At 39.4% G+C, this 109,350-nt stretch overlaps 2 protein-coding genes across 20 annotated transcripts; both read left to right on the forward strand.

The window, feature by feature from the left end:
• Window positions 1-41,581: 41,581 nt before the first annotated feature.
• LOC127145936 (uncharacterized) lies at window positions 41,582-96,520 on the forward strand. Of its 11 annotated transcripts, none has more exons than XR_007817625.1 (7): window positions 41,582-42,090; window positions 42,856-43,000; window positions 44,448-44,568; window positions 45,064-45,154; window positions 45,583-45,775; window positions 46,581-47,540; window positions 47,985-49,694. XR_007817625.1 is itself a non-coding variant. In XM_051080722.1 (6 exons), the coding sequence occupies exons 1-5, from the start codon at window positions 42,037-42,039 to the stop codon at window positions 49,823-49,825; spliced, it is 474 nt and encodes a 157-aa protein (XP_050936679.1). In that variant the 5' UTR covers window positions 41,587-42,036; the 3' UTR covers window positions 49,826-49,859; window positions 50,140-51,031. The 11 variants fall into 11 exon arrangements, 7 of the variants coding, with proteins under 7 accessions (XP_050936679.1, XP_050936677.1, XP_050936678.1 ...); XR_007817624.1 differs by lacking the exon at window positions 42,856-43,000 and adding an exon at window positions 42,211-42,297 and having other exon boundaries at window positions 41,583-42,090; window positions 47,985-49,692; XR_007817623.1 differs by adding an exon at window positions 42,211-42,297 and having other exon boundaries at window positions 41,583-42,090; window positions 45,064-45,775; window positions 47,985-49,686.
• On the forward strand, window positions 88,769-96,380 carry LOC127145937 (uncharacterized). Of its 9 annotated transcripts, XR_007817627.1 has the most exons (7): window positions 88,769-89,277; window positions 89,398-89,484; window positions 90,043-90,187; window positions 91,635-91,755; window positions 92,251-92,962; window positions 93,768-94,949; window positions 95,172-96,206. XR_007817627.1 is itself a non-coding variant. In XM_051080727.1 (6 exons), the coding sequence occupies exons 1-5, from the start codon at window positions 89,224-89,226 to the stop codon at window positions 92,322-92,324; spliced, it is 435 nt and encodes a 144-aa protein (XP_050936684.1). In that variant the 5' UTR covers window positions 88,775-89,223; the 3' UTR covers window positions 92,325-92,341; window positions 92,770-92,937. The 9 variants fall into 9 exon arrangements, 5 of the variants coding, with proteins under 5 accessions (XP_050936684.1, XP_050936686.1, XP_050936685.1 ...); XR_007817626.1 differs by lacking the exons at window positions 93,768-94,949; window positions 95,172-96,206 and having other exon boundaries at window positions 88,775-89,277; window positions 90,081-90,187; window positions 92,251-92,341; window positions 92,770-92,937; XM_051080727.1 differs by lacking the exons at window positions 93,768-94,949; window positions 95,172-96,206 and having other exon boundaries at window positions 88,775-89,277; window positions 90,081-90,187; window positions 92,259-92,341; window positions 92,770-92,937.
• Window positions 96,521-109,350: the final 12,830 nt, after the last annotated feature.

Genomic DNA, 109,350 nt, shown 5'->3' on the forward strand with positions numbered 1-109,350 from the left:
TTACACTTAAGCTTTGTTAGATCGTTTCTAAAATTCAAGTGATAATTAGACTCGTTTTGAACACTTTTAAGGTTGGTTTGAGGGTAAGTTTGTTGTACCTACACATTTGGTTGCCATTTCTTTTGTGGTCTTTGAAGTGCTTTTTTCACAGTTCTTGACTTTTTGGTACGTTGGGAGTTGTAAACTTACACTTAAACTTTGTGAGGTTGCTTTTAAAGGTCAAGTGATACGTAGGCTCGGTTGGAACACTTTTTAAGTTTGTTTGAGACTAAGTCTGTTGCACTTACATGCTTGGTCGGGTTGTGCCATTTTAGGTCCTCGGTGCTTTTTTCACTCTTTTTTGAACTTTTTAGTCGGTTATGAGTTACGAATTTACACTCAAGCAATGTTCAGAGGTTTTAAACTCTTTTTTATTTTGGTTTGGAACTAAGTTTGTTGAACTTGCACGCTTGGCTGACATGTTGGGTGTTAGAGTGCTTTTATCGCACTTTTTGGAATTTTGGTCGGTTGTGATTTGCGAACTTATACTTAAGCATTGTTCGATCGTTTTGAAAGCTTACACACGTTTTGAACTCTTTTTAGGTTGGTCTGAAACAAAGTTTGTGGCACTAACACACTTGGTTGCCATTTTCGGTCTTGAAGTGCTTTTTTCACACTTTTTGAATTTTTTGGTAGGTTATGGTTTACGAAATTACACTTAAGTTTTGTTGGGTCATTTTGATAGTTCAAGTGATACTTAGACACGATTTGAACACCTTTTAGGTTTGTTTGAGACTCAGTTTGTTGCATCCACACACTTAATTGCCATTTTGGGTCTTGAAGTGCTTTCTTTACGATGTTTGAATTTTTTTGGTAGGTTATGAGTTACGAAATTATACTTGAGCATTGTTAGGCCATTCTTTAAGTTCGAATGGTACTTAGACATGTTTTGAACAGGTGTTAGGTTGTTTCGAACTAAGTTTGTTGCACATACAGACATGATTGCCATCGAAGGGCTTTTTCCACACTTTTTTGAACTTTTTGGCAAGTTATGAGTTACAAGCTTTTACACTTAAGCGTCATTGGGTCGTTTGAAAGCTAAGACGTGTTTCGAATGCCTTTTTGGTTGGTTTGAATCTAAGTTTGTTGCACTTACACACTTGGCATTCTAGGTCTTGAAGTGCTCTTTTTCAATCTTTTTTGAACTTTTTGGTACGTTGTGAGTTAGGAACTTACAGTTAAGATTTGTTAGATCGTTTTGAAAGTTCAAGTGATACTTGGACATGTTTTGAATGCGTTTTAGGTTGGTTTGACACTAAGTTTGTTGCACTCACACACACGGTTGCCACTTTGGGTCTTAAAGTGCTTTTTTCACACTTTTTGAACTTTCCGCTAGGTTGTGAGCTATGAACTTACACTTAAGATGTCTTAGGTCGTTTTTTAAGGTCCAAGTGATACGTAGACATGTTTTCAACACCTTTTAGGTTTGTTTTAAACCTAGTTTGTTGAACTTACGCACTTTGTTGCCATTTTGGGTCTTGAAAGGCTCTTTTCTCACTTTTTTTAACTTTTTGCTAGGTTATGAGCAACCAACTTACACTTAAGCTTTGTTAGATCGTTTCTAAAATTCAAGTGATAATTAGACTCGTTTTGAACACTTTTAAGGTTGGTTTGAGGGTAAGTTTGTTGTACTTACACATTTGGTTGCCATTTCTTTTGTGGTCTTTGAAGTGCTTTTTTCACAGTTCTTGACTTTTTGGTACGTTGGGAGTTGTAAACTTACACTTAAACTTTGTGAGGTTGCTTTTAAAGGTCAAGTGATACGTAGGCTCGGTTGGAACACTTTTTAAGTTTGTTTGAGACTAAGTCTGTTGCACTTACATGCTTGGTCGGGTTGTGCCATTTTAGGTCCTCGGTGCTTTTTTCACTCTTTTTTGAACTTTTTAGTCGGTTATGAGTTACGAATTTACACTCAAGCAATGTTCAGAGGTTTTAAACTCTTTTTTATTTTGGTTTGGAACTAAGTTTGTTGAACTTGCACGCTTGGCTGACATGTTGGGTGTTAGAGTGCTTTTATCGCACTTTTTGGAATTTTGGTCGGTTGTGATTTGCGAACTTATACTTAAGCATTGTTCGATCGTTTTGAAAGCTTACACACGTTTTGAACTCTTTTTAGGTTGGTCTGAAACAAAGTTTGTGGCACTAACACACTTGGTTGCCATTTTCGGTCTTGAAGTGCTTTTTTCACACTTTTTGAATTTTTTGGTAGGTTATGGTTTACGAAATTACACTTAAGTTTTGTTGGGTCATTTTGATAGTTCAAGTGATACTTAGACACGATTTGAACACCTTTTAGGTTTGTTTGAGACTCAGTTTGTTGCATCCACACACTTAATTGCCATTTTGGGTCTTGAAGTGCTTTCTTTACGATGTTTGAATTTTTTTGGTAGGTTATGAGTTACGAAATTATACTTGAGCATTGTTAGGCCATTCTTTAAGTTCGAATGGTACTTAGACATGTTTTGAACAGGTGTTAGGTTGTTTCGAACTAAGTTTGTTGCACATACAGACATGATTGCCATCGAAGGGCTTTTTCCACACTTTTTTGAACTTTTTGGCAAGTTATGAGTTACAAGCTTTTACACTTAAGCGTCATTGGGTCGTTTGAAAGCTAAGACGTGTTTCGAATGCCTTTTTGGTTGGTTTGAATCTAAGTTTGTTGCACTTACACACTTGGCATTCTAGGTCTTGAAGTGCTCTTTTTCAATCTTTTTTGAACTTTTTGGTACGTTGTGAGTTAGGAACTTACAGTTAAGATTTGTTAGATCGTTTTGAAAGTTCAAGTGATACTTGGACATGTTTTGAATGCGTTTTAGGTTGGTTTGACACTAAGTTTGTTGCACTCACACACACGGTTGCCACTTTGGGTCTTAAAGTGCTTTTTTCACACTTTTTGAACTTTCCGCTAGGTTGTGAGCTATGAACTTACACTTAAGATGTCTTAGGTCGTTTTTTAAGGTCCAAGTGATACGTAGACATGTTTTCAACACCTTTTAGGTTTGTTTTAAACCTAGTTTGTTGAACTTACGCACTTTGTTGCCATTTTGGGTCTTGAAAGGCTCTTTTCTCACTTTTTTAACTTCTTGCTAGGTTATGAGCAACCAACTTACACTTAAGCTTTGTTAGATCGTTTCTAAAATTCAAGTGATAATTAGACTCGTTTTGAACACTTTTAAGGTTGGTTTGAGGGTAAGTTTGTTGTACCTACACATTTGGTTGCCATTTCTTTTGTGGTCTTTGAAGTGCTTTTTTCACAGTTCTTGACTTTTTGGTACGTTGGGAGTTGTAAACTTACACTTAAACTTTGTGAGGTTGCTTTTAAAGGTCAAGTGATACGTAGGCTCGGTTGGAACACTTTTTAAGTTTGTTTGAGACTAAGTCTGTTGCACTTACATGCTTGGTCGGGTTGTGCCATTTTAGGTCCTCGGTGCTTTTTTCACTCTTTTTTGAACTTTTTAGTCGGTTATGAGTTACGAATTTACACTCAAGCAATGTTCAGAGGTTTTAAACTCTTTTTTATTTTGGTTTGGAACTAAGTTTGTTGAACTTGCACGCTTGGCTGACATGTTGGGTGTTAGAGTGCTTTTATCGCACTTTTTGGAATTTTGGTCGGTTGTGATTTGCGAACTTATACTTAAGCATTGTTCGATCGTTTTGAAAGCTTACACACGTTTTGAACTCTTTTTAGGTTGGTCTGAAACAAAGTTTGTGGCACTAACACACTTGGTTGCCATTTTCGGTCTTGAAGTGCTTTTTTCACACTTTTTGAATTTTTTGGTAGGTTATGGTTTACGAAATTACACTTAAGTTTTGTTGGGTCATTTTGATAGTTCAAGTGATACTTAGACACGATTTGAACACCTTTTAGGTTTGTTTGAGACTCAGTTTGTTGCATCCACACACTTAATTGCCATTTTGGGTCTTGAAGTGCTTTCTTTACGATGTTTGAATTTTTTTGGTAGGTTATGAGTTACGAAATTATACTTGAGCATTGTTAGGCCATTCTTTAAGTTCGAATGGTACTTAGACATGTTTTGAACAGGTGTTAGGTTGTTTCGAACTAAGTTTGTTGCACATACAGACATGATTGCCATCGAAGGGCTTTTTCCACACTTTTTTGAACTTTTTGGCAAGTTATGAGTTACAAGCTTTTACACTTAAGCGTCATTGGGTCGTTTGAAAGCTAAGACGTGTTTCGAATGCCTTTTTGGTTGGTTTGAATCTAAGTTTGTTGCACTTACACACTTGGCATTCTAGGTCTTGAAGTGCTCTTTTTCAATCTTTTTTGAACTTTTTGGTACGTTGTGAGTTAGGAACTTACAGTTAAGATTTGTTAGATCGTTTTGAAAGTTCAAGTGATACTTGGACATGTTTTGAATGCGTTTTAGGTTGGTTTGACACTAAGTTTGTTGCACTCACACACACGGTTGCCACTTTGGGTCTTAAAGTGCTTTTTTCACACTTTTTGAACTTTCCGCTAGGTTGTGAGCTATGAACTTACACTTAAGATGTCTTAGGTCGTTTTTTAAGGTCCAAGTGATACGTAGACATGTTTTCAACACCTTTTAGGTTTGTTTTAAACCTAGTTTGTTGAACTTACGCACTTTGTTGCCATTTTGGGTCTTGAAAGGCTCTTTTCTCACTTTTTTAACTTCTTGCTAGGTTATGAGCAACCAACTTACACTTAAGCTTTGTTAGATCGTTTCTAAAATTCAAGTGATAATTAGACTCGTTTTGAACACTTTTAAGGTTGGTTTGAGGGTAAGTTTGTTGTACCTACACATTTGGTTGCCATTTCTTTTGTGGTCTTTGAAGTGCTTTTTTCACAGTTCTTGACTTTTTGGTACGTTGGGAGTTGTAAACTTACACTTAAACTTTGTGAGGTTGCTTTTAAAGGTCAAGTGATACGTAGGCTCGGTTGGAACACTTTTTAAGTTTGTTTGAGACTAAGTCTGTTGCACTTACATGCTTGGTCGGGTTGTGCCATTTTAGGTCCTCGGTGCTTTTTTCACTCTTTTTTGAACTTTTTAGTCGGTTATGAGTTACGAATTTACACTCAAGCAATGTTCAGAGGTTTTAAACTCTTTTTTATTTTGGTTTGGAACTAAGTTTGTTGAACTTGCACGCTTGGCTGACATGTTGGGTGTTAGAGTGCTTTTATCGCACTTTTTGGAATTTTGGTCGGTTGTGATTTGCGAACTTATACTTAAGCATTGTTCGATCGTTTTGAAAGCTTACACACGTTTTGAACTCTTTTTAGGTTGGTCTGAAACAAAGTTTGTGGCACTAACACACTTGGTTGCCATTTTCGGTCTTGAAGTGCTTTTTTCACACTTTTTGAATTTTTTGGTAGGTTATGGTTTACGAAATTACACTTAAGTTTTGTTGGGTCATTTTGATAGTTCAAGTGATACTTAGACACGATTTGAACACCTTTTAGGTTTGTTTGAGACTCAGTTTGTTGCATCCACACACTTAATTGCCATTTTGGGTCTTGAAGTGCTTTCTTTACGATGTTTGAATTTTTTTGGTAGGTTATGAGTTACGAAATTATACTTGAGCATTGTTAGGCCATTCTTTAAGTTCGAATGGTACTTAGACATGTTTTGAACAGGTGTTAGGTTGTTTCGAACTAAGTTTGTTGCACATACAGACATGATTGCCATCGAAGGGCTTTTTCCACACTTTTTTGAACTTTTTGGCAAGTTATGAGTTACAAGCTTTTACACTTAAGCGTCATTGGGTCGTTTGAAAGCTAAGACGTGTTTCGAATGCCTTTTTGGTTGGTTTGAATCTAAGTTTGTTGCACTTACACACTTGGCATTCTAGGTCTTGAAGTGCTCTTTTTCAATCTTTTTTGAACTTTTTGGTACGTTGTGAGTTAGGAACTTACAGTTAAGATTTGTTAGATCGTTTTGAAAGTTCAAGTGATACTTGGACATGTTTTGAATGCGTTTTAGGTTGGTTTGACACTAAGTTTGTTGCACTCACACACACGGTTGCCACTTTGGGTCTTAAAGTGCTTTTTTCACACTTTTTGAACTTTCCGCTAGGTTGTGAGCTATGAACTTACACTTAAGATGTCTTAGGTCGTTTTTTAAGGTCCAAGTGATACGTAGACATGTTTTCAACACCTTTTAGGTTTGTTTTAAACCTAGTTTGTTGAACTTACGCACTTTGTTGCCATTTTGGGTCTTGAAAGGCTCTTTTCTCACTTTTTTAACTTTTTGCTAGGTTATGAGCAACCAACTTACACTTAAGCTTTGTTAGATCGTTTCTAAAATTCAAGTGATAATTAGACTCGTTTTGAACACTTTTAAGGTTGGTTTGAGGGTAAGTTTGTTGTACCTACACATTTGGTTGCCATTTCTTTTGTGGTCTTTGAAGTGCTTTTTTCACAGTTCTTGACTTTTTGGTACGTTGGGAGTTGTAAACTTACACTTAAACTTTGTGAGGTTGCTTTTAAAGGTCAAGTGATACGTAGGCTCGGTTGGAACACTTTTTAAGTTTGTTTGAGACTAAGTCTGTTGCACTTACATGCTTGGTCGGGTTGTGCCATTTTAGGTCCTCGGTGCTTTTTTCACTCTTTTTTGAACTTTTTAGTCGGTTATGAGTTACGAATTTACACTCAAGCAATGTTCAGAGGTTTTAAACTCTTTTTTATTTTGGTTTGGAACTAAGTTTGTTGAACTTGCACGCTTGGCTGACATGTTGGGTGTTAGAGTGCTTTTATCGCACTTTTTGGAATTTTGGTCGGTTGTGATTTGCGAACTTATACTTAAGCATTGTTCGATCGTTTTGAAAGCTTACACACGTTTTGAACTCTTTTTAGGTTGGTCTGAAACAAAGTTTGTGGCACTAACACACTTGGTTGCCATTTTCGGTCTTGAAGTGCTTTTTTCACACTTTTTGAATTTTTTGGTAGGTTATGGTTTACGAAATTACACTTAAGTTTTGTTGGGTCATTTTGATAGTTCAAGTGATACTTAGACACGATTTGAACACCTTTTAGGTTTGTTTGAGACTCAGTTTGTTGCATCCACACACTTAATTGCCATTTTGGGTCTTGAAGTGCTTTCTTTACGATGTTTGAATTTTTTTGGTAGGTTATGAGTTACGAAATTATACTTGAGCATTGTTAGGCCATTCTTTAAGTTCGAATGGTACTTAGACATGTTTTGAACAGGTGTTAGGTTGTTTCGAACTAAGTTTGTTGCACATACAGACATGATTGCCATCGAAGGGCTTTTTCCACACTTTTTTGAACTTTTTGGCAAGTTATGAGTTACAAGCTTTTACACTTAAGCGTCATTGGGTCGTTTGAAAGCTAAGACGTGTTTCGAATGCCTTTTTGGTTGGTTTGAATCTAAGTTTGTTGCACTTACACACTTGGCATTCTAGGTCTTGAAGTGCTCTTTTTCAATCTTTTTTGAACTTTTTGGTACGTTGTGAGTTAGGAACTTACAGTTAAGATTTGTTAGATCGTTTTGAAAGTTCAAGTGATACTTGGACATGTTTTGAATGCGTTTTAGGTTGGTTTGACACTAAGTTTGTTGCACTCACACACACGGTTGCCACTTTGGGTCTTAAAGTGCTTTTTTCACACTTTTTGAACTTTCCGCTAGGTTGTGAGCTATGAACTTACACTTAAGATGTCTTAGGTCGTTTTTTAAGGTCCAAGTGATACGTAGACATGTTTTCAACACCTTTTAGGTTTGTTTTAAACCTAGTTTGTTGAACTTACGCACTTTGTTGCCATTTTGGGTCTTGAAAGGCTCTTTTCTCACTTTTTTAACTTCTTGCTAGGTTATGAGCAACCAACTTACACTTAAGCTTTGTTAGATCGTTTCTAAAATTCAAGTGATAATTAGACTCGTTTTGAACACTTTTAAGGTTGGTTTGAGGGTAAGTTTGTTGTACCTACACATTTGGTTGCCATTTCTTTTGTGGTCTTTGAAGTGCTTTTTTCACAGTTCTTGACTTTTTGGTACGTTGGGAGTTGTAAACTTACACTTAAACTTTGTGAGGTTGCTTTTAAAGGTCAAGTGATACGTAGGCTCGGTTGGAACACTTTTTAAGTTTGTTTGAGACTAAGTCTGTTGCACTTACATGCTTGGTCGGGTTGTGCCATTTTAGGTCCTCGGTGCTTTTTTCACTCTTTTTTGAACTTTTTAGTCGGTTATGAGTTACGAATTTACACTCAAGCAATGTTCAGAGGTTTTAAACTCTTTTTTATTTTGGTTTGGAACTAAGTTTGTTGAACTTGCACGCTTGGCTGACATGTTGGGTGTTAGAGTGCTTTTATCGCACTTTTTGGAATTTTGGTCGGTTGTGATTTGCGAACTTATACTTAAGCATTGTTCGATCGTTTTGAAAGCTTACACACGTTTTGAACTCTTTTTAGGTTGGTCTGAAACAAAGTTTGTGGCACTAACACACTTGGTTGCCATTTTCGGTCTTGAAGTGCTTTTTTCACACTTTTTGAATTTTTTGGTAGGTTATGGTTTACGAAATTACACTTAAGTTTTGTTGGGTCATTTTGATAGTTCAAGTGATACTTAGACACGATTTGAACACCTTTTAGGTTTGTTTGAGACTCAGTTTGTTGCATCCACACACTTAATTGCCATTTTGGGTCTTGAAGTGCTTTCTTTACGATGTTTGAATTTTTTTGGTAGGTTATGAGTTACGAAATTATACTTGAGCATTGTTAGGCCATTCTTTAAGTTCGAATGGTACTTAGACATGTTTTGAACAGGTGTTAGGTTGTTTCGAACTAAGTTTGTTGCACATACAGACATGATTGCCATCGAAGGGCTTTTTCCACACTTTTTTGAACTTTTTGGCAAGTTATGAGTTACAAGCTTTTACACTTAAGCGTCATTGGGTCGTTTGAAAGCTAAGACGTGTTTCGAATGCCTTTTTGGTTGGTTTGAATCTAAGTTTGTTGCACTTACACACTTGGCATTCTAGGTCTTGAAGTGCTCTTTTTCAATCTTTTTTGAACTTTTTGGTACGTTGTGAGTTAGGAACTTACAGTTAAGATTTGTTAGATCGTTTTGAAAGTTCAAGTGATACTTGGACATGTTTTGAATGCGTTTTAGGTTGGTTTGACACTAAGTTTGTTGCACTCACACACACGGTTGCCACTTTGGGTCTTAAAGTGCTTTTTTCACACTTTTTGAACTTTCCGCTAGGTTGTGAGCTATGAACTTACACTTAAGATGTCTTAGGTCGTTTTTTAAGGTCCAAGTGATACGTAGACATGTTTTCAACACCTTTTAGGTTTGTTTTAAACCTAGTTTGTTGAACTTACGCACTTTGTTGCCATTTTGGGTCTTGAAAGGCTCTTTTCTCACTTTTTTAACTTCTTGCTAGGTTATGAGCAACCAACTTACACTTAAGCTTTGTTAGATCGTTTCTAAAATTCAAGTGATAATTAGACTCGTTTTGAACACTTTTAAGGTTGGTTTGAGGGTAAGTTTGTTGTACCTACACATTTGGTTGCCATTTCTTTTGTGGTCTTTGAAGTGCTTTTTTCACAGTTCTTGACTTTTTGGTACGTTGGGAGTTGTAAACTTACACTTAAACTTTGTGAGGTTGCTTTTAAAGGTCAAGTGATACGTAGGCTCGGTTGGAACACTTTTTAAGTTTGTTTGAGACTAAGTCTGTTGCACTTACATGCTTGGTCGGGTTGTGCCATTTTAGGTCCTCGGTGCTTTTTTCACTCTTTTTTGAACTTTTTAGTCGGTTATGAGTTACGAATTTACACTCAAGCAATGTTCAGAGGTTTTAAACTCTTTTTTATTTTGGTTTGGAACTAAGTTTGTTGAACTTGCACGCTTGGCTGACATGTTGGGTGTTAGAGTGCTTTTATCGCACTTTTTGGAATTTTGGTCGGTTGTGATTTGCGAACTTATACTTAAGCATTGTTCGATCGTTTTGAAAGCTTACACACGTTTTGAACTCTTTTTAGGTTGGTCTGAAACAAAGTTTGTGGCACTAACACACTTGGTTGCCATTTTCGGTCTTGAAGTGCTTTTTTCACACTTTTTGAATTTTTTGGTAGGTTATGGTTTACGAAATTACACTTAAGTTTTGTTGGGTCATTTTGATAGTTCAAGTGATACTTAGACACGATTTGAACACCTTTTAGGTTTGTTTGAGACTCAGTTTGTTGCATCCACACACTTAATTGCCATTTTGGGTCTTGAAGTGCTTTCTTTACGATGTTTGAATTTTTTTGGTAGGTTATGAGTTACGAAATTATACTTGAGCATTGTTAGGCCATTCTTTAAGTTCGAATGGTACTTAGACATGTTTTGAACAGGTGTTAGGTTGTTTCGAACTAAGTTTGTTGCACATACAGACATGATTGCCATCGAAGGGCTTTTTCCACACTTTTTTGAACTTTTTGGCAAGTTATGAGTTACAAGCTTTTACACTTAAGCGTCATTGGGTCGTTTGAAAGCTAAGACGTGTTTCGAATGCCTTTTTGGTTGGTTTGAATCTAAGTTTGTTGCACTTACACACTTGGCATTCTAGGTCTTGAAGTGCTCTTTTTCAATCTTTTTTGAACTTTTTGGTACGTTGTGAGTTAGGAACTTACAGTTAAGATTTGTTAGATCGTTTTGAAAGTTCAAGTGATACTTGGACATGTTTTGAATGCGTTTTAGGTTGGTTTGACACTAAGTTTGTTGCACTCACACACACGGTTGCCACTTTGGGTCTTAAAGTGCTTTTTTCACACTTTTTGAACTTTCCGCTAGGTTGTGAGCTATGAACTTACACTTAAGATGTCTTAGGTCGTTTTTTAAGGTCCAAGTGATACGTAGACATGTTTTCAACACCTTTTAGGTTTGTTTTAAACCTAGTTTGTTGAACTTACGCACTTTGTTGCCATTTTGGGTCTTGAAAGGCTCTTTTCTCACTTTTTTAACTTTTTGCTAGGTTATGAGCAACCAACTTACACTTAAGCTTTGTTAGATCGTTTCTAAAATTCAAGTGATAATTAGACTCGTTTTGAACACTTTTAAGGTTGGTTTGAGGGTAAGTTTGTTGTACTTACACATTTGGTTGCCATTTCTTTTGTGGTCTTTGAAGTGCTTTTTTCACAGTTCTTGACTTTTTGGTACGTTGGGAGTTGTAAACTTACACTTAAACTTTGTGAGGTTGCTTTTAAAGGTCAAGTGATACGTAGGCTCGGTTGGAACACTTTTTAAGTTTGTTTGAGACTAAGTCTGTTGCACTTACATGCTTGGTCGGGTTGTGCCATTTTAGGTCCTCGGTGCTTTTTTCACTCTTTTTTGAACTTTTTAGTCGGTTATGAGTTACGAATTTACACTCAAGCAATGTTCAGAGGTTTTAAACTCTTTTTTATTTTGGTTTGGAACTAAGTTTGTTGAACTTGCACGCTTGGCTGACATGTTGGGTGTTAGAGTGCTTTTATCGCACTTTTTGGAATTTTGGTCGGTTGTGATTTGCGAACTTATACTTAAGCATTGTTCGATCGTTTTGAAAGCTTACACACGTTTTGAACTCTTTTTAGGTTGGTCTGAAACAAAGTTTGTGGCACTAACACACTTGGTTGCCATTTTCGGTCTTGAAGTGCTTTTTTCACACTTTTTGAATTTTTTGGTAGGTTATGGTTTACGAAATTACACTTAAGTTTTGTTGGGTCATTTTGATAGTTCAAGTGATACTTAGACACGATTTGAACACCTTTTAGGTTTGTTTGAGACTCAGTTTGTTGCATCCACACACTTAATTGCCATTTTGGGTCTTGAAGTGCTTTCTTTACGATGTTTGAATTTTTTTGGTAGGTTATGAGTTACGAAATTATACTTGAGCATTGTTAGGCCATTCTTTAAGTTCGAATGGTACTTAGACATGTTTTGAACAGGTGTTAGGTTGTTTCGAACTAAGTTTGTTGCACATACAGACATGATTGCCATCGAAGGGCTTTTTCCACACTTTTTTGAACTTTTTGGCAAGTTATGAGTTACAAGCTTTTACACTTAAGCGTCATTGGGTCGTTTGAAAGCTAAGACGTGTTTCGAATGCCTTTTTGGTTGGTTTGAATCTAAGTTTGTTGCACTTACACACTTGGCATTCTAGGTCTTGAAGTGCTCTTTTTCAATCTTTTTTGAACTTTTTGGTACGTTGTGAGTTAGGAACTTACAGTTAAGATTTGTTAGATCGTTTTGAAAGTTCAAGTGATACTTGGACATGTTTTGAATGCGTTTTAGGTTGGTTTGACACTAAGTTTGTTGCACTCACACACACGGTTGCCACTTTGGGTCTTAAAGTGCTTTTTTCACACTTTTTGAACTTTCCGCTAGGTTGTGAGCTATGAACTTACACTTAAGATGTCTTAGGTCGTTTTTTAAGGTCCAAGTGATACGTAGACATGTTTTCAACACCTTTTAGGTTTGTTTTAAACCTAGTTTGTTGAACTTACGCACTTTGTTGCCATTTTGGGTCTTGAAAGGCTCTTTTCTCACTTTTTTAACTTTTTGCTAGGTTATGAGCAACCAACTTACACTTAAGCTTTGTTAGATCGTTTCTAAAATTCAAGTGATAATTAGACTCGTTTTGAACACTTTTAAGGTTGGTTTGAGGGTAAGTTTGTTGTACTTACACATTTGGTTGCCATTTCTTTTGTGGTCTTTGAAGTGCTTTTTTCACAGTTCTTGACTTTTTGGTACGTTGGGAGTTGTAAACTTACACTTAAACTTTGTGAGGTTGCTTTTAAAGGTCAAGTGATACGTAGGCTCGGTTGGAACACTTTTTAAGTTTGTTTGAGACTAAGTCTGTTGCACTTACATGCTTGGTCGGGTTGTGCCATTTTAGGTCCTCGGTGCTTTTTTTCACTCTTTTTTGAACTTTTTAGTCGGTTATGAGTTACGAATTTACACTCAAGCAATGTTCAGAGGTTTTAAACTCTTTTTTATTTTGGTTTGTGTTATTTTCTAGAGTAAAAATAAATATTGCAATGGAAAATTGAAGACAAATTCATTTCAATTACATTCAAAGAAAAATACAGTATTTAAAGTCTTAAAAATAACTACCCACTAACATCATGACCCTAAACTTTCTCCACTAACATCATGACCCTAAACTTTCTCCACTAATCAACATGACCCTAGACTTTCTCCATGATTACAAATCATGAATGACTAATTCCTAAGAAATAGGAACAAACTTGGACTAAATTAACTTAACAAAGATAAACACACATGAGCATGTTTCAATCATAAAGCACTTTCTTAACACTCCTCCTTGCTTTAGGAGTTGCAAACACCAAGTTTTGACCTTAGAAACTCGAACTTGCAAGTAGGCAACGGTTTAGTTAATATGTCTGCAACTTGATCTTCTGTTTTGCAGTAGACAAGAATCACCTCTCCACTTTTCTGCACTTCCCTTAAAAAAAATAACTTGATGTTAAAATGTTTAGTCTTCTTATAAAACACAGGATTATGAGAAATAGCAATAGCCGCTTTGTTATCAACAAGAATCTCCGTGCTTTTCTTCTGCTCCAGATCAAGGTCAAGTAAAATTTTCCTCAGCCATAAAGCTTGATTGGCAGTAGCTGTTGCAGCAATAAATTCTGCTTCAGCAGTGGATTGGGCTACAATCTCTTGCTTTTTCGAGCTCCAAGAGAAAACACCAGAGCTAAGAGTAAAACAGTAACCTAAAGTGCTTCTCATATCATCAATGGAACCTCCCCAATCACTATCAGAAAAACCAATCAGTTTGAACTCCTTGCCCCTAGTGAACTTAACACCAAAATCACTTGTGCCTTTGACATATCGTATCACTCTTTTTGCTGCCTTAAGATGTAATTCACTTGCACAATGCATGAAACGAGACAAAATACTCACAGCATTCAAAATATCAGGTCTTGTTGCTGTGAGATACATCAAGCAACCAATTAAACTCCTAAAATATCCTTCATCAACTTTGTCAGCACCATCTTCTTTGCACAACTTCTCTTTTTGATTCATTGGAGTGCTTACAGCCTTACACTCATCCATCTTAAACTTCTTTAGTATTTCCTTTGCATATTTTTTCTGGCAAATGAAAACTTCACCTTGCCCTTGCTTGATCTCTATGCCAAGGAAGTAGGACATGAGCCCGAGATCTGTCATTTCAAACATCTTCATCATCTCCCATTTGAAATTTTGAATATGATCTGCATTGTTTCCTTGCTTCTCACATCCTTCGGGCTGCTCAACATAAATTTCTTCTTGTAAGACACCATTCAAAAAAGCTGATTTGACATCCAACTGATACAATTTCCACCCCTTTTGTGCAGCTATTGCAAATAGTAACCTGATTGTGTCCATTCTAGCAACAGGAGCAAAAGTATCAGAGTAATCAACACCAAAGATTTGAGCATACCCTTTAACCACAAGCCTGGCTTTGTGCTTGTTAATCGAGCCATCAGCATTAAGCTTGGTTCTAAACACCCATTTAACTCCAATTACCTTCCTATCTTGAGGTCTGTCAACAAGGATCCAAGTTTTGTTCTTCTCTATCATTGACAACTCCTCCTCCATTGCAGCTATCCACCTTTGATCTTTCTTTGCTTCTGCATAGTTTGCAGGTTCACACACAGCAACATTGCACCTTTCATAAATATCAGAAAGCAACCTTGTTCCTCTCACGGAAGCATCATCTACTATTTCATTCTGCCTGTCATCTTCCTCTTCAATGCTTGAATCAAAAAACTTGAATTTCATCTTTTCCAAGGTCTGACCTTTCTTCTCTGCATCATCAAAGTTCCACTCTTCATCTTCCTCGAAGTGAACATCCCTGCTCACGACAATCTTTCCAGTTTGTGGTTGGAAAATTTTATAGGCTTTGCTGATAGAACTATAGCCTATAAAGACACCCGGTGAAGCTCTCCTATCAAGTTTGTCACGCTTGCTCTGTGGAACATGAGTGAAACACAAACAACCAAATACTTTGAGAAATTTCAATGATGGTTTGTACCCATACCATGCCTCAAATGGTGTCTTTTCCTTCAATGCTTTTGTGGGAAGCCTATTTTGAAGAAATACAGCTGTATTTGCTGCCTCTGCCCAAAACTTCTTTGGCAAACTCTTTTCATGCAGCATGCATCTTGTCATCTCCATGATGTATCTATTTCTCCTCTCACTAACTCCATTTTGTTGAGGAGTGTAAGGAGCTGTAAGTTGATGTTTTATGCCTGAATCTTCACAAAACTTGTCAAATTCTGCCGAAACATACTCCTTCCCATTGTCAGACCTTACCATTTGAATTTTGCAACCACTTTCATTTTCAACTCTTGCCTTGAACTTCCAAAAGACATGAGCAACCTCTGATTTAAACTTCAAGAAAAAAATCCAGCACATTCTGGTGAAGTCATCAATAAAAGCAATATAATAGAGACTACCTTTTAAAGAAGGTGTTCTCTGAGGACCTGCAACATCTGTGTGAATGAGCTGCAATTTTTGAGTGGCTCTCCAAGATGACTTGGGAAATGACTTCCTATTTTGCTTTCCAAAATGACACGCTTTGCAGCTTGAGATTTCTTCACTAAGCTTGGGAAAATCAAGTGCCAACTCCGTTAGTTGTAGCAGCCCTTGATGATGATAGTGACCGACTCTTTTGTGCCAAAGCTGTGTTTCATCTTCTTTGAGAGCAAAAACAGATTGCTTCTCCTCTAAAGGATTAAGTGAAAAACTTTTTCCTTTCATTTTTACTTTGAAAATATCTTGATTTGCTGCATCCTTAATCAAGCAATATTCATTTTCAAAAGTAACTTTAAAACCTTTTTCAATAAGTTGACCCACACTCAACAAATTTTGGTTAATGTCAGGTACAAAAAGAACATCTTGTATATGCTTTGTACCTTTACAACTGGCAATCGCAATAGTCCCCTTTCCTTTGACTGAGATGTAGTCTCCATTGCCAATTCTGACTTTGGTGATATTTGTTGGCTTCAGATCTTTAAACAACTCCTTGTCATGAGTCATATGGTTGGTACATCCACTGTCAATCAGCCAGCTTTCATTTGACTCACCACCCACGAAGCATGTTGCCACAAACAATTGATCCTCCTCCTCCTCCTCCTGATAAGCAATTTTGGCCTCTACACCTTGTTGTTGATTATTGTTCCTGCAAATTACAGCTTCATGCCCCATTTGGTTACATTTGGTGCACTTGGCGTTTGGTCTCCTCCAGCATTTAAAAGGAGGATGACCCTGTTTATTGCAATGTGAACAGGGAGGATAGGATCCCTTCTTGACTCCTGCTTTGTTGTAAGTTGAAGATTCTCTAGTAGAAATTTGATTCTTCTTGAAAAACTTCTTCTTCTTATTGTTCCTAACGTTCTCATGATGCTTCGCTGGCAAGGCTCCTTCAACAGCACCTTCTTGCCTCATGGCTCTTCTTTGTTCCTGCGCTTGCAAAGCATTGAGTATCTCTGCAAGAGTGATTTGAGTCAAATCTTTGGTATTTTCTAAGGCAGAAATAGATGCCTCAAATTTTTCAGGCACTGATACAAGAATTTTTTCTACAATTCTTGAGTCCTTGAACACAGAACCAAGTAATCTGATTTGGTTTGCAATGTCCAATAACCTAACAGAATACTCTTTAATTGATTCTGTTTCCTTCATCTTCTGCAACTCGAATTCTCGAATCAAGTTTAGCACACGCATTCCTTTGATTCTTTCATCTCCCTCATATTCTGACTTGAGATAATTCCATATCTCATATGCTGATCTCAGAGTCATAATTCTAGTGAAGATAGTAGATGAGACTGCAGCAAACAGACATGCCTTTGCCTTGGATTTCTTTGTCTTCTTCTCCTTTTGCGCTTTGATTTGTGCCATGGTAGGATTGTCTGGAAGAGCAGGAATTTCATAATCCTCTTCCACTGCTTCCCAAATATCCAAAGCTTCCATATAAGCTTCCATACGAACTGCCCAAACTTGGTAGTTGTCTCCATCAAATATCAATGGAGAAATTGAAGTGAAACTAGAACTTGTTATGGCGTCCATGACACAACAACTCACACTCACAGATCCCTTAAGAAGAGAGCTCTGATACCAATTGTTATTTTCTAGAGTAAAAATAAATATTGCAATGGAAAATTGAAGACAAATTCATTTCAATTACATTCAAAGAAAAATACAGTATTTAAAGTCTTAAAAATAACTACCCACTAACATCATGACCCTAAACTTTCTCCACTAACATCATGACCCTAAACTTTCTCCACTAATCAACATGACCCTAGACTTTCTCCATGATTACAAATCATGAATGACTAATTCCTAAGAAATAGGAACAAACTTGGACTAAATTAACTTAACAAAGATAAACACACATGAGCATGTTTCAATCATAAAGCACTTTCTTAACAGTTTGGAACTAAGTTTGTTGAACTTGCACGCTTGGCTGACATGTTGGGTGTTAGAGTGCTTTTATCGCACTTTTTGGAATTTTGGTCGGTTGTGATTTGCGAACTTATACTTAAGCATTGTTCGATCGTTTTGAAAGCTTACACACGTTTTGAACTCTTTTTAGGTTGGTCTGAAACAAAGTTTGTGGCACTAACACACTTGGTTGCCATTTTCGGTCTTGAAGTGCTTTTTTCACACTTTTTGAATTTTTTGGTAGGTTATGGTTTACGAAATTACACTTAAGTTTTGTTGGGTCATTTTGATAGTTCAAGTGATACTTAGACACGATTTGAACACCTTTTAGGTTTGTTTGAGACTCAGTTTGTTGCATCCACACACTTAATTGCCATTTTGGGTCTTGAAGTGCTTTCTTTACGATGTTTGAATTTTTTTGGTAGGTTATGAGTTACGAAATTATACTTGAGCATTGTTAGGCCATTCTTTAAGTTCGAATGGTACTTAGACATGTTTTGAACAGGTGTTAGGTTGTTTCGAACTAAGTTTGTTGCACATACAGACATGATTGCCATCGAAGGGCTTTTTCCACACTTTTTTGAACTTTTTGGCAAGTTATGAGTTACAAGCTTTTACACTTAAGCGTCATTGGGTCGTTTGAAAGCTAAGACGTGTTTCGAATGCCTTTTTGGTTGGTTTGAATCTAAGTTTGTTGCACTTACACACTTGGCATTCTAGGTCTTGAAGTGCTTTTTTTCAATCTTTTTTGAACTTTTTGGTACGTTGTGAGTTAGGAACTTACAGTTAAGATTTGTTAGATCGTTTTGAAAGTTCAAGTGATACTTGGACATGTTTTGAATGCGTTTTAGGTTGGTTTGACACTAAGTTTGTTGCACTCACACACACGGTTGCCACTTTGGGTCTTAAAGTGCTTTTTTCACACTTTTTGAACTTTCCGCTAGGTTGTGAGCTATGAACTTACACTTAAGATGTCTTAGGTCGTTTTTTAAGGTCCAAGTGATACGTAGACATGTTTTCAACACCTTTTAGGTTTGTTTTAAACTTAGTTTGTTGAACTTACGCACTTTGTTGCCATTTTGGGTCTTGAAAGGCTCTTTTCTCACTTTTTTAACTTTTTGCTAGGTTATGAGTAACCAACTTACACTTAAGCTTTGTTAGATCGTTTCTAAAATTCAAGTGATAATTAGACTCGTTTTGAACACTTTTAAGGTTGGTTTGAGGGTAAGTTTGTTGTACTTACACATTTGGTTGCCATTTCTTTTGTGGTCTTTGAAGTGCTTTTTTCACAGTTCTTGACTTTTTGGTACGTTGGGAGTTGTAAACTTACACTTAAACTTTGTGAGGTTGCTTTTAAAGTTCAAGTGATACGTAGACTCGGTTGGAACACTTTTTAAGTTTGTTTGGTTGGTTTGAATCTAAGTTTGTTGCACTTACACACTTGGCATTCTAGGTCTTGAAGTGCTTTTTTAGGGAAATATTTCTGATTTCCCAAATCCTTGATTTCAAATTCATCACCCATTCTCAGTTTTAATTGATTGATTTCTGTTTGATCTTCTCCGGTCAAAACAATGTCATCTACATAAACTATTAGAATAGCAACCTTTCCTGTCTTGGAAACCTTTGTAAATAGAGTATGATTAGAGTGCCCTTGACTATACCCTTGGGACTTGACAAAGATAGTGAATCTGTCAAACCATGCTCTCGGAGACTTTTTCAGACCATATAGGGATTTTTGGAGTTTACACACCTACTGACCAAATTGGGCTTCAAATCTTGGCGGGGGGCTCATGTAGACTTCCTCCACAAGGTCTCGATTCAAAGAAGCATTCTTAACATCTAGCTGGTATAGAGGCCAATCTTTGTTCACAACAACAAATAGCAAGACTGTAACAGTATTCAACTTAGCAACTGGAGAAAAGGTTTCTGAATAGTCAATATCATAGGTCTGAGTAAATCTTCTTGCAAATAACCTTGCCTTGTGTCTATCAAGTGTACCATCTGCTTTGTATTTGAGAGAAAACACCCATTTGCATCCTACAGTTTTATGTCCTTGGGTAGAGCACAGATCTCCCAAGTTCTATTCTTTTCAAGAACCTTCATCTCTTCCATAACAAAATTTTTCCATTCAGGACACTCTAAAGCAGTGTAGATATTTTTCGGTATTATGGTAGAGTCAAGGCTTGCTGTAAACGCTCTAAACTATGAAGAGAGATTATCATAGAAAACATAGTTGCAAATAGGATGTTTAGTGCAGGATCTGGTACCTTTTCTCAAAGCAATGGGAATGTCAAGAGAGGGATCATACTCATCAAGTTTCCTTGTATGACCCTGTTCTGCTTCATCATTACTGATTTCAAGAACAGCAACATCAGACTTGTCATTCTCACTCATCGTATTATTAGTACAAGGTTCTGTAGGGTTTTCCATACCTTGGTCTCGAGGAGGTTCGAAGTCTTGGACTGGAGCCGGCTGTTGACTAGTAGGGGACCCAACTTCCTTTATGAGATTCCTCCTGTAATATGTTTTCCAAGGAACTTGGTTTGCAGGTAAGATTATGGGATGAGGATCAACGTCAGATACAGTACTAGGAGTAGGTTCAGTAAATTCGAAAGTGTTGTTAGACTTTTCACTCACACTCTCCCCCTGAAGATGGCTAACGGGAAAGTAGGGTCGGTTCTCACAGAAAGTAACATCCATAGTGACAAAGTATTTTCTGAACGGCGGGTGAAAACATTTATACCCGCTTTGGTGAATGGGATATCCAACAAACACACAGGCCTGAGCCCGAGGGGTAAATTTAGTCTGATTAGGGCCAAAATTATGGACATAAGTGGTACACCCAATGTAACGGCCCAACTCCTTATACTGAGTCGAAGTCATTACTAAATATAGGACAAGTGGTTTAGGACAAAATTTAGTAAAAACGTATAAGGTTTTAGAAATTTATTTATGAAAATCCAACAAGGTAACATGCACAAAAAAAATGATGTTTCGTTCTAAAGTCCTACTCGGGCCCTATCTAAAACGAAATGGTAAATAGTGAAGAATACTCAAACTCAGGTACTAAAGTCAAAAACAAGAATAGGCAGAAGCAGAAATCCCTATGGCTTGCCACGGTCACTTCTGGTCGCTCGCCAGCTTGCCTTTGCCTTACCTCGTCCTCTACCTGAAAAACATGACATGAAAAGAGTGAGTACAAAATACTCAGTAAGGGACCCACTACTAGTCCCACTAGGTGCCTGTTAGCTTCCTGTCAGAGTCCTGTAACTGGTACCCAATCGCTGGCACGTTCCCGAACACGTGCAACATGCGCTCCCGTAGGAACGTAACTCTGGTCTTCGGTTCCCCGGGGGACACCTAGGACAATCGGGATGCGAGGACCCCGTCGAGTCACTCGAGTCATATCTATATCCATGCTAGACTGGTGTCCCGTCGGACCGCACAGTCCTAAATAGGTGGTGATCCCGAAGGACACCCATGCAGGTACGACTCTAACAGGTTAAACTAACAGGTACCCTAATCGCAGTATACATACACATGGCGTCATCATATAACATAACAGATAAATCATCATTACACTCTCCATCTCGACACCCGTCGTACAGCCATAACAGTTCTCGTCATCACAACATTATGCTATAATATAACCATATCATCAATCGCATCATACTATCATTAATTTCATGCATCGTACAGTCTAGTCATCGACATGCACAATTGAAGGTATACGTGACCTCATAATTCTAAACATGGAGCTAGTAGTAGAAATCTCTTACCTGGAGATTTACTTGGCGAGTTTTAACCGCGAGGCAAGTGTGCTTTCCAAGCAACGAGGTCCTAACTGTTTAATACGCCAAAATTCGTAATTAAGTCACCAACGACTAACGGTTCAAAATTCAGTTGAAATGACTTACCCTAGAAAGAGGTTGCAATGCTGAGCCCCTACTGAAGAAATCCCACGCTGCAGCAGTTACTTGGTCCAAGACGTCCCTTAAGGAAAATAATTTAATTTAATTCCAAATTAAATTATTTAGTGTCCAAAGTCATTGAGTCTTACTGGGTAATGCCAAAATAATTAGTTTAATTACCGAAAATTGGATGGCAGGAGCCAAATTAGGCTTGGCGGCTCGGCTGGAAAGAGAACAGGGACCGGCTCGGCTCGCAGCGCAGACTGGCGCGACTCGGCTTGGTACAGCGTCTACGCACGTGCGGCTCGCACGCGGGCGCTGCTCGGCTCGCGGGTTCACGCGGCTCGGGTTCCGGGTTAGAGGCACGCGGCACAGGCCGGGCTTCGGGTCACGGAGCGGGGCTTCGGCCGGGTCGGGTCCTCACGCGACGAGGCGCTGGCTTCCGGATCCGGGTGGCGCGACGGCTACGGGTGGTCCGGCTACACCACGGCTTCGCTCGGCGACGGCTGCAGACGGACGTTTCGGCTGCGCTACGTTGGATCGAAGCGGCGCGACGCGGCTGGCTGACGGATCGGCTGCAGATCGCGAAGGGTGACGCGGGCTCGGCTTCGGGCGACGGCTGCGAGAGACGGCTGCTCCGGCGGACGCTCGGCGTGCGCGGATCGGCTTGGACGATTCTTCCGACGCGGCTGGAAGCTCGGCGACGGCTTGGGTGGACTGCAGACTCGGCTGCGCTGCTGAACAGAGAGGGGAAGGCTTGACGGCTTGGGTTCGCGGCGGCGGCGGCGGCGGCTAGGGTTTTATTAATAAATCTTTTTTTTTCCTCCCTTTTTCTCTTTTCTTTTCCCCCTTTCTTTCTTTGATTTTTCTCTTCTTCTTTACGCACGAGACCCAAGGCTTTTTATAAGACAATATCTCTTTTCTTTTCCTTTAAATAACCCAAACCAACCATCTCCTCTCTCTCTCCAAATCTCACCAAACTCAACCAACCCTCCTTTCAATTAGCAATAATTCACTAAATAATTTCTAAATACTAAAATAGGTAACATAATAGAAAAATACTTAATAATAAAAAAAGTGGAAAACCCAACTTTAATAAACCGGAAAATTCAAAATGATAAGGTTCTCCCAATAAATTTGTCTTTTCCAAGACCATACATAAATATTAATAGTAAGATGAACAAAAACAAGTTTGTTGGGGCGTTACATACTCCACTCCTTAGAAAACTTTCGTCCTCGAAAGTTCTAATCCTCGAACAGCTCGGGGTACTGAGCTCTCATCTCCTCTTCTTTCTCCCACGTGGCCTCTTCCACTCCATGGTTCTGCCAAAGGACTTTGACCAGTGGAATTTCTCGACTACGAAGCTTCTTGACCTCCCTTGCCAAGACCTCGACAGGCTGCTCCTCGTAGCTCAAGTTCTCGCTGATCGGTAGTGGCTCGAAGTCCACCACATGTGTTGGGTCTGCGACATATTTCCTCAGCATGGAGATATGGAATACGTCATGCACTGCAGCAAAAGATGGGGGTAGCGCCAAACGATAAGCCACGGGGCCAATCCGCTCCAGTATCTCAAACGGCCCTACGAAGCGTGGACTCAGCTTCCCCTTCTTCACGAACCTCAGAACACCCTTCATAGGTGCTACCTTCAGAAAGACCATGTCTCCCACTTCAAACTCGAGATCCTTACGTCGTACATCAGCATAACTCTTCTGTCTGCTCTGTGCTGTCAGCATACGAGCTCGGATCTTCTGTATGGCTGCATTGGTAGTCTGCACTAACTCGGGGCCTAGCATCCTCTGCTCTCCAACCTCGCCCCAGCAGACAGGAGATCTACAGCACTTGCCATACAGAGCCTCGAACAGTGCCATACCGATAGTAGCCTGGTAGCTGTTATTATAGGCAAACTCCATCAGATGCAGATGAGAGTCCCAACTTCCTGAAAACTCTAGCACGCAGGCCCGTAGCATGTCTTCCAAAATCTGGTTCAATCTCTCTGTCTGACCATCAGTCTGAGGGTGGAATGTCGTGCTGAAGTCTAACCTCGTACCTAAAGCAAGTTGAAGTCCTTTCTAGAACTTCGATGTGAAACGAGCGTCTTTGTCTGAAATGATGGATACGGGTACTCCATGTAGTCTCACAATCTCTGTCATATATAACTGCCCCCACTTACTGGCAGTGTAAGTGGATTTCCCTGGCACGAAATGGGCCGACTTCGTGAGTCTGTCGACCACAACCCAGATCACTGTATAGCCCTTTAGGGTCTTGGGCAGTCCCGTAATAAAATCCATCGACACACTCTCCCACTTTCACCCTGGCACACTCAAGGGTTGTAACAACCCGGCTGGACGTTGTCTAGGTGCCTTCACCTGCTGGCACACCAAGCACCTACTAACAAAGTCTGCCACTTCCCTCTTCATTTTCCTCCACCAGTAGACACTCCTCAAGTCCTGGTACATCTTCGTACTTCCAGGGTGCATGGTAAATGGAGAACTGTGAGCCTCAGTCAAAAGTTCTGTCTTGACTGCGCTGTCTTCCGGCACACACAAGCGTCCCTCAAACATAAGGCCATCGTCAGAGGATATGAAGAAGTCCTCACCTTGCCCTGTCTCTACCATACGACGCTTCTCGACCAAGTAAGGATCATTCAGCTGAGCAGCGATGATCTTTTGCCTCAAGGTTGGCTGAACTGACAACTGAGCCAACTGTGAGGTGACCTCACCTACTGAGACTGCAATCTCAGCTCTCTCAAAATCTCTAAGTAAGGGGGTCTGCTTGGTGATTAGCGCTGCTGAATGTGCAACCTTCCTACTCAGCGCATCAGCCACTATATTTGCTTTACCTGGGTGGTACAGGATCTCGCAGTCATAGTCTTTCACCAACTCGAGCCACCTCCTCTGCCTCACGTTCAACTCCTTCTGAGTGAAGAAGTACTTCAGGCTCTTATGGTCGGTGTAAATCTGTATCTTCTCACCGTACGGGTAGTGCCTCCATATCTTCAGTGCAAAGACTACAGCTACCAACTCCAAGTTGTGGGTAGGGTAGTTCTGCTCATGAATCTTCAACTGGCGGGAGGCATAAGCAACTACCTTACCTTGCTGCATCAGGACACAGCCCAGTCCCTTCTTGGAGGCATCACTATAGATCACAAAGTTTCCCGACCCATCGGGCACTGTCAGGACTGGTACAGTCACCAGCTTCTGCTTGAGCTCCTGAAAGCTACTCTCGCATGCTGGGCTCCAAACAAAAGGGGTTCCCTTCCTGGTCAACTGGGTCAACGGGCTGGCTATACATGAGAAGTCTTCCACGAATCTCCTGTAGTAACCTGCCAAGCCCAGAAAACTTCGAATTTCACTAACTGTGGACGGTCGAGGCCAGTTGGTCACCGCTTCAATCTTTGTTGGATCCACTGAAACTCCCTCATTGGAAACCACGTGGCCAAGGAACGTCACCTTCCTTAACCAGAATTCACACTTGGAGAACTTGGCATACAACTTGTTGGCTCGAAGAGTCTCCAAAACCTGGTGCAAGTGCTCCTCGTGCTCAGCCTCAGTTTTAGAGTAAATCAAGATGTCATCAATGAAGACTATGACGAACGAGTCTAGAAAATCCTTAAACACCCTGTTCATCAAATCCATGAACACTGCAGGAGCATTAGTCAAGCCGAAAGACATCACAACGAACTCGTAATGTCCGTACCTCGAACGAAAGGTTGTGTTGGGAATGTCACCGTCCCTAATCCTCAACTGGTGATAGCCTGACCGCAGGTCGATCTTGGAAAAGACAGTGGCTCCCTGCAACTAATCGAACAAGTCATCAATCCTGGGCAAGGGGTAGCGGTTTTTAACTGTCACCTTGTTCAGCTCTCGGTAGTCAATACAAAGGCGCATCGACCCATCATTCTTCTTCACGAACAACACTGGGGCTCCCCAAGGCGACACACTGGGCCGGATGAAACCTTTGTCCAGCAACTCCTGTAACTGGACCTTCAACTCTTTTAGCTCGGCTGGAGCCATTCTGTAAGGGGCCCTCGAGATAGGTGCAGTGCCCGGCTCTAACTCGATGGCGAAGTCTACCTCCCTGGGAGGTGGAAGTCCTGGGAGTTCGTCGGGGAAAACGTCAGGGTACTCCCTTACCACTGGTTCGGAAGATAGGGAAACTTCTGGCTCTCTAATATCCACTACGCTTGCCACGATGCCCCAAGTACCCTGGCTAAGTAGTTTACTAGCCTTCATGGCTGAGATGACCTTGGGTATACATACCATGCCTGCCCCCCTAAATTTGAAACTAGCCCCGGAGGGAGGGTTAAAGACAACTTCCTTGCCAAAACAGTCTATATTTGCATGGTTAGCTGACAGCCAATCCATGCCTAGAATCACGTCGAAATCCTGCATGTCTAACACTAGTAAGGTCACGTCTAACATATGATTCGCTATCTCTACCCGACATGCCTTTATTTGTTCTTTGGACAACAGGACCTCCCCAGATGGAGTAGAAAAAGACAAAACACTACCCTACTCGGGCCCTATCTAAAACGAAATGGTGAATAGTGAAGAATACTCAAACTCAGGTACTAAAGTCAAAAACAAGAATAGGCAGAAGCAGAAATCCCTATGGCTTGCCACGGTCACTTCTGGTCGCTCGCCAGCTTGCCTTTGCCCTTATCTCGTCCTCTACCTGAAAACATGACATGAAAAGAGTGAGTACAAAATACTCAGTAAGGGACCCACTACTAGTCCCACTAGGTGCCTGTTAGCTTCCTGTCAGAGTCCTGTAACTGGTACCCAATCGCTGGCACGTTCCGAACACGTGCAACATGCGCTCCCGTAGGAACGTAACTCTGGTCTTCGGTTCCCCGGGAGACACCTAGGACAATCGGGATGCGAGGACCCCGTCGAGTCATATCTATATCCATGCTAGACTGGTGTCCCGTCGGACCGCACAGTCCTAAATATGTGGTGATCCCCAAGGACACCCATGCAGGTACGACTCTAACAGGTTAAGCTAACAGGTACCCTAATCGCAGTATACATACACATGGCGTCATCATATAACATAACAGATAAATCATCATTACACTCTCCATCTCGACACCCGTCGTACAGCCATAACAGTTCTCGTCATCACAACATCATGTTATAATATAACCATATCATCAATCGCATCATACTATCATTAATTTCATGCATCGTACAGTCTAGTCCTCGACATGCACAATTGAAGGTATACGTGACCTCATAATTCTAAACATGGAGCTAGTAGTAGAAATCTCTTACCTGGAGATTTACTTGGCGAGTTTTAACCGCGAGGCAAGTGTGCTTTCCAAGCAACGAGGTCCTAACTGTTTAATACGCCAAAATTCGTAATTAAGTCACCAACGACTAACGGTTCAAAATTCAGTTGAAATGACTTACCCTAGAAAGAGGTTGCAATGCTGAGCCCCTACTGAAGAAATCCCACGCTGCAGCAGTTACTTGGTCCAAGACGTCCCTTAAGGAAAATAATTTAATTTAATTCCAAATTAAATTATTTAGTGTCCAAAGTCATTGAGTCTTACTGGGTAATGCCAAAATAATTAGTTTAATTACCGAAAATTGGATGGCAGGAGCCAAATTAGGCTTGGCGGCTCGACTGGAAAGAGAACAGGGACCGGCTCGGCTTGGAGGTTGAAGATCGGCTCGGCTCGCGGCGTAGACTGGCGCGGCTCGTGGTGCAGAGAGGCGTCGGCTTGGTACAGCGGCTACGCACGTGCGGCTCGCACGCGGGCGCTGCTCGGCTCGCGGGTGCACGCGGCTCGGGTTCCGGGTCGGAGGCACGCGGCGCGGGTCGGGCTTCGGGTCACGGAGCGGGGCTTCGGCCGGGTTGGGTCCTCACGCGACGAGGCGCTGGCTTCCGGATCCGGGTGGTCCGGCTACACCACGGCTTCGCTCGGCAACGGCTGCAGACGGACGTTTCGGCTGCGCTGCGTCGGATCGAAGCGGCGCGACGTGTCACAATCGTAACTTCGCGACACGATTGTGCGGCACTTGCTTAGCTCAATCAGCAAGTCAGCCGTTCGAAAATCGGAATCCGCAGTCAAACTCGCGGTATGACGTAGCCTCCCTTCCCGTTCTTGGAAAAATGTTTTTATAAAACGGGAGAGAGAAAGTAAATAGTTGAAAACGTCATAAAGAAAGCATTGAAGACTGTCAATTGCAAGGAAAATAACTCAACATGCAAAGAGTGCGACAAGGCTTGGGCGGGGGTCGGACTTAGTCATGTACCCCCTATAGTACATATTGAGAATTTTGGCCTTGGCAGGCTTGCATATGAAAAAGCCGAAATGTCACAATATGACTCGGCGACACCTAAACGAAAGAATTAACCTAAACTACTTTCAAGACATAAAGATAAAGTGATTTGGGGGTATTCGGGCATACGACCATCGGTAAATAATACCATGGACAATTATGCCCTTGACATTCTCCCCCACCTAAATGATTGACGTCCCCGTCAACTGGCGAAGCTTGAAATCTTCTATCTTCTGCTTCCACGCTTCAAGATCTTCGACACGTTCCCAGCTGGTCTCCTCCACAGGAAGGTTCTTCCACTTTACCAGATACTCGTGGATCCTTCGTGCGGGTCTTCTGCCCCTCCTTACTCGCTCGGCCAGAATTTCTTCAACATCTTTGTCTTCCTTCTGACTAAGGTCGATAATTGGGCGAGTTACGATATTCCGCTGCAGGTCTTCTGTGTCTTGGTGGTACGACTTCAGGTTGCTAACATGAATTACTGGGTAGATTTTCATCCATGTGGGCAACGCTACTCTGTAAGAAGTATTCCCTACCTTTTTCAGCACTTCAACTGGTCCTTCGTACTTCCTGACGAGACGTTGGTCTTTGCGTCCTCGAAACCTGACTTGCTCTGGTCGTAGTTTGATGAGTACCTGGTCTCCCGCTCAAAACTCAAGGGGCCGTCGCTTCTTATCTGCCCACTTCTTCATCCGTCTCGATGCTTTTTCTAAGTACGCTCGGGCGATGTCGTTTGTCTGTCTCCACTCCTTCGTGAAATTGAGGGCTTGAGGGTTCTTCCCTGCAAAAGGATGATCAACAAGGTGTGGCAGTACTGGTTGCCTCCCAGAAACAATCTCAAATGGGCTTCTCCCTGTAGATGAACTTGTCTGAGCGTTGAAACAGAATTGGGCTACGTCCAACAGCTGGACCCAATTCTTTTGCCTTGCGTTTACAAAATGGCGCAAGTATTCCTCGAGCATGCTGTTGAATCGCTCAGTCTGGCCGTCAGTTTGGGGATGGTAGCTTGATGATATGTTCAGACTCGTCCCCAAGAAGGAAAATAACTCTGTCCAGAAGGAGCCAATGAATCTACCATCTCTGTCGCTCACTATACTTGTCGGGACTCCCCACAATTTAACAACATGCTTAAAGAACAATTGAGCTGTTGTTTCTGCTGAACACTGCTTGGTGGCGGGGATGAAGGTGGCGTACTTTGAAAAACGATCAATGGTGACTAAAATGGCTTCAAAGTCGCCTACCTTAGAAAGATGGGTGATGAAGTCCATAGAGACACTCTCCCAAGGTCTTGTTGGAACCGGTAGAGGGTCAAGAAGTCCAGCAACCTTCACTTTCTCTACCTTATCTTGTTGGCAGATGAGACACGTCTTAGTGTACTGCATGACATCATCTCTCATATTCGGCCAAAAGTAACCCTTCTTCAACAGGGCGTACGTCCGCTGCCATCCGGGATGGCCAGCCCATAGAGTGTCGTGACATTCGTACAACAATTTCTTCCTTAAGTCCCCTGCTCTTAGAACATATAGTCGATTGCCCTTTGTGACTAACAAGTCTTCCTCGACCCAAAACTGTCGTGTTTTGCCCGCCTTCGCTAAATTCATGACATTCTGAGCGGCATGATCTTTCTGTAGGAACTCTCTCAAGGTGTCTCTGATCGACCCACCAATCTCGCTCCCCTGAAGGTGAGCTAACAGGCATATGGCTGCATGTTCTTGTTTTCGACTTAGGGCATCCGCAGCCTGGTTGCTCGACCCCTTCTTGTGCTCAAATTCGAAGTCGAACTCGGCCAAAAATTCCTGTCATCTTGCTTGTTTCAAAGTCAACTTTGGCTGGGTAAAGAAGTGGCAAGTTGCACTGTTGTCCGTCTTCACTACAAACGACGACCCTAGTAGGTATTGTCTCCAGGCCCTCAAACAATGTACTACTGCGAGCATTTCTTTTTCGGACACAGTATACCTCCTTTCCGCTGCATTCAATTTTCGACTTTCGTATGCGATCGGGTGCCCATTCTGTAGGAGCACACCCCCAACGCATAATCAGACGCATCTATCTCGACTTCGAAAGGTTTGGTCACATCCGCAATCCCTAGAAGTGGCCCCTCCATCAAGGCTTGCTTTAGGCCGTCGAAGGCGGCTTGGCACTCGGGGTCCCAATTCCAGTGAACGTCTTTTTTCAGTAGCTCAGTCAGCGGGCTTGCTCGTTTCGAGAATCCCTCGACAAATCGACGATAGTAATTTGCCAAACCGAGGAAGGAGCGTAACTCTGAGACTGATTTCGGCATTGCCCAGTCGCGTATCGCAGCAATCTTCCCTTCTTCCATTCCAATTCGGCCACACTCTATCACATGGCCCAAGAAGTTTATCCGCTCTTGTGCAAAAGAGCATTTTTCTCTTTTGACGTACAGTTGATTCTCCTTCAATTTCTGAAAAACCTTTTGTAGGTGGTCCCTATGTTCCTCCATGGTCGTACTATAGACCACTATATCATCCAGGTAGACTACTACGAATTTATCGAGATATTCGTGGAAGACCTGGTTCATCAACGTGCAGAAGGTGGCATGGGCATTGGTGAGACCAAATGGCATTACGAGGAATTCGAACGCACCATATCGGGTGACACAGGTTGTCTTCGGTTCATCTCCCTCTGCAATTCTCACTTGGTAGTATCCCGACCGCAAGTCTAACTTTGAAAAATACTTTGCCCCATGTAAGCGGTCGAACAAGTCAGTAATTATGGGAAGTGGATACTTGTTACGGACTGTGAGCTTATTTAGGGCGCGATAATCAATGCACAGTCGTAAACTCCCATCTTTCTTCCTTTGGAAAAGAACTGGGGCCCCATACGGAGCTTTTGCAGGCCTGATAAACCCTGCATTCAGTAGTTCATCTAACTGTTTCCGAAGTTCAGCTAACTCTGGAGGCGCCATACGATAAGCATTCTTCGCAGGCGGTTTTGCCCCTGGCACTAACTCGATCTCATGATCAATCATTCTCCGAGGTGGCAAAGACTTGGGCAAACTATCGGGCATCACATCACGGTATTTCTCTAGCACGCGCATGATCTCCTTAGGGACTGTCTCCCCTGAGTTCTCTGACGATTTGAGTGGGATGACCATAAATGTTGGTTCGTCTCGAGAGAGACCCTTCTTTAATTGCATGGCCGAGATCATTTTCAATCCATCTGGTTGACGTAGGTCAGTCTGTACAACCGAGGGTGTAGGTCCAGTGATCACCAAGCATTTGGCCAAAGGCATTGGGATTACCTGATGTTCAAGTAGGAACTCCATTCCCAGTACCACATCAAAGTTGTCCATTTTTACTACTACAAAGTCTACGAGGCTACTCCATCCTCCCAATCTTATCATCGTTCGTTTCACTAGTCCGATGATAGGTAGGGCAGTAGAATTCACGGCTTTCATTCTTCCAGCATCCTTCTCCCAGCGGAGATTCAAACGTTTAGCTTCTACTTCTGTTATGAAATTGTGGGTGGCACCGGAGTCAACTATAGTGCTTTTGGTTGGCTTTTGGTTGATCCAGGTGTCAACGTACATTAAGCCCCTTTCCACTGACGTGTTCGTCTCCCCCACCTTTTTCTGGAGAGATGACAGAAATTTCAAGGCCCCCATTCGAGAGTTATCAACTTCTTCTGTCTGATCTACTTCTCTCTCGGTCTGACTTTGTTGATTGTCTGAATCTGAGGTTAAAGATGCCTGGAATGCATTGAAAGCAGTTTTGTTCGGACATTCCCTGGCCATGTGTGGTCCCTTACATATGAAGCAACTAAGAGGACGATTGGACAGATTCTGGTTACTTGATCCTCGCCAGGAGTTTCCAGTATTCGATTGATGGGATCTACGATCTCCATTAAAGCGTCTGTCCCCTCCTATAGTTTTAGGAGAACTTGGGCGGTTGTTCCTACTTCCTCCAGATGAGGAACTTGGATGACGTCTCGTATCTTGAGAGTCGTTAGACAGGTCAAACAGCCGTTCGGCTGCAGCGTACGCGGACGTGAGGTCTTGAACTCTTTGTTCATATAGCTTCGTCTTCGCCCACGGCTTCAATCCTTCGACAAAACAGAAAACTTTGTCTTTCTCGGACATATCGCGTATATCCAACATCAGTCCTGCGAACTGCTTCACATACTCCCGAATACTACCGGTGTGTTTCAGCTCGCGTAACTTCCGTCGAGCCAAGATCTCGACATTTTCAGGGAAAAATTGTGAGCGAAGCTCTCTCTTCAAAGCGTCCCAAGTATCTATTGTGCAACGTCCCTCCTGGATGTCAACAAATCGGGACCTCCACCATAACTTGGCATCCTCAGACAGATGCATCGTCGCCAACGTGACTTTGGCTTCCTCTGTAATCGTGTTTGTGGCCCTGAAGTACTGCTCCAGGTCAAAGATATAGTTTTCTAGGGCCTTCGCGTCTCTTGCCCCACAGAAGGGCTTTGGTTCCGGTATCTTCACTCTACTAACCGGAATGGCTCCCCCAGCGGGAGCTTGATTTGCCATTGCTCGCATTGTGAGGCTCAGTCTCGCATTCACATCTGCGATTTCATTTCTGACGACATCGAGGGTAGCTCGGAAGTCCTCTGACATGCCGTTTATCATCTCTAACAGCGTCTTTTGAGAGCTATCCAGCTCTTGAACACGCTCCTCAATATGGGCAACAGAGCCCGTCGAACTATCTCCACGCTCGTAGTTGACAGTTCTTCCGATGTTTATAGTTGTTTCCAGGGCGTCGACCCTTGTCATCAACTCTTGTATAGGAAACCCTTCGACACGGCCAGCTACCGCATCGATCGTATTAGTTTTCTCGGAAATTTCTTCGAGACGAGACTCCAAGTAGCGGATGGAGTCGGGAACTTCGACTAGGTAGAGCATCTGTTCTTCTAGCTCTACTAGTCGGTCTTTCTGGGCCTTGCCCGATGGATTCGACGACGACATGTTTCGGTCTTATCGTCAATTAGCCAATTTGGCTCTGATACCACTTGTCACAATCGTAACTTCTCGACACGATTGTGCGGCACTTGCTTAGCTCAATCAGCAAGTCAGCCGTTCGAAAATCGGAATCCGCGGTCAAACTCGCGGTATGACGTAGCCTCCCTTCCCGTTCTTGGAAAAATGTTTTTATAAAACGGGAGAGAGAAAGTAAATAGTTGAAAACGTCATAAAGAAAGCATTGAAGACTGTCAATTACAAGGAAAATAACTCAACATGCAAAGAGTGTGACAAGGTTTGGGCGGGGGTCGGACTTAGTCATGTACCCTCTATAGTACATATTGAGAATTTTGGCCTTGGCAGGCTTGCATATGAAAAAGCCGAAATGTCACACTATGACTCGGCGACACCTAAACGAAAGAATTAACCTAAACTACTTTCAAGACATAAAGATAAAGTGATTTGGGGGTATTCGGGCATACGACCATCGGTAAATAATACCATGGAAAATTATGCCCTTGACACGACGCGGCTGGCTGACGGATCGGCTGCGGATCGTGAAGGGTGACGCGGGCTTGGCTTCGGGCGACGGCTGCGAGAGACGGCTGCTCCGGCAGACGCTCGGCGTGCGCGGATCGGCTTGGACGATTCTTCCGACGCGGCTGGAAGCTCGGCGACGGCTCGGGTGGACTGCAGACTCGGCTGCGCTGCTGAACAGAGAGGGGAAGGCTTGGCGGCTCGGGTTCGCGGCGGCGTGTGGCGGCGTGCGGCGGCTAGGGTTTTATTAATAAATCTTTTTTTTCTCCCTTTTTCTCTTTTCTTTTCCCCCCTTTCTTTCTTTGATTTTTCTCTTCTTATTTACGCACGAGACCCAAGGCTTTTTATAAGACAATATCTCTTTTCTTTTCCTTCAAATAACCCAAACCAACCATCTCCTCTCTCTCTCCAAATCTCACCAAACTCAACCAACCCTCCTTTCAATTAGCAATAACTCACTAAATAATTTCTAAATACTAAAATAGGTAACATAATAGAAAAATACTTAATAATAAAAAAAGTGGAAAACCCAACTTTAATAAACCGGAAAATTCAAAATGATAAGGTTCTCCCAATAAATTTGTCTTTTCCAAGACCATACATAAATATTAATAGTAAGATGAACAAAAACGAGTTTGTTGGGGCGTTACACCCAAACACACGAAGAGGAACCTCAGACACAAGGCGAGTAGAGGGGTAAGACTCCTTAAGACAATCTAAGGGAGTCTGAAGGTGGAGGATACGAGAAGGCATTCTATTGATTAAGTGAGTGGCTGTAAGAATAACATCTCCCCACAGGTATGATGGAAGGGAAGTGGAAAGCATAAGGGAGCGAGCTACTTCCACAAGGTGACGGTTTTTTTGTTCGACCACTCCATTTTGTTGAGGAGTGTAGGCACATGAGGTTTGGTGAGCAATCCCTTTGGAGGTTAGAAATTCACTAAGGTTATGGTTTTGGAATTCCCGACCATTATCACTTCGAAGAATTGCAATTTTTTATGAAATTATGTTTCAATAGTATGATAGAAGTTTTGGAAAATGGATGAAACCTCGGATTTATCTGTTATAAGGTAGACCCAGGTAAGACGGGTATGGTCATCGATGAAAGTTACAAACCACCGCTTTCCCGATGAGGTGGTGACCTTGGAAGGACCCCAAACGTCACTATGGATGAGGGTAGACGGTTGTGTAGGTTTATATGATTGTGAGGGAAAAGAGACCCGATATTGTTTAGCCCGGATACACATATCGCAAGATAGAGAAGATACATCAAGTTTAGAAAAAAGGTGGGGAAATAAATATTGCATATATGTAAAGTTTGGGTGGCCCAGTCGAAAATGCCACAACATACAGTCTTTGTTCAAAAGTGCTAAAGTAAGATGACAGTAAACTAACCCTAGACAAACTACTATAGGAGGTATCATCATCAAGGATGTAAAGTCCCCTTCTATGTCAAGCAGTGCCAATCGTCCTCCTCGAGCTCATGTCCTGAAAATAGACCGATACAGATAAGAAGATAGCTTTACAATGCAATTCACGAGTGATCTTGCTTATAGATAACAAATTGTAAGACAGTTTAGGGACATGCAAAACACTCTGGAGAGTAAAACCGTTAGAGGGAACTATTTGTCCTTTGCCAGCGATTAGAGCTAGAGAGCCATCAGCTATTCGAATTTTTCATTACCGGCACACGGGGCATAAGAGATAAAGTGTTTCGAAGAACCTTTCAAGTGATCTATAGCCCTTGAGTCTAAGATCCAGGGATTCTTCCCATCAACGCTAATAAGCCCAAGGGACTGAGGCATACCTGACTGAGCAATGGCACCCAGAGTCGGAGTCTTGGTCTGGCTCGCAGTAGGATCAGTTGATTGAGAGGTGCTGGCAGGGGTAGTCTCACTAATGTATGCACGTCCTGAGTTCTGTTTCTCGTTGGAGGACCGTTTGTTACCTCTTGGGGGACGACTGTGGAGTTTCCAACACTGATCCTTGGTGTGCCATTGTTTCTTGCAGTGCTTACACACAGGAATTGACTTCCCATTATTCTTGTCACTGTCATGATTTGAGGACCGAGCGCTAAAGGCAGCGGAGTCAATGGTAGGGGTAGTAGTACACCCATGGCATTAGTGCGATCCTCTTCCAGGCGGACTTCAAAACAAACTTCCATTAGGGAGGGAAGAGGTCTTTGTCCGAGTATACGACCACAAACAGTATCAAATTTGGGATTAAGTCTTGCAAGGAAGTCATAAACACGATCAACCTCTTCAAGTTTAGCATATTGAGTATCGTCATTTGGTGTGTCCCAAACTGTCTCTCTGCACAAATCCATCTCTTTCCAGAGGAGAGAGAGCTTGTTAAAATAGGTAGTCACGTTCAGAGTCCCTTGTTTGCAATTATGGACCTGTTTTCGCAGTGTATACAACCGAGAGGCATTCTGTCGTTTCGAGTAAAGGATTTGAGTTGTATCCCACAAATCTTTTGCTGTGGCAGCAGATAGTAGAGGCTTGTCGATCTGTGGTTCTATACTATTAATCAACATGGACCGAATAAGTGAGTCCTCCCCTTTCCAAAGTTGTTCCAAGGCGTCTCCTGGTAGAGGACGTACAGTCCCTCCAGTTAAGAAGTCGAACTGGTGGCGACCTTCGAGGAACATCTTTATTGATTGGGACCAAGAAAAATAATTTTGCCCATTTAATTTTTCACCTGAAAAATTCTCTGTAGACGAACCCAAAGAGCCAGTTATATAATTTGACAGTAAATTAGGGAACGAAGTTATCGGGTTCTTGGAATACATCGGTAACTCGGTTGGTTTGAAATGCATCAAAGACTCACCCGCTTCAATGTTCGATCTGTTTTGAGGTTGATTAATTCCGTTACCAGAAAACAACGGTTGCTGTAAAGAGTCAACGTACAGCGGATGCTTACTGTACAGATTTGAAAGATTTACGGTTGAGGGTTGCTGTCCGGAGCTCATAGGCGGCGCGTGAGGATGCGAATGGCCGGAAGGGCTTGACGGTTGGACATCCGACGGTGCGTAAAAGGGAATGGGCTGGGCGGTGAGATGAAACGGCCCATGCGCTGGAGAGAAGCGGCGCGTGAAGCATCTTCTGGTCAGACGGTGGCTCGTACGACTGCGAAACCACTCCCGTTGGGTAGATCGACGGTTTCTGTAGGTTCTGAAGCAGTTTCTCCATGGCGGCAGCGACGACAGTGACGGGTTCAATTTCGATCTGGGTTTCTCCTAGGGTTTTGTTATTGCTTTGCTCTGATACCATATTGAAAGCAATTAACAACAACCCGAGACTTACGTGGAAACCAGAGAACCGGGAGAAAAACCACGATACTTTAGTTTTTATTATTTTTCTTATGAATACAATTGGTACAAATAGAGAAAATAAATATAGTACAATAGGAGTAAGAAAGGAAAAGATCTAGGAAATATTTAGGAAATAAAATCTTATATATTATTCTTTCCAAAAATACTCTAAGGACAAAGCCCTACTAATTCTAACAGTAGGCTTTAAGGTTTTATTTGTGAAGATTATGATTTCATATTTAAGTTAATGAAAGTGTTTTACATTCCTACATCATGAAGTTGCATCCTTTATCTTTTTAAACATGTGTAGCCATATACTGCTTTTACTTTAAGTTTAAACTGTAACAATCTATTCTTTCAGTGCATATCATACTTACGGTTGCTGAACATCATAGTGCCATTGTTCCTTGGCAACTTATAGCTGAAAGGACCGGTGTTGTTCTGAAGTTTGTAAGTTTAGGTGAACATAATGTCCCAAACTTACTAGAGTTAAAGGAAATGTTTTCAACAAAAACAAAGCTTGTGGTTACCTATCATGTCTCAAAATGTACTGGGTACACCATTCTATTTGATATTTAGCATTTTTTTAAATCTATTTCCTTTTTACACCATTCAATTTATAAACATTACTCAAATAAAACAAGTAGTAGGTGAATATTTCAAACTGAAGTGTTATCATATTACTTCAGTTATCACACTTCTAGTGGAAAGGTTTGCAGCTGAATAAAAATAATAAAGTCAAATGAATGAAGAATGAAAAGAACTGTCAGACATTTTTCCTTCTCTTGATCTGTGTCTAGTTACTCTTGATATCTTTCTAATAATAACTCTATGCAAATAGTGGAATTCAGTATGATTTGATTTTTTTCTCTGCAACTTATGTTCTTCCAATTGAAGAAATAGTTGGCTTAGCACATCATTTTGGGGAAAAAGTGCTTGTAGATGCGTGCTAGAGTGTTCTACATATAGTTGTCGACATCTAGGCACTTGATGCTGACTTTCTTGTTGCTTCTTCTCACAAGGTTAGGTTGTTTTCTTATTAATTAAATGGCAAGCCTTACATTTGGGCATATGAAGATAAGGAATAAACGTGCTTAAGATGTGTGGGCCTACAGGCATTGGATTCTTGTAGATTGATCTATTGTTTGCAATGCCTCCATTCTTAGGTATGTCCTTTGAGAAGATAAGTTATGAAATTAAAATTGCATCAGTTCGTTTTTAGGAAGTCAGTATCTAATTTTCATATTTGGTCCTACATGGCTCTAGATGGTGGAGATTTCTTGACCATTCCACATTTGCACAACCTCGTTCCAGGTTAGTGGACTCCATGGTTGCAATTTTGTCCTTTTCTTTTTACTTTAAAATGAAATTTTTCTCAATGTATTTATTTTATATGATGTGGAAAAATTAAAACGTTCAATATATAGGGCTCAAGAATTGCAAGAGACCTAAATAACTGTCGTTTAGCATTATTTGTTTGCTCATTTGTTCTCATAATAATTGACACTTGATAAATAATCTTTTTGAAGTCATTATGAGATTTAAATAGATGACTTCTTGAATGGTGCTAACATTTTGTGATGTCTATTTTATTCGAACTATTCATTAATTGATGCCTTTTTACATATCCTTTCATCTCTTCTATGTATTCTCTTCCTACCCAAATGCCTTCTGATATTTGCATTAAGAAGTCTTTTTGGTGGACAATATTGTCCTTAATTCTACTAATTACTCATATCCCCCTTCGTTAGATTTGAAGCTGGGACGCCTACAATTGGAGAAGCAATTGGTTTGGGGAGCTGCTATTGATTATTTATCTAGGATCGAAATGCAAAAAATTCATAGTTACGAAGTGAGTTGATTGAAATTTGGTATATACCCTTTGTTTGAGAATTTTTGGGCGGTGAAAAATGCGTGAAGCAACTAAATCAGGGTATCAACTAAATAAATACCTTCATAGTAAGTTAGTAATAGAATTTTTTTTCTTTAATCAAGGAATTTATGTATTATTTTTCTATCAACTAGGTTACCTGGAACACTGAAAATTCAGAATGATATGATAAATATGTTTACTAGTTTTAAGACTTTAGTCTAACGACGAGGAGGTGTTGTATGCTAACAGGAAGAATTGGCGAATTATCTATATGAAAACCTTCGTGCATTCCCTAACATTCGAATATATGGCCCAGCTCAATTTAGACTTTAGTGTATTTATAAATTATTTAATTAAGCAACGGTTTCATGGACTACATTTTTTCTACATAATTATCGATGTATACATTGTTGACACTTACCTGCCTTTGTTTTTTTTCAATACAAAGTCTCAAATTCCCTGGGATCAAAATTATAGTGACTCGTTGAACTAGTATATGAGATTTTAATTATTGCTTAATTAACCATGTTATTTGGCAATTGCTAAGAGACATCCATAAACATAAGCAATATTTGATGGTTGAACAAATAGGTTAGATAGATGAAGTATTGATACATAAAATCATGTAGCTATAAATTTTATTGTTATTATTATTGGTTGGCCTAATAGTGTTAACATTAATGTGTTATTAAATATTTTGAAAAAAAAGTGAAAAAAAGAGACTAAACTAATAATCTACCCTATTATATATGGGTGTGTTCATAGTTTGTTGGAGCTTGTGTTTTCTAGAATAGAATCGGACCAAAATCGAAAATCAAATTACATTATGTGGTTTGGTTTGACTTCACAGTTTGCCTTTTATCAACATATGTTTTTTTTTATATATATTTTTTAAATTCCTGAAAGTGATCGTGGCTATGAGAGAGTGAGAGTGGCATGGCATGGCGGTAGCGGTAAGAGTGAGAGATGTTGGAGTGGAGACAACCAGATTTAAGAGACTGAAAGTGGTGTGACCGTCGGAGGTGAGGTGAGGTATGAGGGAGGGAGGTGATCATCGAAAAAGTTAGATGGAGAGAAAAAGAAAACATAAAGTTAAGTTGAATAAAATTGAATAGATAAAGGTAACAATATAGATTTATATTTTGTCATACCTAATAAAATCTTTAAAAATTGGTTGGTAATAAAAAAGGTTTGTCTTTGATTATTTGTGAAATTACCCTTCCCCTTCCACGAAAACTCTCTCCATCTCTCTAATTTGCTACCCACTCCTCCGATTTGCCATTTGAGTTCGTCGAGTTCCTCTTCTTCATGTGAATTCGTAGCTATGGATGCTCTTCTTCCTTCTTTTCTTTTTTCGAACATCACCTTCTTCCATCATATATCCCAACCTTGGTTATGTTCGTTGGAAAATATTTATTTGACGAAACTAGCTGGTCATACATAGCTTGAAGAACAAAGAAAGGAAGTTGGTTCTGAAGCATTATTATTATTATTATGCATGTCCCTAATTATTTCTCGTTCTATAGATTCATAATAGCAAGAATAGACATTCTTTTGAATTATTGGAAAATGATATGGGGAATTAAATAGTCATATACATAATCTGATATTGTAAAATCAATAAAACATCAGTTTGAGTACAAGAATCCTAGAATTTCTACCGAATGCTAAAGATATATCCATAGCCCCAGCAAGCATGATAAGAAATCAAAAGCTTGATCATACATTGAAGTTCTTAACAACTCTTAGTTAATGAAATATATACATCTAACAATCTGTCATTTTGATGCTCACTTTCTGACAACTATACCATGTTAAACTTTGGACCATTTGATTAGTTAATAGATAACATTATTTTTTTTTTAACAAAAATCATTAATCTTTACAATACAGCTTAAGAACTTTCTTGAAAAAGTTAGAGAAGAGGTTATATAAAAGAGAGTTACAGCTTTTATTTTTGGGTAAAAAGAGTAGGCAGGAGGTTGAAAAATGAGAAATGGGTAAAGAAGAGTTTATTGTGTTCTGTCAAAATTTGTTGGTCCAGAGGGTGGGGGTTAATTTGTTTCTTGGTTAAAGGAGATTACCAAATATTGAAAAGGAAAAACAAATAAATAAAATTTTGAAAATTTTATACATTAGATAATTAAGTGTGATTGAGAATCTACGTCAGCAAGCAGCCGCTATGGGTGGACCTTCTTTGTATTCCAACTTCGAGCCATTTCCACAATGCCTTGAACGCTCACATTTTTGCGACATAGATAGCTATTTAAAAAAGGGAGCTTAAGCGCTCTTTTACAATTTTTAAGCAATGCTTAGATATATCCAATAAAGGTACTATAAATAATTTATGAATCTCTTGCTATCCTAGTATTAGAAATTTCTTCACGATTCTATTGAATCTAATTTTAATTTTGCAACTATTTCCAAAGTAAACAATAATAACAATATTGTAACGTTTCAAAAGAATTTAGGTTTCTTTATTTATTTTTTTTTTTTATAGAAATGACTATGTACTTTTTTATATTTTCCCCATAAATATTAAACTAAAGTCATGAAATATGATAAGACTCAATTGTGATCAAATTATATGGTGGAAACTTATAACTAATTACGGAATACTTAAATAGGGAGAATTAAGAAATAAGAATGAGTTGTGATTTATTGTAATTTGTAGTTAAATAGATAAATGGTTGAATTTCGGGCACTAAAACGAAACATCGAATCGGCGCTCGATAGGACACATTTCCACACCTTTTGTTTTTTTCTCCACGTGGCTATAAAAATACAAAATAAATCATTTATGGAAAAAACATAGTTTGATGAAAAGTTCTGAAGAAATTATTTTAAATAACAGAATTTATTTTTTAAAATATTTATAAATAAAATATTTTAATGACATATAGTTATTTATGTTTAATAAGAAACCTCTCCGAGATAAATTTTTTTATACTTGATAGAAAAATATTTTATCTGTTTTATTATTTTTATTAATATAAAAATAGAGTTGTTTTAAAAATTAGAGTCGTTTTTAAATATATTAAATTTTTAGATTCTATTAAATAATGTCTATTAGTAAAATAGTATCACTATTTATAATAGTTTGTCTAAAAACTATTTATAATAGTTTGTCTAAAAACTATTTAAAAAAACAAGTGCATTAAGTATTCTTTTGCAAAAAATGTGTATGCACGTATACATTCTTTTAACTTTAATTATATATTATTTTTTTAATTCAAAATCTCCAATAACTTAGTTAAAAATTAAAAGGTTTCATTTCATTTCATTTCAAATTTCAAAAAACAACTTCCCTTCGCAGCTTCTCTCTCATTTCTAAATTTCTTCATCTTTCTTCTCAACGGCAACTATCTCCCTCCTCTTCCCCCCCTCTCCGCCTCCCCTTCTCTCTCGATCTCTTGTCTCCTTCGTCTTCCTCAGAATCTTCACTCTTCCTTTCTCTCAATTTCTATTCTCTAAAATGAAGCATCCACCCAAGAAACCCTATCTTGCTAAATACCCATCTCGCCGATCCACTGCCATTTTCTATTCCATGCGCTAACGGCGCCGGAATCAAGGGCGGAAGACCCCTCGGAAGCCTATGTCGTCTTCCAAAGAAAATGCTTCACCGTCAGATCCCAAATTCCCAACTCCATGGTTCCCGATTCCAAACCCTCGCCGACTAAGTTGAAGAGCCTGCTCCATCTTCTAACCCACTTAAGCGGAAGCTCAGTATGGAGACCGTTCCTGAGAATTCCATCCCTGGGTTGTCTGATTCTGTTGTTAAGGTAGTTTACGTGGTGTGATTATGGATGTTTTGGTATATTTTTTTCTTAATTTGTGTGGTGAAATGATATTTTCCTGTAATATGAAAAATTAATTTGGTCTTATGTTGAATCATCTCACAGATTAGAGAAGATGTAAAATCTGGTGTAGAAAATTTAACAGAGGAGTGTGTATCCACAATGGCAGCCGTTACTCGGCTTCTAATGAAGGTTTTTATCTTCCTCGTGCTAATATGCGCACCTGAGTGCACCCCTATCCCTGCAACCGTGTACTAAAAAAAAGTTGCAGTTGTCCAAAATGTCTATATATAATTTGTATGCCATCCTTTATATTTTTAATTTTGTAATTTCGTAGATTGGTTGAACTGACTTCAGTATGCGGTTGAAATCATAAACTCAAGATTAATCATCAAGTTTTGGACCTTGTTAAGTGAAATTAGTTCTATTACTAAAGCATGAAAAAAGATAAACTTTAATAAAGATTAGAAAATGTTCGACACTTTATAGTCTTGATTTGTGTCAAAGACTACTTAAAGCATGAAGTCTCTCATCATGATATTGTGAAAAATTGCATGCCTTTAGTAGTTCATGGTCTCCACTGTTCTTCCTTTTCATGGTTAACCTTTTAAAATGAATTGAATACAATTTTAAACACCATCTTTATAATCTCAGAATAATTATGCAGGGTTTATCAGAATAATATGTTTGTTTCTTCAGATATACTTAATATTTCATTGATTGCTCATTCATTTTGGTTTCCATTTTTAGTCGATTATGGTGGCTCACTTTGGAAACTTGTTACATAGCTACTGCCAAAAGCTTTAAATTGCCTTCCGGATGCACCTCAAAATCAGCTTCATTCTTTGTGTTTTCTAATTTCTAGCTCACTCAATTCAGCCATGGAAGTACGGAGGTAAGTAAAGTTCCCTTTTGGAATTCAAGTTCTTCTGTACTTCTTGTTGGAGTTTGAGAGGCATTTTTGTTGTTGTTCTTCTTCTTGCATAACTGTGGTTGTGGAATTTGGGTTTTAGGTAGTGAAAGAACTTGTATTATAGTTTTCTGTGGTAAAAGGAATTGGACCCACTTGCCATATGTTCACTCAATTTGATTTTTTACTGTAAGTTGAGTCAGTTGTGGTCATTTTGAAGGGGTTCAACTGCATCTGGGAAGTTGGGAAGGAGTCAAAAGGGATTTTTTAAGCCAAAACTGACTTCTCTCACTTTGCCAGAATTGACTTCTCTCACTTTCTTTCTCTGCACTTCTAACTTCCAAAGTTTTTGTGATTGTTAGTAGTTTCATCAAGTATTTGTGTTTGCTACTTGGTTATGCTTCATAATTGCTTTAGATTCACAAAAATACTATAACCTGTAGCCCTGTAATTCTATCCATTTCAGGAGTTTGTGATCTTTTTGTGTGTAGGAACTAACACAAATTGAATATTTAAAAAGTGAAAAGAAGTTGGGTTTGTAGAAAATAAGTGCCATTTGGTTGAGAAGACTACTTTGGAAGATGGTTTTATTTTAACTATGACTGCATTTGCTAGTTTGTTTTTTGGTACTTCATTCACCATCCATTTTCTCTCCATGGTTGAGTTTCTCCCCTCATTTATTTTTTATAACATTCATTAGATCACTCTTTAAATCATTCAATTACAAAGGAAAGGCTACTTCAATTCATCATCAGTAAACTATTTTTTTCCTTTAGTAACAATCACTCACATCATTGTCATTTCTCTATGTATTGTCTATAGACCAGGGCGATTTCTAGTTCTCTTCTAAGATTAAATAATTACCAGCTAATCATTTAGGAAGTATTGCAGTTAAATGGTTGTTGGGTTGTCAACTATACTATTTTTTATCTGTTTTCTGTGTGCGGTTGAAATTCTTCTGATGTCCCCCATCTCCTGTGATTCTTTTCTTCAAAATCAAATAGTAGAAGTATCTGTTGGTTCATTTGTTCCACTTGCTTTGTCCCCTGTCCAGGAGTAAACCTTCGTATATTGGAGAAACATGCTCACTGAGAACATTGAGATCAATTTCAACAAGCTTTACTACTAGTTTTGATAGGCTTACGAGTTTTGGAAACATAAGATTTGATTGAGAAGTTAGGAGTAAAGGTTTGGGATATCTTAAATGTTTGGGTGATAGAAACCCGGTATTTCTTCATTTGTGGAATGAAATACTTGTCATGTTGTGTGTGATTGCTACCTTGTTGGATCCTTTGTTCTGTTACACCTTGTTGGTTGATTAAGGCAAAAGATGTGTTGGATTTGACAACAAGATGAGAATAGTAGTTGTAATTGTTAGCTCAATCATAGACTTCCTCTACATAATTCTTATAGTCTGTCATTTTCATTTTAGATATTCCAAATTTTATAATGCAAAACCTGATGAAGCCGATGATGGTGTTTGCACAAGAGCTTGGAGATTCTTTTTATCTTACTTCACAATTGACGTTCTTTCAGTTCTTCCACTCCCCCAGGTATGAAACTTCAGCCTTTTGCTCGCTTAGATTCTATCAATCTTATTGTCAAATTTGTCCATTCCATTTGTAACCAAGGATTCATTTGTAGGACAAGAAAGATAATCATCATTTAGAATATATATGTGAGAGTGCACACACAAAAACAACTAATTATTCAAGCAGAAACATAAAAGCATAATTTACGGAGCATACTGTCCTAAGTTAAGTTTGTGCTATAACAAGATATCCACTCTTGATGTTAAAACACAAAGTCGTATTGTCTAATCCCTTTAGTAATCTACAAGAACTCCAAAGAAATAAGCTCTGGGTCATTATCAATTTTGTTTTCCATCCTAAAATATTCAATTATTCTCCTCTTTGGGAAATTATTGGAGGATGACCATGATTGAGATCTCAAATCTTTACACCAACAGCTGTTTGAATGTCTTTTCTATCTTTTCTTTCTTCTTACCTGGGAGGGGTTAAAAATTTTCATTTCTTGTGCATTATTAGCCATGCAGGGTTTACAGAAAGATTTGAACTTTTCATTTGTGGTCGTGAGCTGGCCAATGCATTTTTCGAATTGATCGATCGTATTTATCAGGTAAGAGGTGATTATATCAATCATTAATGTTAGAAGGGTGCACAGATGATGAAACTTTTTAGCCAATTTCATGGCATTTGAAAGAGAGAAAGTACATTAGTATTGAACTCAAGTTAAACTGGATAGTCTATCACCTTTTGGAAGATAACTTTCCTGTACTTTGTTCCATCTTGTATAGACCCTTTCAGTCGAAAGGTTACCAAAGGAATCGTTTTTGTTATGTGTTATGTGCTTAACTCCATAACAATGTGCGTCCAAGCTCTACATGAGCATTCTATTTTTCTTGCTTGGTATACTTGTGCATTATTGGTTTATGTGCCATGTCAAGAAATAATAGTTTCTATTGGAACGTTTTAGTGTTTCGGTTCCATGATAATTGGAATGGTTGTAATGATCTTTTTCTTTTAAAACAAACAAAATTGGCACAGAGGATGATTAGAAGACCAGATCAGGCAACACAATGAGAAGCATGGCTCAGCTGTTTCTTATGTATCTCGTTTCTTATGTAATGACTCTTTGGACTTCAATTGCCAAAAAGATGAGGATGATTCTTATGAAGTGACACTTGATGATGATTTTCTTACTGCTTTGGAATATGGAATGCCACCAGCTTCTGGACTGGTATGCTTGTCTTTTCTGTCTGTCCACTTTTATGCATCTCGTTTCGGATGGGATCCTTAATGCACCGCTAGTGAAACTCTAGATCATTCCATTCTTTTGACATAATAAAATCACAGAAAAAGTAGATTAGAGAGTGGCCAATGAAAGTATCTTGAATAGATATTTCATAGCTGCTATGAAGTTTTTCCACATGCAAACATTTAAAAACCAGCTGCTGAAGTCTCCCATGTGAAAGCAACTAAACAAGTAGTCTAAAATTTTGAAGTGCATACAAATTAACGAATCTGGGATGATATTTGATCTATAATTAAATTGTGGAACGTATGATGGATGTTTCGTTGTACTTGGATGTTTAGTATCCCTTTTCCTCGCTGTAATAGATGGAAGAATTTAACTTTCAAGGAATTGGAATTGATAGATTATATGTAGACCCCAAGATCGTAGCCTTTTTATTTATTTAGGGTGATGGTATTATTCTGATGCATGTGAAAAATACTCGTGTGTAGGCGGTGGTTTTAGTTCTCATTCCAAGCTTAAGAGGATATGGATTTAGATACCCATCAATTGATGATTTGTGGGGTATGTGGGAAAAGAACTAGGGGTTAAATAATTTGCAAAAGACCAATGTAAGCATCCAATTAGTGGATAGGTCCTATATGTTAGCCCCTTAGGCATAGTTGAGGATGTTCTTATTAAGGCAGGAGAACTTATTTTTCTCGCTGATTTTAACATCCTAGATATCCATAAATTTTTAGTTTAACCTCTTTAATAAAATTTGATAGAAAATCTTGTTTTCTTTTTGTAGGAATAAAGGAAAAAATGGAGTATAATCGAATTTGGAACCTTTGCAAGCAAGGGGAAGTTTTCTGTTCCCTATCTCTTTTTTCGATCCTTACAATCTTGCTTAAAATGCTTTGAAGACAAATTAAAGTTTTAAGTGGGGGGTAGGGTTGTAGCTTTGCATGTTCTATGTCCTTTGGGAAATTTTCATTTTGCCAAAAATGTTCAAATTTTAAACTTTTTCAATGTCTTTATTCTTAAAATAAATACTATGTCTAATTTGCTTTCTAGTTTAGACAAGCATGTCTGCCTAACCCTTGAGCATGGAGCTCGGGTTTGTGATTGTGTTTGTCATTTGAATATCTTAAATATGTTGAAAATGCATTCTTTGATAGCTTAGAAATGCGTAGAAGACATGCTATTCATTTTCTAAATATTGTAAATACTGTACATACTTAATAATGTGTTGAAAACATGTGCTGTTGAAAACATGGCCTAACCAAAACCAGATCTGCCTAGCCCTTAGAGTCCAGCCGGTTAGGTCAAGTAGAATGCGTTGAGCTCCCTCAGTATCAGAGCTTGTGTGGGGAACTCTTCACTTTTGGCCTAACCAAAACCAGACCTTCCTAGCCTTTAAAACCCAACCGGTTAGGTGAAGTAGAATGCGTTGAGCTCCCTCAGTATCAGAGCTTGTGTGGGGAACTCTTCACTTTTCGCCTAACCAAAACCAGACCTGCCTAGCCCTTAGAGTCCAGCCAGTTAGGTCAAGTAGAATGCGTTGAGCTCCCTCAGTATCAGAGCTTGTGTGGGGAACTCTTCACTTTTGGCCTAACCAAAACCAGACCTGCCTAGCCCTTAGAGTCCAGCCGGTTAGGTCAAGTAGAATGCGTTGAGCTCCCTCAGTATCAGAGCTTGTGTGGGGAACTCTTCACTTTTGGCCTAACCAAAACCAGACCTTCCTAGCCTTTAAAACCCAACCAGTTAGGTGAAGTAGAATGCGTTGAGCTCCCTCAGTATCAGAGCTTGTGTGGGGAACTCTTCACTTTTCACCTAACCAAAACCAGACCTGCCTAGCCCTTAGAATCCAGCCGGTTAGGTCAAGTAGAATGCGTTGAGCTCCCTCAGTATCAGAGCTTGTGTGGGGAACTCTTCACTTTTGGCCTAACCAAAACCAGACCTTCCTAGCCTTTAAAACCCAACCGGTTAGGTGAAGTAGAATGCGTTGAGCTCCCTCAGTATCAGAGCTTGTGTGGGGAACTCTTCACTTTTCGCCTAACCAAAACCAGACCTACCTAGCCCTTAAAGTCCAGCCGGTTAGGTCAAGTAGAATGCGTTGAGCTCCCTCAGTATCAGAGCTTGTGTGGGGAACTCTTCACTTTTGGCCTAACCAAAACCAGACCTTCATAGCCTTTAAAACCCAACCGGTTAGGTGAAGTAGAATGCGTTGAGCTCCCTCAGTATCAGAGCTTGTGTGGGGAACTCTTCACTTTTCGCCTAACCAAAACCAGACCTACCTAGCCCTTAAAGTCCAGCCGGTTAGGTCAAGTAGAATGCGTTGAGCTCCCTCAGTATCAGAGCTTGTGTGGGGAACTCTTCACTTTTGGCCTAACCAAAACCAGACCTGCCTAGCCCTTAGAGTCCAGCCGGTTAGGTCAAGTAGAATGCGTTGAGCTCCCTCAGTATCAGAGCTTGTGTGGGGAACTCTTCACTTTTGGCCTAACCAAAACCAGACCTTCCTAGCCTTTAAAACCCAACCGGTTAGGTGAAGTAGAATGCGTTGAGCTCCCTCAGTATCAGAGCTTGTGTGGGGAACTCTTCACTTTTCGCCTAACCAAAACCAGACCTGCCTAGCCCTTAGAGTCCAGCCAGTTAGGTCAAGTAGAATGCGTTGAGCTCCCTCAGTATCAGAGCTTGTGTGGGGAACTCTTCACTTTTGGCCTAACCAAAACCAGACCTGCCTAGCCCTTAGAGTCCAGCCGGTTAGGTCAAGTAGAATGCGTTGAGCTCCCTCAGTATCAGAGCTTGTGTGGGGAACTCTTCACTTTTGGCCTAACCAAAACCAGACCTTCCTAGCCTTTAAAACCCAACCAGTTAGGTGAAGTAGAATGCGTTGAGCTCCCTCAGTATCAGAGCTTGTGTGGGGAACTCTTCACTTTTCGCCTAACCAAAACCAGACCTACCTAGCCCTTAAAGTCCAGCCGGTTAGGTCAAGTAGAATGCGTTGAGCTCCCTCAGTATCAGAGCTTGTGTGGGGAACTCTTCACTTTTGGCCTAACCAAAACCAAACCTACCTAGCACATAAAGTCCAGCCGGTTAGGTCAAGTAGAATGTGTTGAGCTCCCTCAGTATCAGAGCTTGTGTGGGGAACTCTTCACTTTTGGCCTAACCAAAACCAGACCTTCCTAGCCTTTAAAACCCAACCAGTTAGGTGAAGTAGAATGCGTTGAGCTCCCTCAGTATCAGAGCTTGTGTGGGGAACTCTTCACTTTTCGCCTAACCAAAACCAGACCTACCTAGCCCTTAGAGTCCAGCCGGTTAGGTCAAGTAGAATGCGTTGAGCTCCCTCAGTATCAGAGCTTGTGTGGGGAACTCTTCACTTTTGGCCTAACCAAAACCAGACCTTCCTAGCCTTTAAAACCCAACCAGTTAGGTGAAGTAGAATGCGTTGAGCTCCCTCAGTATCAGAGCTTGTGTGGGGAACTCTTCACTTTTCGCCTAACCAAAACCAGACTTGCCTAGCCCTTAGAGTCCAGCCGGTTAGGTCAAGTAGAATGCGTTGAGCTCCCTCAGTATCAGAGCTTGTGTGGGGAACTCTTCACTTTTGGCCTAACCAAAACCAGACCTGCCTAGCCCTTAGATTCCGGCCTGTTAGGTCAAGTAGAATGCGTTGAGCTCCCTCAGTATCAGAGCTTGTGTGGGGAACTCTTCACTCTTGGCCTAACCAAAACCAGACCTACCCATCCCTTAGAGTCCAACCGGTTAGGTCAAGTAGACACATACATATATGAGTCTAAATTCATACATATATCAAGTAAACTCAATGTGAATATGTGATTCTAAATTCATTTAATTTCGCTTTCAAATTTTTAAGAATGAAGTGACTTAATTGAATTCAATTTTGGTCGTTCCAATCGCATGATTAAGTTTGATTTCTAAAAGATGTAGGCTGGAAAAGGAGGTGAGCTAACATTGAATAGAAGAACCATAACAAGAGGGGCACTGGATTCATTGAGAAATGGGCGAGAGATTCCATGGCTCCCATTTCTTTAACTTTTGCAATCGATAGTAATGTCGATCTTGACAGGTAATGTTAATCTGTTTAAGTTGAGAGGTTTGGAATGCTTCATGAAAATTAAGGTTGATATAGTCTTTAATTTAATGTTGGTTTTGTAAAAAAAATTAAAGTCTGCTGAATTTGAGATTGGATATTGAAACAACTATCTTTTTTACTTGAAAATCTGAATGAAATTGCATTTCTCTTTTGTTTGAGTCAGATTCTTCTTTTGAATCTTGGAAACTTTTTTATTCATGTTTCTGTAATGTTGAATGGGTATGAAACAAAGTTAGGGGTTGAAATCTTGCAGGAATGTTGGAATGAAGATTTAGGAATTAATTCCTCTTTCTTAGAAGAATCTAAATCTATACAAAGGTCTTCTTTTTTGTTTCCAATCATCTGAGGTAATCTTGTAGGTTCTTTAATTCTTGGTGGAAATTCTAGACTACCTAAGGTAATTTTTGCTTTCTTAATAGTTTTTGTTGCATGTTTTCATGCCATTCTTGAAAATCTTGAGGTTGTTCTTGATTGTTCCCATGTTTGGTTTAGGTTTGTTTTGAACACCTTTTAGGTTTGTTTGAGACTCGGTTTGTTGCATCTACACACTTAATTGCTATTTTAGGACTTGAAGTGCTTTTTTTACAATGTTTGAATTTTTTTGGTAAGTTATGACTTACGAAATTATACTTGAGCATTGTTAGGCTATTTTTTAAGTTCGAATGGTACTTAGACATGTTGGTAGGTTATGAGTTATGAGTTACGAAATTATACTTGCACACTTGGTTGACATGTTGGGTGTTAGAGTGCTTTTATCGCACTTTTTGGAATTTTGGTCGGTTGTGATTTGCGAACTTATACTTAAGCATTGTTCGATCGTTTTGAAAGCTTACACACGTTTTGAACTCTTTTTAGGTTGGTCTGAAACAAAGTTTGTGGCACTAACACACTTGGTTGCCATTTTCGGTCTTGAAGTGCTTTTTTCACACTTTTTGAATTTTTTGGTAGGTTATGGTTTACGAAATTACACTTAAGTTTTGTTGGGTCATTTTGATAGTTCAAGTGATACTTAGACACGATTTGAACACCTTTTAGGTTTGTTTGAGACTCAGTTTGTTGCATCCACACACTTAATTGCCATTTTGGGTCTTGAAGTGCTTTCTTTACGATGTTTGAATTTTTTTGGTAGGTTATGAGTTACGAAATTATACTTGAGCATTGTTAGGCCATTCTTTAAGTTCGAATGGTACTTAGACATGTTTTGAACAGGTGTTAGGTTGTTTCGAACTAAGTTTGTTGCACATACAGACATGATTGCCATCGAAGGGCTTTTTCCACACTTTTTTGAACTTTTTGGCAAGTTATGAGTTACAAGCTTTTACACTTAAGCGTCATTGGGTCGTTTGAAAGCTAAGACGTGTTTCGAATGCCTTTTTGGTTGGTTTGAATCTAAGTTTGTTGCACTTACACACTTGGCATTCTAGGTCTTGAAGTGCTCTTTTTCAATCTTTTTTGAACTTTTTGGTACGTTGTGAGTTAGGAACTTACAGTTAAGATTTGTTAGATCGTTTTGAAAGTTCAAGTGATACTTGGACATGTTTTGAATGCGTTTTAGGTTGGTTTGACACTAAGTTTGTTGCACTCACACACACGGTTGCCACTTTGGGTCTTAAAGTGCTTTTTTCACACTTTTTGAACTTTCCGCTAGGTTGTGAGCTATGAACTTACACTTAAGATGTCTTAGGTCGTTTTTTAAGGTCCAAGTGATACGTAGACATGTTTTCAACACCTTTTAGGTTTGTTTTAAACCTAGTTTGTTGAACTTACGCACTTTGTTGCCATTTTGGGTCTTGAAAGGCTCTTTTCTCACTTTTTTAACTTCTTGCTAGGTTATGAGCAACCAACTTACACTTAAGCTTTGTTAGATCGTTTCTAAAATTCAAGTGATAATTAGACTCGTTTTGAACACTTTTAAGGTTGGTTTGAGGGTAAGTTTGTTGTACCTACACATTTGGTTGCCATTTCTTTTGTGGTCTTTGAAGTGCTTTTTTCACAGTTCTTGACTTTTTGGTACGTTGGGAGTTGTAAACTTACACTTAAACTTTGTGAGGTTGCTTTTAAAGGTCAAGTGATACGTAGGCTCGGTTGGAACACTTTTTAAGTTTGTTTGAGACTAAGTCTGTTGCACTTACATGCTTGGTCGGGTTGTGCCATTTTAGGTCCTCGGTGCTTTTTTCACTCTTTTTTGAACTTTTTAGTCGGTTATGAGTTACGAATTTACACTCAAGCAATGTTCAGAGGTTTTAAACTCTTTTTTATTTTGGTTTGGAACTAAGTTTGTTGAACTTGCACGCTTGGCTGACATGTTGGGTGTTAGAGTGCTTTTATCGCACTTTTTGGAATTTTGGTCGGTTGTGATTTGCGAACTTATACTTAAGCATTGTTCGATCGTTTTGAAAGCTTACACACGTTTTGAACTCTTTTTAGGTTGGTCTGAAACAAAGTTTGTGGCACTAACACACTTGGTTGCCATTTTCGGTCTTGAAGTGCTTTTTTCACACTTTTTGAATTTTTTGGTAGGTTATGGTTTACGAAATTACACTTAAGTTTTGTTGGGTCATTTTGATAGTTCAAGTGATACTTAGACACGATTTGAACACCTTTTAGGTTTGTTTGAGACTCAGTTTGTTGCATCCACACACTTAATTGCCATTTTGGGTCTTGAAGTGCTTTCTTTACGATGTTTGAATTTTTTTGGTAGGTTATGAGTTACGAAATTATACTTGAGCATTGTTAGGCCATTCTTTAAGTTCGAATGGTACTTAGACATGTTTTGAACAGGTGTTAGGTTGTTTCGAACTAAGTTTGTTGCACATACAGACATGATTGCCATCGAAGGGCTTTTTCCACACTTTTTTGAACTTTTTGGCAAGTTATGAGTTACAAGCTTTTACACTTAAGCGTCATTGGGTCGTTTGAAAGCTAAGACGTGTTTCGAATGCCTTTTTGGTTGGTTTGAATCTAAGTTTGTTGCACTTACACACTTGGCATTCTAGGTCTTGAAGTGCTCTTTTTCAATCTTTTTTGAACTTTTTGGTACGTTGTGAGTTAGGAACTTACAGTTAAGATTTGTTAGATCGTTTTGAAAGTTCAAGTGATACTTGGACATGTTTTGAATGCGTTTTAGGTTGGTTTGACACTAAGTTTGTTGCACTCACACACACGGTTGCCACTTTGGGTCTTAAAGTGCTTTTTTCACACTTTTTGAACTTTCCGCTAGGTTGTGAGCTATGAACTTACACTTAAGATGTCTTAGGTCGTTTTTTAAGGTCCAAGTGATACGTAGACATGTTTTCAACACCTTTTAGGTTTGTTTTAAACCTAGTTTGTTGAACTTACGCACTTTGTTGCCATTTTGGGTCTTGAAAGGCTCTTTTCTCACTTTTTTAACTTCTTGCTAGGTTATGAGCAACCAACTTACACTTAAGCTTTGTTAGATCGTTTCTAAAATTCAAGTGATAATTAGACTCGTTTTGAACACTTTTAAGGTTGGTTTGAGGGTAAGTTTGTTGTACCTACACATTTGGTTGCCATTTCTTTTGTGGTCTTTGAAGTGCTTTTTTCACAGTTCTTGACTTTTTGGTACGTTGGGAGTTGTAAACTTACACTTAAACTTTGTGAGGTTGCTTTTAAAGGTCAAGTGATACGTAGGCTCGGTTGGAACACTTTTTAAGTTTGTTTGAGACTAAGTCTGTTGCACTTACATGCTTGGTCGGGTTGTGCCATTTTAGGTCCTCGGTGCTTTTTTCACTCTTTTTTGAACTTTTTAGTCGGTTATGAGTTACGAATTTACACTCAAGCAATGTTCAGAGGTTTTAAACTCTTTTTTATTTTGGTTTGGAACTAAGTTTGTTGAACTTGCACGCTTGGCTGACATGTTGGGTGTTAGAGTGCTTTTATCGCACTTTTTGGAATTTTGGTCGGTTGTGATTTGCGAACTTATACTTAAGCATTGTTCGATCGTTTTGAAAGCTTACACACGTTTTGAACTCTTTTTAGGTTGGTCTGAAACAAAGTTTGTGGCACTAACACACTTGGTTGCCATTTTCGGTCTTGAAGTGCTTTTTTCACACTTTTTGAATTTTTTGGTAGGTTATGGTTTACGAAATTACACTTAAGTTTTGTTGGGTCATTTTGATAGTTCAAGTGATACTTAGACACGATTTGAACACCTTTTAGGTTTGTTTGAGACTCAGTTTGTTGCATCCACACACTTAATTGCCATTTTGGGTCTTGAAGTGCTTTCTTTACGATGTTTGAATTTTTTTGGTAGGTTATGAGTTACGAAATTATACTTGAGCATTGTTAGGCCATTCTTTAAGTTCGAATGGTACTTAGACATGTTTTGAACAGGTGTTAGGTTGTTTCGAACTAAGTTTGTTGCACATACAGACATGATTGCCATCGAAGGGCTTTTTCCACACTTTTTTGAACTTTTTGGCAAGTTATGAGTTACAAGCTTTTACACTTAAGCGTCATTGGGTCGTTTGAAAGCTAAGACGTGTTTCGAATGCCTTTTTGGTTGGTTTGAATCTAAGTTTGTTGCACTTACACACTTGGCATTCTAGGTCTTGAAGTGCTCTTTTTCAATCTTTTTTGAACTTTTTGGTACGTTGTGAGTTAGGAACTTACAGTTAAGATTTGTTAGATCGTTTTGAAAGTTCAAGTGATACTTGGACATGTTTTGAATGCGTTTTAGGTTGGTTTGACACTAAGTTTGTTGCACTCACACACACGGTTGCCACTTTGGGTCTTAAAGTGCTTTTTTCACACTTTTTGAACTTTCCGCTAGGTTGTGAGCTATGAACTTACACTTAAGATGTCTTAGGTCGTTTTTTAAGGTCCAAGTGATACGTAGACATGTTTTCAACACCTTTTAGGTTTGTTTTAAACCTAGTTTGTTGAACTTACGCACTTTGTTGCCATTTTGGGTCTTGAAAGGCTCTTTTCTCACTTTTTTAACTTCTTGCTAGGTTATGAGCAACCAACTTACACTTAAGCTTTGTTAGATCGTTTCTAAAATTCAAGTGATAATTAGACTCGTTTTGAACACTTTTAAGGTTGGTTTGAGGGTAAGTTTGTTGTACCTACACATTTGGTTGCCATTTCTTTTGTGGTCTTTGAAGTGCTTTTTTCACAGTTCTTGACTTTTTGGTACGTTGGGAGTTGTAAACTTACACTTAAACTTTGTGAGGTTGCTTTTAAAGGTCAAGTGATACGTAGGCTCGGTTGGAACACTTTTTAAGTTTGTTTGAGACTAAGTCTGTTGCACTTACATGCTTGGTCGGGTTGTGCCATTTTAGGTCCTCGGTGCTTTTTTCACTCTTTTTTGAACTTTTTAGTCGGTTATGAGTTACGAATTTACACTCAAGCAATGTTCAGAGGTTTTAAACTCTTTTTTATTTTGGTTTGGAACTAAGTTTGTTGAACTTGCACGCTTGGCTGACATGTTGGGTGTTAGAGTGCTTTTATCGCACTTTTTGGAATTTTGGTCGGTTGTGATTTGCGAACTTATACTTAAGCATTGTTCGATCGTTTTGAAAGCTTACACACGTTTTGAACTCTTTTTAGGTTGGTCTGAAACAAAGTTTGTGGCACTAACACACTTGGTTGCCATTTTCGGTCTTGAAGTGCTTTTTTCACACTTTTTGAATTTTTTGGTAGGTTATGGTTTACGAAATTACACTTAAGTTTTGTTGGGTCATTTTGATAGTTCAAGTGATACTTAGACACGATTTGAACACCTTTTAGGTTTGTTTGAGACTCAGTTTGTTGCATCCACACACTTAATTGCCATTTTGGGTCTTGAAGTGCTTTCTTTACGATGTTTGAATTTTTTTGGTAGGTTATGAGTTACGAAATTATACTTGAGCATTGTTAGGCCATTCTTTAAGTTCGAATGGTACTTAGACATGTTTTGAACAGGTGTTAGGTTGTTTCGAACTAAGTTTGTTGCACATACAGACATGATTGCCATCGAAGGGCTTTTTCCACACTTTTTTGAACTTTTTGGCAAGTTATGAGTTACAAGCTTTTACACTTAAGCGTCATTGGGTCGTTTGAAAGCTAAGACGTGTTTCGAATGCCTTTTTGGTTGGTTTGAATCTAAGTTTGTTGCACTTACACACTTGGCATTCTAGGTCTTGAAGTGCTCTTTTTCAATCTTTTTTGAACTTTTTGGTACGTTGTGAGTTAGGAACTTACAGTTAAGATTTGTTAGATCGTTTTGAAAGTTCAAGTGATACTTGGACATGTTTTGAATGCGTTTTAGGTTGGTTTGACACTAAGTTTGTTGCACTCACACACACGGTTGCCACTTTGGGTCTTAAAGTGCTTTTTTCACACTTTTTGAACTTTCCGCTAGGTTGTGAGCTATGAACTTACACTTAAGATGTCTTAGGTCGTTTTTTAAGGTCCAAGTGATACGTAGACATGTTTTCAACACCTTTTAGGTTTGTTTTAAACCTAGTTTGTTGAACTTACGCACTTTGTTGCCATTTTGGGTCTTGAAAGGCTCTTTTCTCACTTTTTTAACTTCTTGCTAGGTTATGAGCAACCAACTTACACTTAAGCTTTGTTAGATCGTTTCTAAAATTCAAGTGATAATTAGACTCGTTTTGAACACTTTTAAGGTTGGTTTGAGGGTAAGTTTGTTGTACCTACACATTTGGTTGCCATTTCTTTTGTGGTCTTTGAAGTGCTTTTTTCACAGTTCTTGACTTTTTGGTACGTTGGGAGTTGTAAACTTACACTTAAACTTTGTGAGGTTGCTTTTAAAGGTCAAGTGATACGTAGGCTCGGTTGGAACACTTTTTAAGTTTGTTTGAGACTAAGTCTGTTGCACTTACATGCTTGGTCGGGTTGTGCCATTTTAGGTCCTCGGTGCTTTTTTCACTCTTTTTTGAACTTTTTAGTCGGTTATGAGTTACGAATTTACACTCAAGCAATGTTCAGAGGTTTTAAACTCTTTTTTATTTTGGTTTGGAACTAAGTTTGTTGAACTTGCACGCTTGGCTGACATGTTGGGTGTTAGAGTGCTTTTATCGCACTTTTTGGAATTTTGGTCGGTTGTGATTTGCGAACTTATACTTAAGCATTGTTCGATCGTTTTGAAAGCTTACACACGTTTTGAACTCTTTTTAGGTTGGTCTGAAACAAAGTTTGTGGCACTAACACACTTGGTTGCCATTTTCGGTCTTGAAGTGCTTTTTTCACACTTTTTGAATTTTTTGGTAGGTTATGGTTTACGAAATTACACTTAAGTTTTGTTGGGTCATTTTGATAGTTCAAGTGATACTTAGACACGATTTGAACACCTTTTAGGTTTGTTTGAGACTCAGTTTGTTGCATCCACACACTTAATTGCCATTTTGGGTCTTGAAGTGCTTTCTTTACGATGTTTGAATTTTTTTGGTAGGTTATGAGTTACGAAATTATACTTGAGCATTGTTAGGCCATTCTTTAAGTTCGAATGGTACTTAGACATGTTTTGAACAGGTGTTAGGTTGTTTCGAACTAAGTTTGTTGCACATACAGACATGATTGCCATCGAAGGGCTTTTTCCACACTTTTTTGAACTTTTTGGCAAGTTATGAGTTACAAGCTTTTACACTTAAGCGTCATTGGGTCGTTTGAAAGCTAAGACGTGTTTCGAATGCCTTTTTGGTTGGTTTGAATCTAAGTTTGTTGCACTTACACACTTGGCATTCTAGGTCTTGAAGTGCTCTTTTTCAATCTTTTTTGAACTTTTTGGTACGTTGTGAGTTAGGAACTTACAGTTAAGATTTGTTAGATCGTTTTGAAAGTTCAAGTGATACTTGGACATGTTTTGAATGCGTTTTAGGTTGGTTTGACACTAAGTTTGTTGCACTCACACACACGGTTGCCACTTTGGGTCTTAAAGTGCTTTTTTCACACTTTTTGAACTTTCCGCTAGGTTGTGAGCTATGAACTTACACTTAAGATGTCTTAGGTCGTTTTTTAAGGTCCAAGTGATACGTAGACATGTTTTCAACACCTTTTAGGTTTGTTTTAAACCTAGTTTGTTGAACTTACGCACTTTGTTGCCATTTTGGGTCTTGAAAGGCTCTTTTCTCACTTTTTTAACTTCTTGCTAGGTTATGAGCAACCAACTTACACTTAAGCTTTGTTAGATCGTTTCTAAAATTCAAGTGATAATTAGACTCGTTTTGAACACTTTTAAGGTTGGTTTGAGGGTAAGTTTGTTGTACCTACACATTTGGTTGCCATTTCTTTTGTGGTCTTTGAAGTGCTTTTTTCACAGTTCTTGACTTTTTGGTACGTTGGGAGTTGTAAACTTACACTTAAACTTTGTGAGGTTGCTTTTAAAGGTCAAGTGATACGTAGGCTCGGTTGGAACACTTTTTAAGTTTGTTTGAGACTAAGTCTGTTGCACTTACATGCTTGGTCGGGTTGTGCCATTTTAGGTCCTCGGTGCTTTTTTCACTCTTTTTTGAACTTTTTAGTCGGTTATGAGTTACGAATTTACACTCAAGCAATGTTCAGAGGTTTTAAACTCTTTTTTATTTTGGTTTGGAACTAAGTTTGTTGAACTTGCACGCTTGGCTGACATGTTGGGTGTTAGAGTGCTTTTATCGCACTTTTTGGAATTTTGGTCGGTTGTGATTTGCGAACTTATACTTAAGCATTGTTCGATCGTTTTGAAAGCTTACACACGTTTTGAACTCTTTTTAGGTTGGTCTGAAACAAAGTTTGTGGCACTAACACACTTGGTTGCCATTTTCGGTCTTGAAGTGCTTTTTTCACACTTTTTGAATTTTTTGGTAGGTTATGGTTTACGAAATTACACTTAAGTTTTGTTGGGTCATTTTGATAGTTCAAGTGATACTTAGACACGATTTGAACACCTTTTAGGTTTGTTTGAGACTCAGTTTGTTGCATCCACACACTTAATTGCCATTTTGGGTCTTGAAGTGCTTTCTTTACGATGTTTGAATTTTTTTGGTAGGTTATGAGTTACGAAATTATACTTGAGCATTGTTAGGCCATTCTTTAAGTTCGAATGGTACTTAGACATGTTTTGAACAGGTGTTAGGTTGTTTCGAACTAAGTTTGTTGCACATACAGACATGATTGCCATCGAAGGGCTTTTTCCACACTTTTTTGAACTTTTTGGCAAGTTATGAGTTACAAGCTTTTACACTTAAGCGTCATTGGGTCGTTTGAAAGCTAAGACGTGTTTCGAATGCCTTTTTGGTTGGTTTGAATCTAAGTTTGTTGCACTTACACACTTGGCATTCTAGGTCTTGAAGTGCTCTTTTTCAATCTTTTTTGAACTTTTTGGTACGTTGTGAGTTAGGAACTTACAGTTAAGATTTGTTAGATCGTTTTGAAAGTTCAAGTGATACTTGGACATGTTTTGAATGCGTTTTAGGTTGGTTTGACACTAAGTTTGTTGCACTCACACACACGGTTGCCACTTTGGGTCTTAAAGTGCTTTTTTCACACTTTTTGAACTTTCCGCTAGGTTGTGAGCTATGAACTTACACTTAAGATGTCTTAGGTCGTTTTTTAAGGTCCAAGTGATACGTAGACATGTTTTCAACACCTTTTAGGTTTGTTTTAAACCTAGTTTGTTGAACTTACGCACTTTGTTGCCATTTTGGGTCTTCAAAGGCTCTTTTCTCACTTTTTTAACTTTTTGCTAGGTTATGAGCAACCAACTTACACTTAAGCTTTGTTAGATCGTTTCTAAAATTCAAGTGATAATTAGACTCGTTTTGAACACTTTTAAGGTTGGTTTGAGGGTAAGTTTGTTGTACTTACACATTTGGTTGCCATTTCTTTTGTGGTCTTTGAAGTGCTTTTTTCACAGTTCTTGACTTTTTGGTACGTTGGGAGTTGTAAACTTACACTTAAACTTTGTGAGGTTGCTTTTAAAGGTCAAGTGATACGTAGGCTCGGTTGGAACACTTTTTAAGTTTGTTTGAGACTAAGTCTGTTGCACTTACATGCTTGGTCGGGTTGTGCCATTTTAGGTCCTCGGTGCTTTTTTCACTCTTTTTTGAACTTTTTAGTCGGTTATGAGTTACGAATTTACACTCAAGCAATGTTCAGAGGTTTTAAACTCTTTTTTATTTTGGTTTGGAACTAAGTTTGTTGAACTTGCACGCTTGGCTGACATGTTGGGTGTTAGAGTGCTTTTATCGCACTTTTTGGAATTTTGGTCGGTTGTGATTTGCGAACTTATACTTAAGCATTGTTCGATCGTTTTGAAAGCTTACACACGTTTTGAACTCTTTTTAGGTTGGTCTGAAACAAAGTTTGTGGCACTAACACACTTGGTTGCCATTTTCGGTCTTGAAGTGCTTTTTTCACACTTTTTGAATTTTTTGGTAGGTTATGGTTTACGAAATTACACTTAAGTTTTGTTGGGTCATTTTGATAGTTCAAGTGATACTTAGACACGATTTGAACACCTTTTAGGTTTGTTTGAGACTCAGTTTGTTGCATCCACACACTTAATTGCCATTTTGGGTCTTGAAGTGCTTTCTTTACGATGTTTGAATTTTTTTGGTAGGTTATGAGTTACGAAATTATACTTGAGCATTGTTAGGCCATTCTTTAAGTTCGAATGGTACTTAGACATGTTTTGAACAGGTGTTAGGTTGTTTCGAACTAAGTTTGTTGCACATACAGACATGATTGCCATCGAAGGGCTTTTTCCACACTTTTTTGAACTTTTTGGCAAGTTATGAGTTACAAGCTTTTACACTTAAGCGTCATTGGGTCGTTTGAAAGCTAAGACGTGTTTCGAATGCCTTTTTGGTTGGTTTGAATCTAAGTTTGTTGCACTTACACACTTGGCATTCTAGGTCTTGAAGTGCTCTTTTTCAATCTTTTTTGAACTTTTTGGTACGTTGTGAGTTAGGAACTTACAGTTAAGATTTGTTAGATCGTTTTGAAAGTTCAAGTGATACTTGGACATGTTTTGAATGCGTTTTAGGTTGGTTTGACACTAAGTTTGTTGCACTCACCCACACGGTTGCCACTTTGGGTCTTAAAGTGCTTTTTTCACACTTTTTGAACTTTCCGCTAGGTTGTGAGCTATGAACTTACACTTAAGATGTCTTAGGTCGTTTTTTAAGGTCCAAGTGATACGTAGACATGTTTTCAACACCTTTTAGGTTTGTTTTAAACCTAGTTTGTTGAACTTACGCACTTTGTTGCCATTTTGGGTCTTGAAAGGCTCTTTTCTCACTTTTTTTAACTTTTTGCTAGGTTATGAGCAACCAACTTACACTTAAGCTTTGTTAGATCGTTTCTAAAATTCAAGTGATAATTAGACTCGTTTTGAACACTTTTAAGGTTGGTTTGAGGGTAAGTTTGTTGTACTTACACATTTGGTTGCCATTTCTTTTGTGGTCTTTGAAGTGCTTTTTTCACAGTTCTTGACTTTTTGGTACGTTGGGAGTTGTAAACTTACACTTAAACTTTGTGAGGTTGCTTTTAAAGGTCAAGTGATACGTAGGCTCGGTTGGAACACTTTTTAAGTTTGTTTGAGACTAAGTCTGTTGCACTTACATGCTTGGTCGGGTTGTGCCATTTTAGGTCCTCGGTGCTTTTTTCACTCTTTTTTGAACTTTTTAGTCGGTTATGAGTTACGAATTTACACTCAAGCAATGTTCAGAGGTTTTAAACTCTTTTTTATTTTGGTTTGGAACTAAGTTTGTTGAACTTGCACGCTTGGCTGACATGTTGGGTGTTAGAGTGCTTTTATCGCACTTTTTGGAATTTTGGTCGGTTGTGATTTGCGAACTTATACTTAAGCATTGTTCGATCGTTTTGAAAGCTTACACACGTTTTGAACTCTTTTTAGGTTGGTCTGAAACAAAGTTTGTGGCACTAACACACTTGGTTGCCATTTTCGGTCTTGAAGTGCTTTTTTCACACTTTTTGAATTTTTTGGTAGGTTATGGTTTACGAAATTACACTTAAGTTTTGTTGGGTCATTTTGATAGTTCAAGTGATACTTAGACACGATTTGAACACCTTTTAGGTTTGTTTGAGACTCAGTTTGTTGCATCCACACACTTAATTGCCATTTTGGGTCTTGAAGTGCTTTCTTTACGATGTTTGAATTTTTTTGGTAGGTTATGAGTTACGAAATTATACTTGAGCATTGTTAGGCCATTCTTTAAGTTCGAATGGTACTTAGACATGTTTTGAACAGGTGTTAGGTTGTTTCGAACTAAGTTTGTTGCACATACAGACATGATTGCCATCGAAGGGCTTTTTCCACACTTTTTTGAACTTTTTGGCAAGTTATGAGTTACAAGCTTTTACACTTAAGCGTCATTGGGTCGTTTGAAAGCTAAGACGTGTTTCGAATGCCTTTTTGGTTGGTTTGAATCTAAGTTTGTTGCACTTACACACTTGGCATTCTAGGTCTTGAAGTGCTCTTTTTCAATCTTTTTTGAACTTTTTGGTACGTTGTGAGTTAGGAACTTACAGTTAAGATTTGTTAGATCGTTTTGAAAGTTCAAGTGATACTTGGACATGTTTTGAATGCGTTTTAGGTTGGTTTGACACTAAGTTTGTTGCACTCACACACACGGTTGCCACTTTGGGTCTTAAAGTGCTTTTTTCACACTTTTTGAACTTTCCGCTAGGTTGTGAGCTATGAACTTACACTTAAGATGTCTTAGGTCGTTTTTTAAGGTCCAAGTGATACGTAGACATGTTTTCAACACCTTTTAGGTTTGTTTTAAACCTAGTTTGTTGAACTTACGCACTTTGTTGCCATTTTGGGTCTTCAAAGGCTCTTTTCTCACTTTTTTGAACTTTTTGCTAGGTTATGAGCAACCAACTTACACTTAAGCTTTGTTAGATCGTTTCTAAAATTCAAGTGATAATTAGACTCGTTTTGAACACTTTTAAGGTTGGTTTGAGGGTAAGTTTGTTGTACTTACACATTTGGTTGCCATTTCTTTTGTGGTCTTTGAAGTGCTTTTTTCACAGTTCTTGACTTTTTGGTACGTTGGGAGTTGTAAACTTACACTTAAACTTTGTGAGGTTGCTTTTAAAGGTCAAGTGATACGTAGGCTCGGTTGGAACACTTTTTAAGTTTGTTTGAGACTAAGTCTGTTGCACTTACATGCTTGGTCGGGTTGTGCCATTTTAGGTCCTCGGTGCTTTTTTCACTCTTTTTTGAACTTTTTAGTCGGTTATGAGTTACGAATTTACACTCAAGCAATGTTCAGAGGTTTTAAACTCTTTTTTATTTTGGTTTGGAACTAAGTTTGTTGAACTTGCACGCTTGGCTGACATGTTGGGTGTTAGAGTGCTTTTATCGCACTTTTTGGAATTTTGGTCGGTTGTGATTTGCGAACTTATACTTAAGCATTGTTCGATCGTTTTGAAAGCTTACACACGTTTTGAACTCTTTTTAGGTTGGTCTGAAACAAAGTTTGTGGCACTAACACACTTGGTTGCCATTTTCGGTCTTGAAGTGCTTTTTTCACACTTTTTGAATTTTTTGGTAGGTTATGGTTTACGAAATTACACTTAAGTTTTGTTGGGTCATTTTGATAGTTCAAGTGATACTTAGACACGATTTGAACACCTTTTAGGTTTGTTTGAGACTCAGTTTGTTGCATCCACACACTTAATTGCCATTTTGGGTCTTGAAGTGCTTTCTTTACGATGTTTGAATTTTTTTGGTAGGTTATGAGTTACGAAATTATACTTGAGCATTGTTAGGCCATTCTTTAAGTTCGAATGGTACTTAGACATGTTTTGAACAGGTGTTAGGTTGTTTCGAACTAAGTTTGTTGCACATACAGACATGATTGCCATCGAAGGGCTTTTTCCACACTTTTTTGAACTTTTTGGCAAGTTATGAGTTACAAGCTTTTACACTTAAGCGTCATTGGGTCGTTTGAAAGCTAAGACGTGTTTCGAATGCCTTTTTGGTTGGTTTGAATCTAAGTTTGTTGCACTTACACACTTGGCATTCTAGGTCTTGAAGTGCTCTTTTTCAATCTTTTTTGAACTTTTTGGTACGTTGTGAGTTAGGAACTTACAGTTAAGATTTGTTAGATCGTTTTGAAAGTTCAAGTGATACTTGGACATGTTTTGAATGCGTTTTAGGTTGGTTTGACACTAAGTTTGTTGCACTCACACACACGGTTGCCACTTTGGGTCTTAAAGTGCTTTTTTCACACTTTTTGAACTTTCCGCTAGGTTGTGAGCTATGAACTTACACTTAAGATGTCTTAGGTCGTTTTTTAAGGTCCAAGTGATACGTAGACATGTTTTCAACACCTTTTAGGTTTGTTTTAAACCTAGTTTGTTGAACTTACGCACTTTGTTGCCATTTTGGGTCTTGAAAGGCTCTTTTCTCACTTTTTTAACTTTTTGCTAGGTTATGAGCAACCAACTTACACTTAAGCTTTGTTAGATCGTTTCTAAAATTCAAGTGATAATTAGACTCGTTTTGAACACTTTTAAGGTTGGTTTGAGGGTAAGTTTGTTGTACTTACACATTTGGTTGCCATTTCTTTTGTGGTCTTTGAAGTGCTTTTTTCACAGTTCTTGACTTTTTGGTACGTTGGGAGTTGTAAACTTACACTTAAACTTTGTGAGGTTGCTTTTAAAGGTCAAGTGATACGTAGGCTCGGTTGGAACACTTTTTAAGTTTGTTTGAGACTAAGTCTGTTGCACTTACATGCTTGGTCGGGTTGTGCCATTTTAGGTCCTCGGTGCTTTTTTCACTCTTTTTTGAACTTTTTAGTCGGTTATGAGTTACGAATTTACACTCAAGCAATGTTCAGAGGTTTTAAACTCTTTTTTATTTTGGTTTGGAACTAAGTTTGTTGAACTTGCACGCTTGGCTGACATGTTGGGTGTTAGAGTGCTTTTATCGCACTTTTTGGAATTTTGGTCGGTTGTGATTTGCGAACTTATACTTAAGCATTGTTCGATCGTTTTGAAAGCTTACACACGTTTTGAACTCTTTTTAGGTTGGTCTGAAACAAAGTTTGTGGCACTAACACACTTGGTTGCCATTTTCGGTCTTGAAGTGCTTTTTTCACACTTTTTGAATTTTTTGGTAGGTTATGGTTTACGAAATTACACTTAAGTTTTGTTGGGTCATTTTGATAGTTCAAGTGATACTTAGACACGATTTGAACACCTTTTAGGTTTGTTTGAGACTCAGTTTGTTGCATCCACACACTTAATTGCCATTTTGGGTCTTGAAGTGCTTTCTTTACGATGTTTGAATTTTTTTGGTAGGTTATGAGTTACGAAATTATACTTGAGCATTGTTAGGCCATTCTTTAAGTTCGAATGGTACTTAGACATGTTTTGAACAGGTGTTAGGTTGTTTCGAACTAAGTTTGTTGCACATACAGACATGATTGCCATCGAAGGGCTTTTTCCACACTTTTTTGAACTTTTTGGCAAGTTATGAGTTACAAGCTTTTACACTTAAGCGTCATTGGGTCGTTTGAAAGCTAAGACGTGTTTCGAATGCCTTTTTGGTTGGTTTGAATCTAAGTTTGTTGCACTTACACACTTGGCATTCTAGGTCTTGAAGTGCTCTTTTTCAATCTTTTTTGAACTTTTTGGTACGTTGTGAGTTAGGAACTTACAGTTAAGATTTGTTAGATCGTTTTGAAAGTTCAAGTGATACTTGGACATGTTTTGAATGCGTTTTAGGTTGGTTTGACACTAAGTTTGTTGCACTCACACACACGGTTGCCACTTTGGGTCTTAAAGTGCTTTTTTCACACTTTTTGAACTTTCCGCTAGGTTGTGAGCTATGAACTTACACTTAAGATGTCTTAGGTCGTTTTTTAAGGTCCAAGTGATACGTAGACATGTTTTCAACACCTTTTAGGTTTGTTTTAAACCTAGTTTGTTGAACTTACGCACTTTGTTGCCATTTTGGGTCTTGAAAGGCTCTTTTCTCACTTTTTTAACTTTTTGCTAGGTTATGAGCAACCAACTTACACTTAAGCTTTGTTAGATCGTTTCTAAAATTCAAGTGATAATTAGACTCGTTTTGAACACTTTTAAGGTTGGTTTGAGGGTAAGTTTGTTGTACTTACACATTTGGTTGCCATTTCTTTTGTGGTCTTTGAAGTGCTTTTTTCACAGTTCTTGACTTTTTGGTACGTTGGGAGTTGTAAACTTACACTTAAACTTTGTGAGGTTGCTTTTAAAGTTCAAGTGATACGTAGACTCGGTTGGAACACTTTTTAAGTTTGTTTGGTTGGTTTGAATCTAAGTTTGTTGCACTTACACACTTGGCATTCTAGGTCTTGAAGTGCTTTTTTAGGGAAATATTTCTGATTTCCCAAATCCTTGATTTCAAATTCATCACCCATTCTCAGTTTTAATTGATTGATTTCTGTTTGATCTTCTCCGGTCAAAACAATGTCATCTACATAAACTATTAGAATAGCAATCTTTCCTGTCTTGGAAACCTTTGTAAATAGAGTATGATTAGAGTGCCCTTGACTATACCCTTGGGACTTGACAAAGATAGTGAATCTGTCAAACCATGCTCTCGGAGACTTTTTCAGACCATATAGGGATTTTTGGAGTTTACACACCTACTGACCAAATTGGGCTTCAAATCTTGGCGGGGGGCTCATGTAGACTTCCTCCACAAGGTCTCGATTCAAAGAAGCATTCTTAACATCTAGCTGGTATAGAGGCCAATCTTTGTTCACAACAACAAATAGCAAGACTGTAACAGTATTCAACTTAGCAACTGGAGAAAAGGTTTCTGAATAGTCAATATCATAGGTCTGAGTAAATCTTTTTGCAAATAACCTTGCCTTGTGTCTATCAAGTGTACCATCTGCTTTGTATTTGAGAGAAAACACCCATTTGCATCCTACAGTTTTATGTCCTTGGGTAGAGCACAGATCTCCCAAGTTCTATTCTTTTCAAGAACCTTCATCTCTTCCATAACAAAATTTTTCCATTCAGGACACTCTAGAGCAGTGTAGATATTTTTCGGTATTATGGTAGAGTCAAGGCTTGCTGTAAACGCTCTAAACTATGAAGAGAGATTATCATAGAAAACATAGTTGCAAATAGGATGTTTAGTGCAGGATCTGGTACCTTTTCTCAAAGCAATGGGAATGTCAAGAGAGGGATCATACTCATCAAGTTTCCTTGTATGACCCTGTTCTGCTTCATCATTACTGATTTCAAGAACAGCAACATCAGACTTGTCATTCTCACTCATCGTATTATTAGTACAAGGTTCTGTAGGGTTTTCCATACCTTGGTCTCGAGGAGGTTCGAAGTCTTGGACTGGAGCCGGCGGTTGACTAGTAGGGGACCCAACTTCCTTTATGAGATTCCTCCTGTAATATGTTTTCCAAGGAACTTGGTTTGCAGGTAAGGTTATGGGATGAGGATCAACGTCAGATACAGTACTAGGAGTAGGTTCAGTAAATTCGAAAGTGTTGTTAGACTTTTCACTCACACTCTCCCCCTGAAGATGGCTAACGGGAAAGTAGGGTCGGTTCTCACAGAAAGTAACATCCATAGTGACAAAGTATTTTCTGAACGGCGGGTGAAAACATTTATACCCGCTTTGGTGAATGGGATATCCAACAAACACACAGGCCTGAGCCCGAGGGGTAAATTTAGTCTGATTAGGGCCAAAATTATGGACATAAGTGGTACACCCAATGTAACGGCCCAACTCCTTATACTGAGTCGAAGTCATTACTAAATATAGGACAAGTGGTTTAGGACAAAATTTAGTAAAAACGTATAAGGTTTTAGAAATTTATTTATGAAAATCCAACAAGGTAACATGCACAAAAAAAATGATGTTTCGTTCTAAAGTCCTACTCGGGCCCTATCTAAAACGAAATGGTAAATAGTGAAGAATACTCAAACTCAGGTACTAAAGTCAAAAACAAGAATAGGCGGAAGCAGAAATCCCTATGGCTTGCCACGGTCACTTCTGGTCGCTCGCCAGCTTGCCTTTGCCTTACCTCGTTCTCTACCTGAAAAACATGACATGAAAAGAGTGAGTACAAAATACTCAGTAAGGGACCCACTACTAGTCCCACTAGGTGCCTGTTAGCTTCCTGTCAGAGTCCTGTAACTGGTACCCAATCGCTGGCACGTTCCCGAACACGTGCAACATGCGCTCCCGTAGGAACGTAACTCTGGTCTTCGGTTCCCCGGGGGACACCTAGGACAATCGGGATGCGAGGACCCCGTCGAGTCACTCGAGTCATATCTATATCCATGCTAGACTGGTGTCCCGTCGGACCGCACAGTCCTAAATAGGTGGTGATCCCGAAGGACACCCATGCAGGTACGACTCTAACAGGTTAAACTAACAGGTACCCTAATCGCAGTATACATACACATGGCGTCATCATATAACATAACAGATAAATCATCATTACACTCTCCATCTCGACACCCGTCGTACAGCCATAACAGTTCTCGTCATCACAACATCATGCTATAATATAACCATATCATCAATCGCATCATACTATCATTAATTTCATGCATCGTACAGTCTAGTCCTCGACATGCACAATTGAAGGTATACGTGACCTCATAATTCTAAACATGGAGCTAGTAGTAGAAATCTCTTACCTGGAGATTTACTTGGCGAGTTTTAACCGCGAGGCAAGTGTGCTTTCCAAGCAACGAGGTCCTAACTGTTTAATACGCCAAAATTCGTAATTAAGTCACCAACGACTAACGGTTCAAAATTCAGTTGAAATGACTTACCCTAGAAAGAGGTTGCAATGCTGAGCCCCTACTGAAGAAATCCCACGCTGCAGCAGTTACTTGGTCCAAGACGTCCCTTAAGGAAAATAATTTAATTTAATTCCAAATTAAATTATTTAGTGTCCAAAGTCATTGAGTCTTACTGGGTAATGCCAAAATAATTAGTTTAATTACCGAAAATTGGATGGCAGGAGCCAAATTAGGCTTGGCGGCTCGGCTGGAAAGAGAACAGGGACCGGCTCGGCTCGCGGCGCAGACTGGCGCGACTCGGCTTGGTACAGCGTCTACGCACGTGCAGCTCGCACGCGGGCGCTGCTCGGCTCGCGGGTTCACGCGGCTCGGGTTCCGGGTTAGAGGCACGCGGCACGGGCCGGGCTTCGGGTCACGGAGCGGGGCTTCGGCCGGGTCGGGTCCTCACGCGACGAGGCGCTGGCTTTCGGATCCGAGTGGCGCGACGGCTACGGGTGGTCCGACTACACCACGGCTTCGCTCGGCGACGGCTGCAGACGGACGTTTCGGCTGCGCTGCGTTGGATCGAAGCGGCGCGACGCGGCTGGCTGACGGATCGGCTGCGGATCGCGAAGGGTGACGCGGGCTCGGCTTCGGGCGACGGCTGCGAGAGACGGCTGCTCCGGCGGACGCTCGGCGTGCGCGGATCGGCTTGGACGATTCTTCCGACGCGGCTGGAAGCTCGGCGACGGCTTGGGTGGACTGCAGACTCGGCTGCGCTGCTGAACAGAGAGGGGAAGGCTTGACGGCTCGGGTTCGCGGCGGCGGCGGCGGCTAGGGTTTTATTAATAAATCTTTTTTTTTTCTCCCTTTTTCTCTTTTCTTTTCCCCCTTTCTTTCTTTGATTTTTCTCTTCTTCTTTACGCACGAGACCCAAGGCTTTTTATAAGACAATATCTCTTTTCTTTTCCTTTAAATAACCCAAACCAACCATCTCCTCTCTCTCTCCAAATCTCACCAAACTCAACCAACCCTCCTTTCAATTAGCAATAACTCACTAAATAATTTCTAAATACTAAAATAGGTAACATAATAGAAAAATACTTAATAATAAAAAAAGTGGAAAACCCAACTTTAATAAACCGGAAAATTCAAAATGATAAGGTTCTCCCAATAAATTTGTCTTTTCCAAGACCATACATAAATATTAATAGTAAGATGAACAAAAACAAGTTTGTTGGGGCGTTACATACTCCACTCCTTAGAAAACTTTCGTCCTCGAAAGTTCTAATCCTCGAACAGCTCGGGGTACTGAGCTCTCATCTCCTCTTCTTTCTCCCACGTGGCCTCTTCCACTCCATGGTTCTGCCAAAGGACTTTGACCAGTGGAATTTCTCGACTACGAAGCTTCTTGACCTCCCTTGCCAAGACCTCGACAGGCTGCTCCTCGTAGCTCAAGTTCTCGCTGATCGGTAGTGGCTCGAAGTCCACCACATGTGTTGGGTCTGCGACATATTTCCTCAGCATGGAGATATGGAATACGTCATGCACTGCAGCAAAAGATGGGGGTAGCGCCAAACGATAAGCCACGGGGCCAATCCGCTCCAGTATCTCAAACGGCCCTACGAAGCGTGGACTCAGCTTCCCCTTCTTCACGAACCTCAGAACACCCTTCATAGGTGCTACCTTCAGAAAGACCATGTCTCCCACTTCAAACTCGAGATCCTTACGTCGTACATCAGCATAACTCTTCTGTCTGCTCTGTGCTGTCAGCATACGAGCTCGGATCTTCTGTATGGCTGCATTGGTAGTCTGCACTAACTCGGGGCCTAGCATCCTCTGCTCTCCAACCTCGCCCCAGCAGACAGGAGATCTACAGCACTTGCCATACAGAGCCTCGAACAGTGCCATACCGATAGTAGCCTGGTAGCTGTTATTATAGGCAAACTCCATCAGATGCAGATGAGAGTCCCAACTTCCTGAAAACTCTAGCACGCAGGCCCGTAGCATGTCTTCCAAAATCTGGTTCAATCTCTCTGTCTGACCATCAGTCTGAGGGTGGAATGTCGTGCTGAAGTCTAACCTCGTACCTAAAGCAAGTTGAAGTCCTTTCTAGAACTTCGATGTGAAACGAGCGTCTTTGTCTGAAATGATGGATACGGATACTCCATGTAGTCTCACAATCTCTGTCATATATAACTGCCCCCACTTACTGGCAGTGTAAGTGGATTTCCCTGGCACGAAATGGGCCGACTTCGTGAGTCTGTCGACCACAACCCAGATCACTGTATAGCCCTTTAGGGTCTTGGGCAGTCCCGTAATAAAATCCATCGACACACTCTCCCACTTTCACCCTGGCACACTCAAGGGTTGTAACAACCCGGCTGGACGTTGTCTAGGTGCCTTCACCTGCTGGCACACCAAGCACCTACTAACAAAGTCTGCCACTTCCCTCTTCATTTTCCTCCACCAGTAGACACTCCTCAAGTCCTGGTACATCTTCGTACTTCCAGGGTGCATGGTAAATGGAGAACTGTGAGCCTCAGTCAAAAGTTCTGTCTTGACTGCGCTGTCTTCCGGCACACACAAGCGTCCCTCAAACATAAGGCCATCGTCAGAGGATATGAAGAAGTCCTCACCTTGCCCTGTCTCTACCATACGACGCTTCTCGACCAAGTAAGGATCATTCAGCTGAGCAGCGATGATCTTTTGCCTCAAGGTTGGCTGAACTGACAACTGAGCCAACTGTGAGGTGACCTCACCTACTGAGACTGCAATCTCGGCTCTCTCAAAATCTCTAAGTAAGGGGGTCTACTTGGTGATTAGCGCTGCTGAATGTGCAACCTTCCTACTCAGCGCATCAGCCACTATATTTGCTTTACCTGGGTGGTACAGGATCTCGCAGTCATAGTCTTTCACCAACTCGAGCCACCTCCTCTGCCTCACGTTCAACTCCTTCTGAGTGAAGAAGTACTTCAGGCTCTTATGGTCGGTGTAAATCTGTATCTTCTCACCGTACGGGTAGTGCCTCCATATCTTCAGTGCAAAGACTACAGCTACCAACTCCAAGTTGTGGGTAGGGTAGTTCTGCTCATGAATCTTCAACTGGCGGGAGGCATAAGCAACTACCTTACCTTGCTGCATCAGGACACAGCCCAGTCCCTTCTTGGAGGCATCACTATAGATCACAAAGTTTCCCGACCCATCGGGCACTGTCAGGACTGGTGCAGTCACCAGCTTCTGCTTGAGCTCCTGAAAGCTACTCTCGCATGCTGGGCTCCAAACAAAAGGGGTTCCCTTCCTGGTCAACTGGGTCAACGGGCTGGCTATACATGAGAAGTCTTCCACGAATCTCCTGTAGTAACCTGCCAAGCCCAGAAAACTTCGAATTTCACTAACTGTGGACGGTCGAGGCCAGTTGGTCACCGCTTCAATCTTTGTTGGATCCACTGAAACTCCCTCATTGGAAACCACGTGGCCAAGGAACGTCACCTTCCTTAACCAGAATTCACACTTGGAGAACTTGGCATACAACTTGTTGGCTCGAAGAGTCTCCAAAACCTGGTGCAAGTGCTCCTCGTGCTCAGCCTCAGTTTTAGAGTAAATCAAGATGTCATCAATGAAGACTATGACGAACGAGTCTAGAAAATCCTTAAACACCCTGTTCATCAAATCCATGAACACTGCAGGAGCATTAGTCAAGCCGAAAGACATCACAACGAACTCGTAATGTCCGTACCTCGAACGAAAGGTTGTCTTGGGAATGTCACCGTCCCTAATCCTCAACTGGTGATAGCCTGACCGCAGGTCGATCTTGGAAAAGACAGTGGCTCCCTGCAACTAATCGAACAAGTCATCAATCCTGGGCAAGGGGTAGCGGTTTTTAACTGTCACCTTGTTCAGCTCTCGGTAGTCAATACAAAGGCGCATCGACCCATCATTCTTCTTCACGAACAACACTGGGGCTCCCCAAGGCGACACACTGGGCCGGATGAAACCTTTGTCCAGCAACTCCTGTAACTGGACCTTCAACTCTTTTAGCTCGGCTGGAGCCATTCTGTAAGGGGCCCTCGAGATAGGTGCAGTGCCCGGCTCTAACTCGATGGCGAAGTCTACCTCCCTGGGAGGCGGAAGTCCTGGGAGTTCATCGGGGAAAACGTCAGGGTACTCCCTTACCACTGGTTCGGAAGATAGGGAAACTTCTGGCTCTCTAATATCCACTACGCTTGCCAAGATGCCCCAAGTACCCTGGCTGAGTAGTTTACTAGCCTTCATGGCTGAGATGACCTTGGGTATACATACCATGCCTGCCCCCCTAAATTTGAAACTAGCCCCGGAGGGAGGGTTAAAGACAACTTCCTTGCCAAAACAGTCTATATTTGCATGGTTAGCTGACAGCCAATCCATGCCTAGAATCACGTCGAAATCCTGCATGTCTAACACTAGTAAGGTCACGTCTAACATATGATTCGCTATCTCTACCCGACATGCCTTTATTTGTTCTTTGGACAACAGGACCTCCCCAGATGGAGTAGAAAAAGACAAAACACTACCCTACTCGGGCCCTATCTAAAACGAAATGGTGAATAGTGAAGAATACTCAAACTCAGGTACTAAAGTCAAAAACAAGAATAGGCAGAAGCAGAAATCCCTATGGCTTGCCACGGTCACTTCTGGTCGCTCGCCAGCTTGCCTTTGCCCTTATCTCGTCCTCTACCTGAAAACATGACATGAAAAGAGTGAGTACAAAATACTCAGTAAGGGACCCACTACTAGTCCCACTAGGTGCCTGTTAGCTTCCTGTCAGAGTCCTGTAACTGGTACCCAATCGCTGGCACGTTCCGAACACGTGCAACATGCGCTCCCGTAGGAACGTAACTCTGGTCTTCGGTTCCCCGGGAGACACCTAGGACAATCGGGATGCGAGGACCCCGTCGAGTCATATCTATATCCATGCTAGACTGGTGTCCCGTCGGACCGCACAGTCCTAAATATGTGGTGATCCCCAAGGACACCCATGCAGGTACGACTCTAACAGGTTAAGCTAACAGGTACCCTAATCGCAGTATACATACACATGGCGTCATCATATAACATAACAGATAAATCATCATTACACTCTCCATCTCGACACCCGTCGTACAGCCATAACAGTTCTCGTCATCACAACATCATGTTATAATATAACCATATCATCAATCGCATCATACTATCATTAATTTCATGCATCGTACAGTCTAGTCCTCGACATGCACAATTGAAGGTATACGTGACCTCATAATTCTAAACATGGAGCTAGTAGTAGAAATCTCTTACCTGGAGATTTACTTGGCGAGTTTTAACCGCGAGGCAAGTGTGCTTTCCAAGCAACGAGGTCCTAACTGTTTAATACGCCAAAATTCGTAATTAAGTCACCAACGACTAACGGTTCAAAATTCAGTTGAAATGACTTACCCTAGAAAGAGGTTGCAATGCTGAGCCCCTACTGAAGAAATCCCACGCTGCAGCAGTTACTTGGTCCAAGACGTCCCTTAAGGAAAATAATTTAATTTAATTCCAAATTAAATTATTTAGTGTCCAAAGTCATTGAGTCTTACTGGGTAATGCCAAAATAATTAGTTTAATTACCGAAAATTGGATGGCAGGAGCCAAATTAGGCTTGGCGGCTCGGCTGGAAAGAGAACAGGGACCGGCTCGGCTCGCGGCGCAGACTGGCGCGACTCGGCTTGGTACAGCGTCTACGCACGTGCAGCTCGCACGCGGTGCAGACTGGGTCGGGCTTCGGGTCACGGAGCGGGGCTTCGGCCGGGTTGGGTCCTCACGCGACGAGGCGCTGGCTTCCGGATCCGGGTGGTCCGGCTACACCACGGCTTCGCTCGGCAACGGCTGCAGACGGACGTTTCGGCTGCGCTGCGTCGGATCGAAGCGGCGCGACGTGTCACAATCGTAACTTCGCGACACGATTGTGCGGCACTTGCTTAGCTCAATCAGCAAGTCAGCCGTTCGAAAATCGGAATCCGCAGTCAAACTCGCGGTATGACGTAGCCTCCCTTCCCGTTCTTGGAAAAATGTTTTTATAAAACGGGAGAGAGAAAGTAAATAGTTGAAAACGTCATAAAGAAAGCATTGAAGACTGTCAATTGCAAGGAAAATAACTCAACATGCAAAGAGTGCGACAAGGCTTGGGCGGGGGTCGGACTTAGTCATGTACCCCCTATAGTACATATTGAGAATTTTGGCCTTGGCAGGCTTGCATATGAAAAAGCCGAAATGTCACAATATGACTCGGCGACACCTAAACGAAAGAATTAACCTAAACTACTTTCAAGACATAAAGATAAAGTGATTTGGGGGTATTCGGGCATACGACCATCGGTAAATAATACCATGGACAATTATGCCCTTGACATTCTCCCCCACCTAAATGATTGACGTCCCCGTCAACTGGCGAAGCTTGAAATCTTCTATCTTCTGCTTCCACGCTTCAAGATCTTCGACACGTTCCCAGCTGGTCTCCTCCACAGGAAGGTTCTTCCACTTTACCAGATACTCGTGGATCCTTCGTGCGGGTCTTCTGCCCCTCCTTACTCGCTCGGCCAGAATTTCTTCAACATCTTTGTCTTCCTTCTGACTAAGGTCGATAATTGGGCGAGTTACGATATTCCGCTGCAGGTCTTCTGTGTCTTGGTGGTACGACTTCAGGTTGCTAACATGAATTACTGGGTAGATTTTCATCCATGTGGGCAACGCTACTCTGTAAGAAGTATTCCCTACCTTTTTCAGCACTTCAACTGGTCCTTCGTACTTCCTGACGAGACGTTGGTCTTTGCGTCCTCGAAACCTGACTTGCTCTGGTCGTAGTTTGATGAGTACCTGGTCTCCCGCTCAAAACTCAAGGGGCCGTCGCTTCTTATCTGCCCACTTCTTCATCCGTCTCGATGCTTTTTCTAAGTACGCTCGGGCGATGTCGTTTGTCTGTCTCCACTCCTTCGTGAAATTGAGGGCTTGAGGGTTCTTCCCTGCAAAAGGATGATCAACAAGGTGTGGCAGTACTGGTTGCCTCCCAGAAACAATCTCAAATGGGCTTCTCCCTGTAGATGAACTTGTCTGAGCGTTGAAACAGAATTGGGCTACGTCCAACAGCTGGACCCAATTCTTTTGCCTTGCGTTTACAAAATGGCGCAAGTATTCCTCGAGCATGCTGTTGAATCGCTCAGTCTGGCCGTCAGTTTGGGGATGGTAGCTTGATGATATGTTCAGACTCGTCCCCAAGAAGGAAAATAACTCTGTCCAGAAGGAGCCAATGAATCTACCATCTCTGTCGCTCACTATACTTGTCGGGACTCCCCACAATTTAACAACATGCTTAAAGAACAATTGAGCTGTTGTTTCTGCTGAACACTGCTTGGTGGCGGGGATGAAGGTGGCGTACTTTGAAAAACGATCAATGGTGACTAAAATGGCTTCAAAGTCGCCTACCTTAGAAAGATGGGTGATGAAGTCCATAGAGACACTCTCCCAAGGTCTTGTTGGAACCGGTAGAGGGTCAAGAAGTCCAGCAACCTTCACTTTCTCTACCTTATCTTGTTGGCAGATGAGACACGTCTTAGTGTACTGCATGACATCATCTCTCATATTCGGCCAAAAGTAACCCTTCTTCAACAGGGCGTACGTCCGCTGCCATCCGGGATGGCCAGCCCATAGAGTGTCGTGACATTCGTACAACAATTTCTTCCTTAAGTCCCCTGCTCTTAGAACATATAGTCGATTGCCCTTTGTGACTAACAAGTCTTCCTCGACCCAAAACTGTCGTGTTTTGCCCGCCTTCGCTAAATTCATGACATTCTGAGCGGCATGATCTTTCTGTAGGAACTCTCTCAAGGTGTCTCTGATCGACCCACCAATCTCGCTCCCCTGAAGGTGAGCTAACAGGCATATGGCTGCATGTTCTTGTTTTCGACTTAGGGCATCCGCAGCCTGGTTGCTCGACCCCTTCTTGTGCTCAAATTCGAAGTCGAACTCGGCCAAAAATTCCTGTCATCTTGCTTGTTTCAAAGTCAACTTTGGCTGGGTAAAGAAGTGGCAAGTTGCACTGTTGTCCGTCTTCACTACAAACGACGACCCTAGTAGGTATTGTCTCCAGGCCCTCAAACAATGTACTACTGCGAGCATTTCTTTTTCGGACACAGTATACCTCCTTTCCGCTGCATTCAATTTTCGACTTTCGTATGCGATCGGGTGCCCATTCTGTAGGAGCACACCCCCAACGCATAATCAGACGCATCTATCTCGACTTCGAAAGGTTTGGTCACATCCGCAATCCCTAGAAGTGGCCCCTCCATCAAGGCTTGCTTTAGGCCGTCGAAGGCGGCTTGGCACTCGGGGTCCCAATTCCAGTGAACGTCTTTTTTCAGTAGCTCAGTCAGCGGGCTTGCTCGTTTCGAGAATCCCTCGACAAATCGACGATAGTAATTTGCCAAACCGAGGAAGGAGCGTAACTCTGAGACTGATTTCGGCATTGCCCAGTCGCGTATCGCAGCAATCTTCCCTTCTTCCATTCCAATTCGGCCACACTCTATCACATGGCCCAAGAAGTTTATCCGCTCTTGTGCAAAAGAGCATTTTTCTCTTTTGACGTACAGTTGATTCTCCTTCAATTTCTGAAAAACCTTTTGTAGGTGGTCCCTATGTTCCTCCATGGTCGTACTATAGACCACTATATCATCCAGGTAGACTACTACGAATTTATCGAGATATTCGTGGAAGACCTGGTTCATCAACGTGCAGAAGGTGGCATGGGCATTGGTGAGACCAAATGGCATTACGAGGAATTCGAACGCACCATATCGGGTGACACAGGTTGTCTTCGGTTCATCTCCCTCTGCAATTCTCACTTGGTAGTATCCCGACCGCAAGTCTAACTTTGAAAAATACTTTGCCCCATGTAAGCGGTCGAACAAGTCAGTAATTATGGGAAGTGGATACTTGTTACGGACTGTGAGCTTATTTAGGGCGCGATAATCAATGCACAGTCGTAAACTCCCATCTTTCTTCCTTTGGAAAAGAACTGGGGCCCCATACGGAGCTTTTGCAGGCCTGATAAACCCTGCATTCAGTAGTTCATCTAACTGTTTCCGAAGTTCAGCTAACTCTGGAGGCGCCATACGATAAGCATTCTTCGCAGGCGGTTTTGCCCCTGGCACTAACTCGATCTCATGATCAATCATTCTCCGAGGTGGCAAAGACTTGGGCAAACTATCGGGCATCACATCACGGTATTTCTCTAGCACGCGCATGATCTCCTTAGGGACTGTCTCCCCTGAGTTCTCTGACGATTTGAGTGGGATGGCCATAAATGTTGGTTCGTCTCGAGAGAGACCCTTCTTTAATTGCATGGCCGAGATCATTTTCAATCCATCTGGTTGACGTAGGTCAGTCTGTACAACCGAGGGTGTAGGTCCAGTGATCACCAAGCATTTGGCCAAAGGCATTGGGATTACCTGATGTTCAAGTAGGAACTCCATTCCCAGTACCACATCAAAGTTGTCCATTTTTACTACTACAAAGTCTACGAGGCTACTCCATCCTCCCAATCTTATCATCGTTCGTTTCACTAGTCCGATGATAGGTAGGGCAGTAGAATTCACGGCTTTCATTCTTCCAGCATCCTTCTCCCAGCGGAGATTCAAACGTTTAGCTTCTACTTCTGTTATGAAATTGTGGGTGGCACCGGAGTCAACTATAGTGCTTTTGGTTGGCTTTTGGTTGATCCAGGTGTCAACGTACATTAAGCCCCTTTCCACTGACGTGTTCGTCTCCCCCACCTTTTTCTGGAGAGATGACAGAAATTTCAAGGCCCCCATTCGAGAGTTATCAACTTCTTCTGTCTGATCTACTTCTCTCTCGGTCTGACTTTGTTGATTGTCTGAATCTGAGGTTAAAGATGCCTGGAATGCATTGAAAGCAGTTTTGTTCGGACATTCCCTGGCCATGTGTGGTCCCTTACATATGAAGCAACTAAGAGGACGATTGGACAGATTCTGGTTACTTGATCCTCGCCAGGAGTTTCCAGTATTCGATTGATGGGATCTACGATCTCCATTAAAGCGTCTGTCCCCTCCTATAGTTTTAGGAGAACTTGGGCGGTTGTTCCTACTTCCTCCAGATGAGGAACTTGGATGACGTCTCGTATCTTGAGAGTCGTTAGACAGGTCAAACAGCCGTTCGGCTGCAGCGTACGCGGACGTGAGGTCTTGAACTCTTTGTTCATATAGCTTCGTCTTCGCCCACGGCTTCAATCCTTCGACAAAACAGAAAACTTTGTCTTTCTCGGACATATCGCGTATATCCAACATCAGTCCTGCGAACTGCTTCACATACTCCCGAATACTACCGGTGTGTTTCAGCTCGCGTAACTTCCGTCGAGCCAAGATCTCGACATTTTCAGGGAAAAATTGTGAGCGAAGCTCTCTCTTCAAAGCGTCCCAAGTATCTATTGTGCAACGTCCCTCCTGGATGTCAACAAATCGGGACCTCCACCATAACTTGGCATCCTCAGACAGATGCATCGTCGCCAACGTGACTTTGGCTTCCTCTGTAATCGTGTTTGTGGCCCTGAAGTACTGCTCCAGGTCAAAGATATAGTTTTCTAGGGCCTTCGCGTCTCTTGCCCCACAGAAGGGCTTTGGTTCCGGTATCTTCACTCTACTAACCGGAATGGCTCCCCCAGCGGGAGCTTGATTTGCCATTGCTCGCATTGTGAGGCTCAGTCTCGCATTCACATCTGCGATTTCATTTCTGACGACATCGAGGGTAGCTCGGAAGTCCTCTGACATGCCGTTTATCATCTTTAACAGCGTCTTTTGAGAGCTATCCATCTCTTGAACACGCTCCTCAATATGGGCAACAGAGCCCGTCGAACTATCTCCACGCTCGTAGTTGACAGTTCTTCCGATGTTTATAGTTGTTTCCAGGGCGTCGACCCTTGTCATCAACTCTTGTATAGGAAACCCTTCGACACGGCCAGCTACCGCATCGATCGTATTAGTTTTCTCGGAAATTTCTTCGAGACGAGACTCCAAGTAGCGGATGGAGTCGGGAACTTCGACTAGGTAGAGCATCTGTTCTTCTAGCTCTACTAGTCGGTCTTTCTGGGCCTTGCCCGATGGATTCGACGACGACATGTTTCGGTCTTATCGTCAATTAGCCAATTTGGCTCTGATACCACTTGTCACAATCGTAACTTCTCGACACGATTGTGCGGCACTTGCTTAGCTCAATCAGCAAGTCAGCCGTTCGAAAATCGGAATCCGCGGTCAAACTCGCGGTATGACGTAGCCTCCCTTCCCGTTCTTGGAAAAATGTTTTTATAAAACGGGAGAGAGAAAGTAAATAGTTGAAAACGTCATAAAGAAAGCATTGAAGACTGTCAATTACAAGGAAAATAACTCAACATGCAAAGAGTGTGACAAGGTTTGGGCGGGGGTCGGACTTAGTCATGTACCCCCTATAGTACATATTGAGAATTTTGGCCTTGGCAGGCTTGCATATGAAAAAGCCGAAATGTCACACTATGACTCGGCGACACCTAAACGAAAGAATTAACCTAAACTACTTTCAAGACATAAAGATAAAGTGATTTGGGGGTATTCGGGCATACGACCATCGGTAAATAATACCATGGAAAATTATGCCCTTGACACGACGCGGCTGGCTGACGGATCGGCTGCGGATCACGAAGGGTGACGCGGGCTTGGCTTCGGGCGACGGCTGCGAGAGACGACTGCTCCGGCAGACGCTCGGCGTGCGCGGATCGGCTTGGACGATTCTTCCGACGCGGCTGGAAGCTCGGCGACGGCTCGGGTGGACTGCAGACTCGGCTGCGCTGCTGAACAGAGAGGGGAAGGCTTGGCGGCTCGGGTTCGCGGCGGCGTGCGGCGGCTAGGGTTTTATTAATAAATCTTTTTTTTCTCCCTTTTTCTCTTTTCTTTTCCCCCCTTTCTTTCTTTGATTTTTCTCTTCTTATTTACGCACGAGACCCAAGGCTTTTTATAAGACAATATCTCTTTTCTTTTCCTTCAAATAACCCAAACCAACCATCTCCTCTCTCTCTCCAAATCTCACCAAACTCAACCAACCCTCCTTTCAATTAGCAATAACTCACTAAATAATTTCTAAATACTAAAATAGGTAACATAATAGAAAAATACTTAATAATAAAAAAAGTGGAAAACCCAACTTTAATAAACCGGAAAATTCAAAATGATAAGGTTCTCCCAATAAATTTGTCTTTTCCAAGACCATACATAAATATTAATAGTAAGATGAACAAAAACGAGTTTGTTGGGGCGTTACACCCAAACACACGAAGAGGAACCTCAGACACAAGGCGAGTAGAGGGGTAAGACTCCTTAAGACAATCTAAGGGAGTCTGAAGGTGGAGGATACGAGAAGGCATTCTATTGATTAAGTGAGTGGCTGTAAGAATAACATCTCCCCACAGGTATGATGGAAGGGAAGTGGAAAGCATAAGGGAGCGAGCTACTTCCACAAGGTGACGGTTTTTTTGTTCGACCACTCCATTTTGTTGAGGAGTGTAGGCACATGAGGTTTGGTGAGCAATCCCTTTGGAGGTTAGAAATTCACTAAGGTTATGGTTTTGGAATTCCCGACCATTATCACTTCGAAGAATTGCAATTTTTTGTGAAATTATGTTTCAATAGTATGATAGAAGTTTTGGAAAATGGATGAAACCTCGGATTTATCTGTTATAAGGTAGACCCAGGTAAGACGGGTATGGTCATCGATAAAAGTTACAAACCACCGCTTTCCCGATGAGGTGGTGACCTTGGAAGGACCCCAAACGTCACTATGGATGAGGGTAGACGGTTGTGTAGGTTTATATGATTGTGAGGGAAAAGAGACCCGATATTGTTTAGCCCGGATACACATATCGCAAGATAGAGAAGATACATCAAGTTTAGAAAAAAGGTGGGGAAATAAATATTGCATATATGTAAAGTTTGGGTGGCCCAGTCGAAAATGCCACAACATACAGTCTTTGTTCAAAAGTGCTAAAGTAAGATGACAGTAAACTAACCCTAGACAAACTACTATAGGAGGTATCATCATCAAGGATGTAAAGTCCCCTTCTATGTCAAGCAGTGCCAATCGTCCTCCTCGAGCTCATGTCCTGAAAATAGACCGATACAGATAAGAAGATAGCTTTACAATGCAATTCACGAGTGATCTTGCTTATAGATAACAAATTGTAAGACAGTTTAGGGACATGCAAAACACTCTGGAGAGTAAAACCGTTAGAGGGAACTATTTGTCCTTTGCCAGCGATTAGAGCTAGAGAGCCATCAGCTATTCGAATTTTTCATTACCGGCACACGGGGCATAAGAGATAAAGTGTTTCGAAGAACCTTTCAAGTGATCTATAGCCCTTGAGTCTAAGATCCAGGGATTCTTCCCATCAACGCTAATAAGCCCAAGGGACTGAGGCATACCTGACTGAGCAATGGCACCCAGAGTCGGAGTCTTGGTCTGGCTCGCAGTAGGATCAGTTGATTGAGAGGTGCTGGCAGGGGTAGTCTCACTAATGTATGCACGTCCTGAGTTCTGTTTCTCGTTGGAGGACCGTTTGTTACCTCTTGGGGGACGACTGTGGAGTTTCCAACACTGATCCTTGGTGTGCCATTGTTTCTTGCAGTGCTTACACACAGGAATTGACTTCCCATTATTCTTGTCACTGTCATGATTTGAGGACCGAGCGCTAAAGGCAGCGGAGTCAATGGTAGGGGTAGTAGTACACCCATGGCATTAGTGCGATCCTCTTCCAGGCGGACTTCAAAACAAACTTCCATTAGGGAGGGAAGAGGTCTTTGTCCGAGTATACGACCACAAACAGTATCAAATTTGGGATTAAGTCTTGCAAGGAAGTCATAAACACGATCAACCTCTTCAAGTTTAGCATATTGAGTATCGTCATTTGGTGTGTCCCAAACTGTCTCTCTGCACAAATCCATCTCTTTCCAGAGGAGAGAGAGCTTGTTAAAATAGGTAGTCACGTTCAGAGTCCCTTGTTTGCAATTATGGACCTGTTTTCGCAGTGTATACAACCGAGAGGCATTCTGTCGTTTCGAGTAAAGGATTTGAGTTGTATCCCACAAATCTTTTGCTGTGGCAGCAGATAGTAGAGGCTTGTCGATCTGTGGTTCTATACTATTAATCAACATGGACCGAATAAGTGAGTCCTCCCCTTTCCAAAGTTGTTCCAAGGCGTCTCCTGGTAGAGGACGTACAGTCCCTCCAGTTAAGAAGTCGAACTGGTGGCGACCTTCGAGGAACATCTTTATTGATTGGGACCAAGAAAAATAATTTTTCCCATTTAATTTTTCACCTGAAAAATTCTCTGTAGACGAACCCAAAGAGCCAGTTATATAATTTGACAGTAAATTAGGGAACGAAGTTATCGGGTTCTTGGAATACATCGGTAACTCGGTTGGTTTGAAATGCATCAAAGACTCACCCGCTTCAATGTTCGATCTGTTTTGAGGTTGATTAATTCCGTTACCAGAAAACAACGGTTGCTGTAAAGAGTCAACGTACAGCGGATGCTTACTGTACAGATTTGAAAGATTTACGGTTGAGGGTTGCTGTCCGGAGCTCATAGGCGGCGCGTGAGGATGCGAATGGCCGGAAGGGCTTGACGGTTGGACATCCGACGGTGCGTAAAAGGGAATGGGCTGGGCGGTGAGATGAAACGGCCCATGCGCTGGAGAGAAGCGGCGCGTGAAGCATCTTCTGGTCAGACGGTGGCTCGTACGACTGCGAAACCACTCCCGTTGGGTAGATCGACGGTTTCTGTAGGTTCTGAAGCAGTTTCTCCATGGCGGCAGCGACGACAGTGACGGGTTCAATTTCGATCTGGGTTTCTCCTAGGGTTTTGTTATTGCTTTGCTCTGATACCATATTGAAAGCAATTAACAACAACCCGAGACTTACGTGGAAACCAGAGAACCGGGAGAAAAACCACGATACTTTAGTTTTTATTATTTTTCTTATGAATACAATTGGTACAAATAGAGAAAATAAATATAGTACAATAGGAGTAAGAAAGGAAAAGATCTAGGAAATATTTAGGAAATAAAATCTTATATATTATTCTTTCCAAAAATACTCTAAGGACAAAGCCCTACTAATTCTAACAGTAGGCTTTAAGGTTTTATTTGTGAAGATTATGATTTCATATTTAAGTTAATGAAAGTGTTTTACATTCCTACATCATGAAGTTGCATCCTTTATCTTTTTAAACATGTGTAGCCATATACTGCTTTTACTTTAAGTTTAAACTGTAACAATCTATTCTTTCAGTGCATATCATACTTACGGTTGCTGAACATCATAGTGCCATTGTTCCTTGGCAACTTATAGCTGAAAGGACCGGTGTTGTTCTGAAGTTTGTAAGTTTAGGTGAACATAATGTCCCAAACTTACTAGAGTTAAAGGAAATGTTTTCAACAAAAACAAAGCTTGTGGTTACCTATCATGTCTCAAAATGTACTGGGTACACCATTCTATTTGATATTTAGCATTTTTTTAAATCTATTTCCTTTTTACACCATTCAATTTATAAACATTACTCAAATAAAACAAGTAGTAGGTGAATATTTCAAACTGAAGTGTTATCATATTACTTCAGTTATCACACTTCTAGTGGAAAGGTTTGCAGCTGAATAAAAATAATAAAGTCAAATGAATGAAGAATGAAAAGAACTGTCAGACATTTTTCCTTCTCTTGATCTGTGTCTAGTTACTCTTGATATCTTTCTAATAATAACTCTATGCAAATAGTGGAATTCAGTATGATTTGATTTTTTTCTCTGCAACTTATGTTCTTCCAATTGAAGAAATAGTTGGCTTAGCACATCATTTTGGGGAAAAAGTGCTTGTAGATGCGTGCTAGAGTGTTCTACATATAGTTGTCGACATCTAGGCACTTGATGCTGACTTTCTTGTTGCTTCTTCTCACAAGGTTAGGTTGTTTTCTTATTAATTAAATGGCAAGCCTTACATTTGGGCATATGAAGATAAGGAATAAACGTGCTTAAGATGTGTGGGCCTACAGGCATTGGATTCTTGTAGATTGATCTATTGTTTGCAATGCCTCCATTCTTAGGTATGTCCTTTGAGAAGATAAGTTATGAAATTAAAATTGCATCAGTTCGTTTTTAGGAAGTCAGTATCTAATTTTCATATTTGGTCCTACATGGCTCTAGATGGTGGAGATTTCTTGACCATTCCACATTTGCACAACCTCGTTCCAGGTTAGTGGACTCCATGGTTGCAATTTTGTCCTTTTCTTTTTACTTTAAAATGAAATTTTTCTCAATGTATTTATTTTATATGATGTGGAAAAATTAAAACGTTCAATATATAGGGCTCAAGAATTGCAAGAGACCTAAATAACTGTCGTTTAGCATTATTTGTTTGCTCATTTGTTCTCATAATAATTGACACTTGATAAATAATCTTTTTGAAGTCATTATGAGATTTAAATAGATGACTTCTTGAATGGTGCTAACATTTTGTGATGTCTATTTTATTCGAACTATTCATTAATTGATGCCTTTTTACATATCCTTTCATCTCTTCTATGTATTCTCTTCCTACCCAAATGCCTTCTGATATTTGCATTAAGAAGTCTTTTTGGTGGACAATATTGTCCTTAATTCTACTAATTACTCATATCCCCCTTCGTTAGATTTGAAGCTGGGACGCCTACAATTGGAGAAGCAATTGGTTTGGGGAGCTGCTATTGATTATTTATCTAGGATCGAAATGCAAAAAATTCATAGTTACGAAGTGAGTTGATTGAAATTTGGTATATACCCTTTGTTTGAGAATTTTTGGGCGGTGAAAAATGCGTGAAGCAACTAAATCAGGGTATCAACTAAATAAATACCTTCATAGTAAGTTAGTAATAGAATTTTTTTTCTTTAATCAAGGAATTTATGTATTATTTTTCTATCAACTAGGTTACCTGGAACACTGAAAATTCAGAATGATATGATAAATATGTTTACTAGTTTTAAGACTTTAGTCTAACGACGAGGAGGTGTTGTATGCTAACAGGAAGAATTGGCGAATTATCTATATGAAAACCTTCGTGCATTCCCTAACATTCGAATATATGGCCCAGCTCAATTTAGACTTTAGTGTATTTATAAATTATTTAATTAAGCAACGGTTTCATGGACTACATTTTTTCTACATAATTATCGATGTATACATTGTTGACACTTACCTGCCTTTGTTTTTTTTCAATACAAAGTCTCAAATTCCCTGGGATCAAAATTATAGTGACTCGTTGAACTAGTATATGAGATTTTAATTATTGCTTAATTAGCCATGTTATTTGGCAATTGCTAAGAGACATCCATAAACATAAGCAATATTTGATGGTTGAACAAATAGGTTAGATAGATGAAGTATTGATACATAAAATCATGTAGCTATAAATTTTATTGTTATTATTATTGGTTGGCCTAATAGTGTTAACATTAATGTGTTATTAAATATTTTGAAAAAAAAGTGAAAAAAAGAGACTAAACTAATAATCTACCCTATTATATATGGGTGTGTTCATAGTTTGTTGGAGCTTGTGTTTTCTAGAATAGAATCAGACCAAAATCGAAAATCAAATTACATTATGTGGTTTGGTTTGACTTCACAGTTTGCCTTTTATCAACATATGTTTTTTTTTATATATATTTTTTAAATTCCTGAAAGTGATCGTGGCTATGAGAGAGTGAGAGTGGCATGGCATGGCGGTAGCGGTAAGAGTGAGAGATGTTGGAGTGGAGACAACCAGATTTAAGAGACTGAAAGTGGTGTGACCGTCGGAGGTGAGGTGAGGTATGAGGGAGGGAGGTGATCATCGAAAAAGTTAGATGGAGAGAAAAAGAAAACATAAAGTTAAGTTGAATAAAATTGAATAGATAAAGGTAACAATATAGATTTATATTTTGTCATACCTAATAAAATCTTTAAAAATTGGTTGGTAATAAAAAAGGTTTGTCTTTGATTATTTGTGAAATTACCCTTCCCCTTCCACGAAAACTCTCTCCATCTCTCTAATTTGCTACCCACTCCTCCGATTTGCCATTTGAGTTCGTCGAGTTCCTCTTCTTCATGTGAATTCGTAGCTATGGATGCTCTTCTTCCTTCTTTTCTTTTTTCGAACATCACCTTCTTCCATCATATATCCCAACCTTGGTTATGTTCGTTGGAAAATATTTATTTGACGAAACTAGCTGGTCATACATAGCTTGAAGAACAAAGAAAGGAAGTTGGTTCTGAAGCATTATTATTATTATTATGCATGTCCCTAATTATTTCTCGTTCTATAGATTCATAATAGCAAGAATAGACATTCTTTTGAATTATTGGAAAATGATATGGGGAATTAAATAGTCATATACATAATCTGATATTGTAAAATCAATAAAACATCAGTTTGAGTACAAGAATCCTAGAATTTCTACCGAATGCTAAAGATATATCCATAGCCCCAGCAAGCATGATAAGAAATCAAAAGCTTGATCATACATTGAAGTTCTTAACAACTCTTAGTTAATGAAATATATACATCTAACAATCTGTCATTTTGATGCTCACTTTCTGACAACTATACCATGTTAAACTTTGGACCATTTGATTAGTTAATAGATAACATTATTTTTTTTTTAACAAAAATCATTAATCTTTACAATACAGCTTAAGAACTTTCTTGAAAAAGTTAGAGAAGAGGTTATATAAAAGAGAGTTACAGCTTTTATTTTTGGGTAAAAAGAGTAGGCAGGAGGTTGAAAAATGAGAAATGGGTAAAGAAGAGTTTATTGTGTTCTGTCAAAATTTGTTGGTCCAGAGGGTGGGGGTTAATTTGTTTCTTGGTTAAAGGAGATTACCAAATATTGAAAAGGAAAAACAAATAAATAAAATTTTGAAAATTTTATACATTAGATAATTAAGTGTGATTGAGAATCTACGTCAGCAAGCAGCCGCTATGGGTGGACCTTCTTTGTATTCCAACTTCGAGCCATTTCCACAATGCCTTGAACGCTCACATTTTTGCGACATAGATAGCTATTTAAAAAAGGGAGCTTAAGCGCTCTTTTACAATTTTTAAGCAATGCTTAGATATATCCAATAAAGGTACTATAAATAATTTATGAATCTCTTGCTATCCTAGTATTAGAAATTTCTTCACGATTCTATTGAATCTAATTTTAATTTTGCAACTATTTCCAAAGTAAACAATAATAACAATATTGTAACGTTTCAAAAGAATTTAGGTTTCTTTATTTATTTTTTTTTTTATAGAAATGACTATGTACTTTTTTATATTTTCCCCATAAATATTAAACTAAAGTCATGAAATATGATAAGACTCAATTGTGATCAAATTATATGGTGGAAACTTATAACTAATTACGGAATACTTAAATAGGGAGAATTAAGAAATAAGAATGAGTTGTGATTTATTGTAATTTGTAGTTAAATAGATAAATGGTTGAATTTCGGGCACTAAAACGAAACATCGAATCGGCGCTCGATAGGACACATTTCCACACCTTTTGTTTTTTTCTCCACGTGGCTATAAAAATACAAAATAAATCATTTATGGAAAAAACATAGTTTGATGAAAAGTTCTGAAGAAATTATTTTAAATAACAGAATTTATTTTTTAAAATATTTATAAATAAAATATTTTAATGACATATAGTTATTTATGTTTAATAAGAAACCTCTCCGAGATAAATTTTTTTATACTTGATAGAAAAATATTTTATCTGTTTTATTATTTTTATTAATATAAAAATAGAGTTGTTTTAAAAATTAGAGTCGTTTTTAAATATATTAAATTTTTAGATTCTATTAAATAATGTCTATTAGTAAAATAGTATCACTATTTATAATAGTTTGTCTAAAAACTATTTATAATAGTTTGTCTAAAAACTATTTAAAAAAACAAGTGCATTAAGTATTCTTTTGCAAAAAATGTGTATGCACGTATACATTCTTTTAACTTTAATTATATATTATTTTTTTAATTCAAAATCTCCAATAACTTAGTTAAAAATTAAAAGGTTTCATTTCATTTCATTTCAAATTTCAAAAAACAACTTCCCTTCGCAGCTTCTCTCTCATTTCTAAATTTCTTCATCTTTCTTCTCAACGGCAACTATCTCCCTCCTCTTCCCCCCCTCTCCGCCTCCCCTTCTCTCTCGATCTCTTGTCTCCTTCGTCTTCCTCAGAATCTTCACTCTTCCTTTCTCTCAATTTCTATTCTCTAAAATGAAGCATCCACCCAAGAAACCCTATCTTGCTAAATACCCATCTCGCCGATCCACTGCCATTTTCTATTCCATGCGCTAACGGCGCCGGAATCAAGGGCGGAAGACCCCTCGGAAGCCTATGTCGTCTTCCAAAGAAAATGCTTCACCGTCAGATCCCAAATTCCCAACTCCATGGTTCCCGATTCCAAACCCTCGCCGACTAAGTTGAAGAGCCTGCTCCATCTTCTAACCCACTTAAGCGGAAGCTCAGTATGGAGACCGTTCCTGAGAATTCCATCCCTGGGTTGTCTGATTCTGTTGTTAAGGTAGTTTACGTGGTGTGATTATGGATGTTTTGGTATATTTTTTTCTTAATTTGTGTGGTGAAATGATATTTTCCTGTAATATGAAAAATTAATTTGGTCTTATGTTGAATCATCTCACAGATTAGAGAAGATGTAAAATCTGGTGTAGAAAATTTAACAGAGGAGTGTGTATCCACAATGGCAGCCGTTACTCGGCTTCTAATGAAGGTTTTTATCTTCCTCGTGCTAATATGCGCACCTGAGTGCACCCCTATCCCTGCAACCGTGTACTAAAAAAAAGTTGCAGTTGTCCAAAATGTCTATATATAATTTGTATGCCATCCTTTATATTTTTAATTTTGTAATTTCGTAGATTGGTTGAACTGACTTCAGTATGCGGTTGAAATCATAAACTCAAGATTAATCATCAAGTTTTGGACCTTGTTAAGTGAAATTAGTTCTATTACTAAAGCATGAAAAAAGATAAACTTTAATAAAGATTAGAAAATGTTCGACACTTTATAGTCTTGATTTGTGTCAAAGACTACTTAAAGCATGAAGTCTCTCATCATGATATTGTGAAAAATTGCATGCCTTTAGTAGTTCATGGTCTCCACTGTTCTTCCTTTTCATGGTTAACCTTTTAAAATGAATTGAATACAATTTTAAACACCATCTTTATAATCTCAGAATAATTATGCAGGGTTTATCAGAATAATATGTTTGTTTCTTCAGATATACTTAATATTTCATTGATTGCTCATTCATTTTGGTTTCCATTTTTAGTCGATTATGGTGGCTCACTTTGGAAACTTGTTACATAGCTACTGCCAAAAGCTTTAAATTGCCTTCCGGATGCACCTCAAAATCAGCTTCATTCTTTGTGTTTTCTAATTTCTAGCTCACTCAATTCAGCCATGGAAGTACGGAGGTAAGTAAAGTTCCCTTTTGGAATTCAAGTTCTTCTGTACTTCTTGTTGGAGTTTGAGAGGCATTTTTGTTGTTGTTCTTCTTCTTGCATAACTGTGGTTGTGGAATTTGGGTTTTAGGTAGTGAAAGAACTTGTATTATAGTTTTCTGTGGTAAAAGGAATTGGACCCACTTGCCATATGTTCACTCAATTTGATTTTTTACTGTAAGTTGAGTCAGTTGTGGTCATTTTGAAGGGGTTCAACTGCATCTGGGAAGTTGGGAAGGAGTCAAAAGGGATTTTTTAAGCCAAAACTGACTTCTCTCACTTTGCCAGAATTGACTTCTCTCACTTTCTTTCTCTGCACTTCTAACTTCCAAAGTTTTTGTGATTGTTAGTAGTTTCATCAAGTATTTGTGTTTGCTACTTGGTTATGCTTCATAATTGCTTTAGATTCACAAAAATACTATAACCTGTAGCCCTGTAATTCTATCCATTTCAGGAGTTTGTGATCTTTTTGTGTGTAGGAACTAACACAAATTGAATATTTAAAAAGTGAAAAGAAGTTGGGTTTGTAGAAAATAAGTGCCATTTGGTTGAGAAGACTACTTTGGAAGATGGTTTTATTTTAACTATGACTGCATTTGCTAGTTTGTTTTTTGGTACTTCATTCACCATCCATTTTCTCTCCATGGTTGAGTTTCTCCCCTCATTTATTTTTTATAACATTCATTAGATCACTCTTTAAATCATTCAATTACAAAGGAAAGGCTACTTCAATTCATCATCAGTAAACTATTTTTTTCCTTTAGTAACAATCACTCACATCATTGTCATTTCTCTATGTATTGTCTATAGACCAGGGCGATTTCTAGTTCTCTTCTAAGATTAAATAATTACCAGCTAATCATTTAGGAAGTATTGCAGTTAAATGGTTGTTGGGTTGTCAACTATACTATTTTTTATCTGTTTTCTGTGTGCGGTTGAAATTCTTCTGATGTCCCCCATCTCCTGTGATTCTTTTCTTCAAAATCAAATAGTAGAAGTATCTGTTGGTTCATTTGTTCCACTTGCTTTGTCCCCTGTCCAGGAGTAAACCTTCGTATATTGGAGAAACATGCTCACTGAGAACATTGAGATCAATTTCAACAAGCTTTACTACTAGTTTTGATAGGCTTACGAGTTTTGGAAACATAAGATTTGATTGAGAAGTTAGGAGTAAAGGTTTGGGATATCTTAAATGTTTGGGTGATAGAAACCCGGTATTTCTTCATTTGTGGAATGAAATACTTGTCATGTTGTGTGTGATTGCTACCTTGTTGGATCCTTTGTTCTGTTACACCTTGTTGGTTGATTAAGGCAAAAGATGTGTTGGATTTGACAACAAGATGAGAATAGTAGTTGTAATTGTTAGCTCAATCATAGACTTCCTCTACATAATTCTTATAGTCTGTCATTTTCATTTTAGATATTCCAAATTTTATAATGCAAAACCTGATGAAGCCGATGATGGTGTTTGCACAAGAGCTTGGAGATTCTTTTTATCTTACTTCACAATTGACGTTCTTTCAGTTCTTCCACTCCCCCAGGTATGAAACTTCAGCCTTTTGCTCGCTTAGATTCTATCAATCTTATTGTCAAATTTGTCCATTCCATTTGTAACCAAGGATTCATTTGTAGGACAAGAAAGATAATCATCATTTAGAATATATATGTGAGAGTGCACACACAAAAACAACTAATTATTCAAGCAGAAACATAAAAGCATAATTTACGGAGCATACTGTCCTAAGTTAAGTTTGTGCTATAACAAGATATCCACTCTTGATGTTAAAACACAAAGTCGTATTGTCTAATCCCTTTAGTAATCTACAAGAACTCCAAAGAAATAAGCTCTGGGTCATTATCAATTTTGTTTTCCATCCTAAAATATTCAATTATTCTCCTCTTTGGGAAATTATTGGAGGATGACCATGATTGAGATCTCAAATCTTTACACCAACAGCTGTTTGAATGTCTTTTCTATCTTTTCTTTCTTCTTACCTGGGAGGGGTTAAAAATTTTCATTTCTTGTGCATTATTAGCCATGCAGGGTTTACAGAAAGATTTGAACTTTTCATTTGTGGTCGTGAGCTGGCCAATGCATTTTTCGAATTGATCGATCGTATTTATCAGGTAAGAGGTGATTATATCAATCATTAATGTTAGAAGGGTGCACAGATGATGAAACTTTTTAGCCAATTTCATGGCATTTGAAAGAGAGAAAGTACATTAGTATTGAACTCAAGTTAAACTGGATAGTCTATCACCTTTTGGAAGATAACTTTCCTGTACTTTGTTCCATCTTGTATAGACCCTTTCAGTCGAAAGGTTACCAAAGGAATCGTTTTTGTTATGTGTTATGTGCTTAACTCCATAACAATGTGCGTCCAAGCTCTACATGAGCATTCTATTTTTCTTGCTTGGTATACTTGTGCATTATTGGTTTATGTGCCATGTCAAGAAATAATAGTTTCTATTGGAACGTTTTAGTGTTTCGGTTCCATGATAATTGGAATGGTTGTAATGATCTTTTTCTTTTAAAACAAACAAAATTGGCACAGAGGATGATTAGAAGACCAGATCAGGCAACACAATGAGAAGCATGGCTCAGCTGTTTCTTATGTATCTCGTTTCTTATGTAATGACTCTTTGGACTTCAATTGCCAAAAAGATGAGGATGATTCTTATGAAGTGACACTTGATGATGATTTTCTTACTGCTTTGGAATATGGAATGCCACCAGCTTCTGGACTGGTATGCTTGTCTTTTCTGTCTGTCCACTTTTATGCATCTCGTTTCGGATGGGATCCTTAATGCACCGCTAGTGAAACTCTAGATCATTCCATTCTTTTGACATAATAAAATCACAGAAAAAGTAGATTAGAGAGTGGCCAATGAAAGTATCTTGAATAGATATTTCATAGCTGCTATGAAGTTTTTCCACATGCAAACATTTAAAAACCAGCTGCTGAAGTCTCCCATGTGAAAGCAACTAAACAAGTAGTCTAAAATTTTGAAGTGCATACAAATTAACGAATCTGGGATGATATTTGATCTATAATTAAATTGTGGAACGTATGATGGATGTTTCGTTGTACTTGGATGTTTAGTATCCCTTTTCCTCGCTGTAATAGATGGAAGAATTTAACTTTCAAGGAATTGGAATTGATAGATTATATGTAGACCCCAAGATCGTAGCCTTTTTATTTATTTAGGGTGATGGTATTATTCTGATGCATGTGAAAAATACTCGTGTGTAGGCGGTGGTTTTAGTTCTCATTCCAAGCTTAAGAGGATATGGATTTAGATACCCATCAATTGATGATTTGTGGGGTATGTGGGAAAAGAACTAGGGGTTAAATAATTTGCAAAAGACCAATGTAAGCATCCAATTAGTGGATAGGTCCTATATGTTAGCCCCTTAGGCATAGTTGAGGATGTTCTTATTAAGGCAGGAGAACTTATTTTTCTCGCTGATTTTAACATCCTAGATATCCATAAATTTTTAGTTTAACCTCTTTAATAAAATTTGATAGAAAATCTTGTTTTCTTTTTGTAGGAATAAAGGAAAAAATGGAGTATAATCGAATTTGGAACCTTTGCAAGCAAGGGGAAGTTTTCTGTTCCCTATCTCTTTTTTCGATCCTTACAATCTTGCTTAAAATGCTTTGAAGACAAATTAAAGTTTTAAGTGGGGGGTAGGGTTGTAGCTTTGCATGTTCTATGTCCTTTGGGAAATTTTCATTTTGCCAAAAATGTTCAAATTTTAAACTTTTTCAATGTCTTTATTCTTAAAATAAATACTATGTCTAATTTGCTTTCTAGTTTAGACAAGCATGTCTGCCTAACCCTTGAGCATGGAGCTCGGGTTTGTGATTGTGTTTGTCATTTGAATATCTTAAATATGTTGAAAATGCATTCTTTGATAGCTTAGAAATGCGTAGAAGACATGCTATTCATTTTCTAAATATTGTAAATACTGTACATACTTAATAATGTGTTGAAAACATGTGCTGTTGAAAACATGGCCTAACCAAAACCAGATCTGCCTAGCCCTTAGAGTCCAGCCGGTTAGGTCAAGTAGAATGCGTTGAGCTCCCTCAGTATCAGAGCTTGTGTGGGGAACTCTTCACTTTTGGCCTAACCAAAACCAGACCTTCCTAGCCTTTAAAACCCAACCGGTTAGGTGAAGTAGAATGCGTTGAGCTCCCTCAGTATCAGAGCTTGTGTGGGGAACTCTTCACTTTTCGCCTAACCAAAACCAGACCTGCCTAGCCCTTAGAGTCCAGCCAGTTAGGTCAAGTAGAATGCGTTGAGCTCCCTCAGTATCAGAGCTTGTGTGGGGAACTCTTCACTTTTGGCCTAACCAAAACCAGACCTGCCTAGCCCTTAGAGTCCAGCCGGTTAGGTCAAGTAGAATGCGTTGAGCTCCCTCAGTATCAGAGCTTGTGTGGGGAACTCTTCACTTTTGGCCTAACCAAAACCAGACCTTCCTAGCCTTTAAAACCCAACCAGTTAGGTGAAGTAGAATGCGTTGAGCTCCCTCAGTATCAGAGCTTGTGTGGGGAACTCTTCACTTTTCACCTAACCAAAACCAGACCTGCCTAGCCCTTAGAATCCAGCCGGTTAGGTCAAGTAGAATGCGTTGAGCTCCCTCAGTATCAGAGCTTGTGTGGGGAACTCTTCACTTTTGGCCTAACCAAAACCAGACCTTCCTAGCCTTTAAAACCCAACCGGTTAGGTAAAGTAGAATGCGTTGAGCTCCCTCAGTATCAGAGCTTGTGTGGGGAACTCTTCACTTTTCGCCTAACCAAAACCAGACCTACCTAGCCCTTAAAGTCCAGCCGGTTAGGTCAAGTAGAATGCGTTGAGCTCCCTCAGTATCAGAGCTTGTGTGGGGAACTCTTCACTTTTGGCCTAACCAAAACCAGACCTTCATAGCCTTTAAAACCCAACCGGTTAGGTGAAGTAGAATGCGTTGAGCTCCCTCAGTATCAGAGCTTGTGTGGGGAACTCTTCACTTTTCGCCTAACCAAAACCAGACCTACCTAGCCCTTAAAGTCCAGCCGGTTAGGTCAAGTAGAATGCGTTGAGCTCCCTCAGTATCAGAGCTTGTGTGGGGAACTCTTCACTTTTGGCCTAACCAAAACCAAACCTACCTAGCACATAAAGTCCAGCCGGTTAGGTCAAGTAGAATGTGTTGAGCTCCCTCAGTATCAGAGCTTGTGTGGGGAACTCTTCACTTTTGGCCTAACCAAAACCAGACCTTCCTAGCCTTTAAAACCCAACCAGTTAGGTGAAGTAGAATGCGTTGAGCTCCCTCAGTATCAGAGCTTGTGTGGGGAACTCTTCACTTTTCGCCTAACCAAAACCAGACCTACCTAGCCCTTAGAGTCCAGCCGGTTAGGTCAAGTAGAATGCGTTGAGCTCCCTCAGTATCAGAGCTTGTGTGGGGAACTCTTCACTTTTGGCCTAACCAAAACCAGACCTTCCTAGCCTTTAAAACCCAACCAGTTAGGTGAAGTAGAATGCGTTGAGCTCCCTCAGTATCAGAGCTTGTGTGGGGAACTCTTCACTTTTCGCCTAACCAAAACCAGACTTGCCTAGCCCTTAGAGTCCAGCCGGTTAGGTCAAGTAGAATGCGTTGAGCTCCCTCAGTATCAGAGCTTGTGTGGGGAACTCTTCACTTTTGGCCTAACCAAAACCAGACCTGCCTAGCCCTTAGATTCCGGCCTGTTAGGTCAAGTAGAATGCGTTGAGCTCCCTCAGTATCAGAGCTTGTGTGGGGAACTCTTCACTCTTGGCCTAACCAAAACCAGACCTACCCATCCCTTAGAGTCCAACCGGTTAGGTCAAGTAGACACATACATATATGAGTCTAAATTCATACATATATCAAGTAAACTCAATGTGAATATGTGATTCTAAATTCATTTAATTTCGCTTTCAAATTTTTAAGAATGAAGTGACTTAATTGAATTCAATTTTGGTCGTTCCAATCGCATGATTAAGTTTGATTTCTAAAAGATGTAGGCTGGAAAAGGAGGTGAGCTAACATTGAATAGAAGAACCATAACAAGAGGGGCACTGGATTCATTGAGAAATGGGCGAGAGATTCCATGGCTCCCATTTCTTTAACTTTTGCAATCGATAGTAATGTCGATCTTGACAGGTAATGTTAATCTGTTTAAGTTGAGAGGTTTGGAATGCTTCATGAAAATTAAGGTTGATATAGTCTTTAATTTAATGTTGGTTTTGTAAAAAAAATTAAAGTCTGCTGAATTTGAGATTGGATATTGAAACAACTATCTTTTTTACTTGAAAATCTGAATGAAATTGCATTTCTCTTTTGTTTGAGTCAGATTCTTCTTTTGAATCTTGGAAACTTTTTTATTCATGTTTCTGTAATGTTGAATGGGTATGAAACAAAGTTAGGGGTTGAAATCTTGCAGGAATGTTGGAATGAAGATTTAGGAATTAATTCCTCTTTCTTAGAAGAATCTAAATCTATACAAAGGTCTTCTTTTTTGTTTCCAATCATCTGAGGTAATCTTGTAGGTTCTTTAATTCTTGGTGGAAATTCTAGACTACCTAAGGTAATTTTTGCTTTCTTAATAGTTTTTGTTGCATGTTTTCATGCCATTCTTGAAAATCTTGAGGTTGTTCTTGATTGTTCCCATGTTTGGTTTAGGTTTGTTTTGAACACCTTTTAGGTTTGTTTGAGACTCGGTTTGTTGCATCTACACACTTAATTGCTATTTTAGGACTTGAAGTGCTTTTTTTACAATGTTTGAATTTTTTTGGTAAGTTATGACTTACGAAATTATACTTGAGCATTGTTAGGCTATTTTTTAAGTTCGAATGGTACTTAGACATGTTGGTAGGTTATGAGTTATGAGTTACGAAATTATACTTGCACACTTGGTTGACATGTTGGGTGTTAGAGTGCTTTTATCGCACTTTTTGGAATTTTGGTCGGTTGTGATTTGCGAACTTATACTTAAGCATTGTTCGATCGTTTTGAAAGCTTACACACGTTTTGAACTCTTTTTAAGTTGGTCTGAAACAAAGTTTGTGGCACTAACACACTTGGTTGCCATTTTCGGTCTTGAAGTGCTTTTTTCACACTTTTTGAATTTTTTGGTAGGTTATGGTTTACGAAATTACACTTAAGTTTTGTTGGGTCATTTTGATAGTTCAAGTGATACTTAGACACGATTTGAACACCTTTTAGGTTTGTTTGAGACTCAGTTTGTTGCATCCACACACTTAATTGCCATTTTGGGTCTTGAAGTGCTTTCTTTACGATGTTTGAATTTTTTTGGTAGGTTATGAGTTACGAAATTATACTTGAGCATTGTTAGGCCATTCTTTAAGTTCGAATGGTACTTAGACATGTTTTGAACAGGTGTTAGGTTGTTTCGAACTAAGTTTGTTGCACATACAGACATGATTGCCATCGAAGGGCTTTTTCCACACTTTTTTGAACTTTTTGGCAAGTTATGAGTTACAAGCTTTTACACTTAAGCGTCATTGGGTCGTTTGAAAGCTAAGACGTGTTTCGAATGCCTTTTTGGTTGGTTTGAATCTAAGTTTGTTGCACTTACACACTTGGCATTCTAGGTCTTGAAGTGCTCTTTTTCAATCTTTTTTGAACTTTTTGGTACGTTGTGAGTTAGGAACTTACAGTTAAGATTTGTTAGATCGTTTTGAAAGTTCAAGTGATACTTGGACATGTTTTGAATGCGTTTTAGGTTGGTTTGACACTAAGTTTGTTGCACTCACACACACGGTTGCCACTTTGGGTCTTAAAGTGCTTTTTTCACACTTTTTGAACTTTCCGCTAGGTTGTGAGCTATGAACTTACACTTAAGATGTCTTAGGTCGTTTTTTAAGGTCCAAGTGATACGTAGACATGTTTTCAACACCTTTTAGGTTTGTTTTAAACCTAGTTTGTTGAACTTACGCACTTTGTTGCCATTTTGGGTCTTGAAAGGCTCTTTTCTCACTTTTTTTAACTTTTTGCTAGGTTATGAGCAACCAACTTACACTTAAGCTTTGTTAGATCGTTTCTAAAATTCAAGTGATAATTAGACTCGTTTTGAACACTTTTAAGGTTGGTTTGAGGGTAAGTTTGTTGTACTTACACATTTGGTTGCCATTTCTTTTGTGGTCTTTGAAGTGCTTTTTTCACAGTTCTTGACTTTTTGGTACGTTGGGAGTTGTAAACTTACACTTAAACTTTGTGAGGTTGCTTTTAAAGGTCAAGTGATACGTAGGCTCGGTTGGAACACTTTTTAAGTTTGTTTGAGACTAAGTCTGTTGCACTTACATGCTTGGTCGGGTTGTGCCATTTTAGGTCCTCGGTGCTTTTTTCACTCTTTTTTGAACTTTTTAGTCGGTTATGAGTTACGAATTTACACTCAAGCAATGTTCAGAGGTTTTAAACTCTTTTTTATTTTGGTTTGGAACTAAGTTTGTTGAACTTGCACGCTTGGCTGACATGTTGGGTGTTAGAGTGCTTTTATCGCACTTTTTGGAATTTTGGTCGGTTGTGATTTGCGAACTTATACTTAAGCATTGTTCGATCGTTTTGAAAGCTTACACACGTTTTGAACTCTTTTTAGGTTGGTCTGAAACAAAGTTTGTGGCACTAACACACTTGGTTGCCATTTTCGGTCTTGAAGTGCTTTTTTCACACTTTTTGAATTTTTTGGTAGGTTATGGTTTACGAAATTACACTTAAGTTTTGTTGGGTCATTTTGATAGTTCAAGTGATACTTAGACACGATTTGAACACCTTTTAGGTTTGTTTGAGACTCAGTTTGTTGCATCCACACACTTAATTGCCATTTTGGGTCTTGAAGTGCTTTCTTTACGATGTTTGAATTTTTTTGGTAGGTTATGAGTTACGAAATTATACTTGAGCATTGTTAGGCCATTCTTTAAGTTCGAATGGTACTTAGACATGTTTTGAACAGGTGTTAGGTTGTTTCGAACTAAGTTTGTTGCACATACAGACATGATTGCCATCGAAGGGCTTTTTCCACACTTTTTTGAACTTTTTGGCAAGTTATGAGTTACAAGCTTTTACACTTAAGCGTCATTGGGTCGTTTGAAAGCTAAGACGTGTTTCGAATGCCTTTTTGGTTGGTTTGAATCTAAGTTTGTTGCACTTACACACTTGGCATTCTAGGTCTTGAAGTGCTCTTTTTCAATCTTTTTTGAACTTTTTGGTACGTTGTGAGTTAGGAACTTACAGTTAAGATTTGTTAGATCGTTTTGAAAGTTCAAGTGATACTTGGACATGTTTTGAATGCGTTTTAGGTTGGTTTGACACTAAGTTTGTTGCACTCACACACACGGTTGCCACTTTGGGTCTTAAAGTGCTTTTTTCACACTTTTTGAACTTTCCGCTAGGTTGTGAGCTATGAACTTACACTTAAGATGTCTTAGGTCGTTTTTTAAGGTCCAAGTGATACGTAGACATGTTTTCAACACCTTTTAGGTTTGTTTTAAACCTAGTTTGTTGAACTTACGCACTTTGTTGCCATTTTGGGTCTTGAAAGGCTCTTTTCTCACTTTTTTTAACTTTTTGCTAGGTTATGAGCAACCAACTTACACTTAAGCTTTGTTAGATCGTTTCTAAAATTCAAGTGATAATTAGACTCGTTTTGAACACTTTTAAGGTTGGTTTGAGGGTAAGTTTGTTGTACTTACACATTTGGTTGCCATTTCTTTTGTGGTCTTTGAAGTGCTTTTTTCACAGTTCTTGACTTTTTGGTACGTTGGGAGTTGTAAACTTACACTTAAACTTTGTGAGGTTGCTTTTAAAGGTCAAGTGATACGTAGGCTCGGTTGGAACACTTTTTAAGTTTGTTTGAGACTAAGTCTGTTGCACTTACATGCTTGGTCGGGTTGTGCCATTTTAGGTCCTCGGTGCTTTTTTCACTCTTTTTTGAACTTTTTAGTCGGTTATGAGTTACGAATTTACACTCAAGCAATGTTCAGAGGTTTTAAACTCTTTTTTATTTTGGTTTGGAACTAAGTTTGTTGAACTTGCACGCTTGGCTGACATGTTGGGTGTTAGAGTGCTTTTATCGCACTTTTTGGAATTTTGGTCGGTTGTGATTTGCGAACTTATACTTAAGCATTGTTCGATCGTTTTGAAAGCTTACACACGTTTTGAACTCTTTTTAGGTTGGTCTGAAACAAAGTTTGTGGCACTAACACACTTGGTTGCCATTTTCGGTCTTGAAGTGCTTTTTTCACACTTTTTGAATTTTTTGGTAGGTTATGGTTTACGAAATTACACTTAAGTTTTGTTGGGTCATTTTGATAGTTCAAGTGATACTTAGACACGATTTGAACACCTTTTAGGTTTGTTTGAGACTCAGTTTGTTGCATCCACACACTTAATTGCCATTTTGGGTCTTGAAGTGCTTTCTTTACGATGTTTGAATTTTTTTGGTAGGTTATGAGTTACGAAATTATACTTGAGCATTGTTAGGCCATTCTTTAAGTTCGAATGGTACTTAGACATGTTTTGAACAGGTGTTAGGTTGTTTCGAACTAAGTTTGTTGCACATACAGACATGATTGCCATCGAAGGGCTTTTTCCACACTTTTTTGAACTTTTTGGCAAGTTATGAGTTACAAGCTTTTACACTTAAGCGTCATTGGGTCGTTTGAAAGCTAAGACGTGTTTCGAATGCCTTTTTGGTTGGTTTGAATCTAAGTTTGTTGCACTTACACACTTGGCATTCTAGGTCTTGAAGTGCTCTTTTTCAATCTTTTTTGAACTTTTTGGTACGTTGTGAGTTAGGAACTTACAGTTAAGATTTGTTAGATCGTTTTGAAAGTTCAAGTGATACTTGGACATGTTTTGAATGCGTTTTAGGTTGGTTTGACACTAAGTTTGTTGCACTCACACACACGGTTGCCACTTTGGGTCTTAAAGTGCTTTTTTCACACTTTTTGAACTTTCCGCTAGGTTGTGAGCTATGAACTTACACTTAAGATGTCTTAGGTCGTTTTTTAAGGTCCAAGTGATACGTAGACATGTTTTCAACACCTTTTAGGTTTGTTTTAAACCTAGTTTGTTGAACTTACGCACTTTGTTGCCATTTTGGGTCTTGAAAGGCTCTTTTCTCACTTTTTTAACTTCTTGCTAGGTTATGAGCAACCAACTTACACTTAAGCTTTGTTAGATCGTTTCTAAAATTCAAGTGATAATTAGACTCGTTTTGAACACTTTTAAGGTTGGTTTGAGGGTAAGTTTGTTGTACTTACACATTTGGTTGCCATTTCTTTTGTGGTCTTTGAAGTGCTTTTTTCACAGTTCTTGACTTTTTGGTACGTTGGGAGTTGTAAACTTACACTTAAACTTTGTGAGGTTGCTTTTAAAGGTCAAGTGATACGTAGGCTCGGTTGGAACACTTTTTAAGTTTGTTTGAGACTAAGTCTGTTGCACTTACATGCTTGGTCGGGTTGTGCCATTTTAGGTCCTCGGTGCTTTTTTCACTCTTTTTTGAACTTTTTAGTCGGTTATGAGTTACGAATTTACACTCAAGCAATGTTCAGAGGTTTTAAACTCTTTTTTATTTTGGTTTGGAACTAAGTTTGTTGAACTTGCACGCTTGGCTGACATGTTGGGTGTTAGAGTGCTTTTATCGCACTTTTTGGAATTTTGGTCGGTTGTGATTTGCGAACTTATACTTAAGCATTGTTCGATCGTTTTGAAAGCTTACACACGTTTTGAACTCTTTTTAGGTTGGTCTGAAACAAAGTTTGTGGCACTAACACACTTGGTTGCCATTTTCGGTCTTGAAGTGCTTTTTTCACACTTTTTGAATTTTTTGGTAGGTTATGGTTTACGAAATTACACTTAAGTTTTGTTGGGTCATTTTGATAGTTCAAGTGATACTTAGACACGATTTGAACACCTTTTAGGTTTGTTTGAGACTCAGTTTGTTGCATCCACACACTTAATTGCCATTTTGGGTCTTGAAGTGCTTTCTTTACGATGTTTGAATTTTTTTGGTAGGTTATGAGTTACGAAATTATACTTGAGCATTGTTAGGCCATTCTTTAAGTTCGAATGGTACTTAGACATGTTTTGAACAGGTGTTAGGTTGTTTCGAACTAAGTTTGTTGCACATACAGACATGATTGCCATCGAAGGGCTTTTTCCACACTTTTTTGAACTTTTTGGCAAGTTATGAGTTACAAGCTTTTACACTTAAGCGTCATTGGGTCGTTTGAAAGCTAAGACGTGTTTCGAATGCCTTTTTGGTTGGTTTGAATCTAAGTTTGTTGCACTTACACACTTGGCATTCTAGGTCTTGAAGTGCTCTTTTTCAATCTTTTTTGAACTTTTTGGTACGTTGTGAGTTAGGAACTTACAGTTAAGATTTGTTAGATCGTTTTGAAAGTTCAAGTGATACTTGGACATGTTTTGAATGCGTTTTAGGTTGGTTTGACACTAAGTTTGTTGCACTCACACACACGGTTGCCACTTTGGGTCTTAAAGTGCTTTTTTCACACTTTTTGAACTTTCCGCTAGGTTGTGAGCTATGAACTTACACTTAAGATGTCTTAGGTCGTTTTTTTAAGGTCCAAGTGATACGTAGACATGTTTTCAACACCTTTTAGGTTTGTTTTAAACCTAGTTTGTTGAACTTACGCACTTTGTTGCCATTTTGGGTCTTGAAAGGCTCTTTTCTCACTTTTTTAACTTCTTGCTAGGTTATGAGCAACCAACTTACACTTAAGCTTTGTTAGATCGTTTCTAAAATTCAAGTGATAATTAGACTCGTTTTGAACACTTTTAAGGTTGGTTTGAGGGTAAGTTTGTTGTACCTACACATTTGGTTGCCATTTCTTTTGTGGTCTTTGAAGTGCTTTTTTCACAGTTCTTGACTTTTTGGTACGTTGGGAGTTGTAAACTTACACTTAAACTTTGTGAGGTTGCTTTTAAAGGTCAAGTGATACGTAGGCTCGGTTGGAACACTTTTTAAGTTTGTTTGAGACTAAGTCTGTTGCACTTACATGCTTGGTCGGGTTGTGCCATTTTAGGTCCTCGGTGCTTTTTTCACTCTTTTTTGAACTTTTTAGTCGGTTATGAGTTACGAATTTACACTCAAGCAATGTTCAGAGGTTTTAAACTCTTTTTTATTTTGGTTTGGAAACTAAGTTTGTTGAACTTGCACGCTTGGCTGACATGTTGGGTGTTAGAGTGCTTTTATCGCACTTTTTGGAATTTTGGTCGGTTGTGATTTGCGAACTTATACTTAAGCATTGTTCGATCGTTTTGAAAGCTTACACACGTTTTGAACTCTTTTTAGGTTGGTCTGAAACAAAGTTTGTGGCACTAACACACTTGGTTGCCATTTTCGGTCTTGAAGTGCTTTTTTCACACTTTTTGAATTTTTTGGTAGGTTATGGTTTACGAAATTACACTTAAGTTTTGTTGGGTCATTTTGATAGTTCAAGTGATACTTAGACACGATTTGAACACCTTTTAGGTTTGTTTGAGACTCAGTTTGTTGCATCCACACACTTAATTGCCATTTTGGGTCTTGAAGTGCTTTCTTTACGATGTTTGAATTTTTTTGGTAGGTTATGAGTTACGAAATTATACTTGAGCATTGTTAGGCCATTCTTTAAGTTCGAATGGTACTTAGACATGTTTTGAACAGGTGTTAGGTTGTTTCGAACTAAGTTTGTTGCACATACAGACATGATTGCCATCGAAGGGCTTTTTCCACACTTTTTTGAACTTTTTGGCAAGTTATGAGTTACAAGCTTTTACACTTAAGCGTCATTGGGTCGTTTGAAAGCTAAGACGTGTTTCGAATGCCTTTTTGGTTGGTTTGAATCTAAGTTTGTTGCACTTACACACTTGGCATTCTAGGTCTTGAAGTGCTCTTTTTCAATCTTTTTTGAACTTTTTGGTACGTTGTGAGTTAGGAACTTACAGTTAAGATTTGTTAGATCGTTTTGAAAGTTCAAGTGATACTTGGACATGTTTTGAATGCGTTTTAGGTTGGTTTGACACTAAGTTTGTTGCACTCACACACACGGTTGCCACTTTGGGTCTTAAAGTGCTTTTTTCACACTTTTTGAACTTTCCGCTAGGTTGTGAGCTATGAACTTACACTTAAGATGTCTTAGGTCGTTTTTTAAGGTCCAAGTGATACGTAGACATGTTTTCAACACCTTTTAGGTTTGTTTTAAACCTAGTTTGTTGAACTTACGCACTTTGTTGCCATTTTGGGTCTTGAAAGGCTCTTTTCTCACTTTTTTAACTTCTTGCTAGGTTATGAGCAACCAACTTACACTTAAGCTTTGTTAGATCGTTTCTAAAATTCAAGTGATAATTAGACTCGTTTTGAACACTTTTAAGGTTGGTTTGAGGGTAAGTTTGTTGTACCTACACATTTGGTTGCCATTTCTTTTGTGGTCTTTGAAGTGCTTTTTTCACAGTTCTTGACTTTTTGGTACGTTGGGAGTTGTAAACTTACACTTAAACTTTGTGAGGTTGCTTTTAAAGGTCAAGTGATACGTAGGCTCGGTTGGAACACTTTTTAAGTTTGTTTGAGACTAAGTCTGTTGCACTTACATGCTTGGTCGGGTTGTGCCATTTTAGGTCCTCGGTGCTTTTTTTCACTCTTTTTTGAACTTTTTAGTCGGTTATGAGTTACGAATTTACACTCAAGCAATGTTCAGAGGTTTTTAAACTCTTTTTTATTTTGGTTTGGAACTAAGTTTGTTGAACTTGCACGCTTGGCTGACATGTTGGGTGTTAGAGTGCTTTTATCGCACTTTTTGGAATTTTGGTCGGTTGTGATTTGCGAACTTATACTTAAGCATTGTTCGATCGTTTTGAAAGCTTACACACGTTTTGAACTCTTTTTAGGTTGGTCTGAAACAAAGTTTGTGGCACTAACACACTTGGTTGCCATTTTCGGTCTTGAAGTGCTTTTTTCACACTTTTTGAATTTTTTGGTAGGTTATGGTTTACGAAATTACACTTAAGTTTTGTTGGGTCATTTTGATAGTTCAAGTGATACTTAGACACGATTTGAACACCTTTTAGGTTTGTTTGAGACTCAGTTTGTTGCATCCACACACTTAATTGCCATTTTGGGTCTTGAAGTGCTTTCTTTACGATGTTTGAATTTTTTTGGTAGGTTATGAGTTACGAAATTATACTTGAGCATTGTTAGGCCATTCTTTAAGTTCGAATGGTACTTAGACATGTTTTGAACAGGTGTTAGGTTGTTTCGAACTAAGTTTGTTGCACATACAGACATGATTGCCATCGAAGGGCTTTTTCCACACTTTTTTGAACTTTTTGGCAAGTTATGAGTTACAAGCTTTTACACTTAAGCGTCATTGGGTCGTTTGAAAGCTAAGACGTGTTTCGAATGCCTTTTTGGTTGGTTTGAATCTAAGTTTGTTGCACTTACACACTTGGCATTCTAGGTCTTGAAGTGCTCTTTTTCAATCTTTTTTGAACTTTTTGGTACGTTGTGAGTTAGGAACTTACAGTTAAGATTTGTTAGATCGTTTTGAAAGTTCAAGTGATACTTGGACATGTTTTGAATGCGTTTTAGGTTGGTTTGACACTAAGTTTGTTGCACTCACACACACGGTTGCCACTTTGGGTCTTAAAGTGCTTTTTTCACACTTTTTGAACTTTCCGCTAGGTTGTGAGCTATGAACTTACACTTAAGATGTCTTAGGTCGTTTTTTAAGGTCCAAGTGATACGTAGACATGTTTTCAACACCTTTTAGGTTTGTTTTAAACCTAGTTTGTTGAACTTACGCACTTTGTTGCCATTTTGGGTCTTGAAAGGCTCTTTTCTCACTTTTTTAACTTTTTGCTAGGTTATGAGCAACCAACTTACACTTAAGCTTTGTTAGATCGTTTCTAAAATTCAAGTGATAATTAGACTCGTTTTGAACACTTTTAAGGTTGGTTTGAGGGTAAGTTTGTTGTACTTACACATTTGGTTGCCATTTCTTTTGTGGTCTTTGAAGTGCTTTTTTCACAGTTCTTGACTTTTTGGTACGTTGGGAGTTGTAAACTTACACTTAAACTTTGTGAGGTTGCTTTTAAAGGTCAAGTGATACGTAGGCTCGGTTGGAACACTTTTTAAGTTTGTTTGAGACTAAGTCTGTTGCACTTACATGCTTGGTCGGGTTGTGCCATTTTAGGTCCTCGGTGCTTTTTTCACTCTTTTTTGAACTTTTTAGTCGGTTATGAGTTACGAATTTACACTCAAGCAATGTTCAGAGGTTTTAAACTCTTTTTTATTTTGGTTTGGAACTAAGTTTGTTGAACTTGCACGCTTGGCTGACATGTTGGGTGTTAGAGTGCTTTTATCGCACTTTTTGGAATTTTGGTCGGTTGTGATTTGCGAACTTATACTTAAGCATTGTTCGATCGTTTTGAAAGCTTACACACGTTTTGAACTCTTTTTAGGTTGGTCTGAAACAAAGTTTGTGGCACTAACACACTTGGTTGCCATTTTCGGTCTTGAAGTGCTTTTTTCACACTTTTTGAATTTTTTGGTAGGTTATGGTTTACGAAATTACACTTAAGTTTTGTTGGGTCATTTTGATAGTTCAAGTGATACTTAGACACGATTTGAACACCTTTTAGGTTTGTTTGAGACTCAGTTTTGTTGCATCCACACACTTAATTGCCATTTTGGGTCTTGAAGTGCTTTCTTTACGATGTTTGAATTTTTTTTGGTAGGTTATGAGTTACGAAATTATACTTGAGCATTGTTAGGCCATTCTTTAAGTTCGAATGGTACTTAGACATGTTTTGAACAGGTGTTAGGTTGTTTCGAACTAAGTTTGTTGCACATACAGACATGATTGCCATCGAAGGGCTTTTTCCACACTTTTTTGAACTTTTTGGCAAGTTATGAGTTACAAGCTTTTACACTTAAGCGTCATTGGGTCGTTTGAAAGCTAAGACGTGTTTCGAATGCCTTTTTGGTTGGTTTGAATCTAAGTTTGTTGCACTTACACACTTGGCATTCTAGGTCTTGAAGTGCTCTTTTTCAATCTTTTTTGAACTTTTTGGTACGTTGTGAGTTAGGAACTTACAGTTAAGATTTGTTAGATCGTTTTGAAAGTTCAAGTGATACTTGGACATGTTTTGAATGCGTTTTAGGTTGGTTTGACACTAAGTTTGTTGCACTCACACACACGGTTGCCACTTTGGGTCTTAAAGTGCTTTTTTCACACTTTTTGAACTTTCCGCTAGGTTGTGAGCTATGAACTTACACTTAAGATGTCTTAGGTCGTTTTTTAAGGTCCAAGTGATACGTAGACATGTTTTCAACACCTTTTAGGTTTGTTTTAAACCTAGTTTGTTGAACTTACGCACTTTGTTGCCATTTTGGGTCTTGAAAGGCTCTTTTCTCACTTTTTTAACTTTTTGCTAGGTTATGAGCAACCAACTTACACTTAAGCTTTGTTAGATCGTTTCTAAAATTCAAGTGATAATTAGACTCGTTTTGAACACTTTTAAGGTTGGTTTGAGGGTAAGTTTGTTGTACTTACACATTTGGTTGCCATTTCTTTTGTGGTCTTTGAAGTGCTTTTTTCACAGTTCTTGACTTTTTGGTACGTTGGGAGTTGTAAACTTACACTTAAACTTTGTGAGGTTGCTTTTAAAGGTCAAGTGATACGTAGGCTCGGTTGGAACACTTTTTAAGTTTGTTTGAGACTAAGTCTGTTGCACTTACATGCTTGGTCGGGTTGTGCCATTTTAGGTCCTCGGTGCTTTTTTCACTCTTTTTTTGAACTTTTTAGTCGGTTATGAGTTACGAATTTACACTCAAGCAATGTTCAGAGGTTTTTAAACTCTTTTTTATTTTGGTTTGGAACTAAGTTTGTTGAACTTGCACGCTTGGCTGACATGTTGGGTGTTAGAGTGCTTTTATCGCACTTTTTGGAATTTTGGTCGGTTGTGATTTGCGAACTTATACTTAAGCATTGTTCGATCGTTTTGAAAGCTTACACACGTTTTGAACTCTTTTTAGGTTGGTCTGAAACAAAGTTTGTGGCACTAACACACTTGGTTGCCATTTTCGGTCTTGAAGTGCTTTTTTCACACTTTTTGAATTTTTTGGTAGGTTATGGTTTACGAAATTACACTTAAGTTTTGTTGGGTCATTTTGATAGTTCAAGTGATACTTAGACACGATTTGAACACCTTTTAGGTTTGTTTGAGACTCAGTTTGTTGCATCCACACACTTAATTGCCATTTTGGGTCTTGAAGTGCTTTCTTTACGATGTTTGAATTTTTTTGGTAGGTTATGAGTTACGAAATTATACTTGAGCATTGTTAGGCCATTCTTTAAGTTCGAATGGTACTTAGACATGTTTTGAACAGGTGTTAGGTTGTTTCGAACTAAGTTTGTTGCACATACAGACATGATTGCCATCGAAGGGCTTTTTCCACACTTTTTTGAACTTTTTGGCAAGTTATGAGTTACAAGCTTTTACACTTAAGCGTCATTGGGTCGTTTGAAAGCTAAGACGTGTTTCGAATGCCTTTTTGGTTGGTTTGAATCTAAGTTTGTTGCACTTACACACTTGGCATTCTAGGTCTTGAAGTGCTCTTTTTCAATCTTTTTTGAACTTTTTGGTACGTTGTGAGTTAGGAACTTACAGTTAAGATTTGTTAGATCGTTTTGAAAGTTCAAGTGATACTTGGACATGTTTTGAATGCGTTTTAGGTTGGTTTGACACTAAGTTTGTTGCACTCACACACACGGTTGCCACTTTGGGTCTTAAAGTGCTTTTTTCACACTTTTTGAACTTTCCGCTAGGTTGTGAGCTATGAACTTACACTTAAGATGTCTTAGGTCGTTTTTTAAGGTCCAAGTGATACGTAGACATGTTTTCAACACCTTTTAGGTTTGTTTTAAACCTAGTTTGTTGAACTTACGCACTTTGTTGCCATTTTGGGTCTTGAAAGGCTCTTTTCTCACTTTTTTTAACTTTTTGCTAGGTTATGAGCAACCAACTTACACTTAAGCTTTGTTAGATCGTTTCTAAAATTCAAGTGATAATTAGACTCGTTTTGAACACTTTTAAGGTTGGTTTGAGG

This window comes from Cucumis melo, unplaced genomic scaffold, assembly GCF_025177605.1.
Source record: "Cucumis melo cultivar AY unplaced genomic scaffold, USDA_Cmelo_AY_1.0 utg000364l, whole genome shotgun sequence".
NCBI lineage: Eukaryota > Viridiplantae > Streptophyta > Magnoliopsida > Cucurbitales > Cucurbitaceae > Cucumis > Cucumis melo.

What these genes read in the sequence shown, in the direction of transcription:
- LOC127145936 (XM_051080720.1), top strand. Translation starts at nt 42,037, where the DNA reads ATGGAGACCGTTCCTGAGAATTCCATCCCTGGGTTGTCTGATTCTGTT. An exon ending in TTACTCGGCTTCTAATGAAG is followed by an intron (nt 42,298 to 42,893) that starts GTTTTTATCTTC and finishes CTTGTTACATAG; the next exon opens with CTACTGCCAAAAGCTTTAAA. An exon ending in CAGTTCTTCCACTCCCCCAG is followed by an intron (nt 44,569 to 96,241) that starts GTATGAAACTTC and finishes TAAAAGATGTAG; the next exon opens with GCTGGAAAAGGAGGTGAGCT.
- LOC127145937 (XM_051080727.1), top strand. Translation starts at nt 89,224, where the DNA reads ATGGAGACCGTTCCTGAGAATTCCATCCCTGGGTTGTCTGATTCTGTT. An exon ending in TTACTCGGCTTCTAATGAAG is followed by an intron (nt 89,485 to 90,080) that starts GTTTTTATCTTC and finishes CTTGTTACATAG; the next exon opens with CTACTGCCAAAAGCTTTAAA. An exon ending in CAGTTCTTCCACTCCCCCAG is followed by an intron (nt 91,756 to 92,258) that starts GTATGAAACTTC and finishes TTAGCCATGCAG; the next exon opens with GGTTTACAGAAAGATTTGAA.